Genomic DNA, 131,919 nt, shown 5'->3' on the forward strand with positions numbered 1-131,919 from the left:
ACTGAGAGCACACTGACAAGTGCACCTCACAATGGTTGTACCCCATCATGTCTGTGCAGACGCCCGACCGGCTGATAGCACCGCACCGCTGAAATTCAAACCCTGGATCCTCAAATCTCAGCAGTAGTGGGCTATTTTACTCATTTTACATCATCCTACACTCCCGAGAAGAGGGCGTGTCTAAATTCTTAGCTCCCTTAAAATGCTTCTACTGAGGCGCCTTAATTCTGAGTGATGATCTGACCGAATAACGAGGGAGCGTCCGACACCTCCTCAGCTCTGAAGGCAATCCCAGCATTCAGTGCGGCACGACTCTTCTCACAAAGAACGACAAACGTGGCGGACGAATGAATGTGGAGACACCAACGGAGTTCTTTTCAAATGTAAATAAAGGTGCAAAAGTGTCGTTTATTTGTACATTGGGGCGTCAGGGACAGTTTAAGCGTTTTCGGTACACGGAGGGAGACGTTAGCCGGCGTGCTAGCAGGTTGTGCCGCCTCAGCTTGTCGAATTGAGCGACCTGAGGCTAACTGTGTTAGCTTAGTAATCTCTTTGTATAAGTAGAGCGTCTAAATAATCTGCCTTATGACTCCATGTCTTATTAGAATCCTCTCTACTAAAGCAACTCATGTAGCAGAAGCACAAATGCTGATAATTGCACATAACTGACGTTTTCTGGTTTTCTCTCAGTATAAGAAAAGTGTTGAATTTTTTTGCACAAGCTACAGATTAGTTAAAAAAATTAGTTCTAATTGATCAAACTGTTCTGTGGATGAATCTGTTTCATTATTTGTATGCCTGACTTGTATACGGGTCCTCACTTTAAGTGCGAGTGGCTCCTTTCTCCCCCGTTCACCCTGTTGACCCAAGCGGAGTGAAACAACTGATACATCGTCCCTGGAGCCGGAGCAGATGGTGATGAAGGGTGACGGGGAGGACAGGAGCGCCCCCGTCACAGAAGACGCCGCCGTCGGCATCCGTGTTTTCTCAATAGATAGCTTATCAGATACGAGCGTCCACGCGTTTCTGCAGATGCGAAGCGAGAGAGCCGGTCACTCGACTATCTTTACTGTGACTGCGATGCAAACAGGGCAGTGTTGACGCTCTGCTGGTGTTTGCTGTGTATGTAAACAACCGAACGGTGAAAAGGAGAAAGTGTCCTGGAGGGTGGGGTGGAATGGGGTGGGGTGGAATGGGGGGGCATCAATGGATCCATTAGAATAAAAAAAAACACACTCTGGAATGCAGTGAGTTTTTAGCAAGCTTTGCTTTTTGGGCCCGAATCCATCCCTGTTAAGCTCGTCGGCTTTTATCGACGGCGCCCGCCGCTCTGCTCTCTCGGCGCTAATAAGTACAACTTCTTAATTGGCCAGTTGCTGTCGCCGTCCTGCCACGCAAGCCTGGCAGATTAGGGCTACAGAGCGAGGGGCGAGCGAGGGGCTCCAGTCTGCGTGCTATGGTAATCACTCATTATGGGAGGCAGCTGTCTCTTTGTGTGCAGTCCGAGGGTCAGGCCTCCTGCCTAACGCCGGCCCGGCCGGGGCTGCACCGGGGTGGGCCGCTCCCCCCTCCACATCACCTGCTCAAACATCCATCTGCCCGAGCAGATTAGTCTGATAGAGCTCGGCACAAGTGAACCGTCTCGAACTGACCACAAGTATTGACTCATGCGCTCGGTTTGAAGGGGGGAGGGTGCGCCTTGGGTCCGGTTTTGAGATTTTGATTCAGTTTTCGAGTGATTTCAATTCCTATTCCTACCTCCAAAAACATGCAGAAGGTGGACTGGATGTTTATTAGGGAGACATATTTGATTCGTACACTGTTGCATCTATTACTAGTAGTAGTAGTGTCACCGCAGTGCTGAGGATGGTCCACCACCAAAGTAATAACATCAGGGTCAGCGGGGTCTTCTGGGGTTTCTTTCCAAAGGGCGACAAAGTGCAGAGAGCAACAGATGGGCTACATTCAGTAATTGTATCCTTAGCCAGATAGGTGTTCCTAATAAAGTGCTTGTGGAGCGCACAAGTGAGAGCAAGAGCGCCTATCCTTTTCACTCACATACCCACTCATACATAGTGGCAGTTTATGGTATGTTTTTCCAAACTGGGATGGAACCTACCAGCCCGGGGCGACCCACGCAGACAGAAGCAGATGTAGGATCGATTTCATAACATGCTCAGAAATGTGAAATCCGTTCTTCTGTGAAGCGGTGATTAACCGATACTGACGTCGCCCGCGCTTGATTTGTAAACACGGCAGTCGCTGGCCGGGCTGCAGGTAGCAGGTGTGAGGCATACCGTCGTGTATTGTGAGTGCCCGGCGTCTATTTTGTACCCACGCGGGCAGACGTAACGATCCAGATAAGATTTCAGGCCAAGATCAAAGGTGTGTGGTGCTGACACATGCCGCCAACTGTTGCCAAAATACAGCGCTATCTATTCGCCGGAGTGATATCGCTCTGGCTCTGGGGGGGGGATCAGCCCGGGCCCCTGTACGAACGGCCTCAGCTGTCCTTCCGAGGGGGCCTGGACTCTCTGCGATGGTTTGAGGCTGTGTTTTTAGGAGAGAAAAGGGGGCGAGCTGTGGCCTGTACTGGCCAGCTGTGCTGGTTCTGTGTCTCTAGGCCCCAGGGCTTTGCAGAGTCATATCAGATGCCCCCTCTTCCTGCTCTGACACACAAAAGCTATAGGCCTTTTTCTCCAGAAAAGGGTGGGCAAGGGCAGGAGGGGAGGGGGGGTGGAAACACAAAAGTGCACCGAGGCTCAATGAAAGGGGAAAAAAGGCAGTAAAAAAAAAGGCCTCTTTTGTAGGCCTGAAAGAACGGCGCGGCGCGGCGGCAGCTGCTGCGCCTGCACAGGACATTTGAGACGCTCCTTTTCACAAACACAAAGTCTGGAGTGGCCCAGGGAGGGGAACGGGCGCTTGGGATTTGTGTACAAAGCGAAAGGCACACTTTGCAAATACGAGCACCTCGTGTAGGGAGGGCCAAACGGGATCAGGGCTGTTGGTTTGAAGGGGGTGTGGGGTGGGGCGAGCGAAAGAAGAAAGAGGAAAAAAAACTTTAAAGATGACAGGCTTTAATGCGAGTACATCCATCACCTTACAATGGAGTCCCACCAGGCGGCCATATGGACCCAGCCACTTTGGTCATTGTCTGGCAGCTATTGCTATTACTTAACCAAGCACCAGGAGTTCGGTTCACATTTAGCAGTGAGATATTTATGGGTTTATATTCCTTAAATCTGCAACACAATAGCCACACTCTTAATAGAGACCGAGTGGGTACAATGTGTGGTGGGTAGTTTGGCATAATGCATGCAATAAAACATGCAACAATTAAAATTCTTGCAGAATTCGTCCAAACAAAAGTGTAACTCTGAATAGCCATGAATATTGCAGACTAAGTTGCACATGCAGAAGAGAAAATGTATGAGCTAAAATAAGGAGATGTTTAGCTTCATTGGAACTTTTGTCTGGAGCAGGGCTTCTGAACTTCAATCCTGGAGGACCACTGACCCCCAGAGCTTTACATTTCTCTGCTAAGAACACTCATGTTCCTGCTTCCTCTAAAAAAAAATGGTGTGTCTAGTGGATCTGTTAATAATCGAAGCTTTTTCAGCAAGCATGTGGTTTAAACGTTTTAATGCCATCTAGTGGACACAATGGTGCATTACAGGCAGAAAATCTGCACCGTTCAACTATGTCTGTGGAAATTTGTGCCCATTCAGTCAGTATTTGTATTTATGGGCACTGATGTTGGTCAGGCAAGCCTCATTTGATGTTCCAGTTCATTCCAAAGCTGTTCATTTGGAGTTTGTGTGGACCACTTAAGTTTTTTGTGGAACAACAGTACAGAACAACTGCAGAACTTTTGGATTAAACGTTTTAATGCCATCTAGTGGACAGAATGATGCACTACAGGCAGAAATCCGTAGTGTGTCTGTGGAAATGTGTGCCTATTCAGTCAAAAGTGTGTGGTTGGGCACTGATATTGGTCAAGCAACTCTCATTTAATGTTCCAGTTCATTCCAAAGCTGTCCACTTGGGGTTTGTGCTGGCCACTGAAGCTTTTGTCTGGAGCAGCGGTTTTGAACTCCACTCCTGGAGGACCACTGACCCCCAGAACTTCAAATTTCTCTGCTAATAACACTCATGTTCCTGCTTCTTCTTAAAAACCCTTGATGGAGCTAATAGATATTAGTGAACGAAGCTTTTTTTTCTGCAAGCATGTGGTTTAAATGTTTTAATGCCATCTAGTGGACAGATTGTTGCACTGCAGGCATAAATCTGTACTTAACTTTAACTGTGTCTGTGGAAATTTGTGCCCATTCAGTCAGTATTTGTATTTATGGGCACTGATGTTGGTCAAGAAAGCCTCATTTAATGTTTCAGTTTATTCCAAAGCTGTTGAAGAGCCTTTTCTAAACTGTTGCTGCAAAATTGGAAGTATATAATTTCCTTTATATCACTGATATCACTAAATTACAAACATTGTAATACACACAAAAATTAGAAGACGTGTCCCAATACTGTCTACAGTAAAGCATGCTGTTAGCATGCGGGTTAGAAGATGCTCTGCAGGAAGCTTGACTGATGGTCACACGGACAAAGAAAAAGCAAAAGCAGGGGATTTTTTTGCATGGTAACCTCTAAGCTCATGTTTGTGACTAATAGACTGGAACTCAGTAATTAAAAGGGGTGTGCACATACTTTTGGCCATATGCTGTACATTAATTTATGTAAAATAAAGTTGGGACTGATCCTTTAGTGCCAGTGAAAGCAGGAGCTTCTCTGGGGTTTTTGGTGTTCATTGGGCTTTTTGTAGTGGGCAGATTGTCACATTACAGGTGGAACAAAAGTATTGGGACACCCCTTCTAAATATTAAAATCATGCCATTTCAGGCACAACAGTTGCTAACAGGTGTAATAAATCAGCAATATAAAAGACAATGAAATACTTCCAATGTTGCAGAAACAGTTTAGGGAAGGTTCTTTTCTGTTCCAGCATGACTGTGACCCAGTGCACAAAACAAGCTCTATAAAGACATGAAGACAAGCTGCACAGAGCCCTGATCTCAGTCCCACTCAACAGCTTTGGAATGAAGCGGAGCATAGACTGAGGCACCAACATCAGTGCCCAGTTATACTAATGCTCTGTTGACTGAATGAGCACAAATTCCCACAGACATATTTAAAAGTCTTGTGAGAAGCTTACTAAAAAGAACTGTGGTTATAGCTAAAAAGTCATAGAGAGGTTATTTGGTTTTGAAATAGGGTGTCCAACAAGCTCATGGTCAGGTGTCTATATATTTTTTGGCCATAATGTGTACTTTATGTTCAACTAGTCATCTGCACGGCATACTCATTCATTATTTCTTTATCCTAAAACACTAAAACACTAAAACACTGGGGCAAAGCAGTAAAACCCTCTAACTCACTCAACCACACTTAGAGACGGTCTTTAGCAGCCAGTCCACCTTCTGCATGTTGGTAAGTGAGGGGAAATCAGAGAACCACAGAGCCAGCAGGTCCCATCAGTCATGTAAAATGACCACAAAGGTTCTCAGTTGAGGTTTTTTCTTAACATTTTGACTTTTTAATTTAAAGTAAACTGAAAAGTAAAATAGATTTTTTGATAAAGAGTCAAATTCTGTGTTTACCAAAGGCTTCTTTTTTCCTGCTAGAGACAGAGTTTCACAGAGAGCAGTGTCACGTACAGAGAGTCATGTACTGTCATCCTTGAATCACCCATCCCTTCTGCAGGCGCCTCGACCACCCAGCAGAGGCCGCTGTTACAGCATAAATCAAACCCCATTGAAATCAAACCCCACACAAAGTTTGTGGACGGAAACCGGAGCTCCCGGAGGAAACCCAGCAGCCCCACCCGTGGATCAAACCCAGGACCTTCTTGCTGTGAGGCGACAGTGCTACCCACTGAGCCACCGTGCCGCCCTGTGGACTTAAAAGTGACGTTTCCAGCTTTCATATAGCCATTGTGCAAACATACAGAGGAATTGTGCTGAATAGAATACAAATAAAATACCTTTATTTGTCATATATACATATACAGGTGTACAGTACAACTGAATTCTTTCTTTGCATATCCCAGCTTGTTTGGAAGCTGGGGTCAGAGCTGGGGTCAGCCATCGTACGGTGCTCCTGGAGCAGAGAGGGTTAAGGACCATGCTCAAGGGCCCAACAGTGGCTGCATTTAAACCTTTATGTTGAACGTTTCAGTTGATAGCCCTATAAGCTCTACCCACTAGGCTACCACTGACTGTCCCAAATAAATGCCATAAAACTGCTTCTGACAAGTAACAGACATCCAGAAAGTGAGATTAAAACAGGAACAGCGGTAGTAAAAATAGACATTTATTGTATTGAATGTAAAATCAAAAGGATTATCATTAACATTTTACAGCAGGTTTGTTTGTGTAACAGACGTGCCAATATTTCAGGAGGTGGCTGTAATTTACATTTACTCACAACATTCCTGTATTTACAGATATAAACACTCACTCACTTAACTGCTTATCCAATCAGGGTCGCGGAGAGGTGCTGGAGCCTATCCCAGCTTTTCAATGGGCGCAAGGCACACAGTGACGCCCTGGACGTGGCGCCAGTCCATCTCAGGCAGGCGCACACACACACACACACACACACACACACACACACACACACACACACACAAGTACACTTACAGGGCAATTCAGTGTCTCCAATTAACCTGACTGCATGTTTTTGGACTGTGGGAGGAAACCGGAGCTTCCGGAGAAAACCCACACAGACACGGGGAGAACATGCAAACTCCGCACTGAAAGGACTCGGGCCGCCCCACCTGGGGATCGAACCCAGGACCTTCTGGCTGTGAGGCAACAGTGCTACCCACCGAGCCTCCGTGCCGCCCCTGATATAAACAGCAGAATGTATTTATTAGCGCAAACAAACCTTATTAAAAAAAAGTCATTTTTACTAATTTATTTAATTTATTGGCCAACTTTTGAGATTAAAACTCACAATTTGGACCGTTTGGTGTTTTTATTTCTCCTCTAGATGGCGCAAATGTTCTTCCATACACAACTCGGTGAGCTAATCAATCCGTTTTAAACTTATTTTACGTATCTATTAAATGAATTTCATTTCATTTCCCCAACATAAACCCCTCAGATATATGGCACTAATAAATAAACTCTTTTAAATTACTCCACGTATGAATGCATGGAAGAATGAGTTTGCAGCTACAAAGCTAATTTAGCTAGCTAATGAGGGGAAGTTTGAAACATGTAGCTTTAGCCACTTTTCCATCATACAATACTGTACAGATACAAATCCAGAACTATAAATACCTAATGTTTGTTTGTTTGTTTGTTTATTAGGATTTTAACGTCATGTTTTACACTTTGGTTACATTCATGACAGGAACGGTAGTTACTCATTACACAAGATTCATCAGGTCACAAGGTTATAGCGAACACAGTCATGGACAATTTAGTATCTCCAATTCACCTCACTTGCACGTCTTTGGACTGTGGGAGGAAACCGGAGCACCATGCAAACTCCCCACAGAAAGGACCCGGACCGCCCCACCTGGGGATCGAACCCAGGACCTTCTTGCTGTGAGGCGACAGTGCTACCCACCTAGTCACCGTGCCGCCTGTACCTAATGTAGGCTTAAAAATGTCTGTTTTCAATTACACAAGGAACCCGTATAAGTAAGAGCAGTTTGTTGAAGGCGAGAGCAAATATGGCACAGTAACTCTAAACAATAGCACTAGCAATAGCAGGATGATTTTTAGCTTGCCACAGTGGGGTTGTTGTGGTCTTTCATTTTTGTGTAGCTGTGTTTATATTATTTTTTAAATGATTTTCACAAAATGTGTTCTGGTGGCTCATTGCACTACCCACCACCTCTGAGGTTTAGGGTTCAAATCTCAGTGGTGCTATCAGTCTATATCGGCTATGTGCGGTGGCCAAAGCCCTGTGATGTCCAAATAAACCAAATAAACTGACCAAAATGAAGCAGTTGATGAAAATAAAATGAAATTAAGGATGTTTTCTCACAGTACCGTTTTCCTGGCAACCGCCAAACCCAGACTCGTCCACTGGAAAGCCAGACGGAGAAGCGTGATTTGTCACTCCAGTGGCGGCGTGCTTTACACCACTGCATCCGACGCTTTGCATTGCGCTTGGTGATGTGAGGCTTGGATGCAGCTGCTCGACTGTGGAAACCCATTCCATGAAGCTCTACACACTGTTCTTGAGCTCATCTGAAGGCCACATGAAGTTTGGAGGTCTGTAGTGATCGACTCTGCAGAAAGTTGGTGACCTCTGTGCACTATGTTCTTCAGCATCCGCTGACCCGCTCTGTCATTTTATGTGGTAACACTTGGTGGTTGAGTTTCTGTCGTTCCCAGTCGCTTCCACTTTGTTATAATAGCACTGACAGTCGACTGTGGAATATTTAGTAGAGAGGAAATTTCACGACTGGACTTGTTGCACAGGTGGCATCACGGTACCATGCTGGAATTCACTGAGCTCCTGAGAGCGACCCGTTCTTTCACTAATGTGTGTAGAAGGAGTCTGCATGCCGAGGTGCTCGGTTTTATACACCAGTGGCCATGGAAGTGACTGGAACTCCTGAATTCAATGATTGGGATGGGTGAGTGAATACCTTTGGCAATATAGTGTACGTTGCTTGTATTCTAAAGGTTCTGCACTGTTGTTTTAGTACGCTTGCTCCCTAGTCAGGAAGGGTATTCATATTAAGCATGGGTAGAAAACATAGGAAATGAGTCTCCTGGTAATGGAAACAACCACTAAATGTTGCATCACGGATTTAAAAATGTACTGAACCACAGGGTACTGTGCAGTGCAGTAAACCAGAGCCATTGTACTTCGACTGTTACTATTTACATTTTCGGCATTTAGCAGACGCTTTTATCCAAAGCGATTTGCAGTACTGTGACAGTGTATTGTCTAAGCAATTGAGGGTTAAGGGCCTTGCTCAGGGGCCCAGCAATGTCAGCCTGGCAGTGGAGGGGCTTGAACCAGCAACCTTTGGCTTACTAGTACAGTACCATCACCACTAGGCCACGACTGTCCCTATTCTGTGTTCTCCACCTTTATCTATCTTTCTTGATGGAAGTACAAGTCATTAATCGAGATTGAAGTGAATACACTGATATATTGAATGAATTATTCACTTCTCATAACGCTCACCCCACCTCCCACTCATCTTTCAGTCTTCCAGGAAAGAAGAATAAGGCTAGCAAACATGAATCAGTCTGTAATAAGGCATGCTAACCCAGACGATCTGTCATTGATGAATGAGGTTCTGTAAAGAAAAGATGGCTTGGGTTGGCATTACATATCGCTGCTTGCTTTGAACTCTCTTCCGAACTCTTTAATGATCTCCACTCTTGGGAAAGTTCCAACCCAAAACCCAGCGAGCCTGACAGATCTCGCTGGGCGACTCACACTGAACTCGGCACCACACATGAAGATAAAACAAGCCAGTGCCACAGAAAGAGGTTTGGTGAGAAAACAAAGGAGTTTTGTGGTCTGGAGGTAGTGGTTACTGGGATTCAGTGATACAGGCGGGAATTGTGCTCGGGACTTTCATACATTTCTGCGGTGTAATGGTGTAATTTTGTGGATGCTCACCTGATCCAGTACTTTGGGGCGAGTACAAGACAAGTAACGTTAATTCAGTCTGTAATACTTAATGAAGTGCTGATGTACACACTACTGTGAATTTTTCCCATTTTATTCAGAATAACTACTGTCTACCAGCACTGTTTTTGGTTCTTACTATTAGGTAAGATTAGGTTCTCTATGACTAAATGATTGGAACATATACACTATATTGGCAAGAGTATTTGGACACCTGACCATGAGCTTGTTTTCCATCTCAATTAAAAAACAAATGTGATCTTTTCTGCTAGAACAACAGCCTCTCTGAGAAGGCTTCTCACATTTGTATGTCTGGTCAAGAAGGCCTCAGTTGATGTTCTGGTTTATTCCAGAGCTGTTCATTGGGGCTGAGGCCAAGTCACTGGAGTTTCGCTTCATGTCTTTATAGACTTTGCTTTGTGCACAGGGGCACAGTCATGCTAGAACAAGAAAGGGCCTTCCCTAAACTGCTGGTTTTCCTTTATATAATTGATTTATTACACCTGTTAGCAATTGTTCTGGCTGAAACACATGAATTCAATCATTAGAATGGTTGTCCCAATACTTTTGGCTCCAATATAAGGTTGTCAGACATCCCGTATCAAAACCGTGTGCATTTATATGAAGTTTCCCCCACTTATTTAGGTAGTCTTTTGACAAGATTTTAGAATGTGCCAGTAGGAATTTGTGCCCTTTTAGTCACAAGAGTCAAACAACGACTCTGGAAGAGCAGGTCTGGCTCGCAATCAACATTCTAGTCATCCCAAAAGTATTTATCTCTACAACAAACACATCAAACCATGTCTTTATTAACCACACTTTGTGCTCACTGTTGCTCCAAAGTTGGAAGCATATAAAGCATATCGATATTACAGGTATATCTTTGACTTTATCTGTTAGAAGTAAAAGTGGCTGAAACTTCTGACCTTAATAATTAGAAACTTCTGTCCACGGACAAAATCAACTTCTAATGCTCACTCAGTCGGATGGTAAATGCAAAACAGCCGGGCACAAGAACACAGTTTACCAGTGATAGAGATGACCACGATGCACAGACGGACGATCCACCTTGGAACACGTAACATTCAATGTTTATAATATAGTGGTTCCAGATACGACACGAGTCACGCAGTTGTCTTGTGGAGTCCATGCTTTGGCATATTAGATAGATAGATAGACAGACAGACAGACAGACAGACAGACAGACAGACAGACAGACAGATAGATAGATAGCTTTATTAATCCCAGAGGGAAAGTCAAGTATTACAACAGCTCAAGGTACAATAGAAAAAAGTATTAAGTAAATAAAAGACTCAGTTAAAAATTACTTTTAAACAAAATTATTAATTAAATAGGCTCAGGGTGCATAGGAAATATTAAGTAAGTATTGCAGTACAATGTTGGTAGGTAATAAATATATATGCAATATGTAATATAATAGAAATATTACAAAAGTGTCTTGGGCATTAAAAAGGCCAGCCTTCTTGATTAGTTTATTAAGTTTTTTTCATCTCCCGCTCTGATGCTGCATCCCCAACACACTGCTGCACTACTGAAACACACTGCTGCACTATTAGGTGGGTGGTCCTAATGTTTTGGCTCATCAGTGGACACTGCATAGTGGGTAACTAATAGAATAGACACTCTTTGTACCAACTGCCTCGAAATCAAAGTCTGCTTTTTAATTTATTTCAGTAGTTTTCAGAGGCAGTATTTCTGTTTTTGTACTTTTTGTATTTAATAACATTTTATTTTGTGTGTTTTTTTTAGTTGTGCAGTTTTATTTTAAGTTAAATATAATAAACTTGCTGTTCAAAGAAGGCTGACCATTGTGGTACTGACCCCTATGGCTTCTCATGCTTGGATTGCATGTGCTTTGGCCCTTTTGGGTTTCCACTTTCCATATTTGGTCACAGCTTCCTGTTCTTATCATTTCACCTGTTCTACCCTAAATCTGGAGCGATCATACTGTATCTATGAGGCAGTATCAAACCTGGTACCATGTTTTGTATTATGGTCAGTATTTTATATTTTTGGCAGTTCCTAGTTAAGTATTGTCACCCTGTGTTGGAGTATTTAACTTCTTTAACCCTACCTGCTACCTGACCCAGCTCATGGTAAGCGTTCTTTTAATACTCAGAATTAGAAATGCTAATATATTTATTTTTTAAGCCACACTGTCATCAAACACACTGTTAGCAATAAGAACCAGGCTTCAGTTACCAGTTGCACAAATAGTATTTAACATCCTCTTATAAGGCCTTTAACTGGTTCTTCTGGTCAGGTTCATGTCCACATACTTTGTAGCAAAACAGCATATCTGGCAACCATATCCTCAAATACACTCCCAATGGACCAAGCCCAAATTGGCTAAAAATGAAGCTTTGCAAATAATTAGTAATAAATCATTAAGAAGCAGATATGCAAAGTATGAGATCACGTTTCCCTTTAAACTAATTTGACTTTACACAGTGAAGCAGCTCACTGGAACCAGTAGCTCAGTGGAACCAGTAGCAGACCATCATACCGCTTGCTCCATACTTAACCATGGTAGAGATCCAATCACTGTATATCTCATCACGCTCTCAAGCATGATTCACTCTTCAACACAATCATTTACAGCATTTAGCAGATGCTTATATTCAAAGCGACTTACAATTATGACTGAACACAATTTGAGCAATTGAGGGTTAAGGGCCTTGCTCAAGAGCCCAACAGTGACAACCTTCTGATTACTAGTCCAGTACCACTGAGCTACAACTGTAAACAACCTTATTTCTAGACCACCCAGATAGGATGTCGGTCCCTGTTGAGTCTGGTTCTTCTCAAAGGGGTTCCTCCTTATAATTTTAAGGGAGTTTTTCTTCGCCATCACCCTCGGTTGCCCAACAGGGTTTTTTTCTGTTTCTTGGTCCTGGATTCTGTAAAGTGTCTGTTGTAAAAATGCTATACAAACATATTTGACTTGACTTGATGCAACCCTGACCAGGATAAAACAGTTGATAAGCGAAATGAAGTGCATTTTTTGAGGACCTCATTAATCTATTGTCATTTTTGGTTAAATCCTATGAGAAATTCATGCTCTTTCCATGCTCCATTACATCCACCAGAGCTCAAATGGAACCGGTGAGTGGAAGCCGGTGTGTTAGAGCAGGGAACTCATGGCCCTTCTGTGCTGAACTGCTGGGTTAACGAGTACAGCCGGATTACATCGTAGAACTAAAGGCATCGTGTCGGTAAACCAAACCAACGCTGTAGGTAAATATACTTTGAAGTGCTTGGCCCCGGGTCCCTCTTTTCTCCAGGAAATGTGACATTACGGAGTCTTTACCGACTAATGAGCGAGAAACGCGACCTACGGTGGCCTTCATTAGACATGTTCTGTTGATCGTAGCTGTGAACCCGCTGCATATCCGTGAACTGAACCTGACGACCTGTCGGACTGATTCACCCGGAGGTGTTTGAAGTCCAGACAGTTTGTTGGAAATGATAAACATCATTAAAGGAGGGTTGATTTGTATGTTTGCTGAGAAATCACCAAGGAAACCTTATAAAAAACAAACACGTCCATCTGAATGTAAAACGCTGCTGTCTAGACGCTCCTGACCAGCCGTTATTACTATTAATAAGCTCTGTATGGCCAAACTCTGGAACCTCCTTACACAATTGTTCCTCCATCTTCTTCTTCAAAAGTCAACTAAAACTTTCCTCTTTACTTTTACACATTAATTATACACATTAATACCCATTATTTATTTTTGTAATGATGCTATATGCTTTTTCCTTTAATATTTACATTGTAAAGTATCCTTGGGTATGTGAAAGGTGTTATATAAATTGAACTTATTATTTATTATTATTAAAAGTATGTGGAAATTCCTCCTAATGATTGAGTTGCAAACGTTTTAAAATTATTTACAAAAACAACTTTGTAGCGACAGTAAGCGAAGGCCGTTTCCTCTTCCCTCATGGCTTTGCTCCTATGGACTCGCTGTGGCCTGAAAAGATCGCTGACCCTCATTAAACATCTTTGGAGTGTACTGGACTGTCAGTTTTCGCATCCAAATTTAAAACATGCTATTTTAGGTGCTCAGGTTTGATCTCAGCTTTGCTATCAGCCAACCGGGCGTCTGCACGGACACACGATTGGCTGTGTGACTGTATGGGGGAGGACGGTGGCTTAAATAGGGTTCCTCATCGTTGGTGTAAGGGCGCAGTAATGCTCTCTGTGAGACCCCGCTCCTGGAAGGTGAAAAAAAGCGATCAGCATGTGTCGGAGGGGATGCGTGACCGCCTCGACTCTCCTCGATCGGGGGTGCTGGCAGCTCCAAATGGACATGCCTGGATCGGGTGCTAATTAAGGGGGAAAACAATAAGGATTAGCTAAAACATGCTATTTTAACTGATAGCACACAAGTTCCCACAGACACACTCCAAATTCTTGCTGATTCCAGAAGTAGGACTGGAAGAAACCAAGAAGCTAATGGTGAAGCGACCAAATGATGGTTCAGCTCAGTCTTTTGTTGGATGCCCTTCCTGACATAACCTTCCTATTTATCCCGGCTTGGGACTGGCACCAAGGGTGCACTGATGTGTCCCCCTTTTCCCCAGAATTCAGGCACTACAGTTACCAGTGGCGTGGCTCTTACCAAGTGTCCACATACCAGAAAGGACACACACATTTATCTCTTTAGGTTTGTGTTGGAGTTCTGAGGCTACGTTTGGGTTTCAGGCTAAATTGTGCGTTTCATTTCCGCCAACTGTTTAGCTTTAAGGAAATCTGTACCGCTCCACGTCTTTGTTTATTGTTTCTTCTTATTTGATAATGTCTCCTGGCTACCACCAGAAATCTTCATCACTAAAATGTGTTGCGCTTGGATTACTGCTGATGCTGTGTTGATATTTTTTCTTTAGGAAGTTGTTTAACGTTGTCTGTGGACGATGGATGGATGGAAAACAAATGTAAATGTTTTATATTTTGTTCAGGGGTGAATAATGTGCATTCGTACATGTTTCTGTGGGAACCTTTCTTCACGTACTGTGTGTTTAACCTTTGGGGCACTTGTGGTGTTGAGACGTGGTTCTATAACTGTAATTATTTACACTACATGGACCGTGAGCTTGTCGTACATCTCATTTCAAAAGCATGGGGAGATTATATCGAATCGCTCCCTCTTTCCTTTTCTTTTATTGTCATGTGCACAGTAGAAACAGCCGTTAGACTGTACGATAACATTCTACTTTGCTTGTCCTCTGTACGTCAGTAGTAAGTTTATACATAAATACATTTTACATCATCCTACACTCCTGAGAAGAGGGCGTGTCTAAATTCTTACATCCCTTAAAACGCTCCTACTGAGGCGCCTTATTTCTGAGTGATGATCTGTGCGTCTGACACCTCCACAGCACTGAAGGCAATCCCAGCATTCAGTGCGGCACGACTTTTCTCACAAAAAACTACAAATGTGACGGAACGCGGAGCAACCAACGGAGTTCTTATCAATTTATAATGTAAATAAATTCTCATTGATGTTTAATGTGTATAAAGGTGTTATTATACGAGTGTCGTTTATTTGTAAATTCGGGCTCGTCAGGGACAGTTTAACCGTTTCGGTACACGGAGGGAGACGTTAGCTGGCGTGCTAGCGGGTTGTGCCGCCTGAGGCTAACTGTGTTAGCTTAATAAGCTAAAACTGTGGTGACATAATCAGCGTAATCTCTGTCTAAGTAGAGCGTCTAAATAATCTGCCTTATGAGTTCAGGTCTTATTAGAATCCTCTGTACTGAGGCAGCTGATCAGGTAGGTAGTGGGGAGCAGGGCGGGTCACTAGGTTTTCAGACAGACCCTAAGAAAGTAACAAGCAGTTGGACTGAGATACAAAGTTAAGTTCATGTGCAAAAATGAACAATAATAAATAACATGTAATAATAAATGAATGTGGTGCAAAGCAGCAGTCGTAATAGGGGTGCAAGACTTTGGAGGGAATATGCCTGTGGGAATTTGTGCCCAAGGACACTGGCTGTCTGGCCGAGCAATCGAACCCATACTACTGTGCCATGGTGCCGCTCAAAAGGCCTCAGTATACTTCATGCGGAGATGACGTTCGCCTGGCTTTGGCGACCAGTGTGACGTAATTGCGGAGAAAGCGAACAACCACGGACGTCTCACCTTGTCACGCACATGGAAGCTGGGCGAACTCAGCAGACGACGACACTCCTCGACAACGCCTGTGATTGGTCGGTAAAAAAAAAGGTGTGCCATGAAAGGCGTGCCATGAAAACAAACATGGACGATTTTGAGGAGCATCTCAACTGTGATCATCGGCTGCGTCCGAAATCGCATACTTCCATACTGGGCAATACGTAGGAGCCGGTAGTGTGTCTGAATATGTAGTATTAATTAAACGGTACTCGAAAAGTACCCAGATAATCTACTGCTTGGGCAGCTTTTTTTGTGTATGCAACACGCAGCACGCTGCGATTTCGGGCGATTTCAGGTGCAGCCATGGAACTTAACATCATAAACGTCACCTGCAGCTGTGTAGCAGATGCGACAGGCAAAAACAAACCATAGGAAGTATGCCAGCTTGTAAGCTTGCGAACTTAGTTTCGCAGGAAGTATGCAGAGGCCTTAAGTCAGAACATATTGACAATTATTGTACAGATATCAAAGCTTGCAAACAGTTTTTAGAAGCAGCTGATACTCGTTTTAGGAATTTGTGCCCACTATTTTTTTGCAGAACATATCTGACCTTTATCCTGTTCCTGTAATCTCTAGATATAACCAGAACCAAAACTTGTCCTGCAGGCCGTTTCTGTAAGGATCACAGTTGTTGCATTTAAACAGCCGAACCGTTTCTCAATCCGTGTACATTTTATTTACTGTGGGTTTGTTTGGCATCATTTTTTCAAGGCTGGTTCCAGTTCTGAAGAATAGAAGTACGGAGGATAATGAAGACACTTACTTTATTCGCTGGAGACCTTGGAGACCTCAGTTCTTTGGAAATGTCCTTGTCTGTGCGTACTTAAATCCATAAATAATTCAGACCTCTCGATATAGGTGTGCACTGTTCTGATTGGACGTTGATGCAGCTTGTATACGGCCGTTGGTTCCTCAAACTGGACCATGTTTTTATTATTTTCTGCTCCATATGGCCGTATGAACACGTTGTTTTGGTTTTATTCTTTCTGGCATTGAGAATTAAAGCTCCAGGCTCCACGTGGAACATCAGTCGTCTCCTTCTGTACAGAAGTCGACAGTAATCTTCGCTCTGTTGTCGGAATTGTTCAAATTTCAGCCACAAAAGTATTTGAATACAAAACATCGAGTCAAACACGTACACGTCACACCGAAACGTTCTTATCTGCTTCTGATGACAACTGACGAGCGTTTGGCACAGATGGGCTTGGATCTTTTTGTGCTGGTTTTGTTTTGTTTTGGTTTTTTGGAATGAACTTGACGTTCCCTCACAGCGGCTCGCACATTTCCAGCGGGGTTGAGATCAGGACATTAAGAAGCTCATTCCAAAAGCTTAACTCTAGAATGATTTAGCCATTTCAGAAATGGAGTAATGGAATAACTTAGGTTTGGGAGCAGGGTTGCCAGATCCAGCAAAAATATCCAAAACCTGCCCTTCAGAAGCTGAAACTAGCTCAAAATCTGAAGTGTCACAGGAAAACAGGCTATAAATGGTTAGTAAATGTGTTAGTGTGTGTTGCGCTGGTATGAGTGGATCAGACACAGCAGTGCCGCTGGAGTTTTTAAATACCATGTCCACTCACTGTCCACTCTATTAGACACTCCTACCTAGTTGGTCCACCCTGTAGATGTAAAGTCAGAGACGATCGCTCATCTATTGCTGCTGTTTGAGTCGGTCATCTTCTAGACCTTCATCAGTGGTCACAGGACGCTGCCCACGGGGCGCTGTTGGCTGGATATTTTTGGTTGGTGGAGTATTCTCAGTCCAGCAGTGACAGTGAGGTGTTTAAAAACTCCAGCAGCGCTGCTGTGTCTGATCCACTCATACCAGCACAACACACACAAACACACCACCACCATGTCAGTGTCACTGCAGTGCTGAGAATGATCCACCACCTAAATAATACCTGCTCTGTGGGGGTCCTGACCATTGAAGAACAGCATAAAAGGGGGCTAAAAAAGCATGCAGAGAAACAGATGGACTACAGTTAGTAATTGTAGAACTACAAAGTGCTTCTATATGGTAAGTGGAGCTGATAAAATGAACAGTGAGTGTAAAAACAAGGAGGTGGTTTTAATGTTATGCCTGATCGGTGTATATGATAATCTGAAATAAAAGTGTTCCATCTGCCCTAGATTATCATTCTATTATCTTTGTTGCGTGACGACCTCTACATCAATGGTAATTTAAAGCAGCGTTTTTGAAGCGACCCATAATTTTAACTGCGACCCAAACGATGCATCATGTTGGTGATCTGGTCCCACTGTGGTTTACAGGATGCAATGTAAAGCCTCCACAAGGGGGCGTTCGTGTACACGTTCATTTCGTGTTTATGCGCCTGTTAAAATCTGCGACCCCGGGTTTGAAAGACTCACTCACTTTCTTAACCTCTTACCCAATTAGGGTCGCGGGGAGCTTGCTGGAGCCAATCCCAACTTTTCAATGGGCGCAGGGCGCAGGGCACACAGTAACACCCTGGACGGGCACCAGTCCATCGCAGGGCAGATACACACACACACATACACACACCCATTCACCAGTAGGGCAGTTTCAGTGTCTCCAATTAACCTGGCTGCATGTTTTTGGACTGTGGGAGGAAACCGGAGCTCCCGGAGGAAACCCACGCAGACACGGGGAGAACATGCAAACTCTGCACAGTAAGGACCCGGACCGCCCCGCCTGGGGATCGAACCCAGGACCTTCTTGCTGTGAGGCGAAACATGTGAGGCGACAGTGCTACCCACCGAGCCACCGTGCCGGTGTTTGAAACACCCTGATATAAAGCTTGCTTGACTGTAAAAAATGTTCCAGCAGCTACTAAATCACTGTAGAGCTTTTTTTAGTCATACATTAGTCCCAGTCCCCAGTCAAAAATAGTTTATTTAAATCTTGAGACACGATACACAAATAAATAAAAACCTTAACTGTACATCAATATATACGCTGTAAAACCGGAAGTATGCGGACACCCCTGCGAACCGAGTGCATGTTTCATCCACTCATTGCTAACAGATCTGTAAGATTTATTATATAATAAACGCGTGCATACTTTCAGTCATATGGCGTACACGTTTAACGGAAATTCAGAGTGCACGCCGAGAAATTAAACACAGCTGACGGATAGAAATCAAAAACAGAAATGAAATTCAGAAGGAATCAGGATCAGCGCTGGATGTTTCGGTGCAGGGTCGCGCCTAGGGTTTTCTACGGTTCCTGACAGACGTACGGCAGGACCGCGATCGTTCAGAACGTATAGAGACGTTTGAGTGGCGCCAGACATCGAGCACCGCATGTGGTCCTGCCATTGAGTGTGGGTTCAGCGCTCACTGGGACCCTGTGCTTCTCAGACAGAGACGTACTGACGGTTTCTCTGGTCGGAGGAGCTGCAGAACGCCCCGTCGGTTATCCGGCGCTCCTCATATCTCCAGGATAAGTGTTTTTTGAGAGTGTTTACCTCCCACTCGACTGTCTGAGCGCCTCGTTTATTTATCACGAACAGAGCTGTGGAGTCAAGACTTCATGTCTTACCTAATACACGTCCTGGCACACATGATATTACAAAGGGCAAAGTAATAAAACCAAAGCCTGGCACCGTTCCTCTGTTTGAGAAAGTGGAGAAGAAAAGCAAGTTTTAGAAAAGACTGGAAGCTTAAGGCCTGGTTTTCTTTTATTTTGTCATTTCTGGTTAAAAAAGGGCGTCCAACATTTCCAGTGCGACCACATCAATCCCAGTCCCGTTTGTCAGGGTCGGTGGTTTTTGGCATCGCCGATCTTTTGTGCAAATATGCTTCGCAATGCAGCTTCACCTCAAGATTAGAATTTATAAACCAACAGAGTTCATACGGCTATAATTCCAAAATACACTACATGGCCAAAAGTATTTGGACACCACCGTGAGCTTGTCCGACATCCGGTTTCAAAAACAAATGCTATTAAAATAGACTGACCTCTTTATGTGATCGCTAAGGCCTCTCACAAGGTATCGGACTATTAAGGCATATAATTTCAGTGCTGAGCACAGGAGTTTGTCTTCATGACTTCATGCACAGTCATGCTGGAACTAGAAGGACCTTCCTTAAACTGTTGCAAGCATATAATCTCATTTTTAGAGGGGTTTTCAATACTTTTGTACCTACACTATAACATTAAAACCACCTCCTGGTTTCTACACTCACTGTCCATTTTATCAGCTCCACTTACCATATAGAAGCACTTTGTAGTTCTACAATTACTGACTGTAGTCCTTCTATTTCTGTTTCAATGGTCTGGACCGCCACAGAGCAGGTATTATTTAGGTGGTGGATGATTCTCAGCACTGCAGTGACACTGACATGGTGGTGGTGTGTTAGTGTGTGTTGTGCTGGTATGAGTGGATCAGACACAGCAGCGCTGCTGGAGTTTTTAAACATCGTGTCCACTCACTGTCCACTCTATTAGACACTCCTACCTAGTTGGTCCACCTTGTAGATGTAAAGTCAGAGACGATCGCTCATCTATTGCTGCTGTTTGAGTCGGTCATCTTCTAGACCTTCATCAGTGGTCACAGGACGCTGCCCACGGGGCGCTGTTGGCAGCATATTTTTGGTTGGTAGACTATTCTCAGTCCAGCAGTGACAGTGAGGTGCTTAAAAACTCCAGCAGCGCTGCTGTGTCTGATCCACTGATACCAGCACAACACACACAAACACACCACCACCATGTCAGTGTCACTGCAGTGCTGAGAATCATCCACCACCTAAATAATACCTGCTCTGTGGTGGTCCTGTGGGGGTCCTGACTATTGAAGAACAGCATGAAATGGGGCTAACAAAGCATGCAGAGAAACAGATATACTACAGTCAGTAATTGTAGAACTACAAAGTGCTTCTATATGGTAAGTGGAGCTGATAAAATGGACAGTAGAAACAAGGAGGTGGTTTTAATGAGGCACGATGTACCAGTGTGCACTGTGATCGTCGTATTGGGCACCCTTGGTGTAGGTTGACAGTTGGGTCACTTACTGTAAATATTGGGTAGATGGAGTGGTACCTGAAACGAGGACTTTCGTGCTGGAATTAAAAGCTTTAGTCCTCGAACTGGAACCTCTGTTTGGTTCTGGAACTGGGATCTTCAGTACCAAAACTTGAACCTGTGGTACTGGAACCGAATAGTTTGAAACTGGTGAAACTGGAAACCCGTTTAAAAAAGCCTGTCTCTTTAAGAAGTAAGGATTAAACCTGGATCCCTGAAGCTGTGCTGCACGAGCCCTGGTGAACCGTTGTGCCCACCATCGTGATGCCCTTTTATTATCCTCCAGCTCGGCGGCGTGTTAGCGAGGACTCGCGGCTGCGCGGCAGCTGTTATTATGCAGCCGTGTGGCTCAAGGTCGCGTGAGTCGGATATCGACGCTGGTGCAAATTGAAAAGCAAATGTAGCATCCATTATTCATCCGGCTCTAGCCGACGAGCGGACCGAGAGATGAAGTCGCAGCCGGCGCGACCCTCACGTCTAGAGCCGGACCCGCGATCTCGACGCGGTCGGCCATAAAGCACGAAAAGAAACACCCACGGCGGTTCGGTGAAGGTCAGAGGCAGGAATAACGAAAGTGTCGCTACATAAACCTGAGCTGATCCTGAAGATAAATCCCAGCACCGAGGTCACGCTTGGAAGTCATGTTAGCTTTGATAGCTGAGCGTCTTCCAACCAGCATTTCTGCAGATTCTCTTCACGTTTAGCAGATTATCGCATGTTGCTAATTATGCGAGACGTTGGAATCACTGGTCTCGATGCCTAACCCACCCCGAGTGGGACGCCAAATCATCTTGGGACCCAAACGCAACCATTCGTGTCTGTATGTAGACGTCCGGCCGGCCTATAGCATCGCTGGACCTCCGAACCCCGAATCCCAGCAGTAGTGTGCTAGCATAATTAACCGCCGCTCCACCCGAGCGCCCCAGATGAAGCGAAAGCCAAGAAACGCTAGACCAGTGATGTCATCGTGTCTATATCACAAAGATAGAATAGCCGACTCCCTAAGTCGTAAGGAGTGAGGACGTAAACCAGGAGCTGTACGGCTTATCAGTGAAGAAGCAGACCGGAGGGAAATGGTCCAGATGTGATGATGTCATGATGATGTCATGATTATGTGATTGGTCTTTTTCACAGTGCAAGAAGGACCTGGGTTCGATTCCCCGGCTGGAGTTTGCATGTTCTCCCTGTATCCATGTGAGTTTCCTCTAATAGTTATCTAATCTTCGTCTAATCTCGATTACCTAGCCTAGTGGTTAAGATACTGGACTAGTAATCAGAGGGTTGCTGGTTCAAGCCCCACCACTGCCAGGTTGTTGCTGTTGGGCCCTTGAGCAAGGCCCTTAATCCTTAATTGCTTAGAACATTTACTATCACGGTACTATAAGTCACTTTGGATAAAGGCGTTCGTAAATGCCGAGGATGTAAGCATTAAATATTCATTTTATTATTAAATGTAAGATATACCTGATTTGAAGAGCACAAATCCAACTTATGGCAAGGCACTGTGGTGCCTCACAGCAAGAAGGACCTGGGTTTGATTCCCTGGCTGGAATTTGCATGTTCTCCCTGTCTCCATGTGAGTTCCTCTAATATTTATCTAATCTCGGTTCCTATAATCTTTACACCCGGTCAGTTTAGGGAAGGCCCTTTCTCTGTTCCAGCATGACTACTGCCTTGGAATGAACTGGAACATCAACATCAGTGCATCAGGGCAGTTGTAGCGTTTAGTAGTTTTAAACCCCAGGTTTTACACCAGAAGTGATCAGTAGGCAGGACCAGGTTTGATTTAGGGTAGTTGTAGCTTAGTAGTTAAGGTACTGGACTGGAAATCAAAAGGTCGCTAGTTGCAAGCCCCACTACCTACTGCCCGGATGCCACTGTTGGACCCCTGAGCAAGGCCCGTAACCCTCAATTGCTTAAACAATATACTGTCACAGTCCTGTAAGTTGCTTTGGATAAACACGTCTGCTAAATGTTGAACAACGTAAATGTAAAAGCTTCAGCTTTAGTAAGTTGAACCCCAATGTTAAACACAACATAAGCCGAGCTTGTCGTGGCAGCTTCATGTTTCATACAGATTTAATTTCATTATGATTCCGTGTTTTATTCCGTGGGATTTAAACAGATCTTTTCTTGGTGGTGCAGCTGGAAGCAGAAAGAACTTTGGGTTTGGAAAACGCTGCTCGGAAAAGTCTGGAACTCTCCGTTCTAACCGCGAGTGAAGGGAGCTGGCGGTTCACCCGGCACTCCGCTGACCTCTTCACGGGCCAAAGCGCTTGGAAGCCTGGACCCGACCACAGCTGGTCCTGTCACAGTCCACTGAGATCTGCTTCCCTCTGAGATCTGGCCCTGATGAATAAGGTGTAGAGAGACTGACACAAGATAAAGCTGAGGAGCACGAGGTCAGGACTGGGAGGCCTTGGGAAGGTCTGTCGTTCTTTTCTTCCTTTTTTTTTCGTGTGTGGTGGAATTTCCCCCCAAAAAAAGGACGATAAAAGAAAAAGAACGACAGCGGGAGCCGAGCTTGGCTTTGGTTATACGCCGTGACATCAGCGGCCACGGGAGGAACCCGACACTATTGTGTTTTTGCTCAAGGAAGAAAAAAAAACAACTAAAAACGGCCTGTGAACTTTTTAAAAATGTTAGAACAGCAGGACCTGAAAAACACACACTTACTCTATGGTCAAAAGTATTGGGACACCCCTTCTTTTTAATTTTATTTTATTAATGCATTTTCTCCCAATTTAGCATAGTCAATTTGTCTTACGATGGCACGGTGGCTCGGTGGGTAGCACTGTCGCCTCACAGCAAGAAGGTCCTGGGTTCGATCCCCAGGCGGGGCGGTCCGGGTCCTTTCTGTGCTTAGTTTGCGTGTTCTCCCTGTGTCCGCGTGGGTTTCCTCCGGAAGCTCCGGTTTCCTCCCACAGTCCAAAAACATGCAGTTAGGTTAATTGGAGACACTGAATTGCGCTATAGGTGAATGTGTGTGTGTATGTGTGTCTGCCCTGTGATGGACTGGCGCCCCGTCCCTTGTGTTACTGTGTGCCCTGCGCCCATTGAAAAGCTGGGATAGGCTCAAGCACCCCCCCGCGACCCTAAATAGATAAGCGGTTAAGAAAGTGAGTGAGTGAATTTGTCTTCTGCTGCTGGTGGATCCCTGATTGCAGTCGAGGAGGGTATGTTGGTGCTCACGCCTCCTCCGACCTGCACGCTTGCATTCTGCACATTCTACTTCAAAGATCACACAGAGGTCACTCTATTTTAATACTTGTTTGTTTTTGAAATGGCAACTAGTTCATGATCAGGTGTCCAAATACTTTTGGCTGTAAAGTGGGAATAAACACTGATCAGCCATAACATTAAAACCACCTCCTTCTTTCTACACTCACTGTCCATTTTATCAGCTCCACTTACCATATAGAAGCACTTTGTAGTTCTACAATCACTGACTGTAGTCCATCTGTTTCTCTACATGCTTTGTTAGCCCCCTTTCATGCTGTTCTTCAATGGTCAGGACCCCCACAGGACCACCACAGAGCAGGTATTATTTAGGTGGTGGATCATTCTCAGCACTGCAGTGACGCTGACATGGTGGTGGTGTGTTAGTGTGTGTTGTGCTGGTATGAGTGGATCAGACACAGCAGTGCTGCTGGAGTTTTAAACACCTCACTGTCACTGTTGGACTGAGAATAGTCCACCAACCAAAAATATCCAGCCAACAGCACCCTGTGGGCAGCGTCCTGTGACCACTGATGAAGGTCTAGAAGATGACCGACTCAAACAGCAGCAATAGATGAGCGATCGTCTCTGACTTTACATCTACAAGGTGGACCGACTAGGTAGGAGTGTCTAATAGAGTGGACAGTGAGTGGACACGGTATTTAAAAAATCTGATCCACTCATACCAGCACAACCCACACTAGCACACCACCACCATGTCAGTGTCACTGCAGTGCTGAGAATGATCCACCACCTAAATAATACCTGCTCTGTGGTGGTCCTGTGGTGGTCCTGACCATTGAAGAACAAGGTGAAAGCAGGTTAAAAAAGTATGTCGAGAAACAGATGGACTACAGTCAGTAATTGTAGAACTACAAAGTGCTTCTATATGGTAAGTGGAGCTGATAAAATGGACAGTGAGTGTAGAAACAAGGAGGTTGCTTGTTTTATGCCTCACAACCACCAAGGTACCACTGTTGGGCCCCTGCGCAAGGCCCTTAACCCAGTTATAATATAAATCTCAATATAAATCACAGATTCTTCTGTTTATTGCGTTTTACAAAACTTTTCATTCCAGGATGAACTTTATGTTAGCGAATAACGCCAGACATGAATTATCTGGGTTGATTGAGTACATTTGGCATAAGTTACCCCCCCACACACACCCCCTCGTTCCTAAACGGCTGCATTATTTCAGTATCGGTTACCACCCGTCTGTAAGTGTTGGGAGGTGAACGGTAGGCGTACACGGCTGCTGAAAAGCTCGTCACGCTGAAGCGAAACTCTAAACTTCCTCCTCGATGAGGTTACAGAGCCGCACGTAAACCTTTATACACACGGGTGAGATTTTCTTAATCCTCAGAGCAGCTCTGAAATAGAAGGAACTTCTCTCCACTTAACAGTTAAACTCCTCATCCTTGACTTCTCTCCCCCCTTCGAAACGCAGCTCCAGTTTCACTGGGACCAGCGGTTTAAACTGGGCTCGGTGAGAAGCGGCAGAGATTCTTTCTGTCGTCTGATTGGTGAGGAATCGACACGCCGTGCTGAAGCAGACGCTTCTGTATCACATGTCTTCCACCCCACGCTGCTCCTGCTGGGTCATTTCTTACTGGTTTTATCCCAGTATATCACACCTAAACCTGAACTCTAAACAGCTGTCTGTACTGGCCGGATCAGATCTGGGAGCGTCTGATTACTTTTGATTCCTTTACGAGGTCCTTCAGTGTCTCCCACTCCTCTTATAGCCAGTAGTGATAAAGAACAACATTTTAATAATGATAATAATAAAAATGATAACGATAATAATAATACCATTAATAATAAAAATTAATAAAAAATATTATTAATAAATAATAATAATTAAAATAAATAACAGCAAAAGTAATAAAATAACAATAATAATAATGATAACAAAAGTAATAATATCAATAATAATATTTATAATAATAATAACAACAATAAAAATTACAATAATAATTCTGATAATGATAATAAAACATAATGCTGATAATAATGATAATGATAATGATAACATTAATAATGATAATAATAATAAAATAAATAACAGCAAAAATAAGAATGTTAATTGTAATAATAATAATAATAATAATAAAATTAATAATAGTAATAATAATACTACTAATAATAAAATAATAGTAATAATAATAATTCTAATAATAATAATATAATACAAATAATAATAATAATAAAAATAAATATTAGCAATAATGATAATAATGATAATGATAATAATAATAATAATAATAATAATAATAAAAACAGCAAAAATAATAATTATCATTCAGATAATAATAATAATAATAATAATAATAATAAATAATGCTAATTATAATAATATTAATGATAATAATAATATCAACAGCAGAAATAATAGTTATCATTTAGATAATAATAATAATAATGATAAAAATTATGCTAATTATAATAATAATAATAATAATAATAATAACAGTAGAAATAATAGTTATCATTCAGATAATAATAATAATAATAATAATAATGATGAATGATAAATGATGATAAAAATAATGCTAATTATAATAATAATAATGATAATAATAAAAATAAAAAACAGCAATAAGAATAATAATAATGATGATTCTAATAATAATAAATAATAAAATAATAATTCTGATAATATTAAGAACTATGATATCAATAGTAGTGATAATAATGCCAATAATAATAACAATTAAAATTACAATAATAATTCTGATAGTAATGATAATTCTGATAATAATAATAACAATATCAATATTGATGATAATAATAAACAATAAATAATAATTGTGATTAAAATACTTCAGATCATAATTAAATCAATAATGATAGTAATAATCAATAATAGCAACAACAACAACAACAAAATAATAGTAGCAGTACTACTACTAATAATAATAAATAAATGCACAAAAGATATTTGGTCATTACTAAATGTACTATAGATCTATAGACCTGTATATGAATATATAAGTGGGACTCGAACACCACAAGACCTTATTGGTCAGTGTGGGCATCGTGCAGCATCGTGCACTAAACAATGTTTTTTGTTGGCCAAGAAAAGGGATTAAGATTAAGGTTATACTGCTTTAGGGGGTCAGCAAATTTTGCCAGAGCTAAACATGAGTTTGTGGTTGATGTGGAGCTTGACGGTCAGTCAGTTTAAGATGAATTAGAACGGAGTAAAATATGCTAATGATATTATATGCAGTACTGACCACAGTCTAATCATTCTGTATCTCAGCATATTGTATATGTCAAAGTGTTATTCATGCTGTGCGAGTGCATATACTGTATATTCACTACACTATAAGGCCAAAAGTTTTTGGACACCTGATCATGAGCTTGTCAGACATCCCTTTTAAAAAACATATATTATTAAAATAGACTGACCCTCTGTGTGATCTTTTCAGCTAGAACAACAGCCTCTCTTCTGAGGAGGCTTCTCACAAGACTTTGGAGTATGTCTGTGGGAATTTCTGCCTTTTCTGTGAAAAAAGCATTTGAATGGCTGGGTCTCAGTTGATGTTCCGGTTCATTCCAGAGCTGTCGAGTTTGGATGAGGTCAGGGCTGTGTGCAGGACACTGGAGTTTCTTTACACCGAGTCTCTATAGAGCTTGGTTTGTGCTGGAACAGGGAAGGACCTTCCCTAAACTGTTGCTCAAAAGTTGGAAAACATTAATTAAATTTAAAAAGCTATTATTGGTGCAGCCAAAAGATAAACATGTTTATGGCTTGATCAGGAGGATGTGTCTGAAAGCACATACTGTACTCAGTATGCTAAGTAAACACACACACACACACACACACACACCGTTCTCTGTGGGTGAAATGGCGAAATCGGTCGGCGCATGGTTTGAATTAATCCACCGCGGGATGGAGGGTTATGAATCCTGGAGCAGGAACATGATAAGAGCGGCGTCCGTGTTTTCAGAGCCAGGTAATCATCTCAGGCATGTCTGAATGAACACATGAATCAAACGGAGAGAAAACGGTGCACACGCACGCTCCACGTTTCCCATGATGATAAAGCCACGTCAGGGATTCGCTTATCTTCCACGCTGAGACGTCCAGCAGTGAAGAATATGAGCAGAAGGTGGACCTGCACCCAAACCAGATCCAGACGTTTGAAAGGAAATTCTGGATGTAGCTTCACACGCTAACATGATCTGTAACTGTGTCTTTGTGGCTCAGCTGGTAGTGTGGGTGACTCTCAGTACCGGGGTCCTGGAAACTTAGGCTTGATCCTCATGTTTAGTTATTGTCTGTGAGGAGCGTACACAGTCTCTCTGTACTTTCTCCACACACAAACACACACACACACTTCCCAAAAACATGCTGGTTGGTGGACTGACTCCCCAAAATTGCTTTAGGAAGGGAATGAGTAACTGGCTGGGTGGGTGGATGAATGGATGAAAGGATGGTTGGGAGAGTGGATGAATAATTGAGGGGATGGATGGAACAATGGGTGAGTGGATGGATAAAAGCATGGAAGGGAGTGTGAGTGGATGAGAAAGTATGAATGGATTGCTGGATGAGTAAGTGGATGGAAGAGGAAGTGGGTGGATAGGTTGGTGAGTGGATAGATGGATAAACAAATGGACGGGAGAGTAGATGAGAGAGTGATGGGATGGATGAGTGGATGAATGGGTGAGTGACTGGATAGGTAAGTAAGTGGATGACTGGATAGGAAGATGGACAGTTGAGTGGATGGATGAATAGATGGGTGAGTTGATGACTAGGTAGATGGTATATGGATAAGAGAGTAAATGGATGGATTAGTAAGAGGATGGATGGATAGGTAGATGGACAGAAGAGTGGATGGATTAATGAATAGGTGAGCAAATGGTTGAGTGGATGGATGGATGGATGGGTGGGTGACTAGATGGTTGAGTGAGTGGATGGATGGATGGATATGTAGATTGACGGGAGACTAGATAGGTGACTGGATGAATGAATAGGTAGATGAACAGGGGAGCGAATGAATGGCGAAATAAGTGAGTGGATGGATGGATGGATGGATGGATGGGTGAGTGACTAGATGGTTGGGTGGATGGATGGTTAGGTAGATTGACAGGAGAGTGAATGGATGGATAGATGAATGGGTAGGTGACTGGATGGCTGAATGGGTGAGAGGATGGAAGAATGAATGGGTGATCGAATGGATAAGTGGATGGATGGATGGATGGATATGTAGGTAGATGGACAGGAGAGTAGATGGATGAGTGGGTTGATGGATAAATGGGTAAATGGGTGAGTGGATGGGTAGGTACAGGAGAGTGGATGGATGGATGGGTAAGTGGATAGATGGGTGAGTGAATGAGTGAGTGAGTGGATGGATAAATGGGTGAGTGGATGGATGGATGGGTGAGTAACTAGATGGTTGATTGAGTGGATGGATGGATGGGTAAGTGGATAGATGGGTGAGTGAATGAGTGAGTGAGTGAGTGGATGGATAAATGGTTGAGTGGTAAATGGGTGAGTGGATGGATGGATGGGTGAGTGACTAGATGGTTGATTGAGTGGATGGATGGATGGGTGGATGGGTAAGTGGATAGATGGGTGAGTGAGTGAGTGGATGGATGAATGGGTGAGCAAATGGATGAGTGGATGGATGGATGGATGGGTGAGTGACTAGATGGTTGAGTGAGTGGATGGATGGATAAATGGATAGGTAGATGGACAGGAGAGTGGATTGATGGATAGATGAATGGGTGAATGAATATATGGGTAAGTTAGTAGATGGATGAATGGGTAGATGTGAGTGATTTAATGAGGGGCTGGATGGGTGTATTGATGGGTGAGTGACTGGATGAGTGAGGGGATGGACGAAGGGATGGATGGAAGAGTGAGTGGATGGATGGATGGGTAGATGGACAGAAGATAAGATGGGTGAGTGTATGAACGAGTGGGTGGATGGATGGGTGATTGGATGGGTGGGTGAGTGGGTAGATGGACAGGAGAGTGGATGAATGGGTTAGTGGATGGATGGATTATGGAGTATGCCGAGCATCTCGAGGTTGAAGATCACAAACCCTGACTCAGCAGGACACGTGAACCACGTCGTGTCTCCGAGTGCTTCTTCCTTTGGGTGGTCAGATTTACAGGCTGCACCGTGGATCCTCCGCTGTAGCTCGTACTCCACCATCATTCCCACCAAATATCTGCACAAACGAGCGGCGAGGGGCCCGACAGCGTCTGTTTTCCTATAAACTGAAGGTCACTGGAAACGCTACAGTCGGACGAGCGTGGCTGCGTCTGGGATGGTCGTATTGTGGTTGGCACAGGAAACTGCGCTTTAGCAGCTCGTCGATTATATTTAGCGAACGGCGCAGCGGTGATGGAATGATAAATGGACAACAGAGAAGCGTACTTTTATTGGACAGGAAATCGTTTAAGAAAGGGCCCAGACCTACTCTGCAATTATCCTGGGGGAGAGATCGCTCACGGCTTTCAGCGGAGGAAACGCTCAAAATACGGTCCCGGCCCGACACGCCATATTATTATTTACGACCGGCTAATGATGGCTCGAACGTTCTCACAGCTAATTTTATCTGCTTACGGATGGAGATGTGTATCATGGCTTCAGATGAAGAAGATCAGAAACCGAAGGCGTCTCTGGAAAAACAGCTCCCTGAACTGGAAATTCCTACTGGAAGTGAAAGTTTAGGAATTGGAATAGATCGGAGTTTTGACCGTGAGCCTGACATCAAAATACATATGGCACATGACTCCAACGTCTCATTTTATTCTTTATGGCTACGCTCACACTCAGGTGTCCACATACTTTTGGCCATACAGTGTGTGTGTGTGTTGCAATCAACATTCCAAATAATCTTATCAACCATTTTATATATGATGGCTTAAAAATCGACCTATAAACATCCTACTAGTACTACAGTATCACACACTGTATACACTATATGGCCAAAAGTATGTGGACATCTGATCGTGAGCTTGTCGGACATCCCATTTCTCATTTGCTTAAGTGACCATGACACATACATTTGTGTGAAATAACCATCAAATCCACTAGCAGGGTTGAGGTCTCACAGAGCGCAGTGTTATCCATGATTGGCTGTACCGGTGCAGACGCCTCGACCGGTCAGCAAAGGTCGCACTTACACCAGTGACCAGGCACCCTGTTTCAGCCAGCCAATCGCTGATAGCAGAGCTGAGATTCAAAATCGAGAGCTCTAGATCTTTTACTGCTGCACCACCCGAGCTCAGTAGTGTTCTTCAATAGTCAGGACCCCCACAGGACCCCCACAGAGCAGGTATTATTTAGATGGTGGATCATTCTCAGCACTGCAGTGACACTGACATGGTGGTGGTGTGTTAGTGTGTGTTGTGCTGGTATGAGTGGATCAGACACAGCAGCGCTGCTGGAGTTTTTAAATACCGTGTCCACTCACTGTCCACTCTATTAGACACTCCTACCTAATTGGTCCACCTTGTAGATGTAAAGTCAGAGACGATCGCTCATCTATTGCTGCTGTTTGAGTCGGTCATCTTCTAGACCTTCATCAGTGGTCACAGGACGCTGCCCACGGGACGCTGTTGGTTGGATATATTTGGTTGGTGGCTTATCCTCAGTCCAGCAGTGACAGTGAGGTGTTTAAAAACTCCATCAGCACCAGCACAACACACACTAACACACCACCACCATGTCAGTGTCACTGCAGTGCTGAGAATCATCCACCACCTAAATAATACCTGCTCTGTGGGGGTCCTGTGGGGGTCCTGACCATTGAAGAACAGAAGTATGTAGAGAAACAGACGGACTACAGTCAGTAATTGTAGAACTACAAAGTGCTTCTATATGGTAAGTGGAGCTGATAACATGGACAGTGAGTGTAGAAACAAGGAGGTGGTTTTAATGTTATGGCTGATCGGTGTATGTTTTACCACCATTTAATCCTGGTCAGTGCACCGGGCGACAGGTAGGAAACACACTGGACAGATCGTCAGCCCTCAAATGTCGCCCATGATTATGGTCATAGAAAGTTGCTAGTGTTAAAATGATTGGTTTAAACATCTGTATTTATTTATTTAGAAGACGGAACCAGACAGACTTTGAGGAAATTGTGTCTTGTGTTGAAGCAGAACTTGCAGGCTAACGTGGTCCCTTACGTCCGTGCTGCTCTAGACTGAAAGCCCTCAGTGGTCGTCGTAGCTGACTGGTCATAATATTTCAATTTTATTCTCCATTGTTCTTCTTATACAGTAACAAAAGTAACCAGCGCCCCTGATACGCTGTTGTATGTCTCTCACTATGGTAAATAGATTTAGAAGTAAAACCCCGACTCCAGTCAGTCCCTGTTTGGGATGTTTGGTTTATTCGGACCGAGCGATGGGAAGAAAATGCCCCTCGTGTTTCTGCTAATATTTCTCATGCCGTAATAAATTCCTCCCAGAGAAATCTGAGCCGCGGTTGGCCTGGTGTAATCTGTGTTACCATCATTATACCTCACACTGCTGTGAGATGAAAATACTCGAGGACTGAGGTTAGAAAGGTCGTGCAGTAAAAACACACACTCGCTCTTCTCCTGAATCCTGACTGTACCGTCAGATTTAAAAAGCCAAAATTATTAATCAGACTTCATTACAGAAATCAGAGCATTCTTCACGTTATCAGACACGATTCGGTTCAGGAATGTGAATCATGAAGTGGGTGCTGCACAGCGAGGTGTCTGAAAGGGGTGGTGGAAGGATCGCGTCCTGTCTGAGGTGTATTACTAAATTGTACAGTCATTCCGGTGAAATCGGCCGTTCAACGACCCTGACCAGGACAAAACATGAACATGGTTAACAAAAACATGTGACAATTTAGCTGAATCTTGCCCCAAAAAGTTGGGACAGGGGCAAATTTACTGCTGTATCATATGAACATTTACTTTAACAATGTTCTGTGATGATTTATGAACTTAATCGTTGTTGTTGTGGAGTGGAAATGGATGTTTTTTCTCAGCCGCTCCTTGTACTCCACGTCCCTGAATGTTACGACCATATACTAATAAAAAACTGATGCTGATGTGTAGAAGATTGAGGATAATGTTTATTTGTGACCAGGAACTTCCTACGGCCATAATCATTTGCGACATTTGAGACTAAATAACTAAATATTTGGTCTATCAGGATGGAAGCACGTGTTGTCCATCAACGTTGAGGGGTTCAAACTCATTGTAACTCTGTTTTACTACTTACTGTCCACGGCACAGCTTTCCACACTGCGTCAATCCATCTCGGATGAACTTAAGAACTTAATGAACCCGGAAAAGCTGGAGTGTCTCTACTGGGAAGGTTTGCCCATTACAGAAGCACGGTGGATTTTGATGCTGTGCTGTTGAAGTTCACGGTGTTCAGTGTTGTTTTGATGACTTTGCCTTTTACTCACAGAGATTTCTACGGATAGGTTGAATCTATAAATAATGTTATGGACTGTAGATGGTGAAGTCACTTTGACTATTCAGTCATGTAGTTTTTCACAAAGTGCCAAACTTCGACCTCTTTGTTTATGCTCGCTCACATACAAGGCAGTAAAAATATTCAATTCTTTTTTTGGTGCTGTTGTGCTGAATTTTTGCTGAGATTTCTCCAGATAGGTTGAATCTATAAATAATGTTATGGATTGTAGATGGTGAAATCACTTCATTCTTTGAAATTGTATATAAAGAAAAATTGTTCTCTTAATCAGTTTTTTTTTTTTCTATTCGCTCACATTGAACTTTGACCTTCTTGTTTATTCTTGCTCACAAACAATGCAGTAAAAACATTTAATAGCTTTTTTTGGTGCAATTTTTATTAAAAACCTGTGACTCCCAACTTTTTTGTAATTCGGCTGGTATTTCTAGACACTGAGAAAGTAAAACTCTTCATAATTTTAGTAGAACAACGAACGCAATAATAACAGACACTTTCAAGCAAATCTAAGCCGTACAATTGCCGGGTTTTTTTGGTTTTTTTTGGCTGCTCCCATATTTAGGCATCACTACAGAAGATCTGGTCCTCATACCACATCCACAGTTTTTACACCAGACGCCTTTCCTGACACAACACTCCTATTTGTATCCGAGTTTGGGACCTGCGTTGAGAGCCAAAAAACGAAATCCAGAGGATTAAACCAGGACGCATAAATTTTTTGCTCTTTACACAATTTTTTTAGATAGGCTGAATCTGTAAATAATGTTATGGACTGTAGATGGTGAAATCATGTAATTCCTTGAAACTGTTTGTAAAGAAAACCCAGAAATGTGTAAAGTGCTGAACTTCGACCTATGCTCTTACTTTTTGTGCAGTTTTTATTAAAAACCTGTGACTGTCCCAATTTTTTTGTATTTTGATTGGTATTTCCAGACAATGTGAAATTAAAAGGCTTCATGATTTTGGTAGAAAAACTAACACAATAACAACAGACACTTTCGAACAAATCTAAGCCGTACAGTCGAGGATTTTTTCTTTTAGCTGCTCCCATATTTAGGCGTCGTAACATCAGATCTGGTCCTCATACCAGACTCGGCACAGTTTTTAACCCTCCTATTTCTGTCCAGGACCTGCGTTGAGAGCGCACTGACATTTTAAGTGCTCCCCCTAGTGGCTAGGCTGTTTCGGCCACCCCCTCTTTAGACATAAACGAATGTCCATGCAGACGCCCGACCAAAAAAACGAAACCCAAAACCCAGAAGAATAAATCAGGACTCATTCAGCATTCTTGATTTATTTTGGATGGTGGGTAAATTCTAAATCACTCTAACACAGATCTAAAGAACGAATAAGTGTCATGAGTAATATTCTGTACAGAATTTATGGCGGCTGTTTGCTGGGTAATTACGAGGTTTGTACGAGCGAGTCCGGAGGGAACCGGGCGTTCGGCGCGACTGTAAAGTAAATATGAAAATAAACCGGCCCACAGGAACGAGCTAATTAGTCTGTCGCTCGTGCTCGGTTCCACTTGCTTTCTGGGCGTCTGAGTTAATCTGGTGTCGGGGTGGCGCGAACCCTGTGGCGCTGGCACCAGATCCATCACTCCGGCGCTCAATAACGTCCCCTCCTTCGGCGGCGTGGCCGCTGATAGATGGCATTTACAGCTCATTAAAATGCGCCTCGTTGTTTACATGAATCTATCTCCTCCCGACAAAAAGATCCTTTCATTTAGAATTCAGCGGAGTCTCAACTCAACGGAACGGGCAATTATCGGTCCGAGCCGCGGATGCCCGGTGACGGCTGGCAGCTCTGCCGATCTGATGGATTAGAGTCGGAACAAAGTCCCTGATTCGGCATTTAAGAGAACGCATGGAAAGATAATCACTTCTAGCTAATGCTGACAGCTTCCACACTCTAACATGCATGCACGCTATATGGCCAAAAGTATTCGGACACCCGACTGTGAGCTTGTCGGACATCACGTTTCAAATGCAAACGGTATTAAGCAGATACCTTTATCCAAAGCGACTTACAGAACTGTGACAGTATACAGTCTAAGCAATTTAGGGTTAAGAGCCTTGCTCAAGGGTCCAACAGTGGCAACCTGGCAGTGCTGGGGCTTGAACCGGCAACCTTTCGATTACTAGTCCTGTACCTTAACCACTAGGCTACAGCTGCCCTAATAGCAAAATAGTGACCTTGCTCTTCTGACGAGACTTCTCACAGGACATTGGAGTACATCTGTGGGAATTTGTGCCCATTCAGTTAAAACATGACAGCATTTGTATGGCTGGGCGCTGATGTTAATGTTCCGGTTCATGTCTTTATAGAGCTCGCTTTATGCACAGATAAAGGACCTTCCCTAAACTGTTGCTGCAAAGTTAGGAGCATATCATTCCCTTTATATCACTGATTTTTCACACGTGTTGTCCGTGTAGCGTAACTGCCCTCCAAACCACACCCCATGTAGGTGATTTTCTCCTTCCGAAAGGTGTAAATGGATCCTGGTGCCCTGGAGGCGTAGAGGAACTAAGTGGTACATATGGGCGACTCTCTAACCTCCTTAAAGTAAAAGGGTCACAAACTACCAAATCGGGTCGACCTTCCCTCTGGCAGGTCACACCGGGGTCCAGGCGTGACTCCTGTCCCCCTCCTAAAATCTGTCAATCAACTGTAAGCTGTGGGACCACGTGTGTGTGTGTGTGTGTGGGGGGGGGGGGGGGGTGTGTGTTGATACCAAAACACTTTTGTTTGTTTTTGTGTGTTTATTTTCTCAGTTATGACTGAATCTTGGTGATGCTGGTCGCAGACAAATGGGACAATTGGTTATTTTGAATAGGGTGACCAGACGTCCTCTTTTTTGGACCTAAAAAAACACCAAAGATGTCTTCTCTTAAAAAAGAAAAAACGTAAATAAAACTTCACAGACGAATGACAAAAACAAATTTCTGTGTTTTCGTCTCGGTCGGGATCCTTGGGAAGCAGAATGCACGACCACCCTGTGTGTAATACGCACTATATGGCCAAAAGTGTTCGGACACCGACCATGAGCTTGTCGGATGTCCCGTTTCAAAAACGGATGCTATTTAAATAGAGTGACCTCTGTGTGATCTTTCAGCTAGAACAGCCGCTCTTCTGAAGTATGTCTGTGGGGATTTGTGCCCATTCAGTCAAAAGAAGACAGCACCAGAGCTGTTGAGTGGGGCTAAGGTTATGTTCAGAACCGAGCTTTTCTTCATGTCAGGAACAGGAAAGGACCTTCCCTAAACTGTTGCTGTAAAGTCCGAAGCATGAAGCATATTATTTCCGGCAACCTTTCGATTACTAGTCCAGGACCATTTAGCGGACTCTTTTATCTAAAGCGACTTACAGTACTGTGACAGTATACAGTGTAAGCAATTGAGGGTTAAGAGCCTTGCTCAAGGGTCCAACAGTGGCAACCTGGCAGTGCTGGGGCTTGAACCGGCAACCTATCGATTACTAGTCCAGGACCATTTAGCGGACTCTTTTATCTAAAGTGACTTACAGTTGTGACAGTATACTGTCTAAGCAATTGAGGGTTAAGAGCCTTGCTCAAGGGCCCAACTGGCAACCTGGCAGTGGTGAGGCATGAACTGGCTTGGAACTCTTCTGAAGTATGTCTGTGGGAATTTGTGCCCATTCAGTCTAAAGAAGACAGCATTAGACAGCATCAAGACTGATGTCTGTCAGGAAAGCGTCAGTTGACGTTCCGGTTCATTCCAGAGCTGATAAGTGGGGCTGAGGCTATGTTCAGAACCGAGCTTTTCTTTATGTCAGGAACGGAAATGGACCTTCCCTAAACTGTTGCTGCAAAGTCGGAAGCATGAAGCATATTATTTCCTTTATATAATTGATTTATTACCCCTGTTTGCAAAACTAAGCCCACTTTGGCCCTATCATTGGCCCCCTTAGACTGACATATAGGGCCTACTCATATTCCCTACCTGTAGCCCACCGTGGATCATGGACCGACGCCCAAGGGATTATTTTAAATGGAACTGGTTTGGGTCGCCTAAGGGGACCCACATTTCAGCCCTGTATAATCCACACCGCTGACCAGAAGCGACCCTGTTCGGTCGGATCCCTCCGCGTGACGCGCTCGTTCAGGAATGTTCGCCGCGATTGTGAAACGTTTTTACGATTATGATTTTGTCTTCTGTGTAACAGCCAACGACCGTTAATCCGTCTGGACGTATTTACATCAGAATTTGGCGTCGCCGTGTATAACGAGGTGCACGTGTTGACGTTAAACCTCCTGATGGGACCCGGAGAGCGACGGTACAGCGGCTCACTCAGATGCCTCAGTAGAGAGGATTCTAATCCACATGGAACTCATGAGGCAGATTATTTAGATGCTCTACTTATACAGAGATTGAATTTAGACACGTTCTCTTCTCAGGAGTGTAGGATGATGTAAATGCGTCTGTGTAGAGAGAGATCCCACGCGTTTCAGAGTCAGGATGGAATCATTTAGCTCTGTAGCCTCGAGGTTAAATGACCTGTTGGTGAACTTTGCCCTCGTCTCTCCGGGTGGGTGAACCCGAGTCTGACAGCTTTCACGTTGACGTGGAGAAGGAAACACAAGGTGATGAAGTTTCCGTTTTGTCTGGTGTTTCATGCTGGTTTGAGGGTAAATCTTATATTCTTTATGATCCTACATCCGACACGGATGTTCCAGCCATAACATTAAAACCACCTCCTTGTTTCTACACTCACTGTTCATTTTATCAGCTCCACTTACCATATAGAAGCACTTTGTAGTTCTACAATCACTGATTGTACTCCATCTGTTTCTCTACATGCTCTCTTTCACCCTGTTCTTCAATGGTCAGGACCACCACAGAGCAGGTATTATTTAGGTGCTGGATGATTCTCAGCACTGCAGTGACACTGACATGGTGGTGGTGTGTTAGTGTGTGTTATGCTGGTATGAGTGGATCAGACACAGCAGCGCTGCTGGAGTATTTAAACACCTCACTGTCACTGCTGGACTGAGAATAGTCCACCAACCAAAAATATCCAGCCAACAGCGCCCCGTGGGCAGTGTCCTGTGACCACTGATGAAGGTCTAGAAGATGACCGACTCAAACAGCAGCAATAGATGAGCGATCGTCTCTGACTTTACATCTACAAGGTGGACCGACTAGATAGGAGTGTCTAATAGAGTGGACAGTAAGTGGACACGGTGTTTAAAAACTCCAGCAGCGCTGCTGTGTCTGATCCACTCATACCAGCACAACACACACTAACACACCACCACCATGTCAGTGTCACTGCAGTGCTGAGAATGATCCACCACCTAAATAATACCTGCTCTGTGGTGGTCCTGTGGGGGTCCTGACCATTGAAGAACAGGGTGAAAGCAGGTTAAATAGTATGCAGAGAAACAGATGGACTACAGTCAGTAATTGCTCTGCTTTTTCCTGGTCAGGGTCACAGTGGGTCTGATTCATTGGGCTGATGGGTCGCCTGTCTATCACAGGGCACACACACACACACACACACACACACACATTTACATTTTCTGCATTTAGCAGACGTCTTTATCCAAAGCGACTTACAGTTGTGACAGTATACAATCTAAGCCATTGTGAATTAAGGGCCTTGCTCAAGGGCCCAACAGCAGCAACCTGGCAGTGCTGGGGCTTGAACCAGGGACCTTGTGGTTACTAGTCCAGTACTTTAACTTCTAGGCTACAACACACACACTTTGGGCAAATTTAGTAGCTCCAGTTAACCTGACTGCACGTCTTTGGACTGTGGGAGGAAACCCATGCAGACACGGGGAGAACATGCAAACTCCACACAGAAAGGACCCTGTATGCACAGTCGGGGAATCAAACCCAGGCCCTCTTTACTGTGAAACTGTGAAGTGACAGCGCTTTCCACTGCACCACTGTCTCTTCCTTTATAAAATGGAAACATAGAAACAAGTAAACAAACAAGCTGCTCCAGCGGTAACATTTAACTGTTTAGCGTGTCTTTATACTTTTATTAACTGTAAACCTGTTGACATGATACTGTAGAGAGTAACGGGGAGTCTGAGCTGTCGTTTATCTGTCTTAGATTGTTCCTGTCGTTCCAGTAATTCGTCTGTGCTTCTCTTGCGCACCTAGGGGGGTCATGAACACTTGATCTGAACCTCCCACGTTCTCTCCGGTTCCTCCCTCAGTCCCTGGTGTACCTACAGCTTCTCTTTCCTTCCTCTCACAAGGATGAACCAGGATGAACCCGAGATCTAATATCAGATAACTGTGAGTTTTAAATGTTTTATAAAAATAAAACACACTTTTATATGTAGACTTAGTATTCGTACACATGACCATGAGCTTGTTGGACATGACATTTGAAAAAGGAGAACTGGTTTCCTTGGTGGTTTTATTATCAATTGTATTATTATTATTATCAATTATTATTATTATTTATTCTATTATTTTTATTATTATGACTTATTCTATTGTTTTATTAATTTTATCTATTATTATTATTATTATTATTACTATTTATTCTGTTATTATTATTATATTATTATTATCAAGGGTATTATTATTATTATTACTTATTATATTGTTTTATTTTATTAATTATTATTATTTATTCTATTATTGTTGTTTTGTTTTGTTGTTGTTGTTGTTATTATTATTATTATTATATTATCAAGGCTATTATTATTACTACTTATTTATTGTTTTTATTATCCATTTTATTTATTATTATTATTATCAAGTATTTTTAATAAGATAAAAAAAATTGCTTTGTACTGGTCAGGGTCGCGGTGAGTGAGGCACCACCCAGGAACACTGGGAGAAGTTGAGAATACACCCTGGACAGAGTACCAGTCCGTCACAATGCATCACACACTCACACATTTATATAATTCACTAATAATTATAAAACGTATAAAAGGTCGTGCAGGGATGAGCAGCGTCTGAATTCACACTTTTCAAGGTCAGGAAGAAAAACTAATAAAACTGTCAGAAGAATTTAAGAGCTCAGAAAACGAGACGAGGTTTTTAGCTGAAGCTTCTCGTGCTGTTACCGTCTGAGAGGAACATCAAAGACAGAAGGAAGTTTTCTGGCAGAATGTGGAGATTTTGATCCCGAGCGCTTCAGCAGATCTGTGTGAGCTATAAATCAGGATTTGTGTTGGATGTTGATGCTCCAGAGATCGTTGGTCTTCAAAAGCCTGGTGAGAAAAAAACAGCAGTGATGCTCAGACGTGGAGGAAAAGGTGTGACGCTGTGAGGTCTTTTTACCTGCTGGTACCGATGAGTTGCTTCACAGTTAAAAGTAAATTAGATTAAACCATACATCAGACTGGCAGCGATTTTTTTTGCCTCTTGTCTCCCGAATTGCTGATTGCTTATCGTTCGTCATCATCACCTTGGCTGTTTGCTTGCCATGGTTCAACTGACCAAAAGCAAATGCCATGGTGGTACAACATACTTTACTGGCTGGTATCTACAGAATGTAAAGAAAACACAATTCAAACACGAATTAGACATGTCCCGTTTAAAAAAAATAAAAATCCTGGAAGGAAATTGCTTGTCTTGAGTTATGGAGTATGTCAGGTTGAATTTGTGCCCATTTAGTTAAAGGAGTGTTTGTGAGGTCAGGCACTGATGTTGGCCGAGGAGGCCAGACGCACACTAGACGTTCCAACTGTTGTGTTTTAGTGATGATAAACTGTAGAAAGGATTTCTATTACAGTCTGTCTGTCTGTCTGTCTGTCTGTCTGTCTGTCTGTCTGTCTGTCTGTCTGTCCATCTATCTGCCTGTGTGTCTGTCTGTCTATCTATCTATATCTGTTTGTCTGTCGGTCTGTCTGACAATCCATTAACCTGTCTATCTATATCTATATGTCTGTCTTTCTATCTGTCTGTCTGTCTGTCTGTCTGTCTGTCTATCTATCTATCTATATCTGTCTGTCTGTCTCTCAATCCATTAATCTGTCTATCTATATTTATCTGTCTGTCTTTCTATCTATCTGTCTGTCTTTCTATCTGTCTGTCTGTCTGTCTATCTATATTTATCTGTCTGTCTTTCTATCTATCTGTCTGTCTGTCTGTCTATCTATATCTGTCTGTCTATCTCTGTCTGTTTGTAAATTCATCAATCTGTCTGTCTATATCTGTCTGTCTGTTTGCCTATCTGTCTGTCTGTCTTTATATCTGTCTGTATGTTTGTCTATCTATTATCTATCTGTCTGTCTGTGTCTGTTTATCTATCCATATATATATATATATATATATATATATATATATATATATATATATATATATACACATACTGTATATATATATATACAGTGTATCACAAAAGTGAGTACACCCCTCACATTTCTGCAAATATTTTATTATATCTTTTCATGGGACAACACTATAGAAATAAAACTTGGATATAACTTAGAGTAGTCAGTGTACAACTTGTATAGCAGTGTAGATTTACTGTCTTCTGAAAATAACTCAACACACAGCCATTAATGTCTAAATAGCTGCAACATAAGTGAGTACACCCCACAGTGAACATGTCCAAATTGTGCCCAAAGTGTCAATATTTTGTGTGACCACCATTATTATCCAGCACTGCCTTAACCCTCCTGGGCATGGAATTCACCAGAGCTGCACAGGTTGCTACTGGAATCCTCTTCCACTCCTCCATGATGACATCACGGAGCTGGTGGATGTTAGACACCCTGAACTCCTCCACCTTCCACTTGAGGATGCGCCACAGGTGCTCAATTGGGTTTAGTCCATCACCTTTACCTTCAGCTTCCTCAGCAAGGCAGTTGTCATCTTGGAGGTTGTGTTTGGGGTCGTTATCCTGTTGGAAAACTGCCATGAGGCCCAGTTTTCGAAGGGAGGGGATCATGCTCTGTTTCAGAATGTCACAGTACATGTTGGAATTCATGTTTCCCTCAATGAACTGCAGCTCCCCAGTGCCAGCAACACTCATGCAGCCCAAGACCATGATGCTACCACCACCATGCTTGACTGTAGGCAAGATACAGTTGTCTTGGTACTTCTCACCAGGGCGCCGCCACACATGCTGGACACCATCTGAGCCAAACAAATTTATATTGGTCTCGTCAGACCACAGGGCATTCCAGTAATCCATGTTCTTGGACTGCTTGTCTTCAGCAAACTGTTTGCGGGCTTTCTTGTGCGTCAGCTTCCTTCTGGGATGACGACCATGCAGACCGAGTTGATGTAGTGTGCGGCGTATGGTCTGAGCACTGACAGGCTGACCTCCCACGTCTTCAACCTCTGCAGCAATGCTGGCAGCACTCATGTGTCTATTTTTTAAAGCCAACCTCTGGATATGACGCCGAACACGTGGACTCAACTTCTTTGGTCGACCCTGGCGAAGCCTGTTCCGAGTGGAACCTGTCCTGGAAAACCGCTGTATGACCTTGGCCACCGTGCTGTAGCTCAGTTTCAGGGTGTTAGCAATCTTCTTATAGCCCAGGCCATCTTTGTGGAGAGCAACAATTCTATTTCTCACATCCTCAGAGAGTTCTTTGCCATGAGGTGCCATGTTGAATATCCAGTGGCCAGTATGAGAGAATTGTACCCAAAACACCAAATTTAACAGCCCTGCTCCCCATTTACACCTGGGACCTTGACACATGACACCAGGGAGGGACAACGACACATTTGGGCACAATTTGGACATGTTCACTGTGGGGTGTACTCACTTATGTTGCCAGCTATTTAGACATTAATGGCTGTGTGTTGAGTTATTTTCAGAAGACAGTAAATCTACACTGCTATACAAGCTGTACACTGACTACTCTAAGTTATATCCAAGTTTCATGTCTATAGTGTCGTCCCATGAAAAGATATAATGAAATATTTGCAGAAATGTGAGGGGTGTACTCACTTTTGTGATACACTGTATATATATATTTGTCACCTGTTAGCAATATTGTTGTGGCTAATACACATGAGTCACATAAATTAGAGCGGGCGTCCCAATACTTTTGTCCTGTACTCTGTACTTTTAGAAAGCTCGTTAATCTTATCTAAAGCTAACAGATTACATCATTGTTAATTAGCGCTGTTAGTTTTATCAGTCGTTCAAATTCCGAACCCACTAACTGGACGTTGATTTACGACGTGCCGGAGAACACGGGCGATAAAATCTGGGCTGAACTGTTTCACACGCGGTCTGGTCTGTATGCTAACGCTAACGCGTGCTGATAGTAAATAAACGAGCGAGTGAGTCACTGTGATACTGACGCACCATCAGCTGCTCCCATGAGAACCAAAACTGTTCAGAACTGAGCGCTGAACCTCCCGTACCATTACAGTACTGAACCACAGGAGCCACCTGGTGATATCATACGTACACAAGTGTGCACACCCTTCGATATGACACCCAAAAGTGAGCTGAGGTGCATTCAGATTTGGATGGGTGAGTGAATACTTTTAGCAGTATAGTGTATATGTAACCCCTAAATAAAGGATTTTTGTCAGTAAAATAAAAGTGCATATGTTCTAAACCTTGGTAATTATTGGTGATTGTGTTTAGATGTTTGAGGCAAAAAAAGAACTCGCTCTATTATAGAATGAGGGGGTGTGCAGACTTTTCGGCTAGACTGTATATTTATTTTATTATTGCTGCTGGTATCAGTGAGAGCTACCAAACAAAGTTTTGTTGTATAATTACAATGACAATAAAGTCTTATCAAGTACAAACATCACATGGATAAAATAAATCAAGAGAAAAAAACAGAAGCTTTTATATTTCATTAGAAAATGATTCCCTATCTGCATCACAATGAGATTTTTAATAATAACTGGACGAGTGTGTTTTTATACACGTAATTTAATCGTAGGAAATTTTCAGGTCTCCACAAGTCATTAATAATCGAATTTCTTCACAAATACGTGACCCGTGACCTCTACAGGCTCTGAAACCCCCTGCTGAAGAAGCCGCAGGTACAAACGTCCTCCCTACATGCACCACAGAAAAACAAAACCCATCCGAATAATGTGTTCATGCACTGAATAACTTCATTACTGCCTTAAATCATGGAGGCTTTATCAGATTCTCCTGAAATTTTATCCAATTTAAAATTCTCATGTGCTCGAAACGTAAACGCTGGAATAATCAGGTGCCTGTCGAGATCACATCAGGATATTATTGTGTGTAAAGAACTAAAGACAATTATAAAACAAGCATTATTATTATTATTATTATTATTATTATTATTGTTATTATAATTATTATTATTTATTCTATTCTATTATAATAATTTATTTGTTCTATTGTTTATTTTCTTCTATTATTATTATTGTTATTATTATTATTAGGTGCTTTATTATTATGATGATGATTTATTTATTGTATTTATTATTATTTTTCTTTAATTATTTTTCTTTATTATATTTATTATTATTTATTGTTTATGTTTTCTTTCATTATTAATGATAATTCTTTTAATTATTATTATTTATTTTTTTCTATTGTATTCTTATTATTATAGTTATTATTATTTATTCTATTTATTATTATTTATTGTTTTATTGTATTATTATAATTATAGTTAATATTTTTTATTCTATTCATTATTATTTATTTTCTTCTATTATTATTGTTATTTTTATTATTATTAAGTGCTTTCATTATGATGGCAATTATTATTTATTCTATTTATTATTTATTTTTTATTATTATTATTATTTTTATTAATTCTATTCATTATTTGTTGTTTCTATTATGTTTTTTTATTATTATTAATAATAATTCTATTTATTATTTTTTTCTATTATTAATATTATTAAAGTTATTTTAATTATGTCTCCTTTTATGATGATGATTATTGTTATTATTATTTATTCTATTTATTATTATTTTGTTATTATTAGTTTTTTCTTCTATTATAATTATTTTTATTAAGTGTTTTGTTATGATAATGATGATTTTGATTTATTCTATTTTTATTGATTGTTTCTATTATTTTTTCTATTATTATTATTACTGTCGAAAATTGCTTTGTACTGGTCAGGGTCACTGTGAGTCTGGCACCACCTGGAAACTCAAGGCAGGCAGGAATTCACCGATTCTGACTGAGAAAGCCTGACGTGCAGTTGGCATTCCAATTCATCCCAAAGGTGTTCAGTGGAGACATGGAGGAAAGCTCGGATTACAGAAACTTTGGAATGAACCTCGACTGAGGCTTTCTTGACCAACGTCATTGCCCAGCCATAGACACGCTCCCACACTTCTACTGTATGGACACAAATCCCTACAGACATAGTAGAAAGTTCTTATAAACGTGTCTCGGCTGATGCACTACGTTTGCTGTAAGTGGTACATTTGTACATTGTAAATTTGACCTTTTTATAAGCGTTACCTAAATATTGAGCTCTGACCGGCCGTAAAAACCACATGTGACCCGGCAGCACCGAGGTCGAACCACATTTGAATGTTGGGTTTCATTGCGTTTGGCGTTCGTACACGTGTACCCAGACCGCGGGGCGCACCGGTGCTTTACGGCCGTCGTTAAAACCAGAACCTTCACTTCTACAAATCTTCAGTAATGGATGAAAATCCTGAGTCTGGCTGTGAGGTTTTACTTTTTTTTGGCGGGGGGGAAGGGGGGGGGGGGGGGATGGGGGGGGGTTAGGGTTGAGCCGTAATTAAGTGCACATGCAGCCTGGAAGCAGAGGCGAAGCTCAGATTTACTGGGGCGGCCCGGATCGGATGGGTGAAATGAAATCCGTTCGGGGAGGAAATCCCGCTAAACGCTTCGCATTCCTGCAAAAATCTGCCGTGTGAATTTTTATTTTATTTTATTGTTCCAGCCAGAGACTACAAATTAGTCTTAATTTCCTTCTCTAATCTCATTTCACGGTCTGAGATGCCGAGCGCTAAATCTGCCAGATCTACCGGCGACCTCGCGTCGAGCATGGAGCGCGGATCCGATTCACATGATTTTTCCCACTTTTTTCCCCCAATTTTCTCCCCTAATCTAGTCGTGTTTAATTACCCTGATTGCGTCCTCTATACTGATTCGACCCTTCACCGCTGACTGAGGACACCTCTCAACTGATATACGCCCCCTCTGGCACGTACAGTCAGTACAGACTGCATTTTTCACCTGCACGAGTCAAGTTCATACACTGACGGGCACTGTGTACGGAGGGCCACGCCCCCATCAGCATTATTCCTCAGCCCTGTGCAGGCGCCATCAGTCAGCCAGCAGGGGCCGCAGTTGCACTAGTTATGAGGACCTATGATCCGACTTTTTACCCCTAACCCTAAACAACAGCCAATTGTTGTTCATGCAGCCACCCAGCCCAGTCGAAGGGCAGAGCTGAGATTCGATACGATGTATTCGAAACCCCAACTCTGGTGAGCTAGCGTACTTTACGGGCCTCAGTTATTGTTCCAGTTTATTCCAGAGCTGTTCAGTGCAGGCCAGTGTTTTTTCCGGGGGGGGGGGGGGGGGGCAGAACCGGCGTGAGAGGAGCTGAAACCTGCAGCCGCCGCTTCAACCTGCCGTAATGAGGCCAGGCTGCGACCGCACCACGCTGTCGCCCCATTAAAACCGAACCCTCAGGTCTAACGGTCGTTAAAAAACAGCTGTTGTTTTTGTAGGTCGTGACTGATAGAGCGCTCCTGGCTTCCGGGTGCTCCGACACAGGCTAAGCTAATTGTAGAAACGCTCATTAAATGAGATAAACTAGCTCATAAATCAGGCTGTCGGCTCAAACCCGGCTCGGTCGGGGCTGCTGGGCGAGAGTAAATCTCTCCGGGAGTTTTATTTAACGCTTTAGATCTCGTTACATCTTTTCCCTGTGATACGGAGCGCTGGGCCTGGGTTCGGGGCACAGCTGGGTTGCGTGGGCTCGCGTTTAAGCTAAGCTGAATCTCTCCGAGGTGTCGCGCTAAGGGTTTGAAACTCGGCTAGCTCGCTGTAAATAATCTCGACACTTCTGGAATCTACAGATTCAGGAACAGGGACAGGAAAGGGCCTTACCTTTATCCCGTCTGCCCATATAATTGCCCCTAACAACCAGTTTGGGTCATAAACACAATACACTGTAATTCAGCACAGCCACGCCTACAGGTTTTCTAAAACCCAGAACCAGACTTCAAAACCAGAACCAGACTTAGAGTCTTGCCGGTGGCACCAGCCCGGCTTTCCACGGGTGCTCTCCAGACACAACTGGCTGTGTCTGAGGGAGGGAAGGCTGGATGGGATGAGGGATCACCACCTCACTGCTGTAACAGTGACGCCTAGTGTTTGGTAAAAGCGCTGGCACAAGCAAAAAGGGTAGTCCTCTACACACACTAAGGCTTTTTTTAAAAAGAATCCAAGGGTGCAACCGAGTATACAGTAATATTTTTATTTATTTATTTATTTTATTTAATATTTATTTTTAGTTTTTAAAAAATTGTAAAATACAAAAAAATATTTAAAAATTATTTAAGATTTCATTTACAACTTTGTGACGGTCAGCAAAAAATATTAAAATATTAAAAATATATTTAAAAAATGTATTTAAAAATATTAAAAATATATTAAAAAATATTTTTAGAATATTAAAAATATATTTTAAAAAAATACTAAAAATATATTTAAAAAGATATAAAAAATGTGTTTAAAGAGATATTGAAAATATATTAAAAATATATTAAAAATATTGAAAGACTTTAATGTTGATCCCCTTGGCTTTTCTACCATATCTTACGCTATAAATGTTTATTTATGTATTTCTTTTATTTTCTAAACAACAGAAAGCATTAAAACAGCCCCAGATTAACACTGTTACTCTCCCTCCATCAAACTTTACAGTTGGCATCATTTATTTGAGCAGGAAACGTCTCCTGGGATCCGCCAAGGCCAGACAAGGTCCAATAGTGCTCCAGGGTCCAGTAGTGGTGTGGATTATAGCAGTGTCATAGCCATAAATTGATAAAAAAGACATAAAAATGAATGTAAGAATATATAAAATATAATGTATAAAATTTAATAGCTTACATTTTTATTTTCATTTTATAAATATTGTCTTAGTTAAATTGTGGTGCTGGTTTGGCAGTTTAATCTTAAAACTTAAACATGTGTTTGTACAGGCGTGACTTTACCAGGAAGAAAGTTCCTACTGCTAGTGTTTGTGCTGGCGCTACTAAGCATCATGCTGTATTCCAAACTTAAAACGAGTGTCCCAATACTTTGCTACCACAAAGGCACAGGCGAGCACATTTTTGGTGGGTGGCTCCTAAACACACGACAGCAGCTCGTGCTTCCATTTCACACTTCCTGTCCTTTCGGCCGCCGGCGGGATAGCTGCTTTCTAGTCCATCTGCGAGTCTGACACACGCCGTCGTCCGAGCGCGGCGCTAATTACAAGCCGGCGGGTCGGGAGCCGAGCGAAATACGTACCTCAGGGTCTCCATGAGCTCCGATAATCAGCACCTCTAGACGCCGAGTGGAAACAGCGAGTCTGAGGAGCCGTACGCGTCCGGGCGTGTGTTTAACTCCGGCTCTCACAGGATAAAATACCTCAAACATACGTGTTTACATTCAACATTTATTCTACATCTGAGATTTACGGGTTTTTGGACTCGGCATCGTTCTCAATGATGATGATGGACCGAGTAAAAGTTCTACTGTAGATCTGCACGGTTTCACATTTACACCCAAATGTTCTCCATGTCAGCCGGGACACGTCAGTTGTCTGGAGCTTGTTACAGATTTTTGAGTGTGTCTGTGGTTTCAGACGCGACCTATGAACCTAGAATTTAAACTCTTATTTTTATAAAGTCTATGTATTTCTAATGTGAGCGAGTAATTTGGGCTGCGTCCCAAACGCTTTCCCTGCTAGATATTGTGTCGTCGTGTATTGTATCGTACAAATTGTTAATAACATTTACATTTTCGGAATTTATCAGATGCTTGTATCCAAAGCGACTTACAGTCTAAACAATTGAGGGTTAAGGGCCTTGCTCAAGGGCCCAACAGTGGCAACCTGGCAGTGGTGGGGTTTGAACCAGCGACCTTCTGCTCTCTAGTCCAGTACCTTATTTGCTAGGCTACAACTGCCACACCTTCAAGAAACACAGATCGACTCGGTAATGAACGCACGTGCAGTAAATACCAGTACAGTGTGCAAAATACACTATAGGGTCAAAAGTATTCGGACACCTGACTGTGAGCTTGTTGGACATCCCATTTTAAAAACAAATGCTATTAAAACAGTGACCTCTGTTGTTCTTAGTTCACATTATCGAGAAACGACTAAGTTTTTACTTTAATTTAGATAAAAGTTTCATGCGGCCTCTTTAATCCACATACAGAGTGAAAGCTCATCGACAGCTCAGGTACAGTTTTAAATCCTGGCATCTGCTTTCATTATGAGCTTTTATTTCACTTATCTATTTACATTTTTGCCCAATCAATCAGACCCACTGTGACCCTGACCAGGTCAAAGCTGTGGTAAAGCAGATAAATATATAGACACACACGTTATTTCGACTTTCTAATGGGAATTAAATAATGCACATAACTACACACTCAGCAGAAACCGTATTGGCGTCACTGCTCACAGTCCAGTCTGCAGTTCAGTTAAAACCAAGTTCGTGCTGAAACTGGCTGAGCTGTTGTTGCTACTGGACTTTCTTCAAGTTACTAAAGCTTGGCAGTATGGAAATTTAGATTAAGAGTTGGCATACACTAGAATTTGTCATTTTGCTAATATAAGGTTGTTTTATTTATTTTTTATTTTTCCAGACATTGTGTGTCAGTCATTCAGTCACAGAAAAGAGTTCCGGAACTCATCGGAATCTCGGGACTGTCCATTTTTTCCTGCTGCTGTTCCGTTTTCATGCCGCAGGGTCAATGTCAGACACAGAATTGTCTGTTTCCAGTTCTACGACTGGTGTTGTTTGTCCTCTCGACTCGGGTGTATTTTTAGAGCCCTGAACGGACTCGTAGATCCTCATAAAATCCACATTGTTCCGTTTCAGGACAGAACCAGATCTCGCGAGGTCGTCGGTGCAGCGTTTTTAGCAGCAGCTGAAACACGTCGAACTCCCGGCGCTCATGTAGAATTATTTTCTCACCGGGACAGACGAGCCGAGGTTAAACCTCAGAGAGAGAGAGATAATGTGTTGAATAAATCCACAGCTTTTAATCCCCGTGTCCTTTATTATCTGGAGCGAGTCGTGTTAGCTCATTAATCCTCCCGTGATCAAAAGTTCCTGTTAAGGAGGTTAATCTGGACAAGTTAAACCCACTGTTACTGTTAAACATCTCGTAATGACTGATCGGATTCATCTTGATGCAAGTAGTAATGCTAGGGTGTGTGGGGGGTTGTATTTGGCTTTTATAAAGGAAATTATATGCTTTAAACTTTGCAGCAACAGTTTAGGGATGGTCCATCCCTGTTCCAGCATGAGCAAGCGCTTTAAAGACATTAAGAAAAGCTCTGGAATGAACCGGAACATCAACTGAGACTTTGACCTTTGACTGTGTGAGCACAAATTCCCACAGATTTCATACCTCAAAGTCTTGTGAGAAGCTTCTCAGAAGAGCGGCTACTGTTATAGCTGAAAAGATCACATTGAGGGTCAATCTATTTTACTGTGGTTTGTTTTTGCATCTTTACTGTGCTACACTCCTTGATCCATGTACGGGGATGATGTGTGGTCTGCAGGTTACCGTCACCTATTGGGCTGGCGTGTTTGGCTGGCATGCTTGGGTGACGCAGCGGTCTAACGTGCTAGCACACCACGAAGTTTTTGAGCTCTCGAATTAGAATCCCAGGTGGTGCTATCAACATCGCCAGTTCTACGACTGATCTCCTTTTTGAGGTCTGATGTTCTCCTTTTAAGTTTTTACTTAGAAAGAGAACATCAGACCTCAAAAAGGAGATCAGATCTCAAAAAGGAGATCAGATCTCAAAAAGGAGAACATCAGACCTGAAAAAGGAGAACATCAGACCTCAAAAAGATCAGACCTAAAAAAGAACATCAGACCTCAAAAAGGAGATCAGACCTCAAAAAGGAGAACATCAGACCTCAAAAAGGAGATCAGACCTCAAAAAGGAGAACATCAGACCTCAAAAGGAGATCAGACCTCAAAAAGGAGAACATCAGACCTCAAAAAGGAGAACATCAGACCTCAGAAAGGAGAACATCAGACCTCAAAAAGGAGATCAGACCTCAAAAAGGAGATCAGACCTCAAAAAGGAGAACATCAAACCCTCGAAAATGGGAGGATATCAGACCTCAAAAATAAGGACATCAGACCCCGAAAAAAGGACATCAGACCGCAAAAAGGAGGACATCAGACCCGAAAATGAGAGGACATCAGACCCCAAAAAGGACATCAGACCCTAAATAGGAGAACATCAAACCCCAGAAATTAGAACATCAGTCCCGAGTCGTTGGTTTACTTTTGTAAACCTGCTGTGACAGAATCGTGAGACGTTCAGACGCTCAGATCTTCTGATGAACGTTCGGTCCTGGAGATGTGAAGTAAACAGGAACGAGCCGGAGGGTGAAACCTTCTCCACCGTATGTTCTCTCAGCCTCGTTCCTCAACAGTAACATCTCGATTCGCACCTCATAAAGACCTCGGAGACACCGAGCCGGAAAACAGCCTCCGCCCGCGATCGCGGCCCATCTGGACCCCCCGCGTCTAACCTTGCAGGTGCACGTAGGTGTAGGTGGTGCTCTGATCCGTATGTTCCTCACAGGAGGAGTCAGGATTCAAGTTCAGCCATTTCTCCACAGTACTAAAAACTTCCTTCAGCTAAAGCTGCTTCAGAGGATTTTAATAATCCTCTAAAGGGAAAACACCAGACCCCAAAGGAGAACATCAGGCCCCAAAGGAGAACATCAGACCTCAAAAAGGAGAACATCAGACCTCAGAAAGGAGAACATCAGACCTCAAAAAGGAGATCAGACCTCAAAAAGGAGATCAGACCTCATAAAGAACATCAGACCCCAAAAGGGAAAACACCAGACCCCAAAGGAGAACATCAGGCCCCAAAAGGAGGACATCAGACCCCAAAAGGGAAAACACCAGACCCCAAAGGAGAACATCAGGCCCCAAAAGGAGAACATCAGACCCCAAAAGGGAAAACATCAGACCCCAAAGGAGAACATCAGGCCCCAAAAGGGAAAACACCAGACCCCAAAGGAGAACATCAGGCCCCAAAGGAGAACATCAGAACCCAAAAGGAGAACATCAGACCCCAAAAAGGAGAACATCAGACCACAGAGAGGAGAACATCAGATCCCAGAAAGGAGAACATCAGACCCCATAAAGCAGAACAGACCTCAAAAAGGAGAACATCAGACCCCAAAAGGAGAACATCAGACCCCAAAAGGAGAACATCAGACCCCAAAAAGGAGAACATCAGACCCCAAAAAGGAGAACATCAGACCCCAAAAAGCAGAACATTAGACCCCAAAAAGCAGAACATCAGACCCCCAAAAGGAGAACATCAGATCCCAAAAAAAGAACATCAGACCCCAAAAAGGAGAACATCAGAACCCTAAAGGAGAACATCAGACCTCAAAAGGAGAACATCAGATCCCAAAAAGGAGAACATCAGAAAAGGAGAACATCAGACCAAGGACGGATTAAGGATAGTCTGGGCCCCTGGGCAAACCTTTTCCCTTACCTCCAAACCTTTGGAGGTGCTCAGCTAGGAATGTGTCAAATTTGGCTAAGAGTTCTATGATGCCCAAAAAATTACCATTGTGGGCTGATCCTAATAGCTCATCATCTCCCCTGAAAGCAAGTCCCCTCTCCCCCAAAAACTGGATGACTGCAACAACTCTTTTCAAAACTTCCCGCCAGTATTGTCTTTCTGCATCAATTTGTTTGACAATATCAGAATCAATTGTTGCTGTGCCTCTGGAGCGATTATATAATGCTAGCATGCAAGCCCTATGCTCCACACTCCCCTCATGCTCACCAATCCGCTCTGAATGTTTCCAGTCAGAAAATCCATGAACAAAAGTATTGTGCTTACTGGAAAACAGTTTGCAAGCAAAACAATACACACAGCCAGTTGAAGGAGAGTAAAGTAGCCACTGCCTAGTCACAGTTTGCCCGTTGGGTAGAGAGCAACTGAGTAGAGCATTTGTAAAGCTCCTACTGGTACCCCCAGTGCCTCTATCCCTGACTGAGGCTGGGTACTTAGCACTTCTGTTTTGAAATGCAGCTTCTCCTCTACTAACAAGAATTGACTTGGCTTGGTCGGTAATGGTACTGGGCCATAAAGCAGGGTCGTTGACCGTTTCACACCAGAAGTTGGGGTCCTTGCCCTCCTCATTTGAAAAACGACACTCACACGATGTAGCTGGCTGGTCTGATTGTGGGTCTGACACACCTGCAACTTTCCTTTCATGGTCTTTCTGCTGCTGGTCTGTGGTAGCCTGGCAGGGCTGGCATTCCTGCTCTGCACCTGACTGGGTCTGCAAAGGTACATAGTCACTGACAGGTGACACTAAGCCAGTGGTGATCACATGTTCATTGCTAGAACTCTGATCACTGCTAACATTAGCAATACTTGTCTCACTCATATCCAGCGGTTTCTCAAAGAAGTTTGAGATCAAAGGAACGCTTTTCAGGAAATCTGCCTGATTTGCTTCCTTAATCTTTTTTGCTTTTCTTTTTGAGGCAGCACTTTTTTGTTTGGGATCCATGTTATTAATGGCAAATGTTTCTTAAGATGCAAATATAGAAGCTTGTCTTGCAAATTCCTATTCCTATCCAATACTTACTATGTTGTTTCCATGCTGTATGTTCAGGAAAAAAATACAATCACAAAATTGTAGAACCAGATACAATATGTAATAAAAAAGGCTGACCTATAACTATTTAGCTATAAATTGTTGTTATTGTAAATGTATTGTATGTATGTACTAATATTATAAAGCTTACACTTCTACTATTATCAATAATGTAATATGCAAATAACAATAAGCTTTTAAAAAAGCTGTGAGTTGCTAGTTAGCAACGTTACACTAGCCTTGAAAAAGGCTGTGAACCTTTCAAAGTTTAATATATTATATATAGTAATATAATATTATATCATGTAATATAATATAATATATAAGCCTTTGAAAAGACTATGAAAATAATGTAACAGAATATATGCAATATAGTATAGTATAATATAATATAAAAATATTTGTATATATTATAAAATAATATAATGCAGTATAAAGGGCAATGAGCCTTTAAAAAGGCTGTTGGTTGTTGATCTGGTAATAGCAAGGTAAAAGTTGTAGTAAAAGCACAGAGCAAGTTCGCAAGCTGAACTGTCTGAATGTGAGGAGTTTTGATACTGGCAGGGGGTTTTATATAGATCTTGCATATTCACTTGGAAGTTCTCGCAACACCTGATTGGCTCCGCCCCCGTGGGAATTTAGGGCAATGTAACAATTTTTCACCACTGAGTGAGAGAGGGGCAGGGGGAGGGGCAGCCACTATCTACTACAAAAAATGCTGTTTTGTGTGTGTGTGTGTGTGTGTGTGAGAGAGAGAGGCATGGAGAGGGAGACAGGGGGAAGGTTTTGAGTATATTAAAAATGCTGTGTTAATGATATTAAATCAAGTTTAATTATTGTCGAGACCCCTTCACACTGCCTTGAAACATGTCAAGTCATGTCAAACTGTCATTGAATAGTCATTGAATAACAAGCTGAATAAAATATGTTTTCCAATAAATAATCCTCAAACAAAATATCAGGGTTACACGCATACGCAGCCACAGCTACTACAACAAAACCACTTGCTGTTTCATCATCTGTCACCAAACCAAAATTGTGCTACTCAGTAAAATTAGCTTGCAGTTCTGTTGTATGAAAAGGCACTTTTCCTTTCATGCATTCCTTTAGAGCTAGCGTGACCACTGGTCTCTTTACTGTTGTTTATTAAAGGGGAAACATGAAACTAGTCAAATGGCTTGTTGTTTTCACATAAGTGAAATCACACCCTTGGCCAAATTCACTCAATTTAATCGGTGTCAAAGATAGCATTCATCAGACAAATTGCTTGTCTTAAATTTAAATAATTGCAAAATTGCTAAATTAATTTGTGTCTCTGCGCTTAAGAGAAATTGAACATAATAATTTTGAAATATTCTCTCTCATAACCAGGGCCCTCTAAAAATATGCCCCCCTCTTTCCTAGGACCCCTAATAGCCAAAAGTCGAAGTCAGAGCAGTGCCACAACGCCTCATCCATTTTCATAAGGGGCCCAAAAGCATGGCTAGGGCCCAAAAGCATGGCTAGGGCCCCCAAAAGCATGGCTAGGGCCCAAAAGCATGGCTAGGGGCCCCAAAAGCATGGCTAGGGGCCCCAAAAGCATGGCTAGGGCCCCCAAGAGGCCCTGGGGTCAAAGTCCCTAATAGTCAGAGGATCCTTAAAATGGAGGGCCCTCGGAAATAAAAATATATTGTATCATAAATGTTGATAGGCATCGCAAAATGTTTTGGGCCGGGGCCCCCTGACCTCAAGGGCCCCTGGGCGCTGGCCCCACTGGCCCGGTCAGTAATCTAGCCATGCATCAGACCCCAAAAGGAGAACATTAGACCCCAAAAAGGAGAACATCAGACCACAAAAGGAGAACATCAGACCCCAAAAGGAGAACATCAGACCCCAAAAAGGAGAACATCAGACCCCAAAAGGAGAACATCAGACCCCAAAAAGGAGAACATCAGACCCCAAAAGGAGAACATCAGACCCCAAAAAGGAGAACATCAGATCCCAAAAGGAGAACATCAGACCTCAAAAAGGGGAGAATATCAATAACTGTTAGGAATGATTGTGGCTGAAACACAAGAATTGAATCATTAGAAGGGGCGTCCAGATACTTTTGGTGTGTGTAGCGTATGCAGAACAGAACATTAGCATCCGCGCGTGCTGCAAGGCTACGAAGGCGCTGCAGCTATCGTTTTAAATTAGCCCGAGCACTTGAACCATCTTCATTAGCTTTTACCGGCGTTATCAGTGGGCGCTGAGTAGCTTAGCGTTATAATAACCTAATTATCCTCCAGCGCTTCGCTAATCAGCGTCGTCTCGTCCACACGGGGGAGAAACCCGCTCGCTTAGAGAAGAGGAACCTCCACGTCGTCATACCACCACGCCGTCGCTAACCTTTAAACCGGGCAAAGTGGAACCTGTCATCCCAGTTCATCCCAGCACATCCCAGTGCATCCCAGCACATCCCAGTGCATCCCAGTTCATCTGATATTATAGTGCCATCTCAGTGCCATCCCAGGGCATCCCAGTGTCATCCAAATGCATCCCAGTGTGTGACAGTGCATCTCAGCACATTTCAGTGCATCCCAGGACATCCCAGTGCATCCTAGTGCATACTAGTTCATCCCAACACATCCCAGTGCATCTCAGCACATTTCAGTGCATCCCAGGACATCCCAGTGCATCCTAGTGCATACTAGTTCATCCCAACACATCCCAGTGCATCTCAGCACATTTCAGTGCATCCCAGGACATCCCAGTGCATCCTAGTGCATACTAGTTCATCCCAACACATCCCAGTGCATCCCAGCACATTTCAGTGTATCTTAATGCATCCATCCCAGTGCTATTCCAGTGCATCCCAGTGCATCCAAATGCATCCCAGTTTATCCCAGTGCATATCAGTGCATCCCAGCGCATCTCTCCAAAAAAAAAAAAAACGTGCATCCCAGTGCATAAACGAATAATGAGGGAGCGTCCAAAATTGGGGTGTCAGGGACAGTTTAAGCGTTTTGGTACACGGAGGGAGACGTTAGCTGGCGTGCTAGCGGGTTGTGCCACCTGAGGCTAACTGTGTTAGCTTAGTAAGCTAATCGGCGTAATCGCTGTATAAGCAGAGCGTCTAAATAATCTGATTATGAGCTCCATGTGTTATTAGAATCCTCTCCACTGAGACAGCTGATCAGGTGAGTAGTGGGGAGCAGGGCGGGTCAGTAGGTTTTCAGACAGAACCCTGGTGTGTGTGTGTGGTTGTGTGTGTGTGTGTGTGTGTGTGTGGTTGAGTGTGTGTGTCATTGTGTGTGTGTGTGTGTGGTAAATATTTACAGTTTAGTTTGATCAGTGAAGCTCAGTATCGATCTCAGCTCCACGTCTCATCTCGGCTCCTCTCGGCTGAGCGGTTTTACGAGCGTAACGCCGGTCAGCGGGCTGAACCGAGCCGGACGCCGGGCACGCTCTGACGCGCCAGTCGATTTTTAATTCCAGAAATGGGCCGCGCGAGGCCGCAGCCCGTGGCCCGGACGCCAGTCACTCCGAGCCACGCAGCAGAGGCTATTTAATCACGCCAGGCTGCCAGCTGATACCAGGGCCGGGTTTCACGCCCGGGCGGATTCGCCGCACCGCGCCGCGCGTTCGGTCTGTGACAATAGAAAACTAAACCAGAGGAGCTGTGGACGTGAAGATGAAGTCCATGTGACGGGTTCGACATCTCTGATTGGTTTATTTTATTGATCTGGATCCATTAGCACGAATGAAGTGCTTATTAAAACTAATTCAATAAATCATTCGCATTTAGCAGACGCTTTGATCCACAGCGACTTACAGAACTGTGACAGTATACTGTCTAAGCAATTGAGGGTTAAGGGCCTTGCTCAGGGGCCCAACAGTGACAAGCTGGCAGTGGTGGGGTTTGAATCAGCAACCTTTCGATTACTTTTGATTACGAGTCCAGTTCCTTAACCGCTAGACTACAGACGCCTCAAACCTCCAGGGGTCCGCACAGAGCCCTAACCTCAGCCCCACTGAATAGTCACAAATTCCCACAGACATACTTCAACAAACCAAGATTTCAGCGATGTGGTAAAATGCACTGACGCTTGAATCCAGGGTCAGAATCCGGCTAGTCGGGTGTCTCCGTACATCCTGAGGGGGTGGGCTGCGTCCTGTCCGGTGTGTGTTACTGCATTGCACCCAGTTAAGTCGTGGCCTCATAAAAAAATTATAATAATATATTTATATCAATAACAGGTAATTAAAGGTAATTAAATACTAAAATATGTCGAAAAATGTATAAAAAAGTGAGCCTAAAACCAGAACCTCACGTTCTTCAGATACAATAATACACAAAATACACTAGCTGGATAAAAGTATTCGGACGCCGCTTCTAATTTTTGAATTCATGTGATTCAGCCACAGTTGCTGTAATAAATCGGTTATATAAGGGAAATTATATGTGTCCGACTTTGCAGCAACAGTTTAGGGAAGGCCGTTTCCCCGTGCACAAAGCGAGTTCAATAAAGACATGAAAAAAAAAGCCTCCTGCACAGAGCCCTGACCTCAACCTCACTCGACAGCTCTGGGATGAACCGGAACATCGACTGAGGCTTTCTTGACCGACATAGAAATACTTAGTTCAGTCTTTTGACTGAATGGGCACAATTTCCCACAGACATACCTCAAAGTCATGTGAGAAGCTTCTCAAAAGAGAGGACGTTGTTATAGCTGAAAGGATCACACAGAGGGTCGGTCTGTAAGCAGCAAGCTTATGTTCAGGTGTCCCAAAACTTTTGGCCATATAGTGTATGATTCATTTTGGATTAATGAAGTTTAAAAAGTAAAAACAACAGTGGACGGGTGGTGGAGTCTTCCGCTGGCGTAGCGCCTGGTTTGTACAGAATCATTCGACCCTGTAGCTACACGTGAGGGCGAAACGTTTACATTTACGCCATTTAGCCGCCATCCGAACGGCTTACGGTTCAAATGCAGGTAATTTAGGGTTGACGAGTCTTTGCTTAAGTCCTTATTTCTCTTCTGTCTTTCTTTAGCCCCCTGTTTAGAGACCACTGTTGTTTGGGACCTGAAACAGCTTCACGTAACATTCCAGGATATTCTGCTAGCACACCAGCACCGAGATTCTGCACTCCTCGGTTCGAAACTCGGCGTTGCCGGCTGGGCCCCATCTAGCGGGCATAATTGGCAGTGCCTGTGGGGAGGGATGACCGGAATATGTGGGCACCGTCTTCAAATCCTGTGTGAGGACCCTGATTGGCGGATAGAGAGGAGTCTGTGCAGGGTGCATGGGTGGAAAAGTGTTCCGCTAAGGGCTGTGCGCGGGTCGGAGACATTAAATATACCCAAACATTGCAGATTTTTAAAGAGCAGCGGCAGCTTAGCAGTTAAAGTACTGTGCTAGGAATCAAAAGGTTGCCAGTTCAAGCCCCACCACCACCAAAATTCCACTGTTGGCTCTTAACCCTCAGTTGTTTAAACTGTATTTAATCATAATTGAAAGTTACTTTGGATAAAAGCTTCTGCTAAATGCCACACATGAGGGTTCCACTTTTTTAGAAGATCTGTATTTAGGCGTCGCCACAGCGGATCTGGCCCTCGTACCAGGCCCGGCACAGCTTTTTCGCCAGGCGCCCTTCCTGACGAAACCCTTCTACTTCTATCCGGGCTCGGGACCAGCACTGATAGAGCACTGACAAGTGCACCTCCCAATAGCCAGGCTGTTTCAGCCCACAGGCTCATTTTAAGGTGTCCGGATACTTTTGGACACATAGTGTATATTCCTGTATTTTATCTACAAGTTGCTTCAAGCTTCCTGTCCCTTTCAAAAGAGGTAAAATTAATAAAGGACTCAAATTCATAAATGTTTTAATTATTTATTCACAGAAAAAGAACCTGCAGAAACCATCGAAATGTGAAGTCATACGCGTCCCACCGGTGTCCGTAAACTTCTGACCTCGCCGTAGGTGCGCCGCGTCGGGAATCCGACTGCCAATCATCAGTTTGGAAAATCCTGTCCGAATGGGGTCTGTTTTGGGCTCCGTATGGCTAAACAATAAAGCCGTCTTGATTCATGACATTCCTATGGCCAAAAGTATGCGGACACTCTAAATAATGAATCCAGGCTTTCAATTATGTTCAGTAGAATAAATGGTGGCATCTGATTGGTTAAGGCCGTTTATCACCTGCACGGAGGTCTGACCACCTATCAAACCCGTGGAAAAGCTCACGGTCAGGCGTCCGGATACTTTTGGCCGTGCAGCGTATAATTATTTGCACTTTTTAACACTCCGAGGTCCCGTCTGCCACCGCGGCAGCGACAGACGAGCAGAAACGAGAAATAAATACGGGAAACGACGTCTGTCGGACACGCGAGTGGATTCTGTAACGACTCGAGCACTCGGAGAAAACAGCGTCCACTTTTTTATTCCATTTCAACTGTACACAATGTACAAAACCAGCGCTTGTGTCTTCAGATAAGAAAAGTACTCAAAAAAACACAGTTCCACGGTCCTCAGAGCCACGCCTTGTTAAAAATCCCCCCCCCCCCCCAATTTATTGTGTTAAAATAAGGTTCACACTGTACACAGCTGTGTCGGGAGTTCCCAGAGTTCCCAGGGTTCCCAGGGTTCTCGTGTTCCCGTGTTTCCAACGATTCCCGACTTCTTGTCATTGTCAGATGCACAAAAGTGGTGATAAAAACGCATCCGTCCTAAAATAGTCCCATTTTTTCCAGGCTCACTTTAAAATATGAGCTTTTATACGTGTGAAACAAGGTGTGTGTGTGTGTGTGTGTGTGTGTGTGTTTTATTTTATAAGTGTGTGTGTGTGTGTGTGTGTGTGTGTGTGTGTGTTCATCTATCAGTCCACCGGTAGAAACGGGTAGCGCCCCGATATCCACCAGGATCCACCCGGGCGATGAGGAGTCTCCCACTTCCAGTCGGATAGGCGTGTTCCGAATGCCAGTCGACGACGCGAGGACCTCTGGCGTCCGCTAAAAGTGCTCTTCAAGAGTCTCTGGATGAGCGTCGGCGCTAGCTATAACGCTAAGAGCAGGGCGAGAAGCGTCAGGGCCGGCGGGATCCAGGGTGAGCGGACACGCCCGGAGGAGTTGACGTCGCCTCGGGACGGCTCGGCGGACTCGTGGCTCGTGTCGTCTGAAACACAGACAGAAGAAAACGTGAGTAAGCAGCTGCAGAGGGAAACGCGGGCGGCTAGCAGAGCGGGCGGGGAGACGCCGGGGATCGTACCCACCTCTGGGCTCTATAGAGTTTTCCATCCTGTCGTTCACGTCGAACACGCGGTCGTGGACGCTGACCGTCTTCACACAGTTATCTGTGAGGAGGAGAGAACAGGGTGATGTTAGGACAGCCAGCATCAGGATATTTCATTTAGTCGTTCATACAGTCTGTTTTATTACTGCTTTATCCTGGTCAGGGTCACAGTGGGTCTGATTCACTGAGAGAAAAGCAGGAAACACCCCAGACACACACATTCACACTCACACTCGGGTAATGTTAGTATCTCCTATTAACCTCACTTGCACACCTTTGTACTGTTGGAGGAAACCGGAGCTCCCGCAGGAAACCCACACAGACACGGGGAGAACATGCAAACTCCACACAGAAAGGACCCTGGCTCACCCTTGAGTGACTGGTTTATTAATTGGATGTGTGTGTGTTAGCTGTATGTGTGTGTTAGTTGGATGTGTGCTGTATTTGGTTGTGTGTGTGTGTGTGTGTGTTGGATACGAGTGTTAGCTGAATGTGTGTGTGTTAGTTGGATGTGTGTGTGTGTGTATGTGTGTGTGTGTTAGCTGTATGTTTGTGTGCGTGTGCTGTATTTGGATGTGTGTGTGTGTGTGTGTGTGTTAGTTGGATGTGTGTGTGTGCTGTATTTGGATGTGTGTGTGTGTGTGTGTGTGTGTGTGTGTTAGTTGGATGTGTGTGTGTTAGCTGTATGTTTGTGTGCGTGTGCTGTATTTGGATGTGTGTGTGTGTGTGTGTGTGTGTTAGTTGGATGTGTGTGTGTGCTGTATTTGGATGTGTGTGTGTGTGTGTGTGTGTGTGTGTGTTAGTTGGATGTGTGTGCGTGCTGTATTTGGATGTATGTGTGTGTGGATATGAGTGTTAGCTGAATGTGTGTGTGTTAGTTGGATGTGTGTGTGTGTGTGTGTGTTAGCTGTGTGTTTGTGTGTTAGTTGGATGTGTGTGTGTGTGCTGTATTTGGATGTGTGTGTGTGTGTGTGCTGTATTTGGATGTGTGTGTGTGTTAGCTGTGTGTATGTATGTGTGTGTGTGTGTTGAATGTGAGTGTGTTTTAGTCAGATGTTTATGTGTGCTGTATTTGGATGTGTGTGTGTGTGTGTGTGTGTGTGTGTTGGATATGAGTGTTAGCTGAATGTGTGTGTGCTGTATTTGGATGTGTGTGTTAGTTGTGTGTGTGTTGGATATCAGTGTTAGCTGTATGTGTGTGTATGTGTGTGTGTTAGCTGTATGTTTGTGTGTTTTAGTTGGTAACTCATTAAATGCCGCCCTCGTCGGCGGAGTAAACGCAGAACGTTCCTGCAGGGGCTGATGGGAAACTTACTTGCTGGTCTGACGAAGACTTTGAGCCTGAGGCAGGTTCTCCTCCCGTTCTCCGCCAGCATGGAGGCTGTGGAAACAATTCACATGTTTACTATCACAACCAACACATCTGTAACACATGTTTCAGTCTGACGGAGGGCCTTTTTTTTACCCAGAAACAGAACTCTGCAAGCCCGTCTGGGCGTGTCTTTATATTTTTGAGGACGTCTGATGTTTAGACGTACGAACCGGCGCTCGGTTCCCGTTTTGTGTCCAATTCACATCCAGAAACATAAACCACATGTCGCTAAGCAGCTACAGGCTAACATCCAGCGCCCCGCCCGAACAGCTCTGTGCTCTTTTTATTTCTAACACTCTGATTTTATTCATAAACACCAAATAAAACCCTGAACCCCTAATACGATAATTTTTTATGCTACTTTCACAGAAAAATCATTAAAGACGCAGAAGGAACCAGAATGAAGTGAGAATCCAGCGAAGCTTCTGTTAGTCGGTGTTTATACGTACAAATCTGCTCAATTTCACGCTCTGTGTCCAAATAATGTTCAGCAATACAAACCACATGCTAGCTACGCTAAGCTAACAGCCTCGAGCTAACAACAGTCACTGCTAAATCTACAGAATGAAGGCGCGGTCACAACAGGAACACTTCACTTGGTGGTCCAGATGTTTTGATTTTGGATTGTATCCGTACCTGCCCTGTAATTCAGGTTTAAATTTTGGGGGGTGCTAAGCTTCTGTGGAGAGGTTCCACTGTGAGTCTGGAGAGGAACTGAGAACTGTAAGAGACGTTTCTGCGGGAGGGAACATAAACGGGGCCTGAAGGCACAGGTGACTGACAGTGTCTGTTCTTTTTAAACAGCACTTTAAGGGCAGTCTCTGCGCCTCATTAAGCATTATTTGCTTCAGCTGGTAAAAACAAGCTAAACTCTACTTGTAAACAATAAACAGCACAACAGTAGAAGATGTTTACACCTTCTTCCTCATCCGATTTTACCTCCCGACCAACCGTGAGTCATCACTACAGTATTTTATCATTTGTACACAGGTTAATAAATATTGTATTAAATCTTGGTTTTTAGAGATCAGTAGAGCAGAACTGTGATGTCACTGGTCACAGATACAGAATCACTGGGTCAAATGTTACATTCAAACTGTGTAAAATGTTGCCTGATTTTATTGATTCATTTTATTTACATGCTGAAATAATAATAACAATAGCAATAATAATAATAATAGTAATAATAAAAGTAATAATAATAATATTCATTGTATTAATAATTATAATAATAGTAAATATAATAATAAAAATAATAGTAAAATATAATAATAAAAATAATAGTAAAATATAATAATAATAATAATAAAAAAATATAATAATAATAATAATAGTAAAATATAATAATAACAATAATAATAATAATAGTTAAATATAATAATAATAGTAAATAATAATAATAATAATAATAATAATAATCATAAATAATAATAATAATAATAATAGTAAAGTATAATAATAATAATAATAATAATAATAAATAATAATAATAATAATAATAGTAAAGTATAATAATAATAATAATAATAATAATAATAATAACAAAAATATATTGAAACATTTATAGAGAACTCAAGTGGCAAAAGGTCTGGAACGCTAGCCTACCACCACTGAGATCCATGTTTGAAGCCAAAAGTATTCAGACACCAGACTGTGAACCTGTTGGACATCACAACGGTCGGTCTATTTTACCAGCATCAACGACTGACCGTCTCTCTATTGAAAAAGCTTTTCGTAAGTATGTCTGTGGGACTTTGTGCCTGATTTAGTCACATTTGTACGGCTGGGAGCTGATGTTGTGGGTTTGAGTTCATTCCAGAGCTGTTGGGGGACTGGTGGCTCGGTGGTTAAGGTTCTGGACTAGAATTCATAAGGATGCCAAACTCGGTTCCACGGCTAGCAAGTGTGCTAATACACGACGAAACCTCGCCAGTCGGTGCGAAAACAAAACGAACGACAGTAAACAAATCATCTGAGTTCAGAACTGCCCTCCAGAGGCCGCGGGTTCCTGCTCTCAGCAGTCGTTACCTGTCCACACCGCGCGGCTGATATACCGCCGGCTACGCCTCCTACATCTCATTTACATTCCCGCGCCGGCGCTCCGGCCTCGGAGGGAAACGCGATCAGCATTCGTTTCATCGTGCTGATACGGCCGGCAGCACTACACACTCGCACCGGCGCATTTCTCTGTCTGTCCTGTCTGTAACAGAACGCCTATTAGTGCTCACACAGGAGAGGGGGGGACGCGCCGCGCCCCTCGCCGCCCCTCCGTCTTTGTTCCGGAGGTAATGTGATCCCATCCTGTCAGGAGCCCATGCAAATGAGGGGCGACGAGCCAGCCGAGGGGGGTTTGGTGTTTCTCCCACAGAAGTAAAGGTGACTGAGTAATGAGGAATAAAAAACACTGGGAATAAAGACCGGCGTTCACGTCCCTGCGGCCCCTGTGGCCCCCGCGACGGATCCACCGACGGCAAAACAACACCGGCGTTCAAAAGAAGCTTCACTGATGAGCCTCAGAGGTCAAAAAATTCATCCAAAGACACAAATTCAGAGTTTTTATGCTTTTAAAAAGTTTGATAATGAGAAAAATAGAGACGATTCTGAAAATAATAAAAGATAAAAGTACGACACAGCCAAAAGTTTATGGACGCTTACTGGAAGTCCAGGGTGTTATTAAAACTACATTAAACTTTTATTAATTGTTGGTGAACAACAACAGCTCAGCTGCTTAAAAGTTTAACACTATTATTTATTAATTTTATTATTATTATTATTATTATTAATATTAATATTATTAATCATATTATTATTATTTCTATTAATATGATCATTAATATTATTATTATTATTATTAATTTTATTATTATCATTTTTATTAATAGTATTATTATTATTAATATTATTACTAATAATAATATTATTAATTTTATTATTATTAATAATATTATTAATATTGCTATTAATAATTTTATTATTATTATTTCTATTAATATTATCATTATCATTAATATTATTATTATTATTAATGATAATATTTTATTAATAATTTTGTTATTATTAATAATATTATTTTCATTAAATGTAAATGTAAATTATTAATTTTATTATTATTATTTCTATTAATATTATTATTATTAATAATTTTATTATTATTATTATTATATTTTATTTATTTATTAATTTATTAGGGTTTTAACAGCATGTTTAGCACACGTCTTCCTTATCATTATAAAAATAATAATAATAATAATAATAATAAATAATAGTATTAAACTTTTAGGCAGCTGAGCTGTTGTTGTTCTTCAACAGAAATGTACTTAAATTTACGTATAGTTGGCGGTGCCACACGTTCCACAGCAAACGTTTCTCTAGAGAAGCTGTACGACGGTCGAATGTTTGCTCGAAATCCACCTGTCATTAGCGAGTGTGACGTCACACTGTAATCTTGATTTTAGCGCATTATGGACGCCATGTATGATTAATGGAGGCTAATGACAGCAATGACGTTTGCGCCAACTGGTGCCATGCAGGGTTGCGGATAACGCCGGTGCTACGCCTCTGAACATGCGCGCGTGGGACGTCTCCGCCATCTCTGACCCGTTTGACTTCTATTGGACGAACACGATCTTTGCACCTGCTCCTGAAGCTTGATTGGCCGCTCCGTACATCATCGCCTGCTACTTAAACTCTGATTGGCTGCTAATAACGCGAGCAGCTGCTGATGACAGATCAGAAAAGCTGCACCTGCTGCGTAAAGATGCTCACTGATAAAATAAATGACCTCCGATCGCTCAATGTCAGGAGAATTACGCTCCCGGGATTAAGAGGTACGGCATGAGGAAACTCCAGAGCCCAGACCAACTCCAGTGGACGTATTCCCAGAATGCATTGCGTCACAGGCAGGACGGACCTCCGTGCTCCGTCCCCTGCTGCGTGGGGTGTCCAGCTGCTCCTAATCTACTGACCGCCCTCCTTTCATCCGCCCGCCGCGGCCGTCGTGTTTACTTTCATATCAAAGAAACGTTTTTCTGCTCAGTCTGAGGTGAAGAGAAGCGGTACGTGGGTGACGGACAGTCCTGGTCCGTTCATCCCTGAGGACTTGAGTTTTTTTTGGTCTGTGTTTAAACGGTTTCTGTCTGAAATACAGAGGGGCGACAGAACAACCCCAATATACCCCCTCCCCCCATCCGAACAAATAAAGAAATGACGTTTATGCTTCTGTACAGTATCAAGCACCTACCCCCCCCCCCCCCAAGCCCTAGTTTTAGCAGGATGAAACCCCAGACTACAAACACTCGTGCTTTTTAAAGCAGGATCATGAGATAAATAAACAAAAAATAAATAAATAAAAAAATAAAAATAAAATAAATGACATAAAAATAAATATAAAAATACATATAACTAATAAATAAAATATATAATAAACTAAATAAAATACATAGTAAACTACATATAATAGATAAACAAAATAAAAAATTAATTTAAAAAAACTAAATAAATATAAATAATAAACAAAATATTAATAAACAAAAAATATATAAATAAACAAAATAAAAACTAAATACAAATAAAAAACAAAATGAAAAATAAATAAACAAAATAAAAAACAAAACAAAATACATAATAAACTAAATAAACTAAATAATAAACTAAATATAATAGATAAACAAAATAAAAAAATAAATAATCAGAAAAAACAAAATAAATAAAAATAATAAACTAAATATAAATAAACAAAAAAATATATAAATAAACAAGATAAAAACAAAATAAAAATAAATAAACAAAATAAAATATTAATAAACAAAATAAAATATTATTAAACAAAATATTAATTAACAAAATAAAAAATAAACAAAATAAAATATTATTAAACAAAATATTAATTAACAAAATAAAAAATAAAAAGAAATAAAAAATAAACAAAATTACTGAAATGAGGTTTCCACCCACGTCACGTTGAGATAATCATCCCAGCGTCGTATGAAAGATCCGCCTGTCCGAAATAATAACGAAAGGACGTTTCTGCTTCTGTACAGTATCAAGCACCGCCGCCCCCACACAGCTCTACCGGGTCAGACATGACTTAGGACCGGACGAACCCGGAACCCGGTTTGCGTATCCGCGGCTCACGTGGCGGACAGTACAGCCGGCTTGGCGCTCCGGACGTGCCGGGGTCACCGCGCCGCTATTCCAGCTATGAGATCAGATGAGCTGTAACTGAGAGGGCTGATAACCGATAGGGCGACGGATTGATGCCCATCTGAGAGATAAGCGCCCCGCTGACCGCCGTTCCACCACATTCCTGCAGCATGAGGGCAACTCTCAGCACCGAACCAGGAAACAAGGAGTCGCTTCCAAACGCTTTATCAAAAAGTATCGGGACGCCCCGTGTAATCATTGAGTGTGTTTCAGCCTCAGCAACTGAAATGAACTGAGGTGAAATGAATCAATCATATCAAGGAAACTACATGCTTCTGACTGTGCAGCAACAGTTTAGGGAAGGACTTTTCCCGTTCCAAAATGAGCGAGTGCTATAAAGACATGAAGAAAAGCTCAGTTTAAAGAAACCTCAATAGGCAGCCATACAAATGTTTTCTGACTGAATGGGCACAAATTCCCACACACGTACTTCAAAGTCTTCAAATTTTAACACCAGTTGTTTTTAAAACATGACTTCCGACAAGCTCATGGTCAGGCTCATGGTCCAAATACTTCTGGAAAGTGTGTATGTAAAAGCATGTACGTAAGGGGCGTTGTGCTCCTGGGCACAGTCAGGCTGCAACAGGAATCAGGACCTTCCCCAAACTGTTGCAACAAAGTTGGAAACAGTCACCACAAACTTGGCGGACAGAGATACGCGGAAAAGAATTTCTCTGAAGGGTTCGATCTGAATCTGTACAGTCGAAAAGCTGCTGGTTTTATCAGGACGTAACCTCAGACTACAAACACTCGTGGTTTTTGGAGCAGAATCATGAGATGGAGATGCCACCCCCCTCCCCACCTCATATATCCCCTCGTACAGGGGCGGTCGGGGGACTAAAAAACCTGCTCTGAAATTGGATTTCTATCCTGTGAGATTAGGATCAGACTTCCACCATATTGGAAAAACATGGAGCTCTGAGCCAGACGGGACTCAGGAGCTGAAGCTCAGCCGCAGGAACACGGTCACATCTGACCCGGCGGGGCGAGTCCTCTGAACCCCGGGGCGAGTCCTCTGATCCCCCGTGATGGCTTCCTGAGCGGGACGGGGCGTGAGTGACAGCTCCGAGGCCGGGCGTGTCGCCCTCCGGCTCCCCCGGACCGACCTCTCGCTCCCGGTGATTAACCATCACCGCCTGGAACAAAGGAACCCTGTCCGACACGGGCGCGCAGACGGGACGCCGACCAATCTGCAGCTCCGGCGGCTCGGATGGGACTCAATAAAAAATTATGTTAAATAATATTAAATTAAATTTAAAAAGCAGTGGGATACGAATGTGCTCGGCGTGTACCAAAATATATATTTTCATATCAAAATACATTTTCACAACAAAATAAATAAATAAAAAAAATATAATAAACAAAATAAAAATACATTAATAAAAATAAATTAAAACAATATAAAAAATAAATACAGTAAACAAAAATTAAATAAACATAAAAACTAATAAACAAAATAAAAAATAATAAACAAAATCAAAATAAATTAATGAACAAAATAAAAAATAAATAAATAGAATAAAAGTTAAATAAACATAAAAATAAATAAACAAAATAAAAAATAAACAAAATCTAAATAAATTAATAAAAATAAATTAATAAACAATATAAAAAAATAAATAAAAATTTAATAAACATAAAAAACTAATAAACATAATAAAAAAATAAATACAATTAATAAACAAAATAAAATAAAATACAAATAAAAAAACAAAAAATAAATAAACAAAATAATAATAAATAATAAAGAAAATATTTGAACGATTAAATGTCGACACTTTCGCTGCAATGACGAGAGAGAGAACAGGAAGCACGACGCTTGCCGCTTGCTCCGCCCCACCGAACCGTTTTTATGACTCAACAGAGGCAGAATTAATGAAGCGTCATTACGGTACCAGCTACAGACGCTACAGACGCAGCCGAGGGGAGAAACCAAACAAAACAAGCAAATAATGAGTCAGCACACAGCGATATGGCTCAGATCACAACGTACAGCGGAGAACAACAATAATCACTGCTCAACCTCCACCGAACACCAACATAAAACACTAACACTAACACCAAGCACAAACACCAAACATCAACATTGAACACAACACCCAAAAACAAACATCAACGCTAAACACCAACACAGAAATCCAACACCAAGACCAACACTGAACACCAAACACTAGCAGCAAACACCAACACCCAACAACAGCGCCGAACACCCGCACCAAACGCAATACAACTAAGACAAACACTGAAAACCAACACCAAACACTAACACAGAGCACAAACACAGAACACCAGCACCCAACACAAAACACTAAACACCAACATCAAACACCCAACCGAACACCAAACACCAGCACCAAACACCAGCACTGAACACAAAACACCTAACACAAACACCCACTCCCACCACAAAACACCAGCACCAAACACCCAACACAAAACACTAACATCAAACACCCAACACAAAACACCAGCACCGAACATCAAACACAAACATCGAACACAAACACCCAACAATGAACACAGACACTGAACACTCACTTTCATTTTGTTTACACAGCCACAAGCGCTAATGTGGACCACCAACGAGCGCTAGCAGTTTCCATTTTCCCACTGAGGAAACGGACCCGAGTCATTCAGAGACGCTCGTTACTGCACCAGCCTGCCATGGTCTGAATACACTGTATGGTCAAAAGTATTTGGACACCCGACCGTGAGCTTGTCGGACGTCTCATTTCAAAACTATTAAAACAGAGTGACGTCTGTGTGATCTGTTCAGCTAGAACAACAACAAGATGTATGTCTGTCTGTGGGAATTTGTGCCTATTCAGTCATAAGATGACTGTGTTTGTGTGGCTGGGCGCTGATGTTGGTCAGGAAAGCCTGAGGTGATGTTCCGGTTCATTTATGCTCTAATTTATACACCCGAAACAGATTCTCACCCACCCGTGTACCAGCCTCCCTGACAGACGTGTTTTCTCATCACATGATCAGTCCTGGCTCCACGAGATCAGCCCTGGAACGTCAAACACGGTGATTAACGGTAAAAGCGCCAGCACGCCGAGACCTTTCATCTTCACACGGGTACCAGAGCACATTCTTATCTCCTGTACTGATCTGACGGCTAATCGCTGTTTACCCAGCATTCCATTCCTCCTCGTCTCTCTCAGACTCTCCTTTCATCCCGCAGCGCCAGTGATTCGGCTCTGGGGCGCGTACCCGCACAGACGGAGCTACCGCCGAGCCGAGCACCCCAGCAGTCGACCCGTCCCCGCGTCTCGGTTCGTCCAGTTGTAAAAACAAGGGTCAGCAGGCTTGTTTTTAAGAGGCCTCTGGTGACCACGCGAAAAGTCCGGACGGAAAATCTGCATCAGAGACGCCCTACAGGAAGGGCGAGAGGGGCGCAGGGGGCACGAGGGGCGACCGGTGTTTCCCCGAGCGCTCATGTTTTTCTTTCCATCTGTTTTGTCAGGACTCGTTTACAGAGATGAATCGTCTCCTCCCGTCCTACTGACGCTTCTCAGCAATGACATGTTTAAAAATCCCAACAACACCACTGCACCTGATACACTCATGCTACTGTCACCGTGGTGCTGAGCATGGTCCACCACCCAATCATCTGGTCAGCAACGGTCCTACAGGGGTCCCTTTCGACTCACAAAAGGGGTACAGGGAGAGGGACAGTGGGAGCCTAGTGGGTAGAACTTTGAGTTGTTGATCAAAAGGTTGAGAGTTTGAATCCCAACACTGCCATGCGGCCACTGTTGGGCCCTTGAGCAAGGACAACACCAAACACCAACACCTAACACAAACATCAAACACAAACACAGAACACTGAACACCAGAACGTAACACCGGCACTAAACACAAACACCCAACATGAACAGCAACACTGAACACCAAAATGTAACACTGGCACTAAACACCCAACAATGAACACAAACACCAACACTGAACACCAAACACAAACATGAACACCGAACACCATACACAAACACCCAACACTGAACACAAACACCAACACTGAACACTCAACACAAACACCGAACACCAAACAAACACTCAACATAAACACCGAACACCAAACACAAACATGAACACCAAACACAAACACCCAACACTGAACACCAAACAAACACTCAACATAAACACCGAACACCAAACACAAACATGAACACCAAACACAAACACCCAACACTGAACACCAAACACCCAACACCAAATACCAAACACAAACACCCAACACTGAACACCAAACACCAAACACAAACACCCAACTCGAACACCAAACACCAACACTGAACACCCAACACGAACACCAAACACCAACACTGAACAAGCCAGGCCATTAACCCTCTCTGCTCTACTACAGTGTCTGACCCTGCGCTCTGACCCTCAGCTTCTAAATGAGCTGGAATACGTGGAACAATAATTTCATTGTACTGTACACACGTATATGTATACATGACTAAGAAAGGAGTTTTATTCCATCAGTCAGTGCATGTATACCCACAGATTCATGTGTATGTTGGTGTAGTTTATAAAATAATGAATGAATATACAGAGCAGACTGGTGAACCTAATAAAGCGCTCGGTTGTTTGTCTTTCCTTTGATGTTTATAAAAGAATGCAGCAGAATCAGCCACAGATTCCATCCAAAATCTACCTAAACACCACGGTAACCAAACCCACCATTATAACCCGGGGTGGTCCCAGTCCTCACCAGGCACGCTTCCCAGTTATGCCATGCAGGTTTGATTTTTGTTTATTTTAATCGCAGCTTCTGCAAGTTGGTACCTGGAGTGCATTCCAATCATAGCACTGTTACCACCTGTAATGCCAGTGTAACCAACCAGTTTCAACCCAATACACCAGTGTAGCCAACCAGTTTCAACCCAGTATGCCAGTGTAACCAACCATTTTAACCCAATATGCCAGTGTAATTTCCCAGAACACACAATCAACCCAGTATGCCAATGTAACCAACCAGTTTCAACCCAGTATGCCAGTGTAACCAACCAGTTTCAACCCAGTATGCCAGTGTAGCCAACCAGTTTCAACCCAGGATAACAGTGTAATCAATCAGTTTCAACCCAGTATGCCAGTGTAACCAATCAGAACACACGTTCAACCCAGTATGCCAGTGTAACCAACCAGTTTCAACCTAATATGCCAGTGTAACCTCCCAGAACACACAATCAACCCAGTATGCCAGTGTAACCAACCAGTTTTAACCCAATATGCCAGTGTATCCAATCAGAACACACGTTCAACCCAGTATGCCAGTGTAACCGAGTTTCAAACCAGTATGCCAGTGTAACCAACCAGTTTTAACCCAATATGCCAGTGTATTCAATCAGAACACACGTTCAACCCAGTGTGCCAGTGCAACCGAGTTTCAAACCAGTATGCCAGTGTAACCAATCAGAACACACGTTTAACCCAATATACCAGTGTAACCAACCAGTTTTAACCCAGTATGCCAGTTTGACCAACCAGTTCCAACCCAGTATGCCAGTGTAACCAATCAGAACACACGTTTAACCCAGTATGCCAGTGTAACCAACCAGTTTCAACCTAATAGGCAAGTTTAACCAACCAGTTTAACCCAGCATGCCAGTGTAACCTCCCAGAACACACAATCAACCCAGTATGCCTGTGTAACCAATCACCCAGTATGCCAGTGTAACCAACCATTTAAACCCAATATGCCAGTGTAACCTCCTAGAACACACGTTCAACCCAGTATGCCAGTGTAGCTGATCCAGAATGTCTGAATCATTTTTGTGCAGATCATTCTGCCGTCACTTGTAACCACATCAGTGTACTTTGGTAGGTTCTCCTGTGTACTCACAGATGTAGTAGTATTCTCTGCCCGGCCGGAATTCGAACCCCAGCGAGAAGGGCGTGAAGAGCTGGAACTTCTCGGAGAACTTGAGGGGGCCGTTGGTGGCGTACGGCCGGTTGCACTCCCAGCGCTTGAAGCCGGTGGCGGCGTGGTCGCACGAGCTGTAACCGTCGTAGTTCACCATGTAGAGCATGTAGCGCTCGGCCCGCTCCTCCGGCACGCCGTCCTCGTAGTGCGGGCAGTACACGTCCAGGTAGTCGTTAATGCAGACGTCCAGGTGGTAATCGCCTCTGTAGAACCTGAGAGAGAAAAATAAATATAAGATTTAATACATTTATAATCTCACTGTGGTGAGACGAGATCTCAGCTGCTTCTGAAACATCATCACACATTAATGATCATAACTTATACTAAATGATCATAACTGATGATTAATGATAATAAATGATGATAAAAAATGATAAATGATGAAACCGCTGACGGAGGAACAGAATCCTCGTCTTTACCATCAGCGCTCTGAATGTGGGTTCTGCTCGCTCAGGTTTACATCATGTTTACCGTTAAATCCTCCCACTTCAGGAGGATCTGAGCGAGCTGAGAGGTCTCCAGGAAATGTGAGGAATGTGAAGGAAACATTTTAAAAACATCGACTCCCACAAATACTGCAGCAGGAACCGTATAAGGTTACGTTCCCACAGAGAGACACTGACCCGGGTCACCGTGAACACTTGCTGAAACGGTGGGGTTTTACAGATGTGGTAAATAAATAATAATTAAATAAAAATAAATAATAACAACAGCCCAATATAATAATAATAATAATAATAATAATAATAATAATAACAGCTCAATAATAATAATAATATTAATAATAATAATATCAATAATAATAATAATAATAACAACAACAGCCCAATAATTATAATAATAAAATAATAAAAATAGTAATAAACAATAATGAAATAAAAATAAATAATAACAGCCCAATAAATAATTATAATAATAATAACAGCTCAATAATCATTATAATAATAAAATAATAATAATAGTAATTAAAAATAATAAATAATAAAATAAATAACAATAGTATTAAAATAATAATAATATTAAAAACAGAAATAAAAAATAATAATAATAAAAATAAAAAGTAATAATATCAAAATAATAATAATAATAATAATAACAATAATAACAGCCCAATAATATTAAATAACAATAATGCTAATAATTATAATCATAAAATAATAATAACAACAGTAAGAATAAGAAAAATAATAAATAATAAAATAAATAATAATAGTATAATAATAACAATATTAATAATAATAATAATAACATTAATAATATTACCCCCTGCTAATACTGAGGGAAAATTATATGTATTTATTTCTGGGCATGAATTACATTTGAACATTTTTACATGTAAATTATATTTACAGTACTGTAGAATAAATTAGTAGTGTTTGACGTCCCATTTTAAAAACAAACGTTATTAAACTTAAGTGACCCTCCCTCTGTGTGATCTTTTCAGCTTAAACAACAGCTGCTCTTCTGATAAGGCTTTAACTTTGAAGTATGTCTGTGGGAATTTGTGCCCATTCAGTAAAAAAAATAATAGCAATTGTATGGCTGTGCACTGATGTTGATGTTTCCTGTAATGGTTGGTGCTGAACAGGCCTCTCGTCTGTCTCTGAAAGTCTAGATCTACGTTACATCTACACAGCCCCCCCGAGAAACATCCCACCTCCTGTTCCATTCCCGATAATCCCTGATCATCTTGAAATTAGAGCTCCTAAAGATCCACAGCCTGCTCCACCCGCCCATCAGCCGGAGGGTAGCGAGTGGTCATGTTCCTGGGTCACCAGGGGTCGAGATTTGTGTCAAAATCACACAGAACAAATAAGGAAGGATTATGGAGCTCTGTGAGAGGAAAATGATCCACCTGAGAATTAACCAATCACAATGCAGCCCTGCCATCCGTCCGCCTCTCTACTCGTACAGCCCGGCATTCATCCGACTCGTCTGCTGCCCAAATTTGGACTAAACCGAGTCTAAATCACGCAAGCATAAGAAACCAGGAACAAAACCCAGACTGCCACGTTTCAATGAGAAATACACTATAGGGTCAAAAGAATGTGGACACATGACCATGAGCAAGTCAGGCATTCCATTTTATAACCATGTGCATAAATATAGTGTCGACCCCTGCTTTGTGGATGTTACAGCTTCCTCTGCTCTATTCTGGGAAGGCTTTTCACATCATTTTGAAGTGTGTCTGTGGGAATCTGTACCCGCAATCGATTTCTATCATTGATTTATTACACTTGTTAGCCATCGCTGTGCCTGAATCACATGAAGACTCGATTTTACAAACAAATCATTCAGTCACAGAAAAAGTAAAAACCGGTGCAGAGGGCATGGAAATGTCAAGACGGCCATAAAAGACGTGAAGATTTGCACCAGACGTTTGCTAAACTGGTCCCACTGATTCCCAGAGCGAGTCCAGTCCATTAACCAACAGCACATTCATTCATTCGTTTATTCATTCATTCAGGACTGATGGGACAGCTGCTCAAAGCAGCACTCCGTCCAATCCCAATCCATCATGAGTTCATCAGCAGCATCCATCACAGCTACGTACACAAACCCTCAGTGTCTGTCACTGTCGCCCCGACCCGCTCCCCCCTCCCCGGTGCAGGGTGGGTGATGACCGGGGCAGGACGCCGACTCTGAAAGCTCTCCTGGTGTTTCTGTTCATTCAGAGCGGGTCATCAACAGGTCAGATTCCTCACATTCAATAACAGAGTCTGAACGATGGAGATCTGGAGGTATCGTCCTGTCAAAAGGTGCCAAAAGTATTCGGACACCCGATCGAGAGCTTGTGGGACGTGACGTGGGCCTTTATCCAAATCGACTTACATTACAGTGACAGTATACAGTCTGAGCAACTGAGGGTGAAGTGCCTTGCTCAAGGGCCCAACAGCAGCCTGGCAGTGGTGGGGCTTGAACCAACAACCTTCTGATTACTAGTCCAGTACGTTAAACACTAGGCTACAGCTTTGCCTTCTGCATGTTTTTAGCTGGAACAATGAAGTCTGTGGGAATTTGTGCCCATTCAGTTAAAAGTCGACAGCATGTGTGTGGCTGGCCACTGACTGGTTGACGTTCCAGTTCATTCCGAATCTGTTGAGTGTGGCTCAACAGGTCAGGGCTCTGTTTTTTAAGGATTTAAGGATTAAATAAAATAATATTTTATTTATTTATTTATTTTCTTTTTAATAGTACTTAATTAAAAATAAAAAAAATAATTTAATAAATGATAAAATTTATTTTACTAAATACAAGGATTACAAGGTTACAACATAACATTAAAACCACCTCCTTGTTTCTACACTCACTGTCTATTTGATCAGCTCCACTTACCATATAGAAGCACTTTGTAGTTCTACAATTACTGACTGTAGTCCATCTGTTTCTCTACATACTTTGTTACCCCCTTTCACCCTGTTCTTCAATGGTCAGGACCCCCACAGGACCACCACAGAGCAGGTATTATGTAGGTGGTGGATCATTCTCAGCACTGCGGTGACACTGACATGGTGGTGGTGTGTTAGTGTGTGTTGTGCTGGTATGAGTGGATCAGACACAGCAGCGCTGCTGGAGTTTTTAAATACCGTGTCCACTCACTGTCCACTCTATTAGACACTCCTACCTAGTTGGTCCGCCTTGTAGATGTAAAGTCAGAGACGATCGCTCATCTATTGCTGCTGTTTGAGTCGATCATCTTCTAGACCTTCATCAGTGGTCACAGGACGCTGCCCACGGGGTGGGTGCTGCTGGCTGGATATTTTTGGATAGTGGACTATTCTCAGTCCAACAAAGACTAACAAAGCATGCAGAGAAACAGATGGACTACAGTCAGTAATTGTAGAACTACAAAGTGCTTCTATATGGTAAGTGGAGCGACAGTGAGTGTAGAAACAAGGAGGTGGTTTTAATGTTATGGCTGATCACTGTAAGAAGCTTTGGATAAACATGTCTGCTAACTGCCACAAACGTGAATACAATCCCACCCGTCCTCTAGAGGGGGCTCTTACTGTAATTACAGAGGCCGCTCCTTCAGGCAGGGGGGTCAGATCGGTCTTTAACCCGGTGACCCCGTCAGACCCGCAGATGGAGAAGCTCCGGCTCATATTTCAGCTCGGAGAAAGAGAAAGAGCGAGAGATCAGACCCAGCCGGTCCATCATTCACCCAGCGGACACGACAGCATCGTCCAGTTCTTCACATATCACTCACTCCCGCTTCCAAACCAGCGTCTGTCCAGAAGCATTAACGTCACGCCCACACGATAATCTGCCGGGACGCCGCGCCAGGGCCCGCTTGGCAGAAGCCTCAAAAGCCAGATGAAGGTGGTGGTGAGGGAGGGGGGGGGTAGTGGATGATGAAAACGAATAAATAAGAGACAGCTCCCTTCAGCTCCCTTCTTCTGTTCGTTTCTGCCAGAACAAAGGGCGGTTTTCTCGGAATCCGGAGCACAAAGAGGAGAAATATTGCCGCGCACATCAGAAACACATTGACGCTGAAGAATGGAAAACAGGACCGCGCCGGAGACGCCGTGTTCGTTTTAATGCCAGATAATCTGAAAAATATATCACTCTACACCAGAGTTGTTCACAAGTCACAAAATACGAGTCCGAGTCAAGTCACTAGTCTTTAGGCTAGAGTCCAAGTCGTCACGAGTCTTTAGGATAGTCTGAGTCAAGTCAAGAATCTTTAGGATAGCGTCTGAGTCAAGTCACGAATCTTTAGGATAGAGTCTGAGTCAAGTCACGAGTCTTTAGGATAGAGTCTGAGTCAAGTCACGAATCTTTAGGATAGAGTCTGAGTCAAGTCACGAGTCGTTAGGATAGAGTCTGAGTCAAGTCACGAGTCAATAAAATCTACACAAAACATATATTGGAAATGTAGCGTAGAAATAAACAAATAATCTGTAAGTTTAGATAAAAAACTGTATTTAGTCAGGTTTCCAAATACTGACATCAGTGTCCAGCCATACAAATGCTTTTGTCAGAATGGGCACAAATTCCCACACACATACTTCAAAAATACATACTTTGTTCCAGCTGAAGAGATCACACAGAGGGTCGGACTATTTTGCCACCTTTCATTTTTAAAATGCGATGTCTGACAAGCTCATGGTCAGGTGTGGGTGAGTGGGCAGTGTGTGTGTGTGTGTGTGTGTGTGTGTGTGTGTGTGTGTGTGTGTGAGTGCTCTGCTGTGGTGTCACTCATCACCACCCATCCAAACCCACCCAGCAGGACCCCGTCACCCTCGGCCCTGTTAAACCACGAACCCGACGAGCAATAATACAAGCGGCCGTGCACACACACACACACACACACATACACACACACACACAAACATACACACACAAACACACACACAAACATACACACACAAACACACACATACACAAACACACAAACATACACACACAAACACACACACATACACACAAACACACACACATACACACAAACACACACACAAATATACACACACAATATACACACACACAAACATGACAACCTGGCAGTGGTGGGGCTCGAACCAGCGACCTTTTGATTATTAGTCCAGTATCTTAACCGCTAGATCACTAAGATTTTAGACAGACCCTTTAACAGATCTGACTCTTTTAAAAGACCTTCTAATACTTTCTGGAACACGACTGCAGGGATTCATACCAGAACTTTAGTGGGTGGGGTGATGATGCTGGAAGACAAGCCTGACCTACCACAGAGATCTGGGATCAGGGGTTCGATTCTCAGAGGTGCTATCGACCAGTCGGGCGTCTGCATGGACACAGTGTCAGAGAAAAAGTGGCCGAAACAGCCCAGCCATTGGGAGGCGCACTTGACCTGTAGGTGCGCTCTCAGTGCAGGTCCCAAGCCTGGATAGAAACAAGAGTGTTGCATTAGGAAGCGCATCCGGGGTAAAAAAACGGTCCTGACTTTAGTATGAGAACCACAACTAATCCTCGTTATTGGCAGCCCCCCCTACACCCCCCACCCCAAAATGTTCCTGCAACCAAGCAGTCAAGGAACCCTGACCTGACCTCATTACCCAGAGTGCTTCATTCTGAGAAGGAAACCTCATGAATCTCCCATAAGCAGATTGATGAGACAGAGGAGCGACTCTATCAGGACTGATGAACCCGGAGCCTCCCGTGAGGTCAGGACCGCAGAGCAGAGGTCGGTAAGTGCTTATTATTTGAATGGACCCCCGTTTGCTTCGAGAGCGGCCGAGCAGGGTGACGGTCCTGACCCCCGGGTCGTCCGTCTTTTCCCGAGTCCAAGGAGCGGGAAGTGTGATTAACGCCGTGAATGGATAAATCATTCGACCTGGCAAACAAGGACAAACGATCCTTTTAGCTAAACAAACAAGCTGCTGCGCCGCCCTGCAGCACAAATAACCCAGAGAATGAGTCCCGGGCTGAGTGAGTCTCATTCACTCACTTATTTATTCATTCGTTTGTTCTGTCACGGCTCCAGGGTTCGAATCTCAGCCCTGTGGAACCCTGGAGCTGCAGACCGGCCGATAGCTGCGCTCAGATTCGAACCCTGGATCCCCGAAGCTGAGCTTAGCACAATTTATAGCAAGACCAGTCCTCTAGCATTAAAGTTTTTGGTACGAATACCTGCAGTCGTGTTCCAAAAAGTACTGGAAAGGCTTTCAGACATAAGACTGCATGGACACAATTGACTAACGTTCGACGAAGCTATTGGTAGGTGCACTTGTCAGTGCAGGTCCCAAATCTCAGCACTGCAGTGACACTGACATGGTGGTGGTGTGTTAGTGTGTGTCGTGCTGGTATGAGTGGATCAGACACAGCAGCGCTGCTGGAGTTTTTAAATACCGTGTCCACTCACTGTCCACTCTATTAGACACTCCTACCAAGTCGGTCCACCTTGTAGATGTAAAGTCAGAGACGATCGCTCATCTATTGCTGCTGTTTGAGTCGGTCATCTTCTAGACCTTCATCAGTGGTCACAGGACGCTGCCCACGGGGCGCTGTTGGCTGGATATTTTTGGTTGGTGGACGATTCTCAGTCCAGCAGTGACAGTGAGGTGTTTAAAAACTCCAGCAGCGCTGCTGTGTCTGATCCACTCATAGCAGCACAACACACACTAACACACCACCACCATGTCAGTGTCACTGCAGTGCTGAGAATGATCCACCACCTAAATAATACCTGCTCTGTGGTGGTCCTGTGGGGGTCCTGACCATTGAAGAACAGCATGAAAGTGGGTAACAAAGTATGCAGAGAAACAGATGGACTACAGTCAGTAATTGTAGAACTACAAAGTGCTTCCATATGGTAAGTGGAGCTGTGTATAAATGTAGCTTATAAAATAGGTGTACCTAATAAAGGATTTCTTTCGGCTGTTTGAACCCGGGTTGAAGCCACACGGCATCAATTAACGTAAGGAAGCAGTTCGTGAACCACAAACCCCCCCGACGCCCCCGGCATCGGACCGGCAAGACACACTAATTGTTTACAGGGTTCTGGCGGATGAAAAACGGTCGCAGGGCGGCGCGTGGGAACGGAGCGGAGGTGTTTATTTATTCTCCAAATAAAATAAAATAAATAAATAAATAAAAAAAACCGGCTAGATCGATCCAAGTAGGAGTAGAAGGTCGGGGTGGTGGACGGGATGACGAAACGCCGTCTGATTTGGCAGGACCGGAGTTACGGGGTGGTCCGCAGGCTGGCAGGCACGACGTTTCATCTCCCGAAAAAAACCTGCCCGTCACGCAGCGTCTAAAGATAGAGCGGCCTCCGAGTGCCGAGCGTGCCCCGGCCTCCGACACCTGGCACCCTCAATCTCACGCTGCCCGGCCGGGCCTCCTGCAACAGGACCTGTCAGGACCTGATCCATCAGCTGCACACACACACACACACACACTCGCACACATGGTGGCTGTCCTCATATCCTGTGTGTGTGTGTGTGTGTGTGTGTGTGTGTGTTGGTATTTCCATGCACACTAAATAATTCTCAGCCCACCCACATTTGTTTCCCACCAGGTGTCAAATCATCGGTTTGGGGAAGGCTCTCTGCTGTCCAGCGTGACCGTAGATTCCATCTACTAACTGAGATTCATCAGTCTGTCCAGCTGACGTGTACTTTAGATCATCCTTAACAGTTGTGCTAAAAACGTACAACGTGTGCTCATTATTTTTCCCATGCTGAGCTGTTGTTATTCCTTGACGTCACCACGTCACAGTAAGGGTGCTTTCGGCCAGCCGGGAGTCCACACAGACACGACTGGCTGTGCCTGAGGGAGAGTGGGATGAATAACAGCTTTGCGATGGATTGGCGCCCTGTCCAGTGTATTCCTGCCCTTTTTTCAGTGTTCTATAGCGGAACTGGGTGCATGAGACCCTGACCAGTTAATAAATAAACTGGAATGCGAGATCTAAATTTGAATGGGCACAAATTCCCACAGACACACTGCACAGTCTTGTGGAAAGCTTTTACAGAAAAGATGCTTGTGGCAACTCTATATTAATAGTCATGTGACCACATGACCAGGTAGGTGTGCCAACAGGTGTAATAAATAAAAAACTGCTACAACACTGTCCACAGTCGAGCAAGCTTTACATCATCATAGTGCAGAGCAGGTACAGGAATTACATTAACTGAAGCAGCACATAAACACCAGGATTTACCATCTCCACCTGATAAGAGGCGCCAAAGCACGAAAATGGGTGGAGGTCAGAGCTCGGCATTGAGCATGGTGGTCTCAGGATTGTGCCAGGCCGACCCACAAAGCTTCTGTACGCTTAGCAATTTTTCTCATTTATTTTTCTCATGCTGAGCTGTTGTTGCTCCTTGAAGTCACCACGTCACAGTAACAGAGTCCACACAGACACGACTGGCTATGTCCAAGGGAGATGGATAAATGCTTGGCCTCATGTCCAGTGTTTTATGGTGGATCTGGACCTGTGAGACCCTGACCAGCTAATAAACAACTGGAATGCGAGACATCAGTTCCCAATGTCACAAACAATCTGAATTTGAATGGGCACAAATTCCCACAGACACACTGCAAAATCTACAGAGGAGTTTAGACTGCATATTAAGAGTCATGTGACCACATACACTATATGGACAAAAGTATTGGGACACCCCTTCTTACTGCTAACAGGTGCTACAACACGGGTGACTGTCCACAGTCGAGCAAGCTTTACATCATCAATGCAGAACAGGTACAGGAATGACATTAACTGAAGCAGCTCATAAACACCAGGATTTACCATCTCCACCTGATAGGAGGCGCCAAAGCACGAAAAAGCACCGGCGCATTCATCAGGAACCCTCCACAGGCGTCGCCCCACGTTCTTACCTCGGCCCGACCCGAACGCTAACACGCCGGCGCCAGACGAACGAGCGAGCTGGTACAGATGTGGATTTAATCTGATCCTAATCTGATCTGGCGTTAGGAAGGCATGCGTGTCGGGTTGGGGGGCATTCCGGGTCCGAACGTCGCGCCGCTACACGCTCTCGTATCCACGCGCTCACGCTGACCCACAAACTCCGAGTTTAAGAAAATATACGCACTTATTACGACTCTGATCGCACCATCGACATGCCGAGCTAATCTCCCTGCTGGCAGTTTCTCTTAGTTCTTTGAAGTTCTGATTACGGCATCAAATACCAGCGCATTCAATCAGGCATTTTTGTTTGGCGGGTACATTAGCATTACAAACGCGGCGCTGTTTATCAGACGTGATTAGCGTGTTAGACGTTAATCCCGGCGCTTTAATATAAGTCTGTAATGCATCATGGGTATTTATTTAGCGTCCAGACTGAAAACACAGAGCGATAAGCGTTCCCCCGGCCGAGCGCGGATTTACCCAGCTGCCTCGAGCCTGTTAGCGTCGTTAGCGTGCTATTCTTAGCGCCGGAATTCTTCAACTGTTCCTGCTTAAACGGTTCCACTGAGCGGAACCATACATACACTACAGGGTCAAAAGTATTCGGACACCTGAGCATGAGCTTGTCGGACATCCCAGTTAAAAAAACAACCTGTATTTAAATATACTGACCCTGTGTGTGACCTTATCAGCTGGAACAACAGCCGCTCCTCTGAGGAGGCTTCTCACAAGACGTCTGTGGGAATTTGTGCCCATTCAGTCAAACGATGATCGCATTTGTATGGCTGGACATTGATGGGCAATTGATGTTCCAGTTCATTCCAAATTGTGTCTTTAAACTGAGCTCTTCTTCATGTCTTTAAAAAGCTCGCTCATGCTGGAACAGGAGAGGTCCTTCCCTAAACTGTTGCTGCAAAGTTGGAAGCATGTGATGTCCTTTATATAATAGATTTATTACACCTGACACATGAATGTATTAATTAGAAGTGGTGTCCCAATACTTTTGTCCATATAGTCTGGTTAAGGTACTGGACTGGTGATCAGAAGGCTGCTGGTTCAAGCCCCACCACTTCCAATCTGCCACAGTTGGGCCCCTCAAGCGTCTGATAAATGGCATCTTTAGATGGTTGATGGAATTTGTATAGCCTAGTGGTTAAGGTACTGGACTATTAATCCATAGGTCGCTGGTTTAAGTCCCAGCACTGCCAGGTTGCCACTGTTGGGCCCTTGAGCAAGGCCCTTAACCCTCAATTGCTTAGACTGTATAGTGTCACAGTACTGTAAGTCACTTTGGATAAAATCGTCTGCTGAATGCTCACTCACTCACTTTCTTAACCGCTTATCCAATGGGGGTCGTGGGGGGGGGGGGGACCGCCCCGCCTGGAGATCGAACCCAGGACCTTCTTGCTGTGAGGTGACAGTGCTACCCACCAAGCCACCGTGCCGCCCTGCTAAATGCTGAAAATGTAAATGTAATATAATAAAAAGCACATGGAACAGCCGTCTCCTGTCAAGGTCCTACAGAAAACCCCAGTAGTTTCCATATGTTGAATCAAAAGCTGCTCCGACATGGCTGACCGTCCACAGTCGAGCAAGCTTTACATCATCACAGTACAGAGCTGGTACAGGAATGATTTACATCACAGGACTGAACGACTGACCGTAAACGTTTAACATTAATTATATCAGCGCTGTTCCAGGTCTGGATATTTCTGACAGTGTTTCAGAACATCTGTAACATCGCTGCTGTTCCACCCGGGTCTAATCACCCACACACACACACACACACACACACACACTCGTCCACTCACGACCTCCACAAGAGATTCATTCAGCTCTGTTTTATTTGTGTCCAGAAAAAAATGACCAGATCAAAACCAGCCTGAATTAATGATGGAAATATGAGCAAAAAAAGGAAAACAAAGGAAATGTGAATACATGGAAAGAAAAAACAGTAAAACAGTGTGTGTGTGTGTGTGTGTGTGTGTATGTGTGTGTGTGTGTGTGTGTGTTGAATGGTGATTTGCATTCTTATAGGACTTCATTTGAAAAGCTTTTCTGAGTCGAAGCTTCACTGAAGCTTTTGTTTTTCTTTTAATCCTTTTACTTCTTTACTGCCTTTAAAAAATATTTAAAGTATTTGTTGTAAATATTTTTCTTTGCTTTTGTTTCAAAAGAATAAAACAAAACAGTCACAATAATAATAAAAAGTCAGTAGAGCCAAAAAAAAAGTGGAGAGAAAAGCAAAGAGAACCTTTGGTTTTTATTGTTTTTTTATTTTGTTTTTAATTTTTTATATGTACATTACATTTTTTTTTTATTTAACTTTTTTATTTATTTACATTTTATTTTAATTATTATTTAATTATTATTATTATTTAATTAATTATATTTAAATTATCATTAAATTTTTTCATTTTTTATTTTTTATATTTATAATGCATTTACATGTTAATGTTTTATTCTTTTTTATTTTCTATATTAACATAACTACCTTTTTTTATTTTATTTTAATTATTATTTAATTATTATTATTATTATTATTTAATTATATTTAAATTATAATTACATTTTTATTTTTTATTCTTTTTTATTTTTCATATTAACATAACATTATTTTAATTTTTATATTTACATTTTATTTCAATTATTATTTAATTATTATTATTATTTAATTATTGTTACTATTATTTAATTAATTATATTTAAATTATAATTACATTTTTCATTTTTGTTCTTTTTTATTTTTTATATTTATAATACATATACAAATGTACAAAAGGAGACAAAAAGAAATAATAATAATTAAGTAAATAAATAGATAAAATAATAAAGAGTTAAGGAATTTTAAAAGCAAATGAATTAAAAAGAAAAAAAGAAAAAATATAAAAGAATTATTTAATAAATTAGGAAAAAGAAGCAAAGACATTTTTAAAGAATAAAAAGAGCTTCAGGTTCCACAGAAGCTTTTACAGCTAAAAAAAAAGTCCTTTACAAATGCAAATGTAATGAACCATTCACACACACACACACACACACACACACACACACATTTGTGGTTGTTGTTGTTGCGCCAGTGTTCATTCCCACTGATCACAAACAGAACTACTGTACAGTTAAAAACACTCGTTTCATCCAGATGTGCACGTGATAGATAGATTCCGACAAAATAAGAGCCACAGCTGGATTTAGAAGCTCTCAGACGTCTCAGATGTGGTGAGATAGATTCAGTTTTACCTCCAGATGAAACGTTTCAGCTTCAGTGATCACGACTCCACGTACTCTTAGCCATGGAAACACTTTAAATTTTTCTCTTGTTTCTTTCTTATTTATTTATTAAGGCTTTTTTATTTGTAATATTCTTTGTGTAATAAACTTTTGATATTGAGAGACTGATCTTTTTTAAATTTTATTTTACTGTCATTTTATGGCTACATGAGAAAGATTTAACTTTTATAAAGTCAGTAAATATCAGACTTGTTAATGGTGTGTAAAAAGGCTGGTGGATCAGAAATCAGAAAAAAAAAATTTTTTTATCTTACATGAAAAGTAAATTTTATAAACCACAGTTGTTCTACTTAGTATCAGACACGGATCGGATCAGAGCTCCCATCAGAATGTGAACTTGTTTTTTGCACAGAGCACAACTGCACACCATTTATTTAAATTACACAAATTAATCTTTAAACCTTTGGTTTTATTGTTTTTTTATTTTGTTTAAATTTTTAATATTTACATTGCATTTATTTGTATTTTTTATTTACAGTATATTTACATTTTAATTTTTATTATTTTTTATATTTACAGTGCCTTTATGTTTTAATTTTTAATCTTTTTAATTTTTCTGTATTTAAATTTTTATTATTTTCATTTTTAATTTAAATTTTTAGTTATTTTTTATATTAACAGCGCCTTTACATTTTAATTTTTTATTTTTTTTTTATATTTACAGTGCCTTTACATTTAACTTTTTTTTATTATTTTAAAATATTTATAGCGCCTTTTACATTAAACATTTTTAATTAATTTTAATTTTTATTTTTATTGAATATAAATTATTTCAGGTCTGTGCAGTCTGCGATAATTCTATTTACTTAATAAACTTTTCTTGTATTTGTTTTATTTTTTTATTTTCATTAACTGCTTCATCCTTATAGTCAATCAGGTCTTTGTGGACACCTGGCTGGCTGGTAGCACCTCTGAGAACCGGGTTTAAATAGCCGCTGAGCCATCTGAGCGCCCGTTCTGGTTTATCATATAATGTTATTAATAAAAGTAAATAAAAGTGTGTTGTTGTGGTGTTTGGGTTTGTATTTAGTATAATAAGACGAGTCCTGATCCTCTTTACTGAATTTTTACTACTGAATTAATACTGAACCCTCGGAGACTTGAACAATAATCGCTGTAACTTTATTCAACTGTGATTAATGATTTATTCTGCCAGACTGTTGTTGCTGATCACTTACATCAGATTCAGGAAAAAACTAAAGGTCTGTTTAATTTCATCAAATTATGAATCCTAATAAAGGACGTTTATTACCGAAGTGAAGACAGAAATATATTTATATAATATTCTGTTATATGAACACATTTAAAACTTGATGTCTGTAACACACTCATGTTTAATGTTCCACCCTGATAAGGCGAGTCAGTAACAGGAGAGGGAATCATGGTTATAAACGTAGGATCCACTAACGCTTCAGTCTGTATTACTGATGGATCGTTACTCACCACGGTCTACTAAACATCACGAGAGAATCTATCAACTCAAAAATAATGATTTTAAATAACGATTACAAATAATTTCTGTCTTTTACCATCTACTGTCCATTGTGAAAAGATTCAGGAAATCTAAAGAAATTTCAGTCAAGGCCACAAACCAAGGAATGCTGTACTGAATATTGAATACTGTAGTGAATACTGAATGCTGTACTTAATCTTGTATTGAATACTGAAAGCTGTAGTGAATACTGAATGTATAAAAGATCAGAATCATGGTTGGTGTTTGTTTAATAATCTTTATCTGCCCCGTTTCTCTCAGTGTTGCCTCTTTGTTCATGTCTGAATCATAAATCTTTGGTCACCACTTCTGTTTCCTCTCAGATTCAGAAGAACGTCCGGGCGTGGCGGTGTCGCGGCCTTCAAAAACACAAAAGAATTTCTGTAACAGAACGAAGCTGCTGAAGCTGCTGATGATTCGGCACTTTTTTACTCTCGGTGCTCACAAACACAAGATCCACCCACGCGGCTACAGCGACGCCGGATAACAGCAACATCGGCCGTAATACAAACAAACCCGGGACTAAACGAGTCGTCGGTACGATGAACAGTGGGAAACTCGGCAGAGTAAAAGAGCCGGACCGCCGTGCATGATGGGAGCTGGTCCTCATTCTTTCACACTTGTCAATCTGAAATTCAGGCACTCGAATGTTTTCGAATCATCTGAAGAGCCTCTTGTGGGGCTGTTAGCGTGGGGGAAGTGTCAGGTGACAAAGCCCTGCAGGGGGTAAAAGCATTGGGGGGGGGGGGTACTTAAATCCCCAGGCTGTTGTGTACATGAGGGCTAATTGGATGAAGCGCCAAGGTTGGGAGACCCGGGGTTTACTGGGTGTTTAGCACCATCTGGCCTTGGCCTCCATGCGCCTCGTCTCTTTATTCGAGGTTTCCTGTTAGCGCGGCGAGTGTCAGACTGACCGCAGGATGGAGACGGATGAGCCGAGCGCCGCAACAAATATGGTTTCTACACCAGGAACCATAAATCTGCACCAAACCACTAACAGATGTGTGGGAAGTTGTGTTCCGTGCTCACGGCCGGCGGAGTGTTAGAGCCATATCACTCGTGTACCTGAATACTGTAGTGAATACTGTAGTGAATACTGTACCTGAACACTGTACCTGAATACTGTACCTGAATACTGTACCTGAATAATGTATACTGTATTGACTACTGTAGTAAATACTGTACTAAACACTGAATACTGTACCTGAATATTGTACCTGAATACTGTACCTGAGTACTGTACCTGAATACTGTAACTGAATAATGTATACTGTATTGACTACTGTAGTGAATACTGTACTAAACACTGAATACTGTACCTGAATATTGTACCTGAATACTGTACCTGAGTACTGTACCTGAATACTGTACCTGAATAATGTATACTGTATTGACTACTGTAGTGAATACTGTACTAAACACTGAATACTGTACCTGAATATTGTACCTGAATACTGTACCTGAGTACTGTACCTGAATACTGTACCTGAATAATGTATACTGTATTGACTACTGTAGTAAATACTGTACTAAACACTGAATACTGTACCTGAATATTGTACCTGAATACTGTACCTGAGTACTGTACCTGAATACTGTAACTGAATAATGTATACTGTATTGACTACTGTAGTGAATACTGTACTAAACACTGAATACTGTACCTGAATATTGTACCTGAATACTGTACCTGAGTACTGTACCTGAATACTGTACCTGAATAATGTATACTGTATTGACTACTGTAGTGAATACTGTACTAAACACTGAATACTGTACCTGAATATTGTACCTGAATACTGTACCTGAGTACTGTACCTGAATACTGTATACTGTATTGACTACTGTAGTAAATACTGAATACTGTACTGAATAATGTATACTGTATTGACTACTGTAGTGAATACTGTAGTGAATACTGTACCTGAATACTGTACCTGAATACTGTACCTGAATACTGTACCTGAATAATGTACAGTATACTGTATTGACTACTGTAGTAAATACTGAATACTGTACTGAATAATGTATACTGTATTGAATACTGTAGTGAATACTGTACTAAACACTGAATACTGTAGTAAATACTGAATACTGTGCTGAATACTTTACTAAATACCAAATACTGTACAGAATCTTAAACACTGTAGTGAATACTGAACACTGTACTGAATACTGTAGTAAATAATGAATGATGTACTGAATACTGTAGTAAATACTGTGTTCTGTAGTGAATACTGTAGCAAATACTGAATGCTGTACTGAATGCTGTAATGCATACTGGATGCTGTAGTGAATAGTGAATACTGTAGTAAATACTGAATGCTGTACTGAATACTAAATACTGTACTGAATACTGTAGTAAATACTGAATGCTGTAATGAATACTGGATGCTGTAGTGAATAGTGAATACTGTAGTGAATACTAAATACTGTACTGGATACTGTAGTGAATACTGAATACTGTACTGAATACTGTAGTGAATATTGAATACTGTACTGAATACTGTAGTAAATACTGAAGTGTACTGTTCTGTACTGAATACTGTATTGGATATGGTACTGAATACTGAATGCTGTACTGAAAGCATGAAAACCGCCGCCTTGATGCTCCCTCATGAGCCTTTCACAGAGCTGTACATGTACAGGAGTCTGTGTGGGTTGCCAGGTCTTCAGCACGTCAGGTAGTCAGCACATCCCCCCCGCCAAGGAGTTTAGCGCATATTAGACGACGGATAAATCCGAGTACAAACAGAGCATGAAGTGAGAAGCTTCAGCAGATTCCTGAAGTGCAGGTTGCAGAAAGGAAGCAGCTGCACGTGTTCACTGAAGCCCGACAGGATGGTAGCATGAAAATAAATAATAATAATAAAAAAACGCACCCTGTTCATAAACCAAGGCTGGCAAAAATAATAATCGTGATTGTTTCATTTCATACCGACATCTAATCTCCGGCTGACCTTTATCTGACAAAAATTTCTCGATACGCTTCATACGAAACGTTCCGCACCATTTGTGCCAAATTCTGAACCGGTGGCGCCACTTTTAGCAACAATGGAGGCAACATTAGAGTTTCAGATCAGTGTGGGAAAACACGCCGAGGTTCTTAAACACGGAATGCATTTTTCAGCCCAGATGACCTCACATTCCTCCCAAAAATCATCTTTCTTTTTTAGTGTATAAAGATCTGATTTGTATTAGTCTGTCTAATAAGACATCATCCCCAATGGTTTTGGGGGAGGGGCTGTGTTGAAGGTGGGGTGTGTTTTACTCCTGGGTAGATTCATCACTACAGATAGCGACTCCCACTGTGGTTTGGTGGAGTCCTAAAGCTTTAGATACGACAGTAGCAGAAAGTGGATTTGCAGTTAAATTGACCCTTGGTGTGAATGTTTGTGGCCCTGCAGTGGATTGGTGCCCTGAGACAATTCTCAATAATGAATGAATGAATAAATAAATAAAAAACAATAAATGTTAACATTAGCTATGCTAACAAATAAACTTTTCTCAGAAGTTTCAGAACTGAATGAATGAAAAAATAAAAAAATGAATTAATCAATTAAGAAAACTGATAAATGAATGAATAAATAAATTAATTAATAAACAGATGAATAAATAAAACAAATCAATAAAAAAATGAATGAATAAAAAAACAATAAATTAATTAAAAAAAAAAAAAAAAAAAAAAAAAATGATTGAATGAATTAATAAAAAATGAATACATTAATAATAACATAAATAAATAAAACATAAATAAATAAATAAATAAATGAAAAAATGAATGAATGAATAAATAAATAAATGAATTAAAAAACAATAAATAAATAAATACATCAATTAATTAATTAAAAAATAATTGATTGAATGAATAAAAAATGAATAAATGAACAGATTAATAAATAAATTAATTAATAAATAAACAAATGAATGAATAAATAAATGAAAAAATAATAAAATGAATTAATGAATAAATTAATTAAAAAAAAATTAATAAATAAATTAATTAAAATTAAATGAATGTATAAATAAATAAATAAATGCTAATATTAACAATTCTAACAAATAAACGTTCTTTTCCAGACGTGATCAGAACTGTAGCAGATGCAGAAGTTCTAAAGTCCTGCAGCGAGTTCTGTTCTCTATTTTTACTCTATACATTAAACCCACACCCACACACACGGTTACACAAGCGTCCAGCTCGTACACAGGTGGGAACGTGGGCCAGTTTAATAAAGGTCAGCAGGAAGAGCTGCAGCGGTGGGCAGAGTCGCAGTGGGCAGAGCCGCGGTGGGCAGAGCTGCAGAACTGTTCATGCACCACGAGGACGAGAAATTCCGGTAACGATCTGGTGTATGTGGATCCGGCGCTCTGATCCTCTGTAGCACAGAGATCCCCGCAGTGCTGGTAGGTGTCGAGTAAACACCTCGCGTCTCGGTTTCTCAGCCCTATCGTCTTCCTCAGCTGAGAGGATTTGAAACGTGAGGCGCAGTGAGCAGCGGGCTAGCTTCCACACACACACACACACACACACACACACACACATACACACACACACACACACACAACACACACACACTCACACACACACACACACACACACACACACACACACACACACACATACACACTCACTTTCAATGAGTCCCTCCAGGAAGATTTAAAGGCCTTGTGACACCAAAAAAACAGGCGTGGTCGGCAGAAACAACAAGATTTAATTCATGAACCATGTAACCAAAGAGAAGAACATAAGACCCCAAAAAGGAGACCGTCAAACCCCAAAAGGAGGACATCAGACCTCGAAGAGGAGGGACATCAGACCTCAAAAAGGAGATCAGACCCCAAAAATTAAAACATCAGACTTCATAAAGGAGGACATCAGATTCCAAAAGGAGAACATTAGACCCCAAAATAAGGACATCAAACCCCAAACAGGAGTACATCAGACCCCAAAAAGGAGAACGTCAGACCCCAAAAAGGAGAACGTCAGACCCCAAAAGGAGGACATCAGACCCCAAAAAGGAGGACATCAGACCCCAAAAAAAGACATCAGACCCCAAAAAGGAGAACATCAGACCTCAAAATAAGGACATCAGACCCCAAATAGGAGAACATCAGACCCCAAAAAGGAAAACATCAGACCCCAAAAAGGAGAACGTCAGACCCCAAAAGGAGGACATCAGACCCCAAAAAGGAGAACATCAGACCCCAAAAAGGAGAACGTCAGACCCCAAAAGGAGAACATCAGACCCCAAAAAGGAGAACATCAGACCCCAAAAAGGAGAACATCAGACTCCACAAAAAGATCAGACTCCAAAAAGGAGAACCTTAAACTTTAAAAAGGAGAACATCAGACCCCAAAAAGGAGAACATCAGACTCCAAAAAAAGATCAGACTCCAAAAAGGAGAACCTTAAAGCTTAAAAAGGAGAACATCAGACCCCAATAAGAGGGTAATCAGACCCCAAAAAGGAGAACATCAGACGCCAAAAAGGAGGAACATCAGACTCCAAAAAGGAGAACCTTAAACTTTAAAAAGGAGAACATCAGACCCAAAAGGGAGAACCTTAAACCTTAAAAAGGAGAACATCAGACTCCAAAAAAAGATCAGACTCCAAAAAGGAGAACCTTAAACCTTAAAAAGGAGAACATCAGACCCTAATAAGAGGGTAATCAGACCCCAAAAAGGAGAACCTTAAACCCCAAAAAGGAGAACATCAGACCCCAAAAAGGAGAACATCAGACCCCAAAAAAAGACATCAGACTCCAAAAAGGAGAACCTTAAACTTTAAAAAGGAGAACATCAGACCCCAAAAAGAGGGTAATCAGACCGAACCCAGGGAATCGAACCCAGGACCTTCCAGCTGAGAGGCGAGCCACTGTGGTGGTGTCTGATGTATCAGCGTGTGTAACATCTCTGCTGCTCCTCTGTTTTGAATTCTTCTCAAGTTTCTCAGAAACAGAACGTCGGAGTTTAAATCTCTTCACGTCGTGTAATCATGTCGTTTTTGGCTCCGGCTCCGTTCGTCCGTGTGTCTGAACCTGCCTCGGCACGAAGGTAACAGCGCCGGCGGTGAATCCGCCCCGGGGGACGAGCCCGTACAGTCCGAGGGAAGCGAATATGGAAATGTGTACCGGGAAGGACGCGGCGTGTGTTTGTTTTAGCGCCGTCTCTAAGCTGCCGCCCTCCAGCGACAGGAGGGAGAGAGACGAGGAAATCTGATCAGAAACGAGGCAGCAGAACAATGAGGCTCTGTAACTCATCCAGGTGTGAACGCTTCCGAAATACGTCCCGACCCGGCTCCGGCCTCGCCGTGTTTCACCCCGGGCACTACACCGCTGTCAGGTGGTAGCAGGGCATCGTTAGTTTACGTTTAGAAGTTTGTTTTTGCTTGCTGGGAGCTTTTAGAGCCCAAAAAAAAAAAAAAAAAAAAAAAAATGAGGGTCTGAAATTCCCCGTAATTTGACGCCAAGTCTCGTCATCGAAAACACACCGAGGGAAAAACTGGGTCAGCAGAAGGGAAATCACATCACAGGCCGTTTCTCCACCACACCTACACCAAAACAACGAATCCTCCGTCCATATATGGTGCTGGGACACTGGGACAAAAGTATCAGGGCACTGGGACACCATGAGAAAACTATCAAGACACACTGGGACAAAAGTTTCATGACACTGGGACACCAAGACAAACTGGGACACTGGGACAAAAGTATCAGGACACTGGGACACCAAGACAAACTGGGACTCTGGAACAAAAGTATCACAACACAGAGACAATGGGACTCCAGGACACACTGGGACACTGAGACAAAAGTATCATGGCACTGGGACTCCAAGACACACTGGGACACTGGGACAAAAGTATCATGGCACTGGGACTCCAAGACACACTGGGACACTGGAACAAAAGTATCACGGCACTGGGACACCAGGACAAAAGTATCACGGCACTGGGACACCAGGACAAAAGTATCACGGCACTGGGACACTGGAACAAAAGCATCACGACACTGGGACACTGGAACAAAAGTATCACGACACTGGGACACCGTAATAAAAATATCATGACACTAGGACACCAAGACACACTGGGACCAAAGTACCAAGATACACTGGGACACCAAGACACACTGGGACAAAAGTATCACAGCACTGAGACACCCAGACAAACTGGGACACTGGGACAAAAGTATCATGACACTGGGACACCAGGGAATTAAACCCAGGACCTTCTTGCTGTAAGGTGACAGTGTAAATATTAATGCTAATGCTAACAAATGTTCCTTTCCGCTTAAACAGTTATGAAATGGGACCAGAACCGGAATCAGAACCAGAACCGGAACCAGAACCATCTCGAAGGAAACGTGGTATTTTCTTAATGTGGAACCAGACACCCAACAACACAGAGTCCCTGTCAGGTTTTCAAACCCGAGGTGATAAATAAACGGACACATGAAGAGCGTGAGATATGCTAATCTGTGCTCTTCAGACAGGTCGCCTCCTCGTCCTCCTGCAGCTCTGGTTCTACGAGAAGGAGGACAGACAATCAGGAGGACGAGGTGGAGGAACTGTAGCTCCTCTGGTTCTATCTTTGGAATGTGGGAATCTAATCTGAGGAGCACTCAGGTTCAGGAGAGGAGCTTCAGCGCTGACAGTCGGCCTCTTCACACAGACACCTCCAGCAGCTCTGGAATTCCACTGGGGTGATTAGTGCCGGGCTTAAAGTCTCAGCTATCTGCACCTACTACCCCTCACCCACCCCCCTCAGCTACCCCTCATACACCCCCATGGGACATCCGAAAAGCTCGTGGTCGGGTCAAACTCAAGGCTCTAGAATTCCACAGAACCACAGTGGGAGTGAGAGCCACATCCAAATAGAAACTTGGAACAGTGGTGAATCCACCCAGATCCACCAGGACAAAAGTAACACGGCACTGGGACACTGGGACACAGGACAAAAGTATCACGGCACTGGGACACTGGGACAAAAGTATCACAGCACTGGGACACCAGTACAAAAGTATGACAGCACTGGGACACCAGGACACACTGCGACACCAGGACAAAAGTATCGCGGCACTGGGACACTGGGACAAAAGTATAATGGCACTAGGACACTGGGACAAACGTATTATGGCACTGGGACACTGGGACAAAAGTATCACGGCACTGGGACACTGGAACAAAAGTATCACGGCACTGGGACAACAGGTCAAAAGTATCACGGCACTGGGACAAAAGTATCGAGGCACTGGGACACAGAGACAAAAGTATCACGGCACTGGGACAAAAGTATTATGGCACTGGGACACTGGGACAAAAGTATCGCGGCACTGGGACACAGAGACAAAAGTATTACGGCACTGGGACACTGGGACAAACGTATTATGGCACTGGGACACTGGGACAAAAGTATCATGGCACTGGGACACCGGGACAAAAGTATCGCGGCACTGGGACACAGAGACAAAAGTATCACGGCACTGGGACAAAAGTATTATGGCACTGGGACACTGGGACAAAAGTATTACGGCACTGGGACACAGAGACAAAAGTATTACGGCACTGGGACAAAAGTATTATGGCACTGGGACAAAAGTATTATGGCACTGGGACACTGGGACAAAAGTATTACGGCACTGGGACACAGAGACAAAAGTATTACGGCACTGGGACACAGAGACAAAAGTATTACGGCACTGGGACACAGAGACAAAAGTATCACGGCACTGGGACAAAAGTATTATGGCACTGGGACACTGGGACAAAAGTATTACGGCACTGGGACACAGAGACAAAAGTATTACGGCACTGGGACAAAAGTATTATGGCACTGGGACAAAAGTATTATGGCACTGGGACACTGGGACAAAAGTATTACGGCACTGGGACACAGAGACAAAAGTATTACGGCACTGGGACACAGAGACAAAAGTATCACGGCACTGGGACACCAGGACACACTGGGACACCAGGACAAAAGTATCACGTGACAGATTCTGGGCGGCTCTCCACTCTCACGGCTCAGATTCTGGATTCATGTGAGCTCGGGTTCTTCTGATGTCACCACAGGACTGCATGACGACCTTCTGCTGACCAAACGTTCAGCTCAGAGCGGTCAGTGACTCACCCGCCCCAAAAACATGGGTTCAAACCTTTACCACCGAGTTTCCACACCAACCGCGAGAAACATGAGGGCATACATCGTCTGTTTTACTACTGATTTATCCTGGTCAGGGTCACAGTGGGTCAGATTAAGTGAATCTCTGTGACTTGTGTCTAAAGAATCAAGGGTTAAGAACCTCACTCAAGGGCCCAACAGTGGCAACCTGGCAGTGGTGGGGCTTGAACCAGCAACCTTTCAATTACTAGTCCAGTACCTTAACTGCTCTACTACTACAAACCTACACTATACAGACAAAAGTATTGGGACGTGCCTCCGACCTTGCAGCAACAGTTATGGGAAGGTCCTTACTTGCTCCTGTGCACAAAGCAAGCTCTATAAAGAGCCCTGACCTCAGCACCACTCAACAGCTCTGGGACGAATCGGAACATCAACTGTGGCTTGGGCACAAATTCCCACACACAGATGTCACACTCCAAAGTCTTGTGAGAAGCTCCTCAGAAGAGCGGCTGTTGTGTATGTAAACTTTTGACCTCCTGACATCTTGGAAAACAAGGAGCTGCTCCCAGGTTCTGCCCGGGTGGGTAAACAATACCGGAGGGGGTAACGTCACGCCCCGATGAGCTCACCCTCCACCCTGCTCCGCAAACGCCCCCCGACGCTTAATCTACAGATAACAACACACATCCTGCTTCCATCAAAAGCACATGGTGGGTTATGGAAGGAGTTCTTCAGCTCACGCTTCGTTCCTTCAGTCCCACACGGAGGGTGCGGTGCGTTCCTATCAGACGGGACCCGCCAGTGTGCGAATTCGGGGACGGAAAGTACCAGTCATTCATGCTTACCAGCGTCTGGGAAGCTCGGGTTCCTCAGAGATTTGGCGCAGGTCACAGTCACCCGTGTCACCTGCTGTCAGGCTGGAGACCAACCAGAGACCAGCCGGGGACCAACCGGAGACCCACCGGAGACCAGCCAGAGACCAACCGGAGACCAACCGGAGACCAACCGGAGACCAACCGGAAACCAGCCGGAGACCAACCAGAGACCAGCCAGAGACCAACCGGAGACCAACCGGAGACCAGCCGGAGACCAACCAGAGACCAACCCCAGACCCACCGAAGACCAGCCAGAGACCAGCCGGAGACCAACCAGAGACCAGGAGGAGACCAACCAGAGACCAGCCGGGGACCAACCGGAGACCAGCCGGGGACCAGCCGGAGACCAACCAGAGACCAGCAGAAGACCAACCGGAGACCAACCGTAAACCAACCGGAGACCAACCAGAGACCAACCGGATACCAACCGGAGACCTACCAGAGACCAGCAGGAGACCAACCGAAGACCAACCAAAGACCAACCGGACACCCACCGGAGACCAACCGAAGACCAACCAGAGACCAACCGGAGACCAGCCAGAGACCAGCCGGAGACCGGCCTCCCTAGAACCCTCATATTGCATCAGATAAAAGTGCTCCAGAGAAGGTGCCCGCGTTCAGTGCCACACCCCACGATCCGTACCCATTGGGTCCGTTTCCTCCGTATTTAGAGGAAGGTCATGGACCGCGACCGTTCAGTCGTCTTCTCCCACCGTGATTCAGTGCAGTCGAACAGCGGCTCTCAATTTAGTCATATCCAATTCCCCCACTGCAGCAGACCTCTATTCCTGACACGTGTGTAGTACCGCTTGTTTTCACCTGCACCGACATTTATATGGAGATCCGTATCGTGCACGGAGAGTCACACTGTGCAGCGGCATCGATCAGCCAGCAGGGGGCGTAACTCCTGCGACCCTCCCTCCCTCAGGCGAGCCGCTTGTTGTCCCTGTTAACGTTGTTGAGTATAAAAACAGTTGTTGAGAGTTTTTCCACCATGAATTTCCCAGTCCTGAACTGGTCACGGGAATTTCACTCACAGTTTGTACCCCTCAGTGTGAGAAAGGTCCCGGCGGGTGATGATAACCCAGAGAGACGGGCGTGACATCCTGAGATCTATTATTCTGTGATTTGGTGTCGCCCGGATTTCTCTGGTACCGCGGTGACGCCTTTTATGTTTTAGGCTTTTTGAATTTTGAACAGGAGCTTCAGCGTGTTTGGTTTGATTCACACGAGGGGAAGCGGTCACATCACAATGGACATTCAGATCGGAAATATAAACATCGGCTCTGTTACGGCGCAGGAAATCGGTCAGTCTGTGGCTCTCACAGGACGTCCGGGGATAAAAAAAATCATGTTTTATTTATTTTTTGTCTGATCTAAATCACCAACTGTTAGTTAAGCCTTTAGTTATTATTAATAAAATTATTTTAGTATTATTATTTTCATTATTATAATTATTATAAACATTATAATTATTATTACTATAAGCTTTAGAATTATTATTTTATTATTATTAATTATACTATCATTATTATTATCATCATAATTTTTAAAATATTAGTAATATTTATTATTATTATTTTAAATATTACTTTTATTATTATTATTATTTTTAGAACATAATTTCATTATTATTATTATCATTTTTATTTTTTAAATATTATTAATATTTTTTATTTTTTTAAATTATTATTATTTTTATTTTTTATTATTATCATTATTATTATTTTTATTATTATGGTTATTTAAAAAAAAAGTTAATTATTATTATTATCATAATTATTTTTTAAATATTATTAATATGTATTGTTATTTTTTAATTTTTTAAATATTATTATTATTTTTTTAATTTTTATTTTTTTAATATTATTATTATTTTTATTATTATTGTTATTATTATTTTAAAAAATCATTTTTAATTATTATTATTATCATAATTATTTTTAGAATATTATTAATATTTATTATTATTATAATAATTATTATTATTAATTTTAATAAGGTGACAGTGAGGCGACAGTGCTACCCACCATGCTGCCCTTACAGAAACACAGAAATACAAAAATAACAAAGTAAACTTGGCTTGCTAATGTAACTGGTTAAAATTCAAAGATCTAATCTTGCATTAGAGTAAACTCGATGCACGTAGGACTTGGTGTTGTTATTAAAGCTTATTAAGAGTTATTAGAGGTGATGATTATTAGTATGATTATTATTATTCAGGGAGGATAAATTGCGCTTATGAAGCTGCTAAAAACAGAAACTCTCACACTTACACACAGTTACATCAGAAATGCTCATTTGTTACGGCTGCTAATTTCCAGCGTCGCTGGAGAGTCTGTGCTAGGTTGGAGTCGATCCAGGATGAGCGCGCTAATGTTAGCAACTGTCATGTAAGATCTGAGGAGCGGATCTGGGGTTCACGCCCCGGGTCCTGCGCTCAGTAAAGCCACTTTGTTCTGGTGATGGAGGGCCGACGCGGGTCACGCCGCTCCACAAAAGCGCCGCTTGTAGCGGTCAGGCGGGGCGAAGCCGACCCAGCGACGCGACCCAGTGAGTTTCTGCACAGGAAATCGCCAACAAAGGCCTTTTTAGGCACACACAATTAGCCGGGCACTCATGGGGCATGTACGCGCACACACACACACACACACACACACAGCTGCATGCACCGCTGCACGCTTAAGCACTTCTCAAGCTTCTCCAGTGAAAAATGTGCACTCTGTGAGCCCGAGCGGAACGGGATTAGGAGCTAATCTAGCTGGAGAATAGAGCGCCGGCTAATATGAGAGGCGGCCGCTCGGCCTGGCAGGACTCGACTATCAGATAAGATTTAGCGGGGCTCTAGCGCACCCTCCCAGCGGTTGGGGTGAGGGGGGACCAGCACGGAGGAGAAGGAGAAGAAAATCCGTTAGCATGTCTGTGTGAAACTCACATAAACAGGGCGGAGTCGCTGTAACTCTCTGTAACCCGCGCTCACGTTTATTTATTCACTCACGATACAAACGGCTCGTCGTGGCGTTTATTTATGCAGCTAATGGAGCAAAAGCGGGAGGAAGTCGAATCACCCACGCGGCTCTCTGTTCTCGGACTGAAACGGATCTTTGAGGTTATTCAGGTACTGACTGTTCGGACGATAACAACCCGACGATAAACGGACAGTGAGATTAAAAATAGGAGCTGCTTTAGTTCGCAGTTGTTTTATGATGAAAACACGTATGTCTAAACGTACTGGGTCCAAAAAATGGCAGGTAGGCAAAATAAATTAATAATTAAATTAATAATTTTAGATAAATAAATAAAACATAAATACAAACTTTAATTTAAAAAAAAAAAATAAAAAAAAATGAAGAATAATAATGCAAAAATTAAAACATTAAGAGAATAAATAAACAAAAAGAATAAAAAATATATCTATATGAATAATAAAAAAGAAATAAATAAAACATAAAAATACAGAAAATAAATAAACGAAAATAATTTTTTTAATTTACAGTAAATAAAAAAAATAAAATAATTAAAAATAAAAATAAATTAATAAAACATAAAAATTATTTTAAAAAAGTAAAAAAAGAAATAAAAAATAATAATAAACAATTAAAAATAAAGAAAATAACTGAACATAAAAATATTTTTGAAAAACTAATAACTAAATACAAATAATAATAAACAAAAATTTTATTTCGTGTTTATGAGGAGTTTGAGGAGTTGATGGACGCTGGTACTGATCAGCGCCGGACCCTCCTCCGCTCTCACCTGTCTGTTTGTACCCTTAAGGAAGGTGACGCCGCTTCTGGGACGCATTAACGAGGAAGGTGTTAACGAGCAGCGTTCGGCTGAATCAGCGGCCCGCGATAAATGCGTCAAAGCTGCTGTTAAATCCGTGGTCACGCTAAAAAACGCTCAGTGTGCGTTTCTGTAAGGAAAAGGTGTGAGCATGCTGAGAACGAAACGCTGGTGACGGAAAAACGGCTTTAATATGGACAAAAGTATTGGGACGCCACCTCTAATGTTTGAATTCATGTGTTTCAGCCACAGCAATTACTAACAGGTGTAATAAATAAATCAATCATCAAAGGAAATGATGTGCTTCCAGCTTGGCAGCAACAGTTTAGGGAAGGCTCTTTCCTGTTCCAAAGACATGAAGAAAAGGTCGATCTAAGGGAACTCCAGTGTCCTGCACAGAGCCCTGACCTCAACACCACTGAACAGCTCTGGAATGAACCGGAACATCAACTGAGGCTTTCTTGACCGACATCAGAACCACAAATGCTTTGTTGACTGAATGGGCACAAATTCCCACACACAGACAGCTGTTGTACTAGCTGAAAAGATCACACACAGGTCACTCTTTTGTAATGGGACGTCCAACAAGCATATAGTGTAAGTGTTAGTGTACACAGTCGAGCTAGCTTCATGTTACCCTTGGAGAAGAAGCTGCCATGATAGAAGCAAACAACCCAACCATCGATGCCGCTATCGGAAGCCTTTTAGACGTCGCCACAGTGGATCTGGTCCTCATACCAGACTCTGCACTGATTTTACACAACCCTCCCATTTCTACCGGGCTTGGGACCTGCACTGAGAAGTGCACCTACCAATATCTAGGCTGTTTCAGCCACACCCTGCTCAGACATTAGCCAATCATGTCCAACAGCACCACAGAGGTTCGAACCCTACATCTCCAGATCTTAGCAGTAGTGAGATACCGTACTTTACCTCTACACCACCCGAGCAGCCACGTTTACGCCTCTGGATCGACCTTTCTAAAGTCCTGACCTTAAATCTGTTGAGAATCTGTAGCCGGTGCTGAAACATCCTGTCCGCTAAACATATCAGCGCTCTTAATTCGGCGGGACATTTTTCAGACGCGCTCCTTACGCATGTATGTAAACTTCTGACCTTATCTGTAACGGTCGAGGTTTTCACAGGACACACGATACTGTGTAAACATCACTTCTGAGCCGTTCTTCCAAAATATTTACAGAACTGTCGGTCCGTGGTCCCTCTGTGTTCCCCCTCCGACCTGTGGAACCCGAGCGTGGAACCCGAGCGCGGAACCCGAGGCTCGACTCGCAGGTCGGTTATTCCAGCTCATCTTACAGCCCGACCTCCTGTGGCGACGTGGCCATGTTAGATCCCCGAGGTTCACGATCGGGGGATCAGACTCACATTACCCCAGAGTTCCTGCCCCCATGCCGAGCAGCGGCGCATTAAACCCCGCGGGCGCAGGAGGTTCGGGGGCAGAGTCAATGCCCGTTCCGCTCGCCGAGATGTTTATGAAGCATTAAGGATGTTTTATGTCCGGAGGAGCATGTGCACAAACTCAGCGCTCATCCGAAAGTCATAATTCACGTTGATTCGCTGAGCTTTCGCTTTAACAAGGTTGCGGTTACATTTCCTCTAATTTAGTCATATCCAATTCCCTGATCGTATTTCACCTCTACTGCTGCAAACCTCCACTCCTGACTAACACGAGCGTGCATTCGCTGACCGCTTCTTTTGACCTGCATGAGGCGGGTTCACATGGAGATCCGGATCGCGCACGAAGACTCACCGAACTCCATTACCCCAACCCCACCCCCCGTCTCTGTGCAGCAGCGATGTAAAGAATCCCTACGACCCTCCCTCTATCAGACGAGCCACTTACTGTCTGTATAGCATTTAGCAGACGCTTTTATCCAAAGCCACTTACACATTGAGCAATTGAGGGTTAAGGGCCTTGCTCAGGGACCCAACAGTGGCAACTTGGTGGTGGGGCTTGAACCGACAACCTTCTGTTTACCAGTCCAGTAACTTCTGAGCTATCACTGCCCTGATAGCAGAGCTGAGATTTGAGCTGAGCGTGTTTGTTTGGTGACAATAAATTAACCAGCAAGTCCAGAGTAAAATAATAATAATAATAAATTCACTAAGCTGCAACCTGGGTCAAATTCATCATGTATCCCTCCTGAGCTCAATCATAAGGACGGGTGTCCACATACTTTTGGCCACACAGTGTATTTAAAGCTCTCTGTAGTGAGTAAGCTCACATGAACAGTAAATGCTGATATAATGATGATATAATGATGAAACGTACAGTAAGTTCTGAGAGAGACGGAGCAGAGATTCCTGGTACAGGAGCTCAGGATCATCAGCAGATTCAGTATCAGTATCAGGTCGGTCGACTCGGAATGAGAATCCAATACCTGATTTTATTTGATATAAATTATAATGCCACTTTATTTCTGGACACGGTGGATTTCAGTGCAGGTCAGATTGCAGCAGTTACTGACTGTGCATGTTAATGTTTTACTTTCATTTCTGTCTTTCTGTAAGGGCGGGACGGTGGCTCGGTGGGTAGCACTGTCGCCTCACAGCAAGAAGGTCCTGAGTCCTTTCTGTGTGGAGTTTGCATGTTCTCCTTGTGTCCATGTGGGTTTCTCGTGGGTGCTCCGGTTTCCTCCCACAATACAAAGATGTGCAGTCGGGTTAACCGGAGATATGAAAATTGCCCAAGTGTGTGTGTGTGTGTGTGTGTGTGTGTGTGCTCTGTGATGGACCTGCGACCTGTCCGGGGTGTTTCCTACATTTCGCAAGAAATTCCTATCATTTAGTCATATCCAAACCTGTTTCCTGCCTTTCACCCTATAAATCGGACCCACCATGACCCTGACCAGGGTAAAGTGGTGGCAGGTGTATTTCTGACCACCACGCTGCATCAGTAAAACTGTGATTTTAATTACACACGAGCTTCAGAACATCAACACGAGCTCTTAAACACACGATGAAACAGAATAAATGTTCCACAGTTTGATGGTGAAGCCGGTTTGGATACTGCAGGAACATCTATACACATAATAATATACACCAAGCAGGCATAACATTATGACCACTGACAGGTGAAGTGAATAACACTGATTATCTCTTCATCACGGCTCCTGTTAGTGGGGGGAATATATCAGGCAGCAGGTGAACATTTCCAAATGTGATGGCTAGACGACTGGGTCAGAGCATCTCCAAAACTGCAGCTCTTGTGGGGTGTGTCCCGGTCTGCAGTGGTCAGTATCTACCAAAAGTGGTCCAAGGAAGGAACAGTGGTAAACCGGTTGCTGGCCCGTGTGGTCCGATCCAACAGACGAGCTCCTGTAGCTCAAACTGCTGAAGAAGTTCATGCTGGTTCTGATAGAAAGGTGTCAGAATACACAGAGCATCACAGTTGCAGGGGGACCAACACAATATTAGGAAGGTGGTCATAATGTTATGCCTCATCAGTCAGGGTATTTTATACATCTAGTCATGAAATCACAACTATATTATTATTATTAATACAAACAACTAACAATATTAATATAAAAAGCAACAATTACTATTATTATTATTATTATTATTAATTGTTTTAATTCTATTAATAGTAAAATGTGTTTATTGTTTTATTAGTAGTATAAAACAATACTATTAATCTTACTAATACTTAATGTTTTATTATTTAATTATTATTATTTTTTTTTATTGTTGTTTCATAATACAGTAAATTAACAGTTTTTTTTTATTATGTAGTAAGTGTGTGTAGGTGTTGCATTCATTCATTCATTCATTCATTCATTTCAGGTTTGTGTAGATTCACACCACGTGCTCAGTGATCTGCCCTGATGCCCTGATGTACTCTGATGTGCCCTGATGCCCTGATGTTGAAGTTTTAATCAACAGCCCAAGTATTTTAATTAACACATTAATTCAGTAGACACTAAATGAGCAGTTTGTTTGTTTACATCCTGTATCTCTGAGTTCTTTCACTAATAAACATCTGATTTATTTCATTATTCCGGGTTCCTCCAGCACGCCGCGTGATCTGACCCGATGTGCTCTCACACTCAGATCTGATTGGTTACCGAACATCTGCAGACTGTGTATCTGTGTCACGATTGGTCGATATTTCTGACCACACCCACTTTATTCTTTGTTTGGTGACCTAGTTTACTAAACTCCGGCGCTGATTACAGTAATGAAGCCGCGGTTACGGGTTCTGGATCATCGATGGATGAAGCTCGCTGTGTGAAGCCGGAGGTTTGAGTAGATTTAATAGATTTTATAGAATAAGTTTTAACTCTGCTGCGCATGAGAAATGTATAGGAATGATCTCAAACAGTGAAATAAAAATAAACACAACAAGCCTGTCATCCTCACAGCGTGGGAATTTTACACAACAAAAATCTTACTGCAGTAAAATGATAGACTATAGAAAAAAACTGGAAATATTACACAAAATACAGCCAATTAAATAAGTAGAAACTAAATAAATAAATAAATAATAATTAGAAAAATCACAATAATAATAATAGAGGAATAAAATAAAAAAATTTATAATAATAATAATAATAATAACAATATAATATATAATAATATTTATAATATTAACAATATCTATTTAAATATAATTAATAATATAACTATTATTAAAATGATTTAATAATACACATACATAATGTAACAGTATAATATAATATTAATTATATATTAATAATAATTAAAGAAATCACAACAATAATAATAATAAAGGAATAAGAATAATAATTCTTATAATTATAATATTATTAATAACAACGTCTATACTAATATTAATAATAATATAAATACTATAATAATTAAATAACAAAATACATATTAATAATAATATATTAATTATATAATAATAATAATAATAATAATAGAGGAATCAGAATAATAATTGTTATAAGTATTTTATTATTAACAACATCTATACTATTAATATTAATAATGATAATAATAACAATAATAATAATAATAATACATGTATGTAATAATTACATTAATTTTGTATTAAATCTGAGAAAAGACGTATTACCAGGCCAGTGGAGGCATAACAGTTAGGGTAGTGGACTAGTACTCAGTAGGTTGCAGGTTCAGACCCCACTAGAGCTGTAAATAAAATCTTCAGCTAAATGTAAACGTTATTAAGAAGGTAAAAAAAGTAAAGTTTAAAAAAAATAACTGGATGAAACTGGAGGAACTAAAGTCCAGATAGAACAACATGAGGATGAGGTGTGTAGTCTGTACAGTAAACATGTGAGGCGTGTTGCGTGTCCCGTGTGCATTGCGTGTCTGAATCTCACACGTTCAGCACTCGCATCCATCTTACCGAACCCTTACAGAGTCTTATAAAAAGCACTTTACCCCCCGGTACACCCCCCTGTATACCCACCGGTACACCCCCCTGTACATCCCCCGGTACACCCCCGTCCTCCTTCAGCCTCAAATCACCACTCACACCAGAACAGAGGACAAGAGAAAAGGTGAGGGTCAGTCACGAAACGCTTGTTTTTACCCCTCGGTACCAACAAAATGTACTGATTGTAGTGGACTGTAATGGACTAAAGTGAATTATAATTGACAGTAGTGGACTGTTATAAACTGTGGAGGACTATAATGGACTGTAGTGGACTGTACTGGACTGTATTGGACTGTACTGGACTATAATGGACTGTATTGTACTATAATGGACTGTAGTGGACTGTGGTACATTGCTGTGGATTATAATTGACTGTATTGGAATGTAGTGGACAGTGGTGGATTGTAGTGGACTGTTAAAGACTGTAGTGGACTGTAGTGGACTATAATGGACTGTGGTAGATTGTAGTGGACTGTAGTGGACAGTGGTGGATTGTAGTGGACTGTTAAAGACTGTAGTGGACTGTAGAGGACTGTAGTGGACTGTATTAGATTGTAATGGACTGTAGTGGACAGTGGTGGATTGTAGTGGACTGTTAAAGACTGTAGTGGACCGTAGTGGACTGTAATAGATTGTAATGGACTGTAGTGGACAGTGGTAAACTGTATTGGACTGTTATAGACTGTAGTGGACAGTGGTGGATTGTAGTGGACTGTTATAGACTGTGGTGGACTGTAGTGGACTGTATTAGATTGTACTGGACTGTAGTGGACTGTGGTAAACTGTATTAGATTGTAACGGACTGTGGTGGACTGTAGAGGACTGTGGTGGACTGTATTAGATTGTAATGGACTGTATTGGACTGTTATAGACTGTATAGGACTGTGGTCGATTGTAGTGGACTGTTATAGACTGTGGTGGACTGTATTGGACTGTATTAGATTGTAATGGGCTGTATTGGACTGTTATAGACTGTAGTAGACTGTAGAGGACTGTAATGGACTGTAGTGGACTGTTGTAGACTGTTGTAGACTGTAGTGGACTGTTAAAGACTGTAATGGACTATAGTAGACTGAAGTGGACTGTAGTAGACTGTAATAGACTGTAGTGGACTGTAATGGACTGTATTGGACTGTTGTTGACTGTAATAGACTGTAGTGGACTGTAGTGGACGGAGATGGTGGCTTAGTTTCAGGTTCTAATGTGAAAGTTAGAAAGTTAGCTCGGCGGGTTTGTAACAGGACGATCAGGTTAGCGTTCGCCGCCTCTATTGTTTAGGAAACAAAGCCGAGCTGTTGGCTCATTAGCACCTGAGTGTAGCGCTGGTGTCGGGTTCCCAGGTTCTGAGGTGTGACACTGCTGATCCCCCCCCCCCCAAACATACAAGCAAATTCTCCTCACCAAATCATCAGCACGATGCCACTGATGTGAACAAAAGAGCCAAGAGAGCAAAACACAGATCACAACAAACCAGCTTTACAGAACAAACGTTTTTAACCTTTATATTCAACCAAAATCTCAGAGACTCCAAACCCGACCGAACGATGACGTTTATTTATCAGGATCAGACTTAGAAACACAACTACAACTCACCAGGGATGAATAAAGTGTTTTTATCATTAAAATCTGATAATTTCTGCGTCCGTATCTCTATATGACGTGACCAGAACTCTGTATCGCTCTATAATACGTTAGATGTGATGGATTTTAAGCCGTGGGTCTTTGCCAGTTCGGTGTCAGGACCCGTTACTCCAGATGCCCTCCCTCCAGCCTGGTGTTTTGTACCCGCTGCACGCGATCCCTCTCTCTGCTCGGCGCTGGCCGGCTTGCCGCTCGGCTGCACCCTCTCATCATATTACTTCTGCTATTCTAACTTTTCCATCAATTATGCACAAGAATAACTGCGGCTTAGCCGGAGCACCGGCATGAAAGAGAGCAGAGGGCCTGCACGCTCTCAGCGCCCGCCTAGAGATACCGCCTAGAGAGACGGGCACGGCACAGCAACCACCGGCGTTTTCCATTCGGCAAAGAAACTCTGCAATGTACCGAAAATCTACCATCAACTTGATATCATATATTTATATCATGCAAACGTTTAGCACAAGTTTTATTATTTATCATCTTTTTTTATCATTTGCTGTTTTATTTGCATTAGCAAAACTCAAACTCAGCAGCAATAAAAACAGCTTAAAATAATAAAATAATAATAAAAATCACACCTAAAACAATAACAGAGGCGAGTTTGCTCAATGTTTAAGGTATCGGAGGTCCCACCACCACTACCGATAAGCCATTCTCGGGCCCTTAAGGGAGGCCCTTCAGCTCAGCTTTAATTACATTTAGTTGTAATTCTAAGTCACTTTGGATAAAAGTATCTGCATTAAGCCGAATGAACGAATATAAACAAACAAAACTAAATCATTCCAGACATTTTCAGCACATTCAGATTAAACACTAAAACTATTAGAATGTAAATTCTAACTAACAAAAACTAACAATAAACATCCAAGAAAGAGCCCGAGCGATATTGAAATGAGGAAAAGAGAAATAAATCTATAAAATGTTTTTATAGATACAAGTGGGACCTGAACAGCAACACAATGAAACTGCAGAGATTTTAATGCTGTGATTTTATTCCTGTGATTTTTATTGATTTTAAAGTGATTTGAATGATGTGATTTTAATGTCATTATATAAACAGTGTTTTTATTGCATAGATGTTAATGCTGTGGTTTTAATGTAATGATTTTAATGCTGTGAATTTATTTATGTGATTTAAACACTGTGATATTTTAATGCTATGATTTTAAGGCCAGGACTTTTAATTATGTGATTTTACCATAGTGATTTTTATGTTGTGATTTTTATTGTGATTTTAATGCTGTGATTTTTTATTATGTGATTTTGATGATGTGGTTTTTATTGTGATTGTAATGCTGTGATTTTAACACAGGGTTTTATTGCAGAGATGGTAATGTCGTGATTTTAATGCGTGATTTTAATTATGTGATTTTTATTAAGTGACTTCAATGCTGTGATTTTAATGCTAAGATTTTATTGTCATAACTTTAATGCTGTGATTTTTATTATGAGAATTTTATTGTGATTTTAATGCCAGGACTTCATGATGTGATTTTACCATAGTGATTTTAATGTCATTATAGAAACACAGTGATTTATTGCAGAGATGTTAATGATGTGATTTAAATGATGTGGTTTTTATTATGTGATTTTAATACCAGGACTTTAATGTTGTAATTTTATATCTGTGATTTTTATTTTGTAATTTTAATAATGTGATTTTAATGCAATGATTTTTATTGTGATTTTAATGACAGGACTTTAATGCAGTGATTTTAATGCTGTGATTTTAATACCGTGATTTTAATGCCGTGATTTTAATGCCGTGATTTTAATGAAATGTATTTACTGAAAAATAAAAACTTGTTTCTGTTTCTGCTGAGTCGGTTTGATTTAAATCTGGTTCTCGGTTATTAAATCAGAGCTGAAACTCGACGTCACCACGACGTTCTGCAGATTTCGGTAAAGAAACTCGGATGATCCGAGTCTGATTCAGACGCCAGAATTATTATTTACTTCAACTCCAACTAAAAAAATGTAATCACTGAAACCCTCAGAAATATTAAACTGCATGCCAACCAAAATACCAGGACGAGGAGAACTCTGCTTCCTTCTTTTACTTCTTTCTTTTCACTTTTCTGTCTTTGTAAATGTCTCGTTTTGTCTTTTTTTATTTCCTTATTTTATTCTTTCATTGTATTTATCATGTCATAATTTCTGGGTTTTCATATTTTCATTTTTCTACTTTAAGGTAGATATTTAAGGCCTTAATTTATATTAAAAAACACATCATTACTTTTATATAAATCATTTAACACACGTGTTAGCAGTGAGTGTGACTGAAACACTTAAAAACTCAATAAAACAAGCGGCGTCCACATACTTTTGGTCATACAGTGTATCATATAGGGGTTTTTATTTGTAACTGCTTGGAATTATAAAATACATTATATATATATATATATATATATATATATATATATATATATATATATATATATATATCTAATTATTAGCTTAGCATGTTACACACAGTCATTACTTCCACTGGCGTGATGAAGAACATAAAGCGGCCTCGCCTTCATCATCACCCTCATCGTCACCCTTATCATCACCCTCACCCACCTCTTCACCCTTGCCGGCCGCTGCCGTTCGGCACTAGCGAGCTCGTTAGCACAGTCACCGCTCACTAAAAGCAGCTGGAGGCGGTTTAGGGGACTTTAGGGGCCCTCAGGAATGTCAGCGGGGCGTTTAAGGTGGGACCAATGAATATGAAAGGCTGGCGAGGTCGCGGCTCAGTGGAGGGGGGCTGGAGGGGTGATGGGGCACTGAGGAAGTGTTTTGTGTCCCCACACAATGAGTCGATGACCTCTTAAATCCTCCAGAGCTTCAAAGAATCTGAGAGGCCGTTTCAGCGCCCGGCTATTAAACTAAAATTAAGAAGCGTAAACAGTTCGAACCCTCGGTAAACAGGCAGCTGTGAAGCGTGCTGGCGGTACAAAGAGCCATCGCTACAGAAACCGTCAGTCAGAACACAAACTAAGCAAAAGATTCTGGTCATTCAGGTAAAAGTAACAATGCAACCATTTTATACAAATACTCAAACTATAAAATTAATTCTAATAATCATTAATAATGACGTCTAATTATCATCATCAACACCAGGATTTAATTATTTATTCTAATAAAAAATAAAACAGGAAAATTATTTATCACAATATTTAAACAATATTATGTTTATTATTTATGTTTTAATATTAAAAATTAATGTTTTTTTAAAACAATACAAAACAAAAAAAAAGTAAAATAGAACAATATTATTTTATATTTTTAATATTAAAAAAATACTTTTTTTTGTTACTATATTTTAATATCAAAAATATAAATATATAATATAAATAAAATACAAAGAAAATGATAGCAAAATTATGCTTTTCTTAACTAAAATAAAAAAAAAACATTAAAACAAATACTGATTGGCTTTATTAAAACTAACACTACAAATATACTGCGGCATTAAAATCATAAAGTGCCATAATAAATACTCCAAAAATATCTAAAACATTTTAATTTGTTGTCAATGAATAAAATAAATAAAACTAAAACTAAAGTATTTAGGGGTCAGCACAGTGGATCCATTTTTGGCTCAGTTTTTTCACCGAAGGCCCCTCCTGACCCAATCCTGGGCTTTGTGACCTGCACTGACAGTGCATTGACCAGTGCACCTTCCAGTAGCTACACTGCTTTGACCTGGGAATGCTTGGCACTAGATTGGGAGGAGGGGACATACTGGGCCGAGCTCACACCTCTCAGAGCTAAATTATTTTGGGTAGTCTAGTGAGTAGAGCTGTGGGTTACCAACAGGAAGGTTGTGGGTTTGAATCCCAGCTCTGCCATGCAGCCACTGTTGGATCCTTGAGCAAAGCACTCTGAACCCACCATCTAAAGAGCAGCACACGTGTGTTTATGACTAATAAAAGCGTCACATCCGCCCTCCATTATTATTATTATCATCAGTTGAATTATAATCAGACATCAGAGACCGTGTTGGCACTCGGGTTTCTGAGCGACAGGTTGTAGGTTTTAAGGTCGCGTCCCTTCTCGTCCCTGTTGTTTTTTTTCTTGTTCGGTGCCACTCCAGACTCTCTCGCTGCTTTGTCGAATGTTTCTTCATACCCCTACAAGCCCTCGCTGTGCCCTTCCCATGTGTACCAGCGGGCAGACATCAGAGCCTGGCACAGCTCCACTAATACAGGAACAATAGCAGCCTTTCACACAGGTCAGGGGGGTGGCAAGGTCCCGAAATCCTCTCAATATTTAGAACAGTGGGGTTTTTTTTCATTTAAGCAGAACCAGCAGGGAGTCGGGAAACGGCGAGAGGAAAAGCAGAGTAAACACGAGGAACGGAGCTAACGCTAAATAACAGCGCTAAATAACAGCGCCCAGCTCCCTCCACATCATCACCCGGGTACAAAAAATCAAAAATCAAATAAAAATAAATAAATTCAGCCTTCACTGAAATGAAAACTGAACAAGGACGGAAAGAGTGAAATGCTAAGTGTAGCTGAATTATCAGACCACAACAGAGAAAAGAGTGCAGGAACAAAATTAGAACAAAAACATAAAAAGAATGTAAGAGGAAAGAAATAAAGACAAAAAAAACAAGAAAGAAATAAAGAAATAAAAAAGGAAATAAAGAAATACATAAAGAAATAAAGAAATAAAAAAAGAAGAAAATAAAGAAATAAAAAAGGAAATAAAGAAAGAGAAAAAAAGCTTTACTGCTAACAATATTAGTCAATATTAGTTTTATTTTTTATTGTATTTTATTATTTTATGGTTGTAGTTTTAGTTTAGTGCAGGTTAACACTAACAGCCCTGCAGGACAAAAACTAAAAAAACAAAAACACGTTATCTAACCTGATCATGAGGAGATATTTTCTGTGTTTGTTTTACAGTAAAAATTAATTCTTTTAATTATGTTAGAAACAGTTGGGCGACCTGAAGTGACCCGGGAGAGAAACACCGAGCACTCGGACCGTAGAGCTCAAACCCTGCAGGGTGAGGACGGGGCGAGAGCAGATGGAGGGAGGGACGAGTGTTCGCATCTCAATAGCTTCGCTTTTACACTCGGCATTAAAACTAACTCAGCAGTTCCTTTCACCCCAGACAGAGCTATTCTACCTGCTAAAAACACACCTAAAACACACCGGTGGTTACAACAAGAATCATTACGAATCTAAACATAACAAGAATCATTTTTAAATCTAAACCCTTAGAACAAGAATCATTTCTACATCTAGTGTTTAGATTTAGAAATCATTCTTGTTCTGAGTGTTTAGATTTAGAAATGATTCTTGTTCTAACAGTGAGTGTTTAGATTTAGAAATAAATGTTTTTCTATGTTAAACACAGAACAAGAATCTAAATCAGTTTTACTTTTTTTTAACACTTTTTCACTCTTTGTGGTGTAAAACTTGTTTGACTGTGGACAGTGTCACACACACCCATCTAATCATTTTAGCTTCAGGAGTAAGTTTGAGTGTTTATCCTGACATCTGAACGGGACCACTGTTCCATATAGCTTTTAATGTGTGTGGTCAAGTTAGTCCTGTTCATATGGGCACAGAGAAGCCACCAGTTATAGTTATTTACTAATAATAAATGAGAAGTTATGAGGGACAAAGTTAAATAACATTAATATAACTCATAATGATTAAAAATAAACAAGTCCGAAAAAGTTGGGACAGTTAGTAATAAAAACAACAATCTGTGACTTTTCACTTTTATTTTTTGCCTCTGTTTTAATTTTTTGAGTCTTTTACAGACAGCAAATTTTACGTGTTTATATTTACAAACTACAATCAAGTGAATCAGTAAAAACCTCATAAATCTTTTCTTTCTACTTTTAGAAGCTACATAAAATTAGCTCATTTTAAAATTAGTTTTTACTGCATCTTACAAAAAGTCCCGACGTTAATGGAAACACGTTTGCATTTTAATTTAAAAAGCTCAGAGTTCTGGAGCAGAAAACATCAGCCTGCAGCTGCTGACCAATCAGCTCATGCAAATCCTGACTAAAATTTACACACTTCTCTACTTAACCAAACGCGCTCGATTAGCCAAAACACGCTCAGATGTTTACTGAAGCTAGCAGGCTAACGTACAGCGTGCTAACAAAATAAAAGCTAACATAAGTGCTCACAGGGGGCGGGTTTATGAAACACTGAACGGGTCCAGCTGACCTGTGGAAACGATCACACGTGGCAGGAGCTTCGGGCACCAACACGGTTTACTGAGCGTTCTGATCGAAGCGTCTCCGCTTGCATGTAAACGTTCAGAAGCTTCTGGTGACGTTTCATGTCGTGTTGAGGTTCTAATGACTGAACGTTTTTTAATTTAAAATTCAGAAAGTGTCCCAACTTTTCTGGAAAATGAGGTTTGTATATAAATAAATACACATGCAAACATTATTATACATTTCTTATATTTATTTTTAAATATGTGGACTTAATAACGTTAGCAAATAAATAGGAACAGTGTAGAGTGGCCACTTCCACAACCCCCAAAAACAAGGACATCAGACCCCAAATAGGAGAACATCGGAACCCAAAAAGGAGATCAGACCCCAAAAAGAGGGACATCAGACCTCAAAAACAAGGACTGGGACATCAGACCAACCCCAGAAAGAGGGACATCAGACCCCAGAAAGAGGGACATCAGACCCCAAAAACAAAGACTGGGACATCAGACCAACCCCAGAAAGAGGGACATCAGACCCCAAAAAGAGGGACATCAGACCCCAAAAACAAAGACTGGGACATCAGACCAACCCCAGAAAGAGGGACATCAGACCCCAAAAAGAGGGACATCAGACCTCAAAAACAAGGACTGGGACATCAGACCAACCTTAGAAAGAGGGACATCAGACCCCAGAAAGAGGGACATCAGACCCCAGAAAGAGGGACATCAGACCCCAAAAAAACAAGGACATCAGACCCCAAAAAAGAACATCAGACCCCAAATAGGTGAACATCAGACCCCAAAAAGGAGGACATCAGACCTCAAAACCAAAAAAGGGGCATCAGACCCCAAATAGGAGGACATCAGCCCACAAAAAGGAGGAAATCAGAACCCAAAAAGAGGGACATCAGACCCCAGAAAGAGGGACTTCAGGTTGCTCCCGTATTTAGGGCGTCGCCACAGCAGAGCTGCTCCTCATACCAGACTTGGCACAGTTTTTTCACCCGACGCCCTTCATTACGCAATCCTCCAATTTCTACCTGGGCTTGTGACCTGCACTTTCCCAATGCACCTTTCCCTGTTACCCAATCATGCCCATGCACACGCCCGACCGACCGATAGCACAGCCGAGAGTTATACCCCTGGATCCCCAGTGCCACCCTAGCGCCCTTGTTCCCCCAATAAATAAACATATTCCACTAACTAGCTACGCATGGTCCATGATACGGATCCACCAGTGTTCCCATCATCTGTTATACAGAAGGAATGCTTTAGGATGGCAGGACCACCACAACCCCCACCCCCGTCCTCAAGTAAATGTGCCCCCCTCCCCCAGTGAGGACGGGACTAGCAGAACAGTTCCTTGCTAATTGGTTTGGCGTGCTGTGCGGCACAATAGACCCACAAACAGAACCATTTCCAGTCCTGAAGACACCAGTTCTGGTACCACAGAACTTGAGTGTGTTCAAGTTGGTTCCCAGTTGGTTCCCAGTCGGTTCCCATTCTCTCTCTTGAGCTCTTCGGTTAGATTTTTTGGGCCTGTTCTCGTTTCTGGATGCGGAGGGTAAAACTCCAGAGGAAGTGACAGGTTTAGGGGGTTATGAGTGACGGATGGTGAGATTCGGGGGCCCCGGGGTCATGACAGACAGCGCCGCTACATTATTTAGCACAGCCAGATTTGGATTAGGCCGGTGGGTGAGCGCATGAATGTGAATGAGGGACCGTCATTCTGAGGAGCTCATTTATTTACCGGAGGGGCCTCAATGTGGGACAAAATGCAGGCAGGGTGCCACACACACACTCACACACACACACACACACACACACACACACACACTCACACACACACACTCGGTTGCACCCTAACCGGCGCCCGGTTCACGCTAGTTGATGGTTAACGTAACCCCGATGCTGTCCGCGCTAAATGCATGAGCTCGGCATGCGCTCCTGTCACATCGCGGCCCCCGGCCGGGCAGCGGCATTGCTCAGGGCCGTGCCGGGGCCCCGCTATTGTCTGCGCCCCGCATGGGGCGAAGGGTGCAGGGGATGCAAGAAGCCCCATGGCAACTGAGCGAGGAAACCTGGGAACTCCTGCAAAGACTGGGAACCCCGCGCCCGCCATTCTGACCGCGTTCTCAGGGGCGGGTTACATAACACCACTGTAGGAATCACTCACGAACGTGAACAGATTCTGCAATCTGGGCCAAGAAAGTCAGAGCAGAACATCGCAAACAGCCTGGAGGGGTGGAATTAATAATAATACTGTTGGGCCCTTGAGCAAGGCCCTTTACCCTCTTAGCTCCAGGGGCGCCGTACTGTACACCTCACTCACTCACTTACATTCTTAACTGCTTATCCAGTCAGGGTCGTGCGGGGTGCCCGAGCCTATCCCAGCTTTTCAATGGGCACAAGGCACACAGTAATACCCTGGACAGGGCGCCAGTCCATCGCAGGGCAGACACACAAACACACCCATTCACCTACAGGGCAATTCAGTGTCTCCAATTAACCTGGCTGCATGTTTTTGGACTGTGGGAGGAAACCGGAGCTCCCGGAGGAAACCCACGCAGACACGGGAAGAACATGCAAACTCCACACAGAAAGGACCCGGACTGATCCACCTGGGGAGTCTGAGCACTTGAGGGTTAAGGGCCTTGCTCAAGGGCCCAACAGTGGCAACCTGGCAGTGGTGGGGCTTGAACCAGCGACCTTTTGATTACTAGTCCAGTATCTTAACCACTAGTCTACAACTGCCCTAATGATGATGATAATAATTAATATTATTTTGTGACTTTTTGTGATCTTCACTCGTCTCTTCCACAAACCTCCACCTTCCTTCCTACGATGGTCTGTGATGTTTCAGTAATTTATATTCTAATGTGAATCTGTGTGTTTATTTTACTTTTACCCACCAGGCATGAAAAAAACATTTAAACATAAATTTAAATAAGAACGTTTATTAATATTATTAAGCTTTTTAATCCTTCTGATCTGTTAACTAGATTACAATGAAATGGTAAATAATGAAACATTATGATGAAGCGACTCTTTGTTGCTGAGCTGCTCCGTAACACAAGAGTCTTTAAAATAGTTTAAAATAAAGAAGCCTGCTCGACAGCGGTCACAGAGCGTTCCTTCTATACTGAGGAGCACAAACGCTGCCCTGAATCCTCCTGAAGAGTGAAGTACACTGATCCAGTAGTAATGATACTTAATACTGATCCAGCACTGCTGATATTAAACAAAAAGTTATTATTATTTTAATATTTAGTTTTATTTTTATTTTTAAATGAGTAAACAAATAAAATTATGCACTAAAATCCTGATATTTAAATGTCTTTCCTGTGGAGACTCCGGTTTAGTCAGATTCATACAGCAGGTCGACAAACACACCTATAAACACTACACTGCTGTTTTAATGCACAAACCCTCGTATCTGGGGTTGTTCTATCAATGCTTCTGCACGTATTTAAAATAAGATATCAGTAAATAATAATAGAGAAATATTTTTATTATTACTTTTATTACAACCTCATTTCTGTCCTCAATAATGTGTCCTCGATTCCCAAACCACTGAAGAGTCTCACTAACAGGAACGAGGATGGAACACAGGGGTAAACACGCCCCTGACCCAATTTTTTTGGAGTGTATTGAAGGCATCAAATTATAAATGTGTTTATATTTACAAACAATGAAAACAATCAGTTAGAACTCAGTAATTTACTGTGTTTAACCAGCCGTCCCAACTTTTATGGAAATGCATTTTTTTTTATAAACGTACTTGGTCTGCAGCATCTTTTCCTCCGAAAATACCTCATTAAAATCTGGCCCCTGGACTCTAGTTCCTGCTGGTCTGCGAGTCTGGTCATGTGAGTAATAAACTTGACCGGTTCTGGAGCATAAAGGGCGCAGAAGGTCATGAAGCAACTGTGATGAACATCTAAAGCACCTTCTAAAGAACCTTCAGAGAAACAAACATGATCAAACCCAACATCTACTGACCGGTGCACAAAATACTCAACTCAAATTAACACTGGAGGTGTTCGGTACGTCCAGAGAACCTTTGTCATCAGATGTTCCTACCTAGAACTGAGAACAACCCAGAACAAGTGAGGAACCTCAAACCCTGACACTTCAAACGGTTCATACAGATACAGAACCCTAACAGTCATGATCTCCTAATGGAAACCCTAAATACACTCCTATAAGAAGAAGAACCTGTTTTGCAAACATAGATGGTTCCACCCAGAACCGTTAACAATCTGAAGAACCACCAAGGGTTCCAGTTCTAAAAACTTCTTTTTTTATGTTGTCCCACAGTTGGAATGTTTAAATGTTTGTGTTCTAGCAGAACCTTTTACAATCTGAGGTGCAACCTGGATCAGATCAACAGAAATGTTCCTGTTAACCATCTAAAAAACAGCTGAGGAACCTTGTTCTTTAAATGGAACTCTAAATGCACTCCTATAAAAAGAAGGAGAACCTGTTTGGAGGAAGGAACCAATACTTGGTCCACCAAGAGCTGTCAGGCATATAAAGGAGCACCATGTTCTGAGGAACTCATTTTCTAGGCACATATACAGAACCCTAAGAGTCATGATCTCTTAAAAGGGAACCCTAAATACACTCCTATAAAAGAAGAACCTTTTGTGAACCAGAACTAGGTCCACCAAGAGCTGTCAGCTATTTAAAGGAGCACCATGTTCTAAGAAACCCTGAAAGTGATGCATGATCTCTTAAAAGGGAACCCTAAATACACTCCTATAAAAAGAAGAAGAACCTGTGTGGAGAAAGGAACCAAAACTTGGTCCACCAAAAGAGCTGTCAACTATATAAAGGAGCACCATGTTCTGAGGAACCCACTTTCTAGGCATGTATAGAACCCTAAGAGTCATGATCTCTGGTCAGAAGAACCATAAATACACTCCTATACAAGAAGAACCTGTTTGGAGGAAAGAACCAAAACTTGGTCCACTAAAAGCTGTCAGCTATTTAAAGAAGCACCATGTTTTGAGGAACCCACTTTCTAGGCATGAACCTTAAGAGTCATGATCTCTGGTCAGAAGAACCCTAAACACAATCCTATAAAAAAATAACCTGTTTGGAGGAAGGAACCTTTTGGGCAACCAAAACTTGGTCCACCAAGAGCTGTCAGCTATTTAAAGGAGCACCATGTTCTAAGAAACCCTAAAAGTGATGCATGATCTCTTAAAAGGGAACCCTAAATACACTCCTATAAAAAGAAGAAGAACCTGTTTGGAGAAAGGAACCAAAACTTGGTCCACCAAGAGCTGTCAGCTATTTAAAGAAGCACCATGTGCTAAGAAACCCATTTTCTAGGCACATACAAAACCCTAAGAGTCATGATCTCTGGTCAGAAGAACCCTAAACACAATCCTGTAAAAAGCAGAACCTGTTTGGAGAAGGGAACCTTTTGGGAACCAGAACTTGTTCTAACCCTAACCCGTATAGAACCCTAACCCTCTCGTCAGAAGAACCCTAACCCTAAAACTTTGACCTGAGGTGTGGTGCGCATTATCCGCTTGCACTTACCGGGGGTTGGTTCGGTTCCAGTAGACAGCGTACCGGTCAGCCACGGCTTTCCCGGCGGGTTCCTCTGCCAACACGGACACCCACAGTAACACCGCCACGAGTAACAGCATCCCAACCGGTGCCATCTCCAAAATCGATCTGATAACGCCCAGCGATCCAGTCAGTCCGGTTACCGTGATGAAGGGACACCGGGAGCTCAATCGGAACACATGTACCCCTCTTCAGCCCGGACGAGCACTTCCACAGGTCCGATCTTCAGATATCCAAAAGAATTAGACGTCCACAAAGCGCCCGGTTCGAGTCCAGGTCAGGACTGAATGAAATATGTTGCTATAATGTTAAAAGTCGGATTAATGCGCATCTGTTTCTGCGCAAACTAAAGAAAATCCAACAGCGCGACCGTGCAAACAGTTCAAGTTACCAAGGGTCTCCACAATCCTTAACTCCTGAACGGGCTCCTCACTCACCGCTCCAGCACGGGACCGACCGGTTCCGCACCGGGTCAAACCGCGAGTTCTAAACTGCCGCAAATTAAAATAAACACTCGCATGTTCCTGCGCAGTCCAGCAAACCGGTTAAACAACGATCACGGTTCGGTCTGTCGGTCCCGGTCCTCTGGTTTCTCCCGGTCCCCCTCACGCGGAGTTTCGGTCTGTCAGCGTGAACCAAACCGGCCACATAAACATCCCAAAAACACCGAAACGAACAAATAAACACGCGCTGCAAAACACCGCGAGTCCGCGCGACCTTAATATACAACCGGAGCGCGTGAATAAATCCAGGAATCAGAGCTCGAGATCCGCGCTGCGCGTGAACAGTTACTGCAACACTGAAACCGGTTGCTCGCGCACTGCAGGAGCTGGTCTGAGTGAAGCGCGAGCGTAGTGTGTGTGTGTGTGTGTGTGCGGTGGAGAGAAAGTGGGGTAGAGGGCGCCACCGAGCTCAAAACACACACACACACACACACACACACACACACACACACACACACACACACACACACACACACACACACACACACCTCCCCTACATGAATTCCTCAAATAATAATAATGCGCCTCTTAACAATCTGATCTGATCAGTAGAATTAATCAATCACGTCTAATAACAACCACTGACAATAAAAAAATAAACACAATAAACTACAGAAAGTAAATAAATCAGTGATAATCTGTTCGTAAATAAAAACGTAAATAAAATAAACAAAATAATAAGCTACAGAAAAATAAGGAACACTAATAATAAAAAGTAAATAAAAGAGCAGCTCCTCAATAAACTGAAAGTCTTGTGTATTTATTTTATTAAATAAATAAATAGAATGAAATCAGCAGAACCGACTAAATATAATTATGATTATAATATAATTATATTAATACAGATTAGACATTATAAAACTAGTTTTATTTATTTACTTATTTGTAATTAAAGGTGGTGGACCGGATGGTCAGTGGGGGTCTGTTCTAAATGACCTAAAATCCCATAATCCCATTTCACCCAAATCCACATCGAACACAAACAACCAACAATCCAACAAACAAACAGAATCTGGAGTCACATTTCTCTCAAAAAAATCTGTACATAAATATAAATAAATAACAGAAAAAAGAAAAAAGACAAAAAACATAGAATTAATACTGTAAAAATAAATCAAGGGTTGCAAAAACATAAAAAAAATAGAAAGTGAGAAAAAAAGAAAATGAACCATTAAAAAAATAGGCATTTGAACAGCACAGTCAAAATGTTTTCAGAGCTAATTACAATAAATAAATAAATAAATAAGAAAGAAAGAAAGAAAGAAAGAAAGAAAGAAAGAAAGAAAGAAAGAAAGAAAAGAAAAAGAAAGAATGAAAGAAAAAAGAAAGAAAGAAAGAAAGAAAGAAAAAGACAGAAAGAAAGAAATAAGAAAAAAAGAAAGACCAAAAAAAGAAAAAAGTGAGACAAAAAACACAAGAAAGAAAGAAAATAAGAAACAAAGAAAGAAAGAACAAAAAAGACAGACAGAAAGAAAGAAAATAAGAAAAAAAGAAAGAAAGAAAGAAAAACAAGAAACAAAAAGAAAGAAAGAAAAATAAAGAAAAAAAATAAATAAAGAAATAAAGAAAGAAAGAAAGAAAGAAAGAAAGAAAAAGAAAGAAAGAAAGAAAGAAAGAAAGAAAGAAAGAAAGAAAGAAAGAAAGAAAGAAAGAAAGAAAGAAAGAAAGAAAGAAAGAAAAATAAATGAAGAAAGAAACAAAGAAACAAAGAAAAAGAAAGAAAGAAAGAAAGAAAGAAAGAAAGAAAGAAAGAAAGAAAAATAAATGAAGAAAGAAACAAAGAAACAAAGAAAAAGAAAGAAAGAAAGAAAGAAAGAAAGAAAGAAAGAAAGAAACAAACAAACAAACAAAAACAAAAAGAAAGAAAAGACGTGTGAAGATGCAGAAACAGACACATATTGAACCTGTGAAAGGAAATAAAATTAAATAAAAGAAAAGTAAATAAATATTTTAATTGTTGATCATTTATTTGGTTTCAAGTTTTATTTGACTATTTGCTTGGGCAGAAGTTGTAACCCAACACTGAAACTGACCCCCCCAGGTGTGTTTGGGTCGGTCGAAGTCCCCCCCCTTTAACCCCACCACTCCACCCCGACCCTTCAGTGGTGACATCCGACCCCCCGAATGCAGCCTGATCCCTGCAGTAAAACTGTCACACTGTGCTAAACGGTCTGACGGACACCGAGCTCCAGCGCCATTTATAAACTGCAGGGACTTCCCACCAACCCCAAGAAAACAAGAAAGAAAAACAGACAAACAGAAAGAAAGAAAAAGACAGAAAGAAAAATAAAGAAATAAAAGACGTGTGAAGATGCAGAAACAGACCCACATATTAAACCTGTTAAAGGAAATAAAAGAAAAGAAAATAACACAAAGAAAAAAGTAAACAATAAATAAATAAATATTTTAATTGTTTATAATTTATTTGGTTTTAAGTTTTTATTTTACTGTTTATTTTACACCCCCGTGACACCGCTGCCTGAGTTCCAGGGGTTCGAATCCCAGGCTGGGCTCACAAATATAGAAGGTGCACGGTGGTGAAAACCTGACCTGTTGAAAACCAAACCTGTTCCAAATCCTAGATGCCTTAATATCCTCACTTCTTAACGTTTCAACGTTATTTTCACTTAAAAACGAGTGAGCATCCGACGCTGCCTTAGTGATCAAGACAATCCCAGAATTCATTGCGGGTCAGGTGCTCCTCTCTCGCAGAAAAATAAACATGGCTGACGGTACGGACAAACGAATGGAGTTCTTTTCAAACGTAAATAAAATATTACTGATTTTTAACTTGTATAAACTTGTACCGAGTGTTTTTATTTGCAAGTTCGGGCTTGTCAGGAAATGTAACCGTTATCGTTACATGAAGAGAGATGTTATATTGACGTTAGCATACTGTGCTACCTCAATCCATTGGTTTTAATGACAAGATGCTAAATGCTAAAGCCGATGGAATCGGGTTATAAAAATAACCATATAAACACGTTTTTTACTTCGCAGATTTTCACCTTTCGCGGAGGGTTCTGGAACACAACCCCGGCGATTGAGGAGGGATTACTGTACATAAATGTTTAACCTTGGCTGTATCAACACTATGTAGCCAAAAGTATCCGGACACCTTACAACGAGCTCGCCGGACACTCTGCTCCGAAGCCATGTTCATTAATATAGTGGCACCACCACCGGTATTCCACCAGCTGTGAGGTCAGGCACTCATGCTAAACAAGAAGACCTTGCTCACAGTCAGTGTTCCAAGTCGTCCCAGAGGTTTTAAGCAGGGTTAAAGGTCGAGGCTTTGTATAGTTTCTCCACAGCAAAATGTGTTCTAAATATCTAAACTCAATTATTAGTAGCGTGTCCCAATACTTTTGTCCGTACAGCATATGAGAACACGATCAGGTGAACTTCAGAGCGAACCGGGAGCTGAATTCCCCCTCCGAAATCCTCCACATCCTGCCTAAACCCCCCGTCCCCTCCTCACTGACCCCTCAGCGGTGTGTGGGAAGACACTATCATACACACACCCGTCCGTCTGTAAACACAAATTACTCTCAGGATGATACGCAGACGGCAGACGGGCGGAGCTCAATCACAGTTTTCCCTTCGCTACGGAAAACACCAGGACGGAAGCCGGGACAGCGGGTACGTACCGGCTTTCCACGGCCGGCTGGCACCCATGTCCGCTTTAACGCCAGTCGTTAAATACTCAGCGAGGACGGAATGCGCAGGTGTTCCAGATCCCGCTGTTTACATTCCTTTATCCCGAGGTGCTGAAGTGCCTCCAGTTTGTTAGCTCAGCTTATCTAAATGAGCGGCGCCCCGAGTGCCCGGCCGTCTGCCCCGCCCCTGTGGCGCAAGAGGCTCGTTGTAAAAATTGTTTGCGCATTTTTACACGGTTTTTTCGCTGCGACCGCTCATCGGGCCGAGCGCGCATGCCGGCAGACGTGTTGGGTTCGGTTTGTTTGATTAGCAGGTTCGTTCAGGGACGGTCGTGATTCATGGGCGCCGATGACCACTGTGGACTCAGCTGCATCCCTCCACCCACTGTGATGACAGACTTGTGTTGGTTGACCCTCCTTCACCTCTTTTTTATCAGCGTGAGCATCTCCTCAGGTCAGACAGTGTAGAGCAGAGGTCAGTCCTCACCTCAGAGACGGCGATACGTCAAACCCGGACGTCCAATACACCGAGCCATGATGTTTTCGTCCTGCGTGATGATCCTGCGGCATTTCGGTTTAATAAGGACGCCCCCTTGAGTCAGAAACATGAACTGTACAGTTATTAATACACTATATGGGTCGATGATGATGAGCTTGTCGGGGCGTCCTGTTTACATCTGCAGCATTTAGCAGATGCTTTTATCCAAGTACGACTGAATACAGTTTTTAAGCCATTTATAATTAAGGGCCTTACTCAGGGGCCCAAGAGCGACAACTTGGTAATGGTGGGGCTTGAACCAGCAACCTTCTGATTACTAGTCTAGTACCTTAACTGTGTATTAGACAGACTGACCCTCTGTGTGATCTTTTCAGCCAGGACAACAGCCGCTGACAACTGCTATGGCTGAAACACATTAATACAATAATTAGAAGGGGCATCCCGATACTTTTACCCATATAGTGCACTCATTCGCAGCTATAACAGTCTCAGCTCTCCTGGGAAGGCTTCACCATCCTCCTTACAAACAATCACATCGTTACACAAGCTCCTCCCACACTGCTGCACCCACGTCCCCACAGCTGGCAGAACTCGTCATAAAGAGGGCAGCGGTAGCCTAGTGGTTAATGTACTGGTCCAGTAATCAGAAGGTTGCCGGTTCAAGCCCCACCACTGCCAGGTTGCCACTGTTGGGCCCTTGAGCAAGGCACTTCACCCTCAGTTGCTTAGATCGTATACTGTCACAACTGTAAATCGCTTTGGATAAAAGGCGTCTGCTGAATGCCGAAATGTAAAAATAACAAAGCCACGCCCATTTAGAAAGAAGATCTGATTGGTCAGTTTGAAACTGCCCTCTCTCTGATGTTGAATCACTGTTGCTCGACCCTCTGTATGTTTATAGCTGGACCACCGAGCACCGACATTCATTCCAAAAACAGCAGAGGCGGCAAAATCCATCTACTGAACTAGTAATCAGAAGGTTGCTTGTTCAAGCCCCACCACTGCCAGGTTGCTACTGTTGGGCCCTTGAGCAAGGCCCTTAACCCTCGATTGCTCAGATTGTATACTGTAACTGTAATGTATAAAAAACCTCTGCTAAATGCCGTAAACGTGAATGAATAAGCGGGTATGAAGGGTTTATTTGCTCAGATTTGTATTTGTATTAATTAGAGCTGCTCAGTTTTAAAATATGATCTTTTTAATATCTCAGGCCCAGTGTTAGGGCGCAGAGGGGCGTGACGTATCCTCCACTGGGCTGAAACAGCTCAATAATATACCGTAGCGTACACGTCCACTTCGACCGGACGGTCTCCGGGGATCTGATGCGCGTACGCAGCGCTGCGGTTCCTGCATTCTACGGTTCCTGCGTTCTTCGGTTCCTGCGTTCTACGGTTCCTGTGTTCTTCTATGGTTCCTGCGTTCTATGGTTCCTGCGTTCTATGGTTCCTGCGTTCTATGGTTCCTGCGTTCTATGGTTCCTGCGTTCTAAGGTTCCTGCGTTCTAAGGTTCCTGCGTTCTATGGTTCCTGCGTTCTATGGTTCCTGCGTTCTACGTTTCTGCGTTATCGCCGCATCGCCTGACAGACTCGCGAGCGTGTGTAATTAAAGTGGAGCGCGGATCAGACCGAACGCTTAATTGCTTTGTGTTGGGAGTCGCCGCGGGGCACCGGCGCGGTGATTACTGCCGCACTGCTAAACGAAGCGTACCTGTGTCAGGTCGGTTCCATTCGCTGCTCTCGCTCTCTCTCTCTCTCTCTCTCTCTCTCTCTCTCTCTCTCTCACACTCAAGATTCAAGATTCGCACTCTCACTCTCTCTTGCTTACTCTCTTGCTTTTTCTCTTGCTCTCTCTTTCACTCTCTTGCTCTCTCACTCAAGATTCAAGATTCGCTCTCTCACTCTCTCTTGCTTACTCTCTCGCTCTCTCTTTTGCTCTCTCGCTCTCTCACTCAAGATTCACTCTCTTGCTTACTCTCGCTTTTTCTCTCTCTCGCTCTTTCATTCACTCTCTCACTTAAGATTCAAGATTCACTCTCTCTTGCTTACTCTCTCGCTCTCTCTTTCGCTCTCTCACTTAAGATTTAAGATTCGCTCTCTCACTCTCACTCAAGATTCATGATTCACTCTCTCTTGCTTACTCTCTTGCTTTTTCTCTCACTCTCTCTGTCGCTCTCTTGCTCTCTTGCTTACTCTCTCGCTCTCTCTCTCACTCTCAATTCAATTTGCTTTATTGACATGACAAATTTACATATTTGTATTGTCAAAGCGATCATATAGTATATATAAATAAACTCACTCTCTCTTGTTTTCTCTCTCACTCCCTCTTTAGTGGTCTCTCTTTTGCTCTCACCGTCTCTCGTTCACTCTCACTCGCTCTCTCGCTCTTTCTCTCTCACGATCTCTCGCTGTAATTAACAGGACCAGGAGGGAGAGCGCCCGGGCGCCAGAGCGTTCATCCACATAGCGTTTGTGTGCCAGTCTCATAACGGCTTTACGTCAGTACCTGCTGGAGGAAGCCACACACACACACACACACACACACACACACACACACACACACACACACACACACACACACACACTAGTAATCTAACTTAGAGTAATTACCCTCTCATTAGGCAGATCTGTGTGCAGTTCTCACTCTCCCGGGTATCGAAGGCCACGGACGTTGATGCTCCTGTATATGAGTGTGGTGTAAAGCACATGCACCTCTTTTTTTAGCAACAGTTTAGGGAAGGCCCTCTCCCCTTCCATCATGACTGTGCCACTGGGCACAAAGAAACTCCAGCGTCCTGCACAGAGCCCTGACCTCAACCTCACTCAACAGCTCTGGAATGAACCGAAACATCAACATCAGACCCCAGCTCTTATTTTTTGACTAAATGGGCACAAATTCCCACAGACATATTACTTCAAAGTCTTGTGAGAAGCCTCTCAGAAGAGCGGCTGTTTCTGTTAAGAAACTGTTGTATTAACTTAGGGAAAAAAGTTGTTCAACACCTACAGTATATCACACTAATGAAACTACTGCTAATATAAATAGACACGTACACTATACAGCCAAAAGTATTTGGACACCCGACCGTGAGCTTGTCGGACGTCCCGTTTGGAAGGAACAGCCGCTCTTCTGGGAAGGCTTCTCACAAGACTTTGGAGTATGTCTGTGGGAATTTGTGCCCATTCAGTCAAAAGGTACGACTGGGTCTCGGTCAAGGTTCTGGTTCATTCCAGAGTTGTTGGGCTTTTCTTCATGTCATGCTGGAACAGGAAAGGTCCTTCCCTAGTGTTGTTTTATATGTTCGATAGTGAAGAACGAGCCAGCCAAACCGCCTTCATCCGTTAAGCCTCATTAAGGGAAAGCCGTAGCCTAGTGGTTAGGGTACTGGACTAGTAATCAGAAGTTTTCTGGTTCAAGCCCCACCACTATCAGGTTGCTGCTGTTGGGCCCTTGAGCAAGGCCCTTAACCCTCAATTGCTCATATTGTATACTGTAATGTAAGTCGCTTTGGATAAAGGAGTCTGCTAAATGCTAAAAATGTAAATGTAAATGTACCGGACCGTCCATCACTCAGAGACGGGAGGCATCGGGGAGCCGTTTTCGGGTATATGTGCCAAGCACGGTGCCAGTCCTCACGTGGAAGAGTCGCCTCGTCTCAGGGCAGGATCCAGGCACTCGCAATAAACTGCTCGCAGGAAATAGCAGCGTCGTTAGAACGGCGCTGAATGGCAGTCGGGGGTAAATGCCAGGAGGGTCAGGAGGGGAACAGAGGGGCGAGCAGCACCGGGACGGATCTGCAGCGAGCGGTTGCACGGATAAAGGCCACGGGCGCCAATATAGTCCAGCGTGACCTGGAGGATCTTTCAGTAAAGGTTCGAGTTTAAGAAGCAATCACACTTATCCACCAGTGGATCATCATTTCACCTGAATGAAAGAGAAAAGGACACGGCAAGGTCAAAAATATACGGACACCCCACCCTAATTACTCAGGTTCAGACGTTTCTGAAACACCCACTGCTAATGTATAAAAATCGATCATATTTTATTTATTTATTAGGATTTTAGGATTGCACTTTGGTTACCCATGATTCATTGGTTCAAGATCAACGTCGAACAGCGTCACGGCCAATTTTTGTACCACTTTACCCAACTCACACATCTGTGCACTGTGCTGCCCTAAATTAAATATAAAAAATAATGAACGTGTGTTTTTGTTTTCTATAGATCAGTGTAACCAAAGTCATTTTTTAATTTCAAAACATGATTAGACTCGTCTGTTTTACCACCGCTTTATCCTGGTCAGGGTTGCTGTGGGTCCAGTTCACCGAGCGAGAGGTAGAGAACACCCTGAACCGTTTGGCAGTTCCTCACATCACGGTATAAACTGCTAACATTAGTGGAAATGATTCGATCAAGCTTCTTAGAGATGTCGCCTCACAGCACGAAGGTCCTGGGTTCGAGTCCCAGGTGGAGCAATCTGGGTCCTTTCTGTGTAGAGTTTGCATGTTCTCCCCATGTCTGTGTGGGTCTCCTCCCACAGTCCAAAGACTGTGTGTGTGTGTGTGTGTTTGCTCTGTGATGGACTGATGACCATTGAGACTGGTGAGAATTACACCCACCGCAACCCTGACCAGGATACAGCACTCACTCACTCACTTTCTAAACCGCTTATCCAATCAGGGTCACACATGGTTGCTGGAGCCTATCCCAGCTTTTCAATGGGCGCAAGGCACACAGTAACACTCTGGTTGGGGCGCCAGTCCATCACACACACACACATTCACCTATAGGGCAATTCAGTGTCTCCAATTAACCTGACTGCATGTTTTTGGACTGTGGGAGGAAACCGGAGCTCCCGGAGGAAACCCACGCAGACACAGGGAGAACATGCAAACTCCACACAGGAAGGACCTGGACCGCCCCACCTGGGGATCGAACCCAGGACCTTCTTGCTCTGAGGCGACAGTGCTACCTACTTAGCCACCGTGCCGCCCAGTGGTAAAACAGACAATGAATGAATAAATGAATGAATTATAGTTCAGTTCAGAACTATAAAATTATTAATAAAAATAATTTTTTATTGCTGCACAACACGAGTCGTTTCTGTTCCGTCCTTTGAATTTTTAACCCTCGGCATCTTAACAGACGTCTGTTTATCCGAGCACACGTTCAATTCCTGTTTTTAAAGCTCTGCAGTCACGTTTGAACATCCAGTGATGCAAAATTTACGTTCCTCCGTCTGTAAGAGGTGAAATACGGATGCTGCTCCCCCCAGACTGTGATAAGATGGATCATGTGGGCCGCTGGTGTGTAGAATAATAATAAAAAGCTCTGATATCATAAATCTCACATCCTCATCACTCGGATCTACACAGTTACCACCGAGCTTTACAAAACCAGCTCAGTGACCGTGAGGTAAACAGGGCCCTCCATGTGACCCGGCGTCGACCCCCGGCCTTATTACAACAACCTGCTGACATGATTTCAACATAAACGCCGTGGATAAACACACCTCCTTTACGCTTTTACGACGGGGTCTGGAGGGAGCGCCGCTGACGAGTGACGTCTTTACTGCCGCGTCTGCTCGTAAAACTGATCCTAAACCCCCGAACCTGAGCGGTAAAAAGCATCATGTGACCACGTTCAACAAATAAAAACAAGAAATACTGATGATCTACCATCGTCTGCTTTACCGTCAATAAAAATAAGAACATTCATTAAAATGATTGAAGTAAACAGCCACATCTGTATGCAGGTGATGTTCGCACACTGGGACGCCTCTCTACAAGACTTTGGAAATAACGTGTGTGGGAATTTGTGCCCACAGATTCAGTCGATAGAGTCAGTGAGGTCATTTAAACAGAGCGACCCTCTGTGTGATCTTTAAAGCCATAACACAAGCATCTCTTTTGGGAAGAATTCTCTCAATAATTTAATAATTCATTTCAATAATTTCAATAAATAATTTAAATAATTTAAATAATAATTCAATAATTTCAATATATAATTTCAATAATTAATTTAAATAATTTGAATAACAATTCAATCATTTCAATAATTCTGATAAATAATTTAAATAATTTAAATAATTAATGTAAATAATAATTCAATAATAAATTCAATCATTTTAATAATTCATTTTAATAATTTCAATAAAAAAAACTATAATTTCAATAAAAAAACAATAATTTCAATAATTCATTTCAATAATTTCAATAATAATTTCAATAAATAATTCCAATAATTAATTTTAATAATTTTAATGAAAATGTAATAATTTTAAGAATTATTTTCAATAATTTATTTTAATAATTTCAATAATAAATTTAATAATTTCTCTCTGGATAAATAAAGTGTCTGTCTGTCTGTCTGTCTATCCACCTGTCTGTCTGTCTGTCTGTCTATCCACCTGTCTGTCTATCTATCTATCTGTCTGTCTGTCTATCTGTCTATCCACCT

The 131,919-nt window shown here is 42.3% G+C and overlaps 1 protein-coding gene across 1 annotated transcript; it reads right to left on the reverse strand.

The window, feature by feature from the left end:
- Positions 1–60,175: 60,175 nt before the first annotated feature.
- efna5a (ephrin-A5a) lies at positions 60,176–121,305 on the reverse strand. The gene is made up of 5 exons (XM_063011275.1): positions 120,773–121,305; positions 74,012–74,304; positions 62,902–62,967; positions 61,567–61,647; positions 60,176–61,469 (listed from the first exon to the last, which is right to left on the reverse strand). The coding sequence occupies exons 1-5, from the start codon at positions 120,895–120,897 to the stop codon at positions 61,351–61,353; spliced, it is 684 nt and encodes a 227-aa protein (XP_062867345.1). The 5' UTR covers positions 120,898–121,305; the 3' UTR covers positions 60,176–61,350.
- Between the last annotated feature and the right edge of the window lie 10,614 nt (positions 121,306–131,919).

Source organism: Trichomycterus rosablanca, chromosome 16, assembly GCF_030014385.1.
Source record: "Trichomycterus rosablanca isolate fTriRos1 chromosome 16, fTriRos1.hap1, whole genome shotgun sequence".
NCBI classification, from domain to species: Eukaryota; Metazoa; Chordata; class Actinopteri; order Siluriformes; family Trichomycteridae; genus Trichomycterus; species Trichomycterus rosablanca.

Bases quoted from the DNA above. Each gene is read 5' to 3' on its own strand.
- efna5a (XM_063011275.1), bottom strand. From the start codon at position 120,897: ATGGCACCGGTTGGGATGCTGTTACTCGTGGCGGTGTTACTGTGGGTG. The intron at 61,648-62,901 runs GTAAGTTTCCCA...TCCTCCTCACAG, and splicing joins AGTCTTCGTCAGACCAGCAA to ATAACTGTGTGAAGACGGTC. The intron at 61,470-61,566 runs GTGGGTACGATC...TCTGTGTTTCAG, and splicing joins AAACTCTATAGAGCCCAGAG to ACGACACGAGCCACGAGTCC.